We start from the raw sequence: 144,179 nt of genomic DNA, 5'->3' as shown, positions 1-144,179 counted from the left end.
TCAATAGTCAAGACAAGCGCTGTTCAAGTCATTGCTTCTCAAAGTGTGAATTTCACTTCCACAAATTTCCTTCTAGGTGCTCTATTAGTTACCACAGTTCAGGGATATCATGTGGTATTTGTTCCTTTGGGTCAAGTCCCCTTCTCATTGTCTGATATGAGACAGCCTAAGGAAAAATTAGGCTCCTTTTCAGAAAGCCCATCTAAATACAAAATGGAGTTCCTTTGCCTCACCCAAGCTTACTTTTAACCTGATGAAATGTCTATTCTACCTGACCTCCAGGCTCCCTGCTGATGAAAATGAGCGCACCTGGTGCTTAGCCTGGACTCATGCAGATTACCTGCATGAACAAGACCCCTCATGATATCAGGTGGCAGACACCACTCTCCCGGGCACACAGCCAAACTGGATATAGCAGCCTTGGGATTCTCATTCTCAGAGACTTCATCATGTTAATCTGTCTCCTGGAAGGTGTGCACAAGAATGCTCATACCTGTGTCAACTATGACAGTAAAATTTCTCAAGGCCTTGATGAAAACTGGCCCTCTTTTTATTTCACTTTACTAAGGCAGTATAAAACTTTAAAAATACAGATGTAACTACCCTGACTGGGTCTCTGTATCTTCAAGTCCAGTTCATTAGCCAATCTGTACCTGATACCAGATTCATTTTGACAGTTTCAAGTAAGGGGCAAACATGGTATAATCCTAGAGGTCTATAACATCACAAAACCAGGTCCCTCCCCAGTTATTATTCAGTTCAATGCTTGTAAGGCTGCAAACAAAGGACAAATACAATGCAGGGGAATAGGCTGGGAATGGCCTTATACCCAGAAATACAAACACATGCTTTCCAAGAAGGCAATCTATCCAAGGATAGACAGAAATGGGGCTGCCCAACCCAAAACGCTCACCCTCCTCCCCAGTACTATTACCCTTCATGGATATGCATGGATGACACTTACCCTCTAATGTTCCTGTAGGCTGAGGTCAGGATTTAAAACTAAAAACAGTGGTCCCTGCTTCATCTCCTCGCAGCCCTGGGGAACACAACTCAGTAAGGAACACCATTACCAGTCCCAAAGATCTTAAGTGGGTTAGAGGACAGAGGGCCAGTATTTATATCGATGTCAAAAGATCGTGGGGTCTAATTCACATAATAAAAATAAAAATCCTTGTAGAAAAACCACAACCCCTGCAGGCAAGTCAGGACTCTGCCCAAATTCAATCCCTGGCCAAAGAGGATAAGCCCAAGCAAACTTCATCATTCTTTAACCCCCAACTCCCTGCTGTACAACTAGCAAGTCATACCCACACCATCCTCCAATCCTCGGGATATTCCTTGGGCCAGGATTGCCAGCTCTGCCTGCCAATTGGAGAATGGGGCATTTCTGCACTGCTCCACATTGCCACACCACTTAACATGGTACAGACACTGATTCTGAACCCTGTAACTATACTGCATTCCATGATATACAGCCCACCACCTGTATCACCTTCAACACTCCCTAAGCAGCCTTACCCTGGGACTGTAATAACACCATCACTACCAACCAAACCTTAAAAGCCATAAAAGCTTCCCCCAGCACCCGTTTCATGTGCCACAATAGTTTTCTAAAAACCATCACCTCTGCCCATCCTCCCTGTGCCCGGTAATAGTCATCCCCAATTTTTATCTATACCCAGGAAACAGCATCTATGGTGTTTAATTACCAAAAGTTCTCACAGGAATGAGTGACTGCTATATACCAAGCCATCCCACAGGAACATCACAAGACTGCTCTTCTTCTCAGTCTATCTGGATATACAGCCTTGTATCAGCAAGAAGTAGCCAATAGGATTCCAGCACCCATCTCTCTATCAGTCCTTAGAGTCAGAATGCTGGACCTTGAGCAACATCATGGGCAGAAGTGATGCTATTTTACAGCCACACCACTATCTCAAGAGTTCAGCCATTAGCCCTAATCCTCCAGAGGTTTGAAAAAGCCAGGGCAAAAAATCTCAGTTCTGCCTAATCCCTGTCTACCCTGAACTGAAAGTAGCCCAGGCTAGGTAAGCCCCTAGTCTCTACCAGAACGTGCTCCTGACCCTTGCTAGTAGAGGGCTCTTTTCTGGTATGTCTCTGAATAAACCGGCTCTAGCTACTGAGTTCATAGTTTGCAGTCTGTCTTCCCTTGTCTTGTGCATATAGTCTGAAACCAACCATCAGGGAAATGAGCAAACTAGAAAACACCAGCATTCAATCGGCAGTCACTAGAAACCATTAGATGGATTCCATGGCACAGGAACATTCCATGTGTTTAGTTTCTCATTCATCCACTGATCCATTCCCCACACACCTGCAACAGCCACAGATGCAAGCCAAGAACCAGAAACTTACCCAAGCTCTCCCTGACAGGTGGTAGTAACCCACGCATTTGAGCCTTACCCCGTCAGGATCTGTATTAGCAAGATGACAGGCAGGAAACCCAGGCACTCTGATACTCTGAAGTTCCAACTATGAAAACACAATGCTCACACCCCCACTTTTATCTCAAATAAAAGAACACTCACCTGGACTGATAGCAAAATGTCCTGCCAACATCACCTCAGCTAGCAAATGTTTGGGCCAAGACTTCAACTCAGATGGTACTGAAACCACAAGTTGTAACCAGGAATCTATAGGAGGAGTACCCCCTCTTTTTGCACAGGCCTTGGAGAAGCTAATAACTAATTCATGCTTACCAGATGAAAAAGAGAAAGATGTCTACTGCTAGCAACCCAAAATTTGGGGATTCTCCACCAAGTCCACCATGATCTCAGCCATAAGACCAAACTGGCCACCCATAGAAACAAAAGCTTGCATAGGCTGGGCCCTGTTGGCAACCAGTTCTCTGCCTTTCATGAGCTATTCAACCACAGCCCTGACACCAGAGGAAAAATATGCTTCCCACTCCCCCTCTTCCCATGGCTTATAAAAGGAAAGTGAACCCCTAAAGTGAAAGTAGGGCAATGCCAGGGCTGAGAAAAGATCAGCAAGGGGGCTCTAAAGTCAAGTACACTTACTGTGGCACACTGTCCCCTAAACTGCTCCAGGCTACTTGGAAAAGGAACCAAGGATTCACTTTTTTTATTTAGGATACCAAACTGAGGAGGCCATCCCTTGGTAACATAATGGGGAGGTAGAGGGCTCGATCTAAGACGCTTGGGAAGAGGTAGCTACGGTTAAGACATGCATCCTTGAAGGGCAGCCAGGGCCTCAACCAAGCTCACTGTCAACGCCATGTCCTCCCTGGGCAGTCAGGAGCCACCAAGAGAATGAAATGGCCTGACTGCGGATCAGGGCAGTCAGCTCACCCTGTCAGTGCTCATCACTGACTTCACAGTCTCCCATGTCTACAGGGAAATACACTTCACCATGTCTCTTCAATCAGCCCCAGCACTCAATGTCAAGTCTACCATTGCTTTAAGAAAAACAAAGAGTCAACTGTAGTCCCCTCCCCCCATCCCTTCCCTCCCAGGGAGAAGCTCTGCAGCAGATGGGCCTCTGAGGGGCTAATTCAGCCCCTTCCCAAGCACAGCCAATTGCCCAGAAAGGAGGGGAGTGGAGGCCTTCCAACCCGGCCCCATCACCCCCGCTCTGCAGTGGAGGGAGCCAGACGCCCACCAGGTGCAGGCCTCTTTCTGCTCTCACCCAGAGTACCTCCATCCCCGGGCCTTGGTTTTCCCCTCTGTAAAATGGAAGTTCTGACGGAAACCACGCAATGGCCTCCTTTCCACTCTGAACGTCTAAGGCCATTTTGCTTGCAAGTCCCTGGCGTCTCCAGGAACAGCAGCTCTTCCCTTAAAAGAAAATGCCCACCCAATCCTGCCTGCTGCTGAGAGGCGCCAGAGCTTTTCTGGAATCCAGGCTGCCAGGCTGGAGCCCCAGCCCCACCCTTTCCCGGAAGTCATTCTTGACCCAGCCCCTCCTCAGCCAGCCAGCCTGGCATTTGTTCCTCCCTGCACACCTGGCCACAGAAGAGACAGCGCCTCGGGTCAGCACCTGAGAACCCCACCTTTCCCAGCCCACTGGGGTCCACACCTGCCCACAGAGACGAAGGCCCGGGATCCCTGGAGGGAAGGGGCAGCCTGCTGGGCCCCACCACAACTGTGCAGGAAGAGCCCAGCAGGTCGGCCAGAACTTACCAGTGGTCCAGGGGGGCAGCGCGGGCCGGGGATAGGTGCCAGGCGTGGACACTGCAGACTCAAAGGTGCTATGGCAGCTTCCGGGGTCTGGATGCCAGCAGAGGCTCGAGTGCCAGGGAACCACGCGCGCGCAACCCCGCACTCCCCGCGCACTTAACGGAAAGGTCCCGCGCCCAGCGCCCGCCACCAGCTTCCGACCGCGAGGGGGCGTCTGCTGCTGCCGCTCGCGCAGCCCGCTCGCCCCTGACCGTTAGGCGGACTCCGTTGGCAGCGGCGGCTTCCGGAGTCCAGAGCCCGCGGCCTCTGTCCCCCAAGCCGGTTGGGGCGCAAGGGCCCCCATCTACCGCGGTGCTGAAGGCGAAGCCATGCGAGCAGCAGCCGCGGGATTCGGCCCTGGAAGCCACTTAGATCATGAACGCCGGCCCACAACGTGGGCGCTGTGCGGGGAGGGGTGCGAGGAGTGCCACAGCTGGGGGCAGTGCATGTGGGCTGCAAATGCTGACTTTTCTGTTGGAAACTGAAAAGAATACTTAGGAGGAAAGCTCCGGAGACTGCCAAAGAAGCCTGAATGAGGAAAATGTTTCCAAAATGGCGTCTTCGGGGAGGAAAGGATGTCATCCGCCGTGCAGCCTCCTCTCTCCGTTTTCCCATCATTCCCCGCTGCTGTGGACCATTCTGGCCTCTGCGGGGCCGCTGGGAGGCCGCACATCCGGGTGTCCGCAGTCAGGGTCCACTGGCTTCAGGCGTTCCCACATAACCTAGTGACAAAGTAGACTGTGGGAGGGAGGAGTTCCCAAAAGAAACTGCCTCCATCGTCTGCCTGGGCTTCTGTTGCAGGGGGAAGGGCATGGCCAAGGGCAGCCACAGACGGGGGGACCCCTCCTGCTTCCACCCGGGCCACATCTTCATACTTCCTCAGTTCAGAAAATGGTGGCCGTCTCCTCTCCTGGCGGAGAACTGGATAGCATTATGAGGAAAGCCTAGCTCAGGTCAGCAAGATCAGACTCAAACGGGCTCTTGCTGCTGCTTGGGTGGTGGTTTATGGCGGCCCAGCCACTCTGAGTTCAGTGTAACAAATTCAGCTCCCCGGGTACATCTGGAAAACAACCTCTAGGCGGTTTACATTTCCTGCCCCTGGTCCAATTCTCCCCTCCCCACTTCCCCCAAATCATACACATTTGGCTACAAGATGCCCCCTGAGACATTTCACTCCTATCTGCAGGGGTAAGGCAGGAAGTCATGCTGCTGTAACTACTTCTTGTTAATCCTGGACATGGCCCAGTTTGGTGGAGTGAGACTCTCCTACTCAACACCAACAAAGGACTTGAGACACCGGGTGTAGCCCCCGGAGGCTGTGGGCAGCAGGGCAGGCGTTTAGAGGCATCCTTACCTGACATTCAATGTGGGGCCCTTTAGAGCAGCAGTTTGAGGTCTGACACCGGCTCTCCAAGGAGCCATGCAGGGGTTCAGGAGAGACAAGGAACTTTTCTGCTCTCAGGTGTGGTGACTACAAGGAGTCCCATGTGGTAGTTTAAGAGAACAATCAGTGTTTAACAGGGCCAGGTGTGGTCCTGCCCAAATGGGGTTAAACTGCTCCTGAAGAGAGCTCAGTTTACGATCAAGGGGGTGGGCTTCCTACCTGTGTAGGTGGCAGCAGGTCTGATGTGCACATCAGATGAGAGCAGCCACTACCTGCCCTCATTGTGTTTTCTTCTTCTCATTTTCCACCTTTGGCAGGTCAAGGGGCCAGCCCAATTGGGAAAGAGCCTTCCGTAGATAATTCAAATGGGCTGTATCCTAATTCCATTTTGTGGCTGCTGTAACACAGGTTAAGGCACTTGGTAAAGACCTTTAAGCAGTTTTCATGAATTTCCTAGCAAAGATAAACTGAATTTATATTTAGGGCCTGATTGGATGGTTTCCAGACTGGGGTCTCCAGGTAGCAAGTCATATGAACCTTACACCTAAAACCTGAGGGACTCCAGCCATCTTTGAAACCAAAAACTACCCATTACCACTTTGTTCTATTATTTCCCTCTACAGACTTTTAAAAACATTGTTTATTTATTTGAAAGAGACAGCACAAATCTGCTGATTCACTCCAAAATGCCCACTACTGGGGTTGGGCACTCAATTGAGGTCTGACACATGGGTGGCAGGGACCCAAATAGTTGAGCCATCATGTGCTGCCACATGAAGCTAGAATCAAAGTAGATATAGGACGGAATCTAAGCACCACCATGTAGGATGTGTGTATCCCCCACAGTGTCAGAGCTCCTGCTTCAAATCCCACCATTAGAAGTCTTTTAATGACTTAGACATCCACTGCTACTCCATCCTGAGTTAAAGATGCAGAAGCATCTGATTTCGTTACCAGTCTCTTCCCAAGGGTGGGATGGGAATCTTAGGGAATCAGTGAGTCAGAACCTTAAAACCAGGTCACAGGGCAAAGGTTACCCGTTGCTGTGTCTCCTGTCACTGAAACTCCTTTAATAGCTCATTTTGTGACTCCAGTGTCCATCTTCTATGTCTCCAGCTTGTCCTCTTCCTTTAGGATAGCCAGGGGCTCCACAGGGGATTTGGATTTTATCCAGAGGAGCCATCTGCAGAGCCAGTAACCCATCAGTCTTCTTCTGTTGAGGGAAGCTGAGCCCTTCCCATCTGGGGACACCTTGGCCACTCATCACCAATGTCCTTCCTGCTTGCTGTAGGCACATGGGTGAGGCTCTAACTTAGCAGCTAACATATGGATGGGTGCTTTGTGGTTTCAGGGTCACCCACCTGTGTCAGTGTCCCTCATCCTCTTGGGTTCCCTGGAATAGAAGTGGAGAGCAATGAGTAAGCCAGCACCCTTCCTCCACATCTTTGTGTTCTCATGCTGATGTTCTACATGTTATGGCTCACAAAACACAGAAGGCAATGTCACCAGTAAAGAGGACTTATAGTGTTTAGATTGTCTGGACACTCTGAGATAGGAAGCAGCTGTTAGAACCCCCTAACTTTCCTGGGCATCAGGGTCTCATGTACCCTCTTAGCCTCTTTGGGATGTAGAGGCCACTGTAGAGTCATGGGAATCAGGTGGGGGTGGTATAAGTCCAGACTTCAGCTTGGAAAAGACATTTTTCCCCCATGGGCAGCTGCACAAAACTGGTGAAACATGAAAACCTCTTGGGACTGGGGGAGCAAGAAAAATAAAATCCCAGACTGACATCAAGTGGTGGGAGGGTGAACCCAACTTCAGAGTCATCCACTGTGAACCATGACATTCCCTCTCAATTTCTACCTATAGAAGGTAGAGGTCTCTAACCCCAAATAAAGTGGCCCCATGCTGTGAAGCAGGGAAGGTCAGACCCAGCAACGCAGAGACTAGGCTCAGGGGTTCTCAGACCTCTCGCTTTTCACTCTTCTGTCTCCCAGAGGAAAACTGACACTAGCATTCTGGTGTCCTGGGAAAGGCTGTCCTTTACTCCTCCATAATTCTGCCCTGGCACTGAATTTCTGGTCCTGGTGATCATGTTTAGGGCACTTATCAGAGCTGCCCAAATGACTCAGCCCTGATTCCAGTGAGATGCTGGACAAACAGGAGTGCAGGTGACCGTGTACCTCTCAGCTCTCTGCATCAGCAGCTCAGCATGGCCAGGTCCCAAGCCACACCTGACTGGCATAGGGTGGAGTAAGTGTTCCCAAGAGTAAATGGTCCTGGATGACCTGCTGCCACCATTGCTAAGATCTTGGTGATGGGTATGTTGACCCAGGATGCAGCATGTGTTATCCACAAGCTGCCTGGAACTCTTCAATCTGACACTACCTATATCGTACTCCCAGTTCCCAGAAACCCCAACCCTAGGCTAGGAACCATCCCACATAGGTCACCACTGTCATTGCTGGAGTGTTGGCTATAGCTCAGCCTCTAGCAGAAGGAGCATAAAGAAAAGCATTGCAAACTTGTGAGTAAAAGAGAAAAAAAAATCGCTTCCCTGGGGTCTGCATTATGGCACAGCAGGTTAAGCTATCACCTGCAACTCTGGCATCCCATATCTGAGTATAGGTTTGAGCCCTGGTTGTCCTACTTCCAACCCAGCTCTCTGCTCATACAACTGGGAAAGCAGTAGAAAACAGCCCCCATGTGTGGGTCTCTGCTATCCATGTGGGAGATCCAGATGGAGTTGTGCCTGATGACAGCCTTTTGGGGGGTGAACCAACAGATGTAACACAACTCTTTGTGTCTCTCCTTCTCTGTCTTTCACTCTGTCTTTCAAATAAGGAAAAGAAAGGAAAACCATGGCCACGAGAAGCAGATTTCCAGTTCTGTTACAGCCAGACGTATGGCTAAGATGTGGCAGGAGAGGCCAGGGAAGCCCCTCTTTTCCCTAGAACTCTATGCATGTCCCATTCCTTGCCCAGCCCTCCTTGGGATCTCCCACATCTGAGGGTGTGTGTGCATCAGAACAGGTGATGCCAGGTCTAGGGGTCCCTTGGCACTACAGAACTGATGGCATCCCTTGCAAGCAAATGCTAGAATGATCCCCAGAGACAAGAGAGACTGAGAATGTCCAGTGTAGGGTTAAACTTTTTCAAGGATGAGGAAGCAGGTCTGAGCCCAGCCACTGCACTGGCTGCCCCCAGACCCGCACTGTGGCAGGTGTTGTCTGTGTTGGTGCAACTGTGGACAGTGGGCACATGGCATAGGAGTAAAAGTTGAACAGGCAGTGCCCACTGGGAATTTGTGTAAGGAGGGGCTCAGCTTAGGAGGCATAGGAAGTGACATCACTATGTTGGTGATGACCTGGAGAATTGGGTGTCCAAGCAACCAGCCCCTAATTTCCAGAGTTGAGAGTGAGCCAACTGACTTGGACAGACACTTGTAGGAAGATGTTCCTATGCTGTATCCCATGATGCTGAAGCCCAGGACCCAAGAAAGCCCACTGTGAGCACCTTGCCCAGTATGGGGGCACAGGGCCAGCATTCACCACTTGCACACCTGGTACTTTCACCAGAAAAAGGCCAGGGTGAGTCTGGCAACAGGGCACATCTCTGCAGGCCTGGACACCACTGGAACCCCACACTGGGAGTCCATAGCCCCCTGGGTGCAGGGGGGCAGAAGGATTACTTTACCCTGGTAGTGGGAGGCTGGGGTTCAGAGGCAGGTGGAGCCTGAGGCCCAGAGTTGGGTGGATGTGGAGGAATCCCAGGGACTGCCTCTTTCCTGCCATTCCCTACTCTTGTCTCCTAGGCCCAGGACAGGTCAGCCCTGCGCCTGGCTTAGTACAGTGGGCTGGGGATCAGCAGTAGCCTTGACATGCACCAGCTGCCTACCACAGATGACCCATGTATGGTGGAGCAGTGGACAAATATGTCCACAGCTCAGAAGCCCCAATCACAGGGGGTGCTCAGTCCCTCAGTGCTGGTAACATCCCAGGTGGAGTTCAGAAGGTCGGGAGATGCCCATTTCCAGTGGGGACAATGGGGACAGTGGGGCCACACAGTTCCGCCTGTGCCAGACATGAAACAATGTCAGGGCCAGGAGTGGCCCCTGACCCTCACAGCTGTGGAGGAGAGAAGCCCCCTGCTGGAACAGTGCTGGCCCTCCAAGGATGAGAGCTGGCATACGGATGCACAGGGGACATCCGTGTCCCCAGGTGCCGAGCAGGGCCCAGTGATGACCCTGACAGAAGAGTCTCTGGGGATGGTGTACCTGGAGCCATGGGTGTGTGGGGCAGTTGAGCCAGAAGCCACATGTGTCCCCAGCTACAACCAAGGAAGCTGTAGGGGCACCAGATGCAACACTGGTCCCAGCCTCAGCCCCAGCTCCTGAAGTCCCTTCTGCTTCAGCCCCAGTGCCACACCTGTCCTTCCCTGCCCCCGTGATCCTTTATTTCTCTTTATTCATCCCCATTTTGTTCCTTTTCTCCACCTTATTTTCCCTCTACTTCAATAACATTTAATTTCTTACCCAGTGTGAAATGTACAATTTGCACCATGCAAACTCCCCAGGCTGTGCCCTCCCCTCCCAACTCTGAATGCAGAATGGCCCCAATGCCAAGGACCTGGATCCTCTGGAAAGGACAATGGTACCTCTCCAGGGGCAGAGCCAGGCTTGCCCAATGGGACAAAGAAGACCAAAGCTAGGAAGGCCAAGGAAAGCAATGAACAGGGGGACACTGTCATGTCTGGGACAGTGCCTCCTCATGTCTGGGACTTGAGCTCTGAGTCACATAGAACTGACCCGCAGTGGGTGTTCTCACTGCAGCCTCTCACTGTGAAGTGGGATGGCAGCCCTGCACACAGGTATCATCGGGACAGGGAATGTGATGCTCTGCACCTCCCTGCATACACTGGGAGCTGCCAGCTTCCAGGATGAGGGGTGCACAGGGAGTTGAGGGCACAGCCTCGGGTCCACAGGCCATACACACAGAAGCCATCACAGTGTCTGTCCCTGTGCTTAACAATGGGTCACTAGCAGAAGAAGCAGAGCAGGGATTTGCTCACTGTACAGGTGACAGAGGTGGCCTTGTTCAGGACTCCATGTGACCCAGACTGCCTGGTGTGCAGGTGAGATGGGTTGGTCATGGCTGGGAAGATGGAGACACAGAGGATGTCCCCAAGGACAGTGACTGTTCTTTCCCTAAGCTCCTGTGATTTCCGGGCCTTACCAAGGTGCATTGGGCACCATGTCTCAGCCATGAGGAAGCATTGCTTCACTCCACCCACCGCTCATTTGTAGATGAGGAGCTCCTGAGAGAGAAGCCCTGCCTAGATCACTGCTGTGGTGATCCCAGAGGAGGACTCCCCTCCCCAGTGTGAGCCTGGACTGTGGGGCCCCCTGTGGTCAAACAAGAGGGCAGCACAGCAGACCAGGAGGGAGTGCAAAGGGTATGAGTTTCTCCAAGAGATTATAGCCACAGGGATTTTCTTAAAGGGTTTCTCAGCTGATCTACCAGGGCTGAGGGTTGGGCTGTGGAGGAGGAAGCTAGGACACTGGAATGTTGACCTGTGTGTGTTCCTGGGAATGGCCTGGATCTCAGACCCAGTGACAGCACTGTCCCCATGACTGTCCCTCTGGAAAATGTCCCAGATCACCTCCTGCCTGTGCACCATGCGCACCTGTCAGCCTGGAGCCCAGCTCAGGCCAACTGGAGGGAGAGGGTGGCAGTGGGTTCACCTGACCTACAGAGTCCCAGGCAGCTCAGTTTGGCTGCCTTGGCTTGGAGGTCCCCAGAGACCTGTGCTCCCCAGCACTAGGAGGGCACAGAGTGGTGGGGACATCACTCAGGACAACCAATGTCCCCATCACAAGGTCATGAGCCCATGGTCATGTCTAGTTCCAGGTCCTGGGGTCTAATGGTTGGAGACCAACCCCAGGAAGCTGAGCTGAGTGTTATCTCACCATGACTAGTGGTGCAGCCTGATTCCCTGATGAACTGTAGGGTTCAAGAGAGGCAGGCTGCCCCAGCACAGGGGACAGAGGGGGCAGGGGCTGGAGAGGTGCGAGCTCTGGGTTGTTGTGTGGAGATGTGAGTATGAACAGCTAAGGGGGCTGAGCCCCTGCAGGCCTCTGTCCTCACATGGGTCTCTCACTGTGTGCCGACCACTGTGTGCATGAGGTCCCCACTGCACTGATTAGGCCACTAAGGCTAGAGACCTTGCTCTCTGTAGTCTATGCAGCAACAGATCCAGGTTTAAGACAAAAAGCTGTCAGAAACCCTGGGACTCCCTTGATAATGAGGCTTCACCCAGATGCCTTGGGAGAGGCTTCTGTGGCCTGCAGTTCCTGGGACATGGGCTGTTCCCATACCGAGAGAGCTGAGGGCCAGTACAGGATGGACACACAGCCTGAGATGGAGGTGCCTCTAACTCCTGACTTCTCTGAAGGCTGCAGGTAAGGGAGGGTGCAGCCCCTGAATGATGCTAGGACCCCGAGTCTATGGAGCCCTCAGAGGGGCCTTGAGTTCAGGGTGCAGAGTCAGAGAGACAGGCACTGTCATGGCCACTCTTTCGAGTTGCTGACCCCAGACAAGACTCTGAGCCTCAGTTTCCCCATCAGAGAATTGGGAGACAGCCAGGCCTTCCTGTTAAGATATGGATAGCACTGCCTAAGAAGAGATGTGGGAATCAGGCCCTGTAACCTTTGCCCATGAACAGCCACGTGGAAGCAGATTGGAGGCCCTCAGGGGCCCAGTCAGGGAAGGCCTTCCCTAGGGGGTCCCCTCCTTTTGCTGACCCAGAAACGTTCTGCATGTTTGGAGGGGAAGTGGAGTAGGTACAATGTGACATACCCTCCCTGCCAAATAGAAGGGGCTTAATGTGGGATAGACTGGGGGTGCACTCTGTGCTGGGAGCCCTGTGACCCCACCCAGGACTGCTTCTCTTGCTTTCATTCTTCTCTCATTCATTCACTTATCTTTGAGCAAACATTCACTATCCCTCTGTGTGCCCATGGCTGTGGCTTCTTCTCCTGGTGTGACCTGCCATGATCCCTGTCCATGTGGCATCTATGTTCACTCTCTGATTTATGGGTGGGTCCTGAACTCAGCGGGGCTGATGGGATTCAGGAACCATTCACTGTATTAAAGGAGAGACTCAAGGATCAAGAAAGTAAAAAGGCCAACCTGTCACGTCAACATAAAGAATGATATTAGAAGTTATGGAATGTGATGGGGCAAGCATTGTGGCATAGCAGGTAAAGCTGCCACCTACAAAGGCAGCATCCCATATGGGCACCAGTTCATATCTTGGCTGCTCCAATTCTGATCCAGCTTCCTGCTGATGACCTTGGTAAAGCAGCAACGGATGACCCAAGTTTTTGGGCCCCTGCATCCATGAGGGAGACCCCAAGGATGCTCCTGGCTCCTGGCTTTTTCCTGGCACAGCCCTGGCCATTTTGGCCATCCAGGGATTGGATTGGCAGATGAAGCATCTTTCTCTCCCTCCCCCCCATAACTCTTTCAAATAAATAAATCTTTGAAAAATAAAATAAAATTTATAAGTATCATAATTATGCATCCTATTTTCAAAGGCTTGAGGAAAGAGAAATGTGTAAGAGGGCAGAGCAATTATGATATTTAATGAATTTAGGAAAGGAGTTTATGAGCTTTTTGTGAGTTGTAACATTTTCAAAATTAATAATTAAAGAAATAACAGCAAAATAAGTCCTGTAACAGCAACTGATTTAAAATGTGGATAAAAGCAAAATGATTAATAAATCATATTTTATGTAAACTTGGCTTCAAAGAGAACTGATACTAGTAAAAATTATTCAACAAAAGAACAACAGATTTTAAATTTTGAATAATTAAGTAGAACCTAAAATATCTGTGAGGCCTCTCATGTTGCCATGATTTCAGTTAAAACATTGTGCCATCAGCCATTCATGAAAACTTCTCATCAAAACAGGAGGCTCTGAACATGAACCTGGTAGTTTGATCAAAATGGCTGAAAAAGTACTATAACATGGCTGATGCTATTGTTGAAAGACCCGTGATTTGTGGGGCATTGGAACTGCTGGCAGAAGTGGTTCTTGCTCTACAATGAGAGAGCAATCAACTGGGGAGCCGGGAAGACCTGAAGAAAAAGCCAGTCTCCTAAACTTTCACAGCCTCTCCCAGACAGAGGCAGTCAGCACAGCCAGCCCCTGTTTGTGAAGCCTTTTCCTTTAATCTCACAAAGGAGCAGTCATTCCAGTGTTTCAGAGACAGAGACATTGACTTTGTGGCTCCTGGAGGTTAAGGAACATCTTCCAAACTAGCAAAATCAACCCAGACTCCATCCTGATCTCTTTCAGCTGAACCTGCTTTAAAATAGAAAGTGGTGTTAGACATCCCAACAGAAAAAGATCTCAGAGATACAAAAAGGTATTATTTCAGGCTCTGCATTCTGTGATGCTAGTGATCACGTGGCTGTGAACATGTTAACTTCCAATTGCCACAGAAGTAGAGAAACCAAGATTGTGTTTGTGTTCTTTCAAGTAATTGCTGGTAAAAAAAAATTCATAGTTCAAGTAATTAATCATTGTTGATCATTGTTCTAAAATGACAAACACAGAACAGGCACACTCCGGCTGTTCAGTAAGTCACTAGATAATTTGATAACTGATGAAAAAAACTGCACAATTATGATGAGTCTGTATGAATTTCACAATGGTGTTCTTATAACTTAATAGAAAAGCAGCAAGAAATCTTCCATTCTGGATCATAATGTGGCATCTGCTTGCACTTAGGAATGCCCCTCAGGGGAGGGCGCTGTGCTGGAGCCAGTTCAGTCGCAACTTGGGACACTCACATCCCATTTCAGAGGGCCTGTTTGAATCCTGGCTCTTTCACTTCCCAGCTGGCACCATTCTAATGCACTGGGAAGCAACAGGTGAGAACTCAAGTACCTGAGCCCCTGCCACCCAGGTAGGAGACCCAATTGGAGTTCCTGGCTCCTGGCTTTAGCCCATTGCAGGAATTTGGGGAGTGAGTCAATGGATGAAAGATCCCCTACACGTGTATGTGTGAGTGGTGTATCTGTATGTGTGTGTGTTTTTCACTCTGCCTTCGAAATAAATCTTAAAAACAAGAGCAATTGTTAGGTTGCCATATAGAACAAAGGCCTGATTTAACATCCATATTTGCTTCTTTGCGTTATTCCTATAGGTTACAAAAGCATGGAAAACCATGGGTCTACTTTGTGAAGTCAAAATACAAAAGAATCACATCAATTTCCATGCCTGAACTGAGATTCCTCTCTTATTACTATATGAGTGTGTGTGTGTGTGTGTGTTTGTGTTTTACCCACTACACAGGGAGAGGTCAGTGGAGTGGGAAGTTGAGTGATGGGGGTGTCGTGAGAAAGGGAGCTGTCCACTTCACAAGGGTGGTTGGGGAGAGCAGGTGGACTGCCCTCTAGGGAAGGTATGGGGACAGTTGCAGTGTTGGAATGTACATGTGGTTCTGCAGTCAGCCAAGGGGATGCAAGATCTAAAGGAAACCTTAAAGTCACAGTTGCCCTCCTCCTCACAATCTGTACCTCTCAAGGAGGGTTAGGACTTCAGGCACTTGAAAAGGAGCACCTGACATTTCCAAGGTCAAGGGTAAGACTGTAATGGATCTGAATCAGTTTCATGACTGCCAAGCGCAGAATGCATTCCAGCCACAGAAACCTAGGTAGCTCTCAAAGCTCTTAAAATTTGGGGGTGGGATGGGGTGGGGTGGGCTGGGGTGAGAGAGACCTGCATTTCCCAGGTTTCCATGGGCACTTTTGAAACATCTCTCGGAGCTGAACAGCTTTTCCCAAAGGGTTCATTTAGCAGTGCTCATGCAGGTGGACAAGCGTGCTTCCAGCTGGCCTTGATTTATTGTTTTGCCAGAGCTGCCCTCCAGGTGGGACAGGGACAGCGTCCTGCCACCTGGGTCAGCTCAAGGTCATCCCTCCTGCAATGACACCATTTATAAATCCTTCATGATTAACTGGCATCTAGCTTCAGCACATCACACATTAATCCTTGGCCTTTCTGCTTGGTTAGAAAAAAAAATTGTATTTCTAGGTTTATTTGGATAGTTTTCCACAGGCAATTTCAGCAGAATGAGGGTAGTGAACAGCCTATCTCATGCAACCATGCAGTGATGGCAAAGAGCCCAGTGGGGACAGCTTCCTTATACTGTACTAAAAGCAAAATAATCTCATCATTGATTCTGTTAATTAATGTTGTGAATACAAGCAATTCAGAGGACCCTCTGGGATCTGCTTTTTTCCTGTGTAAAACCCCTAATTCAGTCTCACTGGAGAACCAATAGTGTTTATGAAGATTTTTGACTTGTTCAACATAACATCTTAGATGCTGGCAGATTATTAAAAAATCAGTCAACATTTTGTTCATGTGTTTCTTATAGAGCCCATTTCCAAAATTTCTGAATGCGTTCTACTGTTTTTCTTTAAATACATAAAAAACATGCATGAAATGTAGTCACAGTTTGGGAGTTCCTTGGAAGAAACACCCTCTAGGCTGAAAAGAACCCCCCTTTTTTCCCTATCAATAATCACACTAGCATGGGTAACATAAGCCTTCAGTATTCAGCCTCATTCTCCTTAGCTGGTGCTAAAAAATCTGGACAGTTTATATAAAAGTAGATTTTGCTCTGTGGATAATCATGTGAGGTTTATTACATTATATATCTCATCTTGGATTTCTCAGGGTGTCCATCAGCACAATGTCACAAAATAATAATACAATCCAATAAGTGGTTAAGTCACTTTCTCTCTGGTTGAGTACCTACAGATGTTAGCTGATTTGATTTAATTACAATTAATTTCAAGCTATGCATGCTGAATATGCTTATTCCTTTAGCTGCCAAAAACCGTAGCAAATTGTCAGAAAATTTAAATTACCTGATATTTTTTACTAAAACTGAAGTGAAACCAATGGGGAGAAAACATCAGTCATTTATAGTGAAACTCCAACAGAGAAATTCAGACTGCATAATAATTAAATTTGATATTGGACAGCATTTTTAAATTCATTATTTGAGAAACCAGGTCTTTAGGGATAATAACTGAAACAAGTCATTTAAAACTGTCTCCACTTCTGAAGTTCAAGTACCATACATTGTTTGTGATTTTCAGCAAAGACCTGTGATGAGAAGACATCACCCTGGATAGGTGAAGATGTATGCCAAGGCCAGGCAGGGTAGGTGTGCTGAGCCAGGGATGACAGATCCAGCTGTAGAGGGGTAGCTGTAGGGTGGCTGTGCTGCCAACAGCTATTTAAACTGTCTGTCCTGTTCTGCTTTCTGCTCGAGTTGTTTACCCTCTTGTCCATAGATTCTGTCCACCTAGAGATCCATTCAGTAGATGAACTTCTGCTTCAGTTAGCCATGGTTTGGCTTTACTGGCAAGCAGAAATCCTAAAACTACAAAACACAATCAAGGAAGAGGAGCTGCAGCAAAGAAGGGAACGTGAAAGTTTTGATTTGTTCAGGTGCCAGAGATGGAGAAGAAATAAGTAAGAACCCCACTAATTTTTCTAGCTGAGAAATTGGTAACTTTTCATAGGTAGTTGTGAAACAAATGACTAAACACTGGCTTTTATACTGCAAGGTGCTAAAGCTGGCATACAAAGGGAACTCAGAAAAATTTATGACTATTCCATTGTACAAAAAAGGAAGAAGAAAGAAAGAAAGAAAGGAAGGAAGAAAGAAAGAAAGGAAAGAAAGAAGGAAAAATAAATAAATCTGGGCAGGTGGTAGATCACTTGAAAATTGGAAGTTTAAGGATGACTCAGCCATTGGAACCACCACCACCCAGAATTCCTCTTATCTGAACTAGTACATTTTCTTGATTTGTTGGTTGAACCTGTCAGTTACTTTCTATCAAATCTATCTTACAGGTTTACCAAGGAACTTGGGTCCTCGTCTGCTCAAGGAGAAGGAGGATCTGTATGTGTCCCGGTGCCTAAAAGTAGACAAAAAGGGAGCCTCACCGATTCCCTATGGGCGGGTGAGTTATTTTAGGGGCCAGGCATTCCGATGCTGGGTTGCCCAGGCACGAGTCTCACACTCACTTCCTTAGATCCACTCAGGGACACCCACCTCCTGGGCCCTCGGCCACTTGTTTTTGCCGTTTCCATGGCACAAGCCCACGGTGCCCCACCTCTTCTCTCCTCCCCAGCGTCTCCACTGCTGTGAGGGCATGAGAAGATGTGGACTCTTAATAACCCTGGGAATATGGAATTATTATCCTGTGAAGTTATCCCCCTGCTGGGTAAATCTTTGACCAGTAGGAAACGGGGGATGCCAGATAAATTCTTCTCTTTGCTGTCCCAGAAAAACTTTCTGGAAATTCTGTTCACATGACCTCTCCAAAAATAGTCTTATGAGACAGTTGCCTGGAAAGCTAATGGTAGCCAACTCTATAGAGCTTGTACTTGTCCTGGTTCCTTCTCAGTTTCATTCCTATTTCCTTACTTCCACTTCCCTGAGACTGCACTCCCTAAGAATGGATTTGAACAGAAGATTTTATTGCCTCTGTTTGCTGCAGAAGCTGCTGTGATATAACCCTGACATTTAAAATATATCACTGGTTTCCAATCATCTTCTTACATTTCACTCTTAGCCCACATCTTTCCTCTAAATTTAAAATGTTCTAGTATTTTCAAGTTGTATCTGACAGCTTTACGTGTAAAGCTTACATATATTAAATAATTTAGGGACAGTCTAGGAAGCGAAGTAGTATTTTTCTGGATCCAGACCCAAAAAGAGGTCATTTTATTTCCTACCATTCTCTAGTCTTGATGGATTTTTTTCCCATTGCTGGGCTGTGACATACCCCTTGGTAACATAAAGCTTTGTGTGTGTTCCCAATTTGTATTTTATTTTATTAAAGGCAGAGAGAAAGAAAGCAATTTCCCATCCAGTAGTTCATTCCCCAAATGCCCTGGGTCAGGCAGAAACTCAGCCATTTGGGGAGTGAACCAGCAGGTGGAAGACACCTCCCATCTCTACCTCTGTCTGTAACTCTGTCTTTCAAATAAATAAAAATAAATCTTTTAAAATACAGAATTTATTCATGATATAAAAGAGTTGTCTATATTTGAAACTTTTGTTAACTTTTCTATTATTATTGCTTATTCAAAAGATGAAGTGGCAACTATGATTGGTTTATAGCAACATAGGTTTACACTAGGTTTAAAAATGGAGCACCAAATGTTTTAGAAATTCATATTATTCCTGACAATTAATTGCTTAGAATTATAGTGACAGACTCAATAAGCAGCAGATGTTCTTGTTTTTATTTATAAAATTAAGAGTAATCCCATTATTGGCAGACTATTTTATAAACTGCTCAATAAAAGGAAAAAGACTTTGTTTATCTTATCCTGTGAAAGGGTATAAGTTGACTCTCAAGGAAATAAGTTGAAATTACTGATTTTTTTATTTTAATATTTGAGGCTGTTGTTGAACACTACTATTGATTTTTCAATTCTATCATTGAAATTTTTACTTAATATTTGAGGCTTTGGAACACTACTATTGATTTTTTTTATTTTAAAAAATTGAAAACCAAGCAATAAAATTAAAATATTATGGAGTCATATGAACTCCTTTCAAATATATTTAACAGGTTAAATAAATCCTTTGACTGGAAGAAATGAGTTTATTGATATAAAATAAGTCTTAATGAGAGTTAATAGAATGTTTTACATGATTTTAAAGTAATCTTGCCTACAGGATTTTCAGATTTTTCATTTTTGCACTAATTATATAATGATTAACTTCAGCTATTGATCTGAAAATACACACTCTCAGCTTTACACTGTTATAAAGGTTTGATGATGACATTTGGAGATATATAAAATCTTTACAATATCATTTCCCATAATTTAATCTTTTTTTTTTAAAAATGACATGCTAGCCAGCATTTTCATGAAGAGTTAAGCTGAAAAATGACTTTGAGAGTCAAACATAAATTAATCCTTGAAACTATAAAAAGCTTGTATCCATTAAGCCTTTTATATTTATTTCTTTAGAAAGAATATAAATTATTTATAGCTGTTCCTATTACATATTTGGTTTAAAAGTTTTTACTGGAAAAGTGAAGTTGCTGCAAAATATCAAAGCAATTGCATAAGAACAGAAGAAGTGGGAGACTCCTTCAAGATCTACATCGAATATTTTTATAATATTTATATACTTGAAAGGAAGAGAGATAGAGAAAGGGGAAGAGAGGGAGAGAGAGGGAGAGAGGCATTAAAATATAAACCTGATTGCTACTGTGAACAGTTTAAAAGCAAATTTTTCTGAAAATCAGTAATAAAAACTTGTGCTAACAGATGCAAAGGTGAATTTACTATAGTTTCAAAATATGTGTCTCTTCTCTCTTGAATATGTGTTGGTGTACTATATTCCATGAGAAATAGAGCCTAGAACTGACTTATTTTGAAATGCAACTGTTGGGGCTGGCACTGTGGCTTAGCAGGTAATGTCGCCACCTGCAGTGCCAGCATCCCATGTGAGCTCTGGTTTAAGTCCTGGCTGCTCCACTTCTGATCCAGCTCTCTGCTGTGACCTAGGAAAGCAGTACAAATGGCCGAAGTCCTTGGACCCCTGCACCCATATGGGAGACCTGGAAGAAGCTCCTGGAAACTGGCTTTGGATTGACACAGCTCTGGCCATTGCAGCCAACTGAGTAGTGAACCAGTGGATAGAACCCCCCCCCCCCCGCCTCTCCTTCTCTGTATAACTCTGACTTTCAAATAAATAAATAAATAAATCTTAAAAAAAAGAAATGTAATTGTGAAAACTAACTAAAATTGAATGTTGATACAACAGTAATAAGGTGCCTACTTGGGTAGTGTGAACTCCCCTGCCTGGAGCCTCAATTATATAAAGCTGGGAAGGAAGGAAGACAGGAATTTGACATCATTTCTGTAACTACCTCGTGCTTGTTGGAATTTGGAAAAAAAGTCAATAGCATATATAATTTACTTACTACATGTCAGATCTAAAATTTGTTTTTTTGTGCAGTTTAAATTTACTCTTGTAATAAATTTAACTCAAATTATCCCCACTTTGCCAATGAGGAAATCAAAACAAGAAGACAGCCCTAAGTGTGGGCAAAATAGAAAGTTCTAGGACCTTTACTTTGAAATAAAGATGCACTAACTTATGTCACATGCCTATAAGAACAGACACTGCTTCCTATTGATGAAAACCTCAGTCATTACTTGCACATACAATTAAAGTGTTTGCATATAAAAATATCCCCACTAAAATACAGTTTACTAATGCAGGGAAATATTTCAACCCAAATTTTGTGAAATAAACAAAGGCAATCAATATCAGGCTGCAATATTGTGTTGTCAGTCATTTAGGAAAATTGAGTAGTTGTGTCCTTTACAAATAAAATATTTAAGGGCCAGTGTTGTGGCACAGTTAATTAAACTGCTGCCTGCAATGCCAGCATCTCATATAGGTGCTGTTTTGAGTCCTGGCTGCTCCATTTCCCATCCAGATCCCTACTAATGCACCTGCGAAAACAAAGGAAGATGGCCCAAATCCTTGGGCCCCTGCACCCATATTAGAGACCTGGATTGAGTTCCATGCTCTTGGTTTTAGTCTGTCCCAGCTCTGGCTGTGGTGGCCTTTGGGGAATGAACCAGTGGTTGGAAGATCTGTTGATCTCTTTCTCTCTATGTATAACTCTGCCTTTAAAATGAATAAATATTATTTTAAAGTAAAATATTTAAATTAGACATATGCTTAATACTATTTTTGCCACTTTAGAAATGAAGCAATGAAATGTGACTATAGCATTAAGAAATTAGTCATTAAACAATGGAAAATTCAGTATGTCTGCCTTTTTCCCAAATTCACAGCTTAATTCTGTATTTAATACTCAGAAGATTCTGTAAAATCTTGACAGTTTATTTAATTGTTCTAATGAATGTGTTTCAACAACCCAATATTGTGATTTTCCTGTTGCTTTAGTAATATTGCTAAATTTTATATTCTGTACCAGTACTGTCCTATGAATTACGTTAGAATATTTCTCATGATAGTCCATAATGTTAGCACCTAAATGACATTTAACACTATTTTAGCATGGAGTAACATCTTGTAAGTCACATATTAATCAAATGTACAAGCTAAAGAAGATATGCCTATGTATTCACACTTACACAGTTATTACTTTTTAAGTATATACATATAGAAACAGTAATTTTCTTTAATTTCCTCTGTTATAATGTATGGCATAGGAGCAGAAAAAAGCACTGAGATTTTCCACTTCTTCATGACTGTTGAGTCTTCTGCTTATTTTTTTCTGGCTGCTGTTCTTGAATTCTCGAACTTATCTATGATAACTTGACAAGTGCTTCAGATATTTTAAGAAAATGTGGAAATATTAAAGTACCTTGTGCTATAACATACATGACATTTAATTTACTGGCCCACATTAGCTGTTATTGCTTTAGTGTGGTGGTATTGATGCCTTGAAACAGTGCTTCCTCAGTCTAGACTCTGGAGTCAGTGAAACCTTGACAGGTCCCTAACCACAAGACTCTGGAAAATGAGGATAATAATGGTGCTTACTTTATGGTTGAGCTTTAGGGAGATAAACATGTACTGTGTTCCACCCCTAACACTTAACAGCCCTCAATGAAGATTTGCCCTAAATAACTGGCTAATATGCAACCTAAGTGGAAAATCTATAGGCACTTTAACATGCTTTCTGATAATGAGTTCCTGTATGTAGTTTTCTTTCTTTCTTTCTTTCTTTCTTTCTTTCTTTCTTTCTTTCTTTCTTTCTTTCTTTCTTTCGGACAGGCAGAGTTAGACAGTGAGAGAGAGAGAGAGAGGAGAGAGAGAGAGAAAGGTCTTCCTTCCATTGGTTCACCCCCCAAAATGGCCGCCATGGCTGGAACTACAGCGATCTGAAGCCAGGAACCAGGTGCCTCATCCTGTTCTCCCATGTGGGTGCAGGGGCCCAAGCACTCGGGCCATCCTCCACTGCCTTCCTGGGCCATAGCAGAGAGCTGGACTGGAAGAGGTGCAACTGGAAGTAGAACCGGTGCCCATATGGGATGCTGGCGCTGCAGGCAGAGGATTAACCAAGTGAGACACAGCACCAGCCCCTGTAGTTATATTTCTGATATAAAAATACCTATCATTAGTATAGTGAGATACACATATATATATGTATATGAGAAGCTCTTTCAAAAGAATACAATATGATAAAACATTTAAATAAGTTTCAGATCATTTGAATATTCATGAAATATACATGGCTAGTTAAGTTTTAAATAACATTTACCTATGGATGGTGGATTACTTTATGGCCATTATGATATATGCAATTTTGAAAAGGAAACTGATTTTGTGATAGGTTTGACTTATATATTGTTTACTGCCATACTTAATGTATTTCATATAAACATTTGCAGATGGGTTATACAATGTTCTGTTTCTGACAAAATATAATTTGTATATCTATATGATTATGTTTAATATTTGAATTTACATATAAACATAATAGTGAATTACAAAAATATGCATCCTAATGAATTGCTTTGAAGGGAAGATTCATGTCACCATACATCTGCTCAAAAGCTCTAGCCAGAAAGGACGTTCCTTACAGTGTCCCTTTGTAAGCACAGTTCCCCTCCTCACATCTTACCCAAACAAAGGGAAAAAATAGCATACTTTTCATAGAAGTCACTTCTCTGTTTTACCATCGTTACAATCTGGAAATGCATCCCTGGAGGTTGCTCATGTGTCAGCTTTCAAAATTTGCTTTTTATGTAAATATTTAACTGGAAAATATGAAGATGAAATTTGGCATAATTCATATTCCCCAGAGAATGTCTACATATGATTCAATCTTTGCCTGAAAATATGTGCTTGCTGAGATACCTGCAAACCAGGATGGTGCACAGTGGTTGAGCACACAGGCTCTGAGTCAGAAGACTTGGGCTCAAATGCTGATTCTTCCTCAGTCACCTTGAGAAATTCATTTAACTTTCTCTGTACCTAAAGTCCGCCCCTGGACAGTGAGGCAATAACAGTGTTAGTTCATAGGGTGGTTAGGGAAATTAACTTGATTTTGTAAAGTGTTGTGTTTCTTCAATAAATATTTCAGGAGCCTGACTACGTTGTGTGAAGTAAGTCTAGGTTCAGTCAGTAAAACCATACATTTCTAGTGTCTTATATATTTCTTTCACTAAAATCACTAGAAGTAAATAGTTTTAGAGCAAAATATTTTAAAGAAAGGATATTTTCAAATCTTTAAGGAAGCTAAAGCTGTAGTATTCCTATTGAACAATTAACAATAATACTTGTAGCCTCTCTTCTGCCACAAAGGATTTGTATCATTGTTGGCTTTTCAATGTGCTATACAAATCTGGGCCATTATTCTGACCTGTTTTTTTTTTTTTCTGAACACAGCTGGGAACTCAACAGAGGAGGAGTTTGAAAAAGTGGGTGCTCTCCTGGCTCCAGAAATCTGTATCCTATTCAGCATGAGATTCTGAAAGCCTGAATGCTTTATCATATTTTATTCTGAACAGACAGAAGTTCTCAATTTTGAGCAAAATGATATTTAAGAAGTTGTGTCTAAATAATATTATCAGCATTTTGTTATTTCCAGTTATTAGCAATAGACAAGAATGAGAGAGATGCCAAGCCTGGTGTGTCAGTTTGCTGGCGCTTCCTTGGCTGGTAAACGGCCATCTTCTCCCCATGTCTTTCTATGTGTGTCCTAATCTTCTTTTCTGATGAGGTCAACAATTGTATTAGGGCCCACCATAATAAGCTCCTTTTAGCTTTTTTAAATTTTTTAAAAGATTTTTTAAAGACTTTATTTATTTGAGAGGTAGAATTACAGACAGTGAGAGGGAGAGAAAGACAGAGAAAAGTCTTCCATTGGCTAGTTAACTCCCCAAATGACCAGAATGGCTGGGGCTGGGCTGATCTGAAGCCAGGATCCAGGAACTTCCTCTGCGTCCCCCACATGAGTGCAGGGGCCAAAGGCCTTAGGCCATTTTCTACTGCTTTCCCAGGCCATAGCAGAGAGCTGAATCAGAAGTGGAGCAGCCAGGACTAGAACCAGCACCCATATTGGATGCCAGCACCACATGTGGAGGATTAATCCACTGTGCCACAGAGCTTGCCCCAAGATTTCTTTATTTGAGAAGTAAAGCTACAAAGAGTGAGAGAGAGACAAAGCAAAGCTTCTTTACTTAGTGAAATACCCTGTCTCTGAATATAGTCACATTCACAGGTACTTGGGGTTCAGACTTGAGCAATATGTGTAAGGGGAAACAATTCAGGTACTAACACCTTTGTATCAGGATCAGCTTTCTGATTCTTTGTTTTCAAATATTATTTATTTGAAAGGCAGAGTTATAGAAAGGACACACACACACACACACACACAGAGAGAGAGAGAGAGAGAGAGATCTGGCCACTGGCTCACTCCCCCAAATGGCTGCAATAGCCAGGACTTAGGAAAGGCCAAAGCCAGTAGCCTGAAACTCCATCTTAACCTCTCACATGGGTTCAGGAACTCAAGGATTTGGACCATTTTTTGCTTGTTTCCCAAGCACATTAGCAGCCAACTGGATGAGAAATGGAGTATCCAGGATTCACACCAGCACCCATATGGAATGCCAGCATTACATGCAGCAGTTTAACCCACTGTACTACAACACTGACTCATCTGATTCTGTTTGCCAATAAGAATAAGACATTCCAGGGCTGGCGCTGTGGCATAGAAAGTTAAGCCTACACCTGCAATGCCAAGATCCCATATGGTCAGCGGTTCAAGTCCCAGCTGCTCCACTTCCAAACCATCTCCTTGCTAATGTGCCTGTAGATGTGTGGTAGATGGTTCATGTCCTTTGACTTTTACACCTATATGGGAGACCCAAATAAAGCTCCTGTCCCCTGGCTTCTGGCTTTAGCCTGGTCTCAGCCTCTACTATTGTGGCTGAGGAGTGAGCTAGTAGATGAAAGATTCTCTCTCTCTCTCTCTTTCTTTCTCTGCCTTTCAAATAAATAAATCTTTATAAAATAAGAAATTCTAGTAAGACTTGTCTGATCTGTGCAAGTTTTCTTCAAAATGAAGTTAACTGTGATAGATCCTGATCTAGGGAAAAAGTCATATAAATATATATGTATAAATATAAAAACACCTAAGAAATTAACATTTATAAACTTGCTTATTAAAGATATCAGTTCTTTGAGGAGTGAGAATTCCTTTGTGAAAGTAAGTTTAGCTTATTCCTTAAACCCTTGAATATAACCCTTTAAAAATTTCAAAAAATAGTGAAAAACCATATTGTCTTCAGTGATTAGCCCCAATCCTTATTTCTTCTATTTTAAAATTTTACTTTGTATTCAAGAGAAGCATTGTGTCATTGTACCTGTGATGATGAAATGTTCATTATTTAATCTTAATAAGGGAGACACTGGCTCATTGATGAGGAGCTTTTAAAATGTACCAGAGTGGTGAAAGATCTGTTATTTGTAGTTGCAATTTTAACCTTAATCTAAATCTATTTTATGACTTTATAACTATATCTGCATATATCAACATGTGCATGTGCATGTGCCTGCACGCATTTCCATTGGGCTATAAAATGTAATTAAATATTCTCCATATCTTATATTTTCTGGATATCCAGTCTGTGTGGATATGTGAGTTCTTGATTAAAAAAAGGCTTAATTCTTGGTTGATTGTTGCTTATTTCTGAAAGTTATTTATGAATTTTTGCCTCAAATTCTATTTGGTTTGTTATTTATAATTCATTTTCCTTAAATATAATATTTTGATGCATAGCTATAAGTATAAATATATATTTTATAATATTTTTCTGTCTTCAGGGTTTCTGTTTGTTTTGATTTAAATTGACTTTCTGAAATGGCATTTACTGGATTTTCAAAAATTAAATTTGAAAGCCTCCATCTTAAAAATTATACTGGGGCAGGGGCGGCGCCATGGCTCACTTGGTTAATCCTCTGCCTGCGCTGCCATTATCCCATATGGGTGCCAGGTTCTAGTCCCAGTTCCTCCTCTTCCAGTCCAGGTCTCCGCTGTGGCCTGGGAAGGCAGTGGAGGATGGCCCAAGTGCCTGGGCCCCTGCAGCCCCATGGGAGACTAGGAAGAAGCACCTGGCTCCTGGCTTTGGATCGTCATAGCTCTGTACGTAGTGGCCATTTGGGGAGTAAACCAATGGAAGGAAGACCTTTCTCTCTCTCTCTCTCTCTCTCTCTCTCTCTCTCTCTCTAACTCTACCTGTCAAATAATAAATAAATAAATAATGATACTGGGATGTAAAGCCATTGCCTGCAATGCCAGCATCCCATATGGGTACTGGTTTGTATCCTGGCTATTCCACTTCTTTTTTTTTTTTTTAAGATTTATTATTTATTCGAAAGTCAGAGTTACACACAGAGAGAGAGAGAGACAGAGAGAGAGAGAGGGAGGGAGGTTTTCCATCTGATGGTTCACTCCCCAGATGGCTGCAACAGCCAGAGCTATGCCGATCTGAAGCCAGGAGCCAGGAACTTCTTCCCGGTCTCCCAAATGGGCGCAGGGGCCCAAGGATTTGGGCCATCTTCTACTGCTTTCCCGGGCCATAGCAGAGAGCTGGATAGGAAGTGGAGCAGCCAGCACTCAAACCGGTGCCCATATGGGATGCCAGCACTTCAGGCCAGGGCATTAACCCATTGCATCACAGTGCTGGCCCCCTGGCTGTTCCACTACTGATCCAGCTCCTTGCTGCTGGCCTGGGAAAGCAGAAGATGATGGTCCAAGTAGTTGGGTCACTGATATTAATGTGGGAGACCTAGAGGAGGCCGCTGGCTTCAACTTGGCCCATCAATGACTGTTATAGTCATCTGGAGAGTGAACCAGCAGATAGAAGATTTTCTCTCTCTCTCTCTCCCACTCTCTCTCTCTTTGACTTTCCAAAGTTAAATAAATTAATCTTTTTTAAAAAATGAGACTGTTCCCTGGTTCAAGTATTCTTTCACTATAAACTAGCAAGCCAGCTGCATATGAATATATGTAAATATAGCTGGAATATAGTTGTCTCAGTATCATTTTGTTAACCTCCTGCAGATAATGAAAGTCAATTTAGTGAGAAGAAGCATTGTCTTAACTGATTTAGCTGACTATAAAGCCAAGTTATTTCTCTCTTTAGTCTGGTCCAATTCATGAGTATCTACTTAGTAACATATACTTTTTGATGTAATATAGCCTCACTTGTGTGAAAACATTACTTTTCTTTTTCCTAGTATCATATACTGAAATTTTAAGGAAGGCTCTCAGGCAAATTATAATACGAAAGATAATATAAATCTCTCCTGGTTATAACATTATGTAGTGGAGACTATCTTTAGTTTAAATGTTGCAGTCAGAGTGAATCCAAAGTAGTAGGCATTCGGTGGCAACCTGATAAAGGATTGAAATTCAGCCACTTAACATGGGATGGCAAAACTTCCATCCTTTTAGAATCATTGACTGGGCCTGAAAATAACATGGACATGGGCAGATACATAGAAGGGAAGCATATATATTTTATTTTACATTGAAATCCCCATAAGGCAATGAAAACCCAAATGCTTATATAATGTACTAGGTTGAACAAAGTAAGTGGGCTTTCTGGAAAGTAACTATAATATATCTGGAGGCTAATGACAAGAAGAGTTATTTTAACAAGGTCTGTTGTAGAGGTACTTCTCAGCCTTGACTTCCAGTGTCTGTTGTAAAGAATGCTTCCTTTCTTCCTGTACAGGTAAAAAAGAGGAGGTGGAACATTCCTTCAGTAACTGGTGTTTTTCGAGTGAGAGGCAATGTAGGTTTGTGTGAGTGCAGGACATAAGGCCATTGCAATATATGTGATTAAAATTGTGTATCATTTTAGGTTTTTTGCATTAAGCATATATTAATAGCTGTTATAAATAAGAGCGAGTGTAGAGGAAGTGATAAAGGGGGGCTAAAGTGAAGGGGAGAATATGACTGGAGCATGAGTATATGAGCCAGGTGTTAAATGTACAGGAATTCAAAGAGATTTCAGATTTTAGAGGGTAGAGTAGGAATAGGTACGTAGTCCTAAAACATCTATACTGGCCTCTTACCCACAAGGCAACCACAGGTATTTTCATGTCCCCTGACTTGAGAGGATAAAGCAGAAGCCCCAGCCAGGTGAAGGGTTTCCAGTGTCCCCTGGGCTCCTCTTGGCTGAATTTTTTCTTCATAGCTGGAATCACATGTTTCCTGAATATCAGAGAGAGGCTGAATGAGAGCTGCTACTTCTACAGGTCAACCACAGCTTGAACTCTGAGCCTCCCAAGGATCACTGTTCTCCAGACTGTAAAACCTTGCTAGCCACCTTCATCTCAGGCCAGTGGGCGTTTGTGGCTATGAGCAAACAAACACACAAGGAAGAAAGATTTACTGATTGTTGTTAGAAGCACTCAACCATTCTCGAGATTTAGAGAACTCAGGACAATTTCAGGACTCCATTCTACCTGTGACTTTTGGAGTATGAAAGATGAACCCTTCAATTGTCAACTCACTAAAAAAGGTACACTTTGATTTACTGTAGTATGCACCTGGCTTTGCAAAATCTTGCAGTTTTGTCTGTTTACTTCCTTTCAGTTAGTCACTTAGAACAAAACACTTGGTGCTGTAACAATAATATGTGAGAACTGTTCAGGTTTTAAAAAGGATTCCAGTGTCCTCCAGGGAGCAACTCATTAAAAGTAGCCAGCAATGATCCAAGGCTGCAATGTAGCCTCTATGTCCCCTCTTACAGTTACACTTGGCATCTTTGAGGAAATGGCCTTTACTCTGGGATCCTAGCATAGATAATGAAAAAATTTCCCAGGGGGAATTGAAAATGGATTACACTCATTGGGTGCCTTAGGATGGTTGCAATTCCAGGTGTTTCACATGCATATATGCCTCTGAAGGAAAGGCTTTACCATACTGACTGGGAAGCCAGGGAAGCAATTTGGATGGAGTTTCATGCTACTGATCCCGACTTTGTTCAGAACCCTGTCTCCCAAGAACTATGGGATACTGGCATCACGGCTCACTTGGCTAATCCTCTGCCTGCAGCGCCAGCACCCCAGGTTCTAGACCCGGTTGGAGCACCAGATTCTGCCCTGGTTGCTCCTCTTCCAGTCCAGCTCTCTGCTGTGGCCCAGAAGTGCAGTGGAGGATGGCCCAAGTGCTTGGACCCCACACCCGCATGGGAGACCAGGAGGAAGCAGCCAGCTCCTGGCTTCAGATTAGCGCAGTGCGCCAGCCGTAGCAGCCATTTTGGGGGGTGAACCAATGGAAAAGAAAGACTTTTCTCTCTGTCTCTCTCTCTGTCTAACTCTGCCTATCAAAAATAAAAAGAACTATGGGATGCTTTCCCACCTATGGGCCCTCATTTCTACAGTCCAACTCTCAGTAGTTTCCACTCTGAGTAAGTTCTCTGAACTGCAGTGTGGGGATGGCATGTTAGTGTGCTCACTGGGTAGTCTATATGAGGGAATTTTGCTCACCTGTATGATGGAGGCTTCCTTCTTCCTGGGGAGACTACTGGATGCCATCCAAGAGTGTTCTCTGATCCTGTTGATCATTGTGGTGGCAGGTGTATAACAAGTTGGAACTCTGGATGCTTAGCGAATATGAGTCTGCCTCAGTAGAGTGCTGCCACTTCACTTCTCCTTTTCATGGCCTGGAAATGGTCTGTTTATCTGAGGATTTCTTTGTGTCAAGATACTTGTTCTTATTGCATCCAGTTGTGGTGTTCCTGGTGGTATTCTTTCTCGTTGCATTTTCTCCTCCATGTCTTTTGCTGTGTGGCCAGGCAAAGGCAAGATGAAAAAAAACTAACAGCTAAAGACTTCCTTGAATCCATGCTGCATATGTTTTTGAAGGTCTCCCAGGCTAGAGGAGATTCAGCAGCATCCTGTGCACTTAAAGCCTTTTTCTTGGGTCACTGGCCACTCAGGCACACTTGCTCTACAGCTGGTGGCTCTGCTGGGTTGGCAACCTGCTGCTCCTGTTCTTGGCCCTCCATGTCCACCCTGAACTCACTCTCAGTAGTTCCCATGTGGACCCATAAGCGAAGTGGACTTCTGTAGGGATCTTTCCAGGAAATCTATTTTCTACTATTTTTCATCCTGGGAGGTACCAATCCTTCCTGTGGATTCCATATGATAGTTGCCTTTCTTTTTCTTTGTAGGCGCATGTAGCAAAATGTCATGGCCCTTTCCTTTCTTCTGTGAACTCTGAGTGTACAGGGCTCATTAGCTAAATGGAAATGAAAATACAGAGATAGATGGGGAGGGAGTCTACTGTTGCTCCAAATCCTGGAGCAGAGGCATCTCAGAAGAGCAAGTGCAGGGTGTGTCTTGTGGGAATTGATGGATGTCTAGGAATGAAATTTTCAAACATAACAACACTTGGATAGGTGTGTGTGTGTGTGTGTGTGTAAGAAACCTGTTGTATTTAACATTACCGTAAGAATATTGCTGCATGTGGGACATGTAGGATAGAAGTACCAATATATGTGATTTCTCAGAATTCTCTATGTGGCAGGTGTCATTTGATGTATATTTAATATCTTCTCTGGGAATAATGTGTGGGGTGAGTCTGGTGGAGATGGATTACTGTGCTGTACATTTTGTAAGTATTGACAAAAGGGAATGATGGTGTGTGTGTGTGTGTGTGTTGTGACAATACATGTGAGCAAGTACAGGAGATTCATAATCTTTGTTAGGCCATGAGGCAGTAGACATAGAGTGTTAAGGAAGTTCACATCAACTCTCAGAACATGCACCTCTTTCAAAGGCTAAAGGCAATGAGGATGAGCTGACACATGGGAAGCAAGGCTGTGAAAGTGAATTCTCTTCTCAATATAAGAGTTTTCTGGGAGTTAAGACAGGTTATCTGTGTGAGAGAGTGTGAAATATTCATGGAATTTACTTAGGAAAGTGTGGATTTAAAGGACTTGGAGGAATAAGGGTGTGAGGATGCACCTGCCTAATGTTACTAGAGGATGGGAATGAGTGAACAGTGAAGGAGATGTGTTTGAGAAGATGAGTTAGAGGAAGGAGAAATGGGGTCACCCTTGGCGTGAATGGGTGTCCCATGTGAGTGTGTGCTCAAGGCCTTACTCAGTTTCCCCAGAGTTTACATGTGATGACTATGTTAAGGGGCTGTGTTCTGTTCTTAGGAGCACATTCCTTATGTGTCTCTCCCTAAAATCCTCATCCTATTCCCTATACTCTGAAGCACGTTCTTGTTTTTGAGGAGAAAGTGAAGAAAATTGAGCTGGACAGCTGAGCTGCACTTACTTTCCAAGTTCATTTCCTTTGTATCTGCCTCACCATCTGCATCGACAAGAATATGTTGGATTATGAGTTTGTCTAAAGAAGATTGGAGTTAGCAAACTCAAAAGGCTTCCATAGCCTTGGCAACTCATGACAAAAGCCTAGGGTGATTACTGATGCCATAAACAAGAGTGTCAATAGTTAAGTCAACAAGAGGAGTCACTGTGCACTTACTCCCCATGTAGGATCTCTGTCCTTAATGTGTTGTACCATGTGAATTAATGCTATGACTAGTACTCAAACAGTACTTTACACTCTGTGTTTCTGTGTGGGTGCAAACTGTTGAAATCTTTACTTAATATATACTGAATTGATCTTCTGTATATAAAGATAATTGAAACGGAAGATTGATGTGAATGGAATGGGAGAGGGAGCGGGAGATGGGAGGGTTGCAGGTGGGAGGGAAGTTATGGAGCCACTATAATCCAAAAGCTGTACTTTTGAAATTTATATTTATTAAATAAAAGTTAAAAAAAAGAATATGTTGGATTAGAGAAAAGAAGGAGACACATCTGAGATGGGGGAATTCTCTCCTGCTGCCTAACCATTGGCTGGGACCACCACACATGACTCAGAAACATCCTCTTAAGATTTGCATAATTCTGTGGAATAAAAGGACAAAATTAATAATATTGGGATATGGCATCCTCTATTTTTTGTGTCCATTCAAGGAGAGCATGCTGAGTGGACATTTTGTGCCAGGCAGTCTGATCACTTACAGGCCTCGCTCTTCCTGGAGTTAAGGTGATTTCAACATTCAGTGAATGTTGATTGCCCACAATATCCCAGACACTCATGCACAGTGCTGTCTACAGCTTGGCCAAAGTTCCAAAATATTAGTATTTAATAACTTTCAGTTTTCCTAACTGTTGATATCAGGTGGATAGCATTATATATTGTCTTTATAGATCAGCATGCAGTATTTGTGTTTTGAAACTGTGTTGTCACATAGAATGCAATCAATATAAGACAATCTAGGCTGGTGCCTCAGCTCAACAGGCTAATCCTCCACCTGTGGCTCAGGCACAACTGGTTCTAGTCCTGGTCGGGGCGCCAGATTCTGTCCCGGTCGCTCCTCTTCCTGTCCAGCTCTCTGCTGTGGCCCGGGAGTGCAGTGGAGAATGGCCCAAGTCCTTGGGCCCTGCACCCGCATGGGAGACCAGGAAAAGCACCTGGCTGCTGGCTTCAGATCAGCGCAGTGCGCTGGCCACAGCGCCCCAACCACAGTGGCCATTGGAGGGTGAACCAACGGAAAAAAAGGAAGACCTTTCTCTCTGTCTCTCTCTCTCACTGTCCATTCTGCCTATATATAAAAAAAAAAGACAATCTAGTAATTGTTTATGTGATGCCTCTGTCATTGTGTTTAACTATTTTGTGGTGGTTGTGAAAGGCTAAGCAATGTTCCCCTACAAAGATTCTCATATCCTAATCCCTACAGCCTTGAATGTCACCTATTGTGGAAAGGGGGACTTTGCAGATGCTATTAAATCAAAGATATTGTGATAATGGATGATCCTACATAATATAGTTGTGTTTTAAATGTAGCCCCAAGACACCTATAAGAGGGAGGCAAGAAGGTCAAAGGCATAAGAGGTTTGATGATGGAAGCAAGAGGTTGGATTTAATACACAAAGGAGCTGTAACCAAGGGGTACAAAAGGCTGCAAGAGGCAAGGAACATTCTCCACTGCATTCTCCGGGAAAAATCAGCCTCACCAGTACCCTAACTTTTAGCCCCATGTGTTATTCTTTGAACTTCTGACACTCCCAGGACTGTAAGAGAAGAAATATATGTTGTTTTAGATTGCTAAATGTGTGGTAATCTGTAGAGCTGCTAATAATAAGTAAATCTATATAGATAATATATATTATATATAACAAGTATATATAATATATAATAAGATATATAAGTAAGTATATATAATATATAATATATATAATAAGTAAGCATATATAATACATGTAAGATATATAATAAATATATATGTAATAATAAGTAAATATATATAATATATTTAATAAGATATATATATATATATATACTTGAATTAGCTGTTTTTGTCTCATTAGTAGGCACTACTTAACTCATTCTCCTGAGTTCAGAGTTACTTGTTGAAGTCAACAGCATTACTCTACTTTGATTAATAGCAGCTTACAACACTTCAGCTTCCAGTCACTATCCGACATGTCATTTTCATCCAATACTTTAATTATACCTGTTTTAATCAGATCCATGTTAGTGATAACTCATTTTGGTATATAAATCAACAAAGCCCCTTATATTCAAACACATACTCATGTCTTAGCACAGCATTTGTTTCTGATCGTCATTTATTGGGTTGTTTAATTTTTCTGAACAGATAATTTCCCTTAGTCATTTTTACATGGTTTATTTGCTTTTCTTAAAATGTCATTATTCAACCCTTACGAGATTGCGCCCCTTCCTTGGCTTCAGCACATTTTTAAATCTTGTGGTCATCAGATTTTTATGGTTTCTGTTGAATAGTTTAGTGACAACAAATCTGCTCCCCCTTGCACAGCACTTGGCTATCCCCTCTCCCCCTTACCAGCTTTAATTTACTGGGCTAGGTAAAGTGGAGTGGCAGGTGTCATATTCCAGTTCCAATTTGTCACATGGCTCTTTGCCTTAGGGACCAAGATCTTTTTTTTTTCCTAGTTTGCAGCATATTCACACACAAAATTTACTTCCTTATCTTATATGAGTATCAGTACCATACAATACAAACAAATGTAGATAAATAGTTCTAAAATATACTAGGTTATTTTAGAGAAAGCAATAAACTGTAATTGTTAGCTTATCTTGAACTTTCAAATAAGAATTTTTACAATGACTCAAATTTTAGAATTTTTTGATAGAAACATTGGCTTACAGAGCCTTACAGACAGAAATGGGAAAACTCAAAAGTACATGTAGTTCTAGTCCAAGTAGGCATGAAAAATTTCAAAAATGTTATTTAGGTTCTTAGTAGAGTTTGTAACTTGTGAAATTATTCTTTTGAAAGCATACAGTTATAATTTTGTCCCCTTTCATAATCAGCCACTTAGAGAAAGTAAGTTATGTAAGTTGTCTGCCCTCCTTGTTGAAAGAAAAGTATTAAACAGGAGAGGTAGAGGGCAATATTCAACAATGGTCATATATTTATCTTTGTTTATCTATAGTTTCTTTTACAAACATTTGGAACCATAACAGATGGATATATTTATAAACTTAACTGTAATTTTCTCCAAGTTCTGAAATATATGTCTATGACCTCAAAATACTGCACATCCTCTTTTCAGGAAGAAATAGAACTTAAAGGACTGCTTCAGATACTTTTAAATAAATATAAATACTAAAACAAGGAACTAAACGAAAGACAAATTTTGAAAAAAAAATCAACCAAGTACACCTTTGATTCTGTTTTCTTGAAAAGCATGGAAGTACACAGCCAGCTTTGAATACACGGAAAGGATCATGCTTAAGTTGCAGGGGGCATGCTTTCTTTTTAGAGTTCAAAGGCAGGGAACCTGGTTTTCGTGGGGACTAACAGGTCAGCCAAGAAATATATTGTTCCAGCCATTCCTTCAAAGAGGGAGAAAGGAGTATCCGGTGTTCTGCATCCATGTTCTCCATAATCTAAGCACCATTCAGCAAATTTACAGGCCCTGTACAGACACTTCATGTCTTGTGTCAGGTTGTACAATGTCAGGAAGGCATAGGCATTCCCCGCAGCACCATGGCACAGCCCACATCCCTTCCTCAACAACCCGTACTGCCAGATCATATAAGCACACTAATAGGCATCACAGAGATACTGCTCCTCTTTGAATACCTCGTAGGCCTGGATGAGCATGTAGATTGCCCCAGGGGCACCATGGCACCAGTGGACAAGCAGATCTCGATTATCACCCACACATGGAGGGTAATTGCCAGAAGGAAATTTCAGCTGCCAGACATAGTCCACGCTGGGTTTGACCAAGTTATGCAACTTCCCTTGGCTCACTTGAAGGCTGGGCTGCATTAGGTAGTAATAAATTCCTGCCAGGCCATGAGCAGCACCCACATAATATTCCTGGTACCATTCATACATCAGTGGAGTCTTTGCTGTAAAGTTTCTCTTCCTAGCTAGGTTTTCTCCAGAGGTTAAAACTGTTTCACAAATCTGCTGAATATGGCTTCGAGGAATCTTCTCCTCTCCAAAGTTCTTCTTGACAAAAAGAAGAGCATAGATGTACCCCATTCGTCCATACAGCATTTCACTTGGAGTATGTGGAACAATCTTATTTAGGTGAATTAGCTGTGCGATGCAATCTTCTGCCTGCTTCTCATTGTTCATCTTGTGATACAGCACAGCAGCCACTGCCAATGGGCCTGCGTCCCCACAGAGAAAGGTGATGGAACGCTTGGACAAACAGTTCAGACTTTGCTTTACGTAGCCATGTGCCGTCTGCAGGTAGGCAGGGTCCCCGAAAACATCATACAGATCCCGAGGGTCTGCTGACTTTAGGCCTCTCTCCATCTGCTGAAGCAGCTCTCGAATCTTGTTGATCAAGCGTTGTGAGAACTCGGGCATCAGCCTCCCAGCAGAATCAAAGTAGCTCTTGGCCAGGGATTTGTTATAATTGGCATAAGGATTCGGGAAGGCCCTTTGAGCCATGAGGCCTCAAGCGAGCCAGGATGAGCGAAAGCTGTTTCGCACCCCACGTTCCCACGCTCGTGATTTAATGCAAGAGCGGCTCCTGCCACCTGACAACCTCCTCCAAGATCTTAATCTCCAAAGACTATCTAGACTGTGGATCATGTTGATTTGAGGTTGAGATTCCGAGAAAATGGAAGAAAGTTCATTGACAGTTGGTGTTTGATTCATTCATTTGTCCATCCAATAGATACTCTGAATACCATGAGTTCTGAGGACAGACATTATCAATGGGTTGGTAGTAAATGAAGTCAATCTTAACATGCATGTGCACAGAAGCATTGTTTTGTCATTGACTCATAGAGTTTGGATTAAAACTTATCCATTTGATTGGATTGTATGCCATGTACTAATGCTGTATTCCTTATGGTGTCTGTATTTATGGAGAAACAGAACTATCGACTCTCATTATATTGTCAACCTTGTTTTCTAAACGCTTCTTTTGGAACCTTGATACTATCACATTGCAATCCTTTGTTTCCTGGGTCCAATTCCATACATAGGAGAACCAATATCACCAAGGAATTTGTAGAGTTCCATATGCTGTTCCTCACTGCCACTCTTCTCCCTAGCCCTCCCCATCTTGTCCCCCACCCCAGTACAAATTTTGTTCAGAACAGTGGAGGTGGTGGAGGTGATGTCATGACAAAAATCACAGCTGGAGGAAGGGGAACTCTGCAAAGCAGGAAGCCCATGACTGAACTGAAGCCTCTTCTTTGTTGTTTTTTATTAGGGTTAATAATGATGTAGTCATTGAGTTGAGTCTGGGAATCATGGATATCAATGTACTTGAAATTGTTGTACCTTGTAAAAGAAAATGAGTTACAGGAGGTAACTGGAGAAATAAGAGAGGAATCTCCTAAAATTTGTTTAGGAAAAATATTATTAGGAAAATGAGTAATGAGGGGTTGGTAGCATGTTCTTGAGTTATGTTTGTGTTATTTGTGTGTGTGTGTGAGTGTGTGAGAGAGAGAGAGAGATTTTGAACAGGTATCTTTATGTACTGTGTCTAAAGTACATCTCTTTTTTTAAAAAAAGATTAATCTATTTTATTTGAAAGTCAGGGGTACAGAGAGAGTGAGAGACAAGAGAGAGATCCTCCCTTCATTGGTGCACTCCCCAAATGTCCGCAACAGCAAGAACTGGGCTGGTCTGAAGCCAGGAACTTCCCCTAGGTCTCTCAAGTGGGTGCAGGGATCAGCACCCGGGCCACCCTCCACTGCCTTCCTTGGCACACCAGCAGGAAGTTGAATCAGAAATGGAGCAGCTGGGATTCAAACTGGTGCCTACATGGGATTCTAGCATTGCAGGAGGTGGCTTCACTCACCATGTCACAACGCTTGCCACTAAAGTCCATGGCACCACTACCATGGGCCTGTTTTAAGCACTTAGTGCTTTTATAGCTTCTTGACCATGTACCATCCTGTCTTCTGGCTCACACAGAGATACTGCCCCTGTGTGTCTCTGATGATACTATGATCCCTATACCCTCATCCACTCTTTTCTTCAGCAGAGTCCAGTTGTCCACTGATATATTTGGGCTTTCTTCAGTTTTTTGGTATTTTTCCATTATAGTTCCTTGTTTCACTGCTACTCACAGCACTGCTATAGTTTGAATATCATTTTATTTTCTTCTCCTTTAAAAGAAAAAAAGTACTATTAGAAAACTTGTAAAAGCACCATTTTCTTCTCCAATACTTTCATCAAGAAAACAAATAAAATAAATCACTTCATTTTTAACAAAAATTTGTGCATACCAAGCAATTAGTGTGTCTGTGACTCAGTAACCCAATAGCACAGGCCCTAAATTTCACAGATAATCACTCAGGTAGTCTGCACTTTTCCTTTGTACTCAGTTTCCCAGATCCTCAGGAAGGCCCATGGACATACTCACAACTCTACCTCTTTCCCCCTTCCTTCACTTAAGTCTCTCTATCCCTTTCATTTTCTCTTTTCCTCTTCTCTAAAACTGGAACTCCTCCCTTCCTCCTTTTAGGAAAGCAATTCCTGATTACCCTATTCCCAGAGAATATTCTAAGACATAATGCTTGACATTTTTGCAGCCTGGGGAGAATATATGCTTTCTTGAGGTTTTGTCTTTGTTTTCCAATTCATGGTTCAACCTTTGCAGAGTTGTTCAAATCTGGCACCTTTCTCCCTCCAATTCTTCAGAGAATTAGTCAAGCATGCTAAAGAATGAAATTTGAACATTCAAGAACAAATTTCATGAGAGGGTCTCTCTACCTAATCAGTGCCCTGCCTAATGCTCAGTACAGCATCAAGACTATTATGTTATAAATCATCAGTAAGGCTCCAGCAGCATTCTATGATCTATTGATGACATCACTACATTCCATGGGCTCAGTAAATAGTTGCAGGATTGCAGGATTGCAGGATTGCCACAGCCAATTACCTAGGGTAATTTATTTCATCCAATGGAAACTGTAGCATGCACTTTATTTTAAAATTTTATTTGCATTTGATACTAGAATTAGAAGATAGATGATGTGGAATAAACAAAAGAATGCATTGTATGCATCTTGAAATACTGTATTACAAAAGTTCCCCAATGATGAGGATTTGCAAGATGATTAGGTTTATAGCCATGGTTGTCTCATAGAAAATGACAAATGTTAGTAGTACTATTTAACTTATGTACATACATAAGTACAATGTTTGAAGAGATAAACAGGTTTACCCTGATTGAATGTATGCACTTGATTCAATTTATAATGTATATTGAAACATCAGTCACTTAGTGTGCATAAATACGTAAAATTTTATCTCAATTTTTTTTTATTTTTATTACTCTAAAGAGAACAGATTTCAAGTAGTTCATAGATTCAGCTCTAAGAATATACTGATACTTCTCTCAATTCCTTCTCATTTCCTTTTTCCTTTTTTAATTATTGCAATAACATTTTTAATTTACTTTTTACAGGCTTACTTCTCTACTAAATAAAGAGTTCATCATGTAAAAAGTAGAAAGACCACTATTCAGTGGGAATACAGACAAGGGCTTTAAACAATAATTAAATGCCAAGATGTCAATTTCATACATATAAAGTTTTTGTCTTTACTCTATATATTAACAGCCACAAATCAGAGAAAATATATGATACCTGCCTTTTTGCATCTGGATTATTGCACTAGGCACAATTGTCTCCAGTCGCATCCATTTCATTTCAAAGACTGAGTAGTATTCCATCATGAATATGTACCACATTTATTTTTAAAAAATCTTATTTATTCAAGACATAGAGTTGCAGACAGAGAGGAAGGTCTTCCATCTGCTGGTTCATTCCCCAAATGACCTCAATGCTTGGACCTGAATCAATTAAAAGCCAGGATCCAGGAAACCTGTTGAAGTGAAATGGACACTATGAGAAACAGTGACTTGATCAGCTCTTGTCCTGACTGTTGATGTACAATGTAATACTTTATCCCTTTTAGTATTTTTTTTGTCCTAGTACTATTGGTTGAACTCTGTAATTAACACACAATTATTCTTAGGTGTTTAAATTTTAACTGAAAAGTGATCCATGTTAAATATAAGAGTGAGAATAAGAGAGGGAGGAGATGTACAATTGGAACATGCTCAATTGGACTTACCCCAAATGGTGGAGTTAGAAAACGTGCCAGGGGATTCCAATACAATCCCATCAAGGTGACATGTACCAAGGCCATCTCACTAGTCCAAGTGATCAATTTCAGTTCACAGTTGATCACACTGATAGGTCTAAGAGTCAAAGGGATCACACAAACAAGACTAGTATCTGCAAATACTAACTGATAGAATAAAAAAGGGAGAGAAGTATCCAACATGGGAAGTGGGATACACAGCAGACTCGTATAATGGCAGATGTCCTAATCAGTACTCTGGCCTCAGAATCAGCCCTTAAGGCATTCGGATATGGCTGAAGAGCCCATGAGAGTATTTTAAGCATGGAAAGCCAAGACACTCTTGATATTTATCTTTTATCAGATGCATAGATAGCAAATATTTCCTCCCATTCTGTTGATTGCCTCTTCACTTTGTTCAGTGTTTCCTGTTGCACAGAAGCTTCTTAGCTTTATGTAATCCCATTTGTCTCTTTTTTTTTTTATTAAACTTTTATTTAATGAATATAAATTTCCAAAGTATAGCTTATGGGTTACAATGGCTTCCCCCCTCGCATAACTTCCCTCCCGCCCGCAACCCTCCCCTTTCATGCAAGATTATGAAGACGAAGACATAGAGGAACTGCAAGAAGCAGATTTCAAAAAATTGATAAGAACATTAAGAAGTTCTCAAAAACAAATTCTTGAACTACAGAAATCCTTAATGGACAAGATAGAAAATCTCTCCCGTGAAAATGAAACATTAAGGAGGAATCAAAATGAAATGAAAAAACTAATGGAACAGGAATTCTCGATAGTGCCATTTGTCTCTTTTTGCTGTTTCACCTTTGCTTCTAGGATCTTATTGATGAAGTCTTTGCATGGCTTAACTTGCTACACCACAACATCAACTCCTCCTCCTTATCTTTTCTTATGAAATTTCTTGGTACTTATGAATTTTCATGAAAAAATTTCTGCATAAGAACTTTGCTTGGGGAGTAATATCATGTAAAACATGTGTGATTTGATCTCCATTTATTGGAAAGACAAGTTTCTATAAAAGAACCCTGTGGAAGCTTCCTTACTCACATGCCAGTATTTATGTAGTGGCAGCAGGAAACAGAGATGAATATCTTACAGACTTTGTTCTACTACTCTTGATGAATGTAATGAGAAGTTTATTTTCATACTTAACTGTATGGGTAATGCCATGTCTGTTTACAAACTCTTACAATATAAATTACACCCAAATGTGAATATATATTCAAAATCTAATATTCTAATTTGTTATATTATAAATATCTGTTGTATACAATTTTGTCACACAAAATAATAAGAGGTATAAATTTCCTAATTTCAGGGCATACATTCTTCATAGTGATGCCATCTCTGCACAATATTATATTTTTATTTTTGATAACGTGAAAGGAGACTGCATAGCATTTAAAGTGAAATTCTGTGTGACCCTTTCAGGTCAATGTCCATCAACTGACTTTTAGACCAAGAAGCCTCTGTAGATAGGCTTTAATGAAGGAGAAAATTATTACAGACCAGATGCAAATTTTAGCTTGCTTTAGAGAAACTTGATAATAAATAGGAATGGGATGAATGTTTAACACCAAATATCTGCATACAAGCCACATCAGGCAGAAAAGGCAGACTAGCACATCCTCTGCCAATGAAGAGGCAGAGTGCAGGACAACAAGAGGATTTGGTTAAGTGGTAGCCATACATTTCTCACACTCTGTCCTCTCACTCAATCATTACAATTTAGATAATTCAATGTCATTTTGAAATTCAAAGAGAAGTAGGCCACATAATCCCACTCATGATCAGAATTGATAAAGATAATAGGAAATAAAACAAATTTGCCATATAAAAAGTAAACTATTAATGTAAATACCAGCAATGAACAGTTGGAATTTGAAATAAAAATACAATGAAACAGAAAGATGAAGTTGAAGGAAGGAGGAATGGGAGAGACAAAAAGGAGAGAGAGTAGGAGAAGGAGGTAGAGAGAAGGACTGAAGTATAAATCCAGCAACATATATACACATGAGTGGAGAAAACTACCAAAAATATCAAAAGAAATAAAACCAAAGTCAATGAACAAGTATACCTTCTTAATGATGGAAAAGCACAAAATTACTAAGATACTAAATCCTCCCAGCTGGACCAATAGATTCAGTACAATCCCAGTAAAAATAAAACTTAGGATGCTATTCTGCAGACATTGAGAAACAATTTTCCAAACTTGAGAAATTTATACAATCCTGAATAAGATCAAACTTGAGAAATATACAGTTCCTGACTTCCTGTTTTTTTTATAAACCTACAATAATCAAGAGACCATGATGTTCAACAAAGTATAGATGTGTAGATAATTGTAATGGCACCAAGAAACTCAAGTAAACACTTTTTAATAAGTAAAATTAATTTTAGTTTCATAAATAAAAAGATAACTCATTATATAAATAACACCTCTAGCAGAAGTAATATGTTAGCTGTCACTGCTTGGTACCAAATGCAGTTAACACAAATAGCTACATCACTCCATAATTTTCACACAACTCTACATTTGATAATTTCCCTAAATTTCCAAAATCCAGGTCAGAAAGCATTAAATATGATGGGTTGGGGTATTTTTGTCACAGAGTATTACCTTTGCTGAGCCAACAGAATGTTTAATTACTGATTTAAAGTAATACCAGTATTTACTGAGTTCTACAGAAACACTGGGCATTACATGTTTCTATTTCGTGAATGGTAATAGAATACACAAAAATGTCAATGTGAAAATTTAGTAACTAGGTTAATAGGCTCTATTACTTAAGACAAACAAGTCTTACAGATAGAGAAAAAAGAGCTGTGCAGTACTGCATAGGATTATGTCAGTAAATGGCTTACAGCAAAGTCGATGATGGACTTTGTAATGAGGATCACACAAAATATGGGGAAGTTTAATAAATTATTTTTCCATAGACAACAAAATAAAACCAAATGCCTGTTTGTTATTACTCCAATTATTCTGAAAACTGCAGTTTCAGATATTAAATATCATACTGTAAGCAGAAATTTTCAATTCTGTATATTAAAAAAAACAAAACATCACACTGATTCTGTGTAGCATTTCCTAAGGAGTGTCTCTAAGCAGTGTAAACTACAATACAGGATTAAAGTAATCACTCATCTGATCACAATATTGAATTGGGCATATGCTACTCATTCTTTATAATGAAATGTGTATTACTACATTAGCCCTTTGTGCAGATTTTATTCATTCCTCACAGGGCTGTTCTGTGGAATTAATGGCTTATTTGTGTAACTGCTCAGCACAGTGCCTGGCAAACAACAAGTTCTCAATACACACTACTATTATTTCTGTTAAGTGGACCGATCTGTCCATTACAATAGGTAAATTGGCTAACATGCCAGGAGAATAATCAAAAGATAAATTTACAGTTGTGTGACTTTCGTTACAGTATTATGCCTCCACTAGTTCCCAAGTCTGTGCACATACTAACCTATCTGTTCCCAAGATTATGATCTATTATTCAAGTTATACTGTATTTAAGTTGTTCTCCAAGTTTTTGCTATGGCCTTTGGCCTAAAGCAATAAAATCCTGACAGGACATATGTATTAGAAAACCATAAAAAACGATGTACACTGAATCAGGCAACAAAGGTGTTTTACTGTAACTCCTTTACCACAGAAGTAAAGAGTTACCAGTATAATTCATAACAACCTACCTCACAGAATTAAAGTTTCTTCTTTACATCATCTTTACATCATGCAAAATTGTACTTCAAAAAACATTTTCTGTTCATACTGTCTTCTCTTCCATAAGAAATATTAGCAGCTGTTAACAAAGTTCTTTCTCTAAGTAAAAAACACATTAGAAAAGGTACTTGTAAAAATTAATTTAGGGTTATTGAAAGAGAATGAAACACAGGGCTACAATAATAGAGATACATTCTTAAGAGACTCAACATACCTATAAACACTGATTTTCAAGGAAGTGACTGATTCTAATCTATTTAAGGGATTTGGTATGAAAGTATTCTGATCTTTAAGTCACTGTTTTTCTACCAAAAAAGATAAATGACTCAGATCACACCGGGTCTGTATTAAAACTAATACAATAGTGAGGGAGAAAAAAAATCCTGTCTTTGTTAAAAACTAATTCCTGTCATTTTTCATAAGGAGGAACATAAACTTTTTTTTGTGAAAATATACCTGAATGTGAAAGCTACGTGATTTATGCCTGTAATATATTAATCTGAAATTATTATTTATTTATTTATTTATTTATTGACAGGCAGAGTTAGACAGTGAGAGAGAGACAGAGAGAAAGGTCTTCCTTTTGCCGTTGGTTCATCCCCCAAGTGGCCGCTACGGCCAGCATGCTGCAGGCGGCGCATTGTGCCGATCCGAAGCCAGGAGCCAGGTGCTTCCTCCTGGTCTCCCATGCGGGTGCAGGGTCCAAGCACCTGGGCCATCCTCCACTGCAGTCCCAGGCCATAGCAGAGAACTGGACTGCAGGAGGAGCAAAGGGGACAGAATCTGACGCCCCAACCGGGACTAGAACCCGGGGTGCTGGCGCTGCAGGCAGAGGATTAGCCTAGTGAGCCAAGGTGCCGGCCTTTTTTAAAATTTTATTTATTTATTTATTTATTTATTTGACAGGCACAGTTAGACAGTGAGAGAGACAGAGAGAAAGATCTAATCTGAAATTATTATTATCCGGAGTCAAAAAAAGATCTAACCCCCAAATACACCTTTTAGAGGCACAATAAAATCTTTCAAGCATTGTCCTGATTAAAAAGGAGTTTGGAAACAAAGCATGGAGGCATCTCCACTGTATTCAAAACCAAGAACAAATAAACTGGAGGCAGGTTCCCTCTGAATGTAGTATTCTAAAGTTTCAGAGAAATCATTTTAAGAAAAATTAATATCTTATCCACTAGCAGTAAATTTTAAGTGCACATCTTATTCCAGGAGTATGTTAGGATAGGTGGCAACCAGTGTCTTTTTGAGGTTTGATATCTTGTTCTTTCACAGGTTTCACATCTTCTTCTAGTTTGGGTTTGGCACTGTCATCCTTGGGTCTCTTGGAGAGATCAAAGGCAGCCAATGTTTCTGGTGTCCACTGAGTACTTACAGGAGGAAATTCAAAAAGTACAGGCTCTACAAGACCATAATTTGCTTTGAGTTCCAGTTGTGGGGCTTTGGCTGGAATTTTCTCCATTTAGCAGAGTATGCAGGCTCCAAACTGGATAAAGTATGATCAGCTTGATAGAAATTGGCTGTTTCATATGCCAATGCAGCAATTAGTCCAGGTGCATGTTTTAGTTTGATTGCTCGAGCAATTGTTCCTTCTTGAGCTTCAGCCTGACACTGGATAACATAAGCGGCTTTGAGCCGAGCCTCCAAATCCCTTCCCTTTTCTGCAGGTTTGAGAAGTTTTGGGATGTGATTTTCCTTCAAATGTTTAAAAATCCCAGCCACAATTTTTTAAGCTTTGATAGACATCTTTTGCTTCATCCTCTGTTATGTTTTCTTTCCCAGCCAGTCTTACAGCATAACGTAAAGCTACATTAAATCCCATGGAGATTAATTCCAAAACAGCACTGGGAACCTGTCCTTGTATCAGTCCACTTGAAATTTTGAATATATTGTAACTTGCTTTCTTGAGTAGACTCACCCAATGAATTTATGAAACCTTGTAAAAGTGAAAAATACAAATCTGCGTTCTTCATCATTTCTAGATTACAGCTCAAATCAGTGAACAGTTCAAGGAATCTTGCCCTGGATGCTGTCACGTCATTGCAAATTTTTGAAGCAGGAAGGCCAGTGATTACACGATAATAGTTAAAAGAAACAGGAGCTCTGGCTTTTAACGGGTTTCTATGAAACAAATGTGTCATTTTCTCCAGATAGCTTCCAAGAATAGCTCCAGGGCTCTCCAGGTCCACTTCCTGTTTACCAGTCTCTTCCTCCTCAGCCCATCCCATACAAGAGGCGGGGCAGCTACATATGCATAGGCCACCCCCACCTCCCCCCCTTTGCGAATAGGCATTTCTGTGGAAAGCCGATACTATCAACCCGGGACAGGTGGACCAATGAGGGCACCACTCTGGAGCGGGAGCGGAGCGGGAGCTGCCGCACTCAGGACGCTCGGCCCATCAACCCCTCCTAACTTCTTCCAAGTCTTCCCTCATGGGTTGCAAGCCATAGCTCGCAGAAGAAGGGCATAGTAGGCCATGTGGCCGGAGCCGAGGCAGGACTCCGCCAAAGCGATGGCTGCCCACGGTGGAAATGGGGCGGCCTCAAGTAAACACACTTAACTGGTTTTGTGAAAGGAACATAGATATTCTATGAACAATATATAATTTTTCCAACAAATGTTGGTACACATGGATGACCATGTAGGAAAAAAAAAAAAAGAATAAAGCCACATGCCCTATACCTAACACACAAACCTAAAGCTAATAACTCAAATAGCAAATAGAGTTCTATCTGACATGAAAATGCAAACTGATAAGAGAATTAAGCAAGATGACTGTGTATAAGAGAAATATATATAACCAAGTGGATTACCTATGTATCAGCAAGAAGCAAATAGGAAAAAATTTTATAAGACAGAAAACAGACTAGGAAATGAATGTAAGAAGAAATGATTAAACTATGTAATGTCTTCAGATATTTTCTAAATAAATACTAAAATGTCAAGTGACCCAAACAGAAGAATAAGTGAAGAATGTAAAGAAAAGTACCAGAACCCAGTAAACATTTGTTAAATTGTTACTTATGTAAAGAATCTTATTGAAAGTTTGAGATCACAGGCTCCTAGCAAGGACAAGGGAGGGAAAGAGGGAGGTAACCCAGGAGGTGAAACGCTTCAGGAAGGCAACAGTATCCCATGCTTTCAGGGGGGTCAAGCCCCAACAAGATGTATCCATCTTGCCCCTCCCCCAACCTGCACAACCCCCAGTGACTACCCGCATGGTATGATTGATTCTTTTTTTTAATTTATTTTTAAAGATTTATTTATTTATTTGAAAGGAAGAGTTACAGAGAGGCAGAGGTAGAGAGAGAGGCCTTCCATCCACTGGTTCACTCCCCAAATGGCTCCAGTGGTCGAAGCCGAGCCAATCCAAAGCCAGGAGCCTTTTCCAGGTCTCTCACATGGGTGCAGGGGCCCAAGCACTTGGGCCACCTTCTACGACTTTCCCAGGCCACGGCAGAGAACTGGATCAGAAATGAAGCAGCCGGGAATTGAACCTGTGCCCATATGGGATGCCAGCTCCGCAGGCAGCAGCTTTACCTGCTACACCACAGCACCTCACAAGTTCATTCTAAACAGAAACTGTCCATCACTTTTGAAGATGGAAAACCAATGCCACTTGCCATCAGTAGAAGGGAACAAGAAGATAGATTGGACAGAACAGATCAAGGTCACTAAGTTCCAGCCAGACAGTGTCACCTCCCAGAGTTCGTGAGCCCCAGGTCACCAACTCCATGTTGAAAAGAGGAGCAATGGAGGGGTGTTGTGGTGCAGCAGGTTAAGCACTGCTGGCATCAGATATCAGCACTGGCTCAAGTCTCAGCCACTCTGTGCTTGCCATCCAGCCAATGAGCCTGCCAATTCCCTGCTAATGAGCCTGGGAAGGCGGGACAAGATAGTTCCAGCTACTTGTGCCCATGCCAATGAAGTAACACCTTGGCAGTAGGGACTCCATTTTGGAGAACCTGATACTCCATTCTGGGAAGATACCCCCTCCTACCGTGAGCTTTGGTCTGAAACTATGATCTAAAACAGTTGGACAATAACGGTCTACTACATCACACTTGGCAGAGCATAGAAACCCCCTAGCATGATCGATCACCTTGGAAGTGGATAGGCTGCACCTGAGTTAAGGATAAAAATGTAATTTATCTATGTCCTACATATGATTAAAACCAATACCTGGATTACTGTCAAGATTATAATTGAAATTGTTAAGATTGTAGCTGGTATTGTCAAGATTATAATTAATACTAGTGTCACATAGGTTTTAGGTCAGCTTGACCCCAGTAATCATGTATTCCCCCCCGATCCTAGCAACCATGTATTCCACTCCCGATTTTGTGGTTTTTGCCTTTATAAACCCTGTTACTTTGGGCTTCAGGGTAAAGAGTGCTTTAAAGAAGGAGCCTACTCTCCACCACTGGCAATAAAGGACCATCAAATTTTATCAATATGTGGTGCTCCTTTGTTTACACTTGCTCAGGTACAACACCGTCCACATGGGAGACCTGGGTGGCATCTGTGGCTCCTGTCTTTGGCCTGGCCCTGTCTTTGGCCTGGCACAGCCCTGGCCTGACCATCTGTGGAGTAACCAGTGGTGGAAGATATCTCTCTCATTCACTCTCTCTTCCCTCCTCCTTGTCACTTTAGCTTTTGCATAAACAGACAGACAAACAAATCTTAAGAAACAAGAAGAGAAGCCAGGTTGCGGTGACACTGGAAGATCCGAATAGACAGTTCTGGGTCCCCAGCTTGGGAACAGCTGTGGAGGAACTGCACAATTCCAGGCAGCTCTGGGACTACTCCACCTGATTAAGGCAGTCACCACAGCCCCCAGCTGGCTCACGCCGCTGTGAGATGGAGCCTCCAGTCTTTCCACTGTCTTCAGAGAGACAGGTGAGAAGATCCCCACTTCTTTCATGCTGACTTTCCATAGTTCTTGCCGCATCTCCCGGAGGTATTTTGCTATTCAGGTATTTCCTGGAGAGCATTTTCAATATGGGTCTTTGTGCATGCCACCTCCTGAGGCTTTATTTGCCCAAGAATAATTTTATTATGACCTCATGTTTGAATGGCAATTTGGCTGACTTTAAAATTCTGGGTTAAAAGAGTTCTTTTAGTTCTTAACAGTGTTTCTTCGTTCACTTCCTTTATCAAGTATTGTCAATGCAGGTGCAACGTCAGCCTGACTCTCATTCCTGCACAAGTGTTCTGTTGCTTCTCTGTTCTCTTCCTGTTTGTCGTCTGTAGATTTGATTTCACAGTGATTTCTGTGTGTGGATTCTCCTTCTTTCTGCTCTCTGAGGTCCTTCGATCTGCACTCATTCACTTCTCTTTAATTTTGACACATTTAACCTGCATTATTTATTAAGTTATTTCTTCATCTCTATTTTTATTTGTCTTTCCTTTTTTAAAAAAAATATTTACTTATTTGAAAGAGTGACAGAGAGAGAGAGAGAGAGAGAGAGAGAGAGAATTTTCCATCCCCTGGTTCATGATCCATATGCTCACAACACTTGAGGCTGGGCCAGGCAAAAGCCAGGAGCTAGAAACTCTACCTGGGTCTCCCACATAGCCAGGAAGCCAAGCACTTGGGCCATCACCTGCTGCTCTCAGGCACATTAATGGGAGGCCGAATTGGAAGCAGAGGTGGGACCCAACACAGGCACTCTGACACAGGGTCTGGGCATCCCCAGACACTGTGCCACAACATCCAGCCCATGTCTCCCCTTTTAGGAGTCCATGTCTACTTCCCATCTATCTTGGTTTTTCAGTTTTTAAAGGATTTATTTATTTATTTATTTGAAAGTCAGAGTTACACAGAGAGAGAAGTAGAGGCAGAGAGAGAGAGAGAGAGAGAGAGAGAGAGAGAGAGAGAGAGGTCTTTAATCCACCATTCCACTCAATTGGCCACAATGGCCAGAGCTATGCCAAGCCGAAGCCAGGAGCCAGGAGCTTCCTCCAGGTCTCCCATGTGGGTGCAGAGGCTGAAGGACTTGAATTATCTTCCACTGCTTTCCCAGGTTAGCATAGAGCTGGATCAGAAATAGAGCAACTGGGACTCGAACTGGCACCCATATGGGACGCTGGCACTGCAGGCAGTGGCTTTACCTGCTACGCCGCAATACTGGCCCTGTTTTTCTATTTGCTATCTCTTCATCGTTCCTGGCTGCTTTCAGGGATAATTAATCTGGTCTACCTACTCAGTAGTTGATTTTTCAGTGGAATCCATCCTGATGTTCATGCCATCTATTGTAGTTTTTATTCTAAGCACTGTATTTTTCATAGTTAATTTTTTTAACATTTATTTATCTATTTGAAAGGTAGAGTTACAGAGAGGCAGAGGCAGAGAGATCTTCCATCCACTGGTTCACACCCTAGTTGGCCACAATGGCTGGAGCTGAGCCCATCCAAAGCCAGGAGCTTCATCTGGGTCTTCCACATGGGGGCTGGGGCCCAAGCACTTGGGCCATCTTCTACTGCTTTCCCAGACCATAGCAGAGAGCTGGATTGGAAATGGAGCATCTGGGACTCAAACTGGCACCCATATGGGATGCTGGCACTGCAGGTGGTGGCTTTACCTGCTACACCACAGCACCAGCCCCATAGTTAATGTTTTGACTTCTCTTTCCTCTTCTTCATTTTAGCAGTTTTCAGTGAGAGCTATGCATAAGATTCCTGCACCTTCTCAAATCTTTTCTCATTATATTTACCCCTTTCCCTTCCTGCTTCGTGAGATTTGGCTTTACATTCAAGGGTCTATTTTCTTTGTCCAGCATTAGCCTGCTGATACTCTAGGGAGGTGAGTGTCCCCACAGGCAGATGTGCTGTTAGCCTTCTCCCACTGCTGCCCTCTATGTAGATGGTGTAGATGGCAATGTCCCCTCTCCTGGTCTCACCCAGCCCTGACTGCTGTCCCCTGTAAACCCAGACCATTTTGCCAGTTTGCTGGCCTTTATAACATCCCAAGCTTCAACATCCTTTCAGAGGGGTGTGCATGGAATGTAGTATTTTTGCCTCAGCTGTTTGGGAAGAGGAGAAGACATAATCTTCCTGCGAATATGGGAAGGTGCATTGAAATGCCTCTTACAGTTCTTGCTCTGATTGGAAGTGGGTTAAGCCACCACCTGCAAGACCGGCACCTACACTGCAGCCTTCGTTCATTTCCTAGCTGCTCCACCTCTGATCTAGCCCCCTGATAATGCACCTGGGATGGCAGCAGATAGCCCAAGTACTTTGGTCCCTAACATCCAGGTGGGGGATCAGGATGCCCCAGCTATTGTGGCCATTTGGGGAGTGAACCAGTGAATGGAAGACCTTTCTCTCATTTGTAACTGGCTTTCAAATATGTAAACAAATACATTTAGTGACAAAGGGATTGAACTTCATTTTGGCTGCTGCTGCTTCAGAGATGGTTGAGAAAGGTAAGCGCCTATGACTCCTGGCTCTTGTGTCATTTCACGAATTTCTTCTCTCTTTCTCTCTCTGGATTTATTTATTTATTTGAAAGGTAGAGTTACAGAGAGGCAGAGCCAGAGAGAGAGAGAGAGAGAGAGAGACAGAGGGACAGAGAGAGAGGTCTTCCACTTGCTGATTCACTCCCCCAGTAGCCACAACGGCAGGAGCTGGGTTGATCCATAGCCAGAAGCCAGGAGCTTTCTCCAGGTCTCCCACACTTGTGCAGGGCCCAAGGACTTGGACCATCTTCTATTGCTTTCTCAGGCCATAGCAGAGAGCTGGATCAGAAGTAGAGCAGTCAGGTCTCCAACTGGCGCCCAAATGGGATGCTGGCACTGCAGGCAGCGGCTTTACCCTCTACACCCCCAGCTTTCTTCTCTTACCACCTAAGAATGACTGCTGTGCTTTCCTTTAAACTCTGGGCCCCTCGCTCCATCATCCTGCCTCTTCTGGCATATGGGACTTGACCTGCTTTGTCTCTTTTGTAGCAGCTCTACTCAGGAGTTTACAATTATTTTGGTAGGTGAGTCCAAATTTCCCTGGAGATACCAGCTCTCTGTCTGGGGCAAAGGGAAAGCATAAGAAAAAAAAAAAAAAAGATGAACCCCCGGACTGATTGTGGACACCCTCTTCTGGTGGGCTTCCTGCCAGGTATGATGTCAGCCTTTACCTCTCTGACCCTAGAGGAAAGGAGGCTTGGCAGGAGGCAGGGTCTCTTGTGAGAGTCCATGTGGGGGGGGGGGGAGGGGCATTGACAGAGAAGTACATGCCCAAGCCTTGCCTGTTTCCATCCATCATTACCCCAGCCGGCTTTGAGCTGTCCTCCACTGCCCCTAGACAGCAGCTGCCAACTTCACCAAACAGTTAGGGGGTGGTTCTCAAGATGGGGAGGAGCAGAGGCCCCAGCAGGCAAGCTTCCCTCCATGCAGGACAGCAGGGGTCAGAGCCACTGCACACTAAGGGCTTGCGTGTTCCAAGGTGCTGTGCTGGATGGTGGGGAGAGCGAGGAAACGGGGCACAGCCCTTGCCTTCCTGGAGCTGACACAGGGCACAGCCCTTGCCCTCACAGAGCTAATACTGGGACAGCCCTCATGGAGCTGACCGATGGGGAGCCAGCAGACTCCGATCCCAGTCCTGGTGCTGCCACCTGGGCGACTCAGTCTTCCTAAGCCTCAGTTTCTTCATCTGCAAAATGGAGATGACAATGATAATGGCACCTAACCATGGGCTCGTGAAGCCTGCAGGAGACAATACTGCTGAGTGGTTAGCCCAAGGCTCGGCACCCTGAAAGCTCTCAGGAATCTTCATTAATATCTTGGCTGGTGAGAGTGTTAGCAGGGTTAGCTGGGAAGCTGGAGTCACTTCCCCTTTCATCCTCTGGGCAAGCCAGTTTTCCTAAGGCTCATGGCTTTCCAAGAAAGAAGATTGAGTGATCTTGGCTCTAAGAGAAGCTTTGGACAAAAAGAGCAGCACAGGGGGTGGGCATTTGATGAAATGGCAGAGACACCTCTAGGGCCACTTGCACTCCGTCCCATAGTGCCTGGGTATGAGTCCCCACTCTGCTTCCAATCCCAGCTTCCTGCTGCTGCATGCCCTGGGAGGCAGCAGGTGATGGCTCAGGTACATCGGTCCCTGCCACCCACATGGGAGACCCAGATGGAGTTCCAGACTCCTGGCTTTGGTCTAGCCCAGCCCTGAATGTTGCTAGTTAGCATTTGGGGAGTGAGCTAGCAGTTGGGAGATCTGTCTCTGTCTCTCTCCTTTTAATAATAATAATAATAATAATAATAATAATAATACAAAGCACCAAGGTGAGAAAAACAGGGGAAACAGTCCAAGTCCTATTTTCCAGAAAACAATGAATCCCACTAAACCTGCTTTAGAGGTCAGATATCATGTCCCTTTCCCATAGTTCTTTGTGTGTCCATCCACCCTTACTTCCTGAAGGTGGGTATGGTATGGTGAGGCTTTCAGAGCTCCCACAGTGATGGGCCTGGCACCTGAGCCCTGCCTCCTATTAGCTCCAGGACCAAGGTCTCCATCAGGCTCAGTGGCACTGTGCCCAGAGCCTAAGTATTTCCATGGGCCCACAAAATCATTCTCATTTCTGTCAAAATCCAAAGGAGGGATTGGTGCTGTGGCGTAGCAGGTAAAGCTGCTGCCTGCAGTGCCCGAATCCCATACAGGCACATCCCATATGAGCTGCTCTACCTCTGATCCAGCTCCTCACAATAGACTAGGAAAGCAGTGGAAGATAGCTCACACCCTTGGGCCCCTGCACCTGTATGGGAGACCAGGAGGAAAGCTCCTGGCTTTGGAATGGCACAGCTCTGGCCATTGTGGCCATCTGGGGATTGAACCAGCAGGTGGGAGACCCCCCCCCCCCTCTCTCCCCTTTAGTAACTCTGCCTTTCAAACAAACAAATGAATCTTTTAAAAAAAATCCAAAGGAAGGGGGAGTTTTAGGTTAAAGAAAAAATTTTTGAGATTTATTTTATTTTATTTGAAAGGCAGAATGACAGAGAGAGAAGGAAGGAGGGAGGGAGGGAGGGAGGGAAAGAGAGAGAGAGAGAGAGAGAGAGAGAGAGAGAGAGAGAGAGAGAGAGAGATCCTCCACCAGCTGGTTCACTCCCCAAATGACCGCAACAGCTGTGGCTGGGCCAAGTGGAAGCCAGGAGCCAGAAACTCCATCCAGGTCTCTCCCATGTGGGTGGCAGACCTGGGTGGCAGGGGCCTAAGTACTTGGTCCATCCTCTGCTGCTCTCCCAGGCACATTAGCAGGGAGCAGGATTGGAAGCAGAGCAGGGACTTAACCCTCTGCATCGCAGCCCCGACCTTGAAGAAAATGCTTTAATATACCAGTATAGTTATAAGTGCAATGATTAATAGTCTAGAGGAAGGTTCCTAGGAACCGCTGTGGCCCAGGGAGGTCAGAGTGCATCCCTGCTCCATGTGCCTTCCAGCAGATGGCTCCACCTCTTGGCAAGCTGGGGAAGAGCAACTCCCCAAGCAGGGCTGTGGGCACTCGAGGGTACTAGGCACTGCAGTCTTCAGCCCTGGCTGGGCGTACAGAAAGCTCCCTGCAATCACAGTTGCCCAGTGGGTTCTCTCTGTGAACTGCAGGCTACAAGCTTAGGGAATTCCAGGAGGACTGTGGGCCTGGGTGGAAGTGGCCACACAATTTCTTCTCTCTTTGCAGCAGGCAGAAGAGATGTCTCCAGGTAGAAGCTGCCCAGCTGCCTGTGCTGGGGGTGCCAGGTAGCACTAGGCAGGTACCAAAAAGAGATCTTGCTGAATTCCCAGTGCAGACCCCAGGCAGGTGCTCGCAAGAACAGAGGAAGTGGACCCAATGACTGACTGAATGAGTGATTCATGAATTCTGGGAGGAATTTAAAAATCCTTGAGGCCAGGGCAGGCGTTCGGCACAGAGGTAAGGTCATGATCGCCTGGGATGCTCACAGCCCACATCAAAGTGCCTGGTTCGAGTCCCAGCTCCTCCACTTCCAACCCACCTCCCTGCTTATGCACACCTTTGGAGGCGGCAAATGATGGCTCAAGTACTTGGGTGTCTGTCACCTACATGGGAGACCCAGATGGAGTTGCTGGCTCCCAGCTTCTGCCTGGCCCAGCCCTGTTGTGGGCATTTGGGGAGTGAGCCAGATGGAAGATCTCTCTCTTTCTCTCTGGGTGTCTCTGGTTCTTTCTTTCTCTTTCAAATAAAATGAAAGGAGAAAAAAACAAAAACAAACAAACAAAAAACCTTGAGGCTGTTTGCCTCTAGGTTGGCCTAGCAGCCTCCAGACACAAGTTTCTTCAAAGGCAAAACAAAAGCTTATTAAGGGCGGCGCCGTGGCTCAATAGGCTAATCCTCTGCCTGAGGTGCCGGCACCCCGGGTTCTAGTCCCGGTCGGGGCACCAGATTCTGTCCTGGTTGCCCCTCTTCCAGGCCAGCTCTCTGCTGTGGCCGTGGAGTGCAGTGGAGGATGGCCCAAGTCCTTGGGCCCTGCACCCGCATGGGAGACCAGGAGAAGCACCTGGCTCCTGGCTTCGGATGAGTGCAGTGCGCAGGCCGCAGTCTGCCGGCTGCAGCGGCCATTGGAGGGTGAACCAACAGCAAAAAAGGAAGACCTTTCTCTCTGTCTCTCTCTCTCTCTCTCTCTCTCTCTCTCTCTCACTGTCCACTCTGCCTGTCAAAAAACAAAATAACAACAAAAAAGCTTATTAAGTGACCTCGTGGATACTGTCACCCCTGCTTAATACAGAGGGAAGCTGAGGCTGGGACGGAATGCAGTTTGAAAAGGATGCCAGGCTCGGGGCAGAGGATAGCCTCAGTCCCTCTCTGTCCCCCTCCTCCAGGTGAGCCCTGGAGCAGGGTCTCCAGGGATCCTGGGGAACTTGGATTCCCTGCTCCAGCAGCCCAGATGTGCCCTCGCCCCAGGCAGGAGGCCCCTCCCAGCAGGCCGGACAACAGGGCTCTCAGAGCCTAGCACATCCTCTCCTTCCTGGAGCCAAATGCAGCTTCAAACCACAAGAGAAGCCCCTGCCCCTCTGCCCCACTCAGGCCCCCGCCCCACCCTCGCTGCCTTCAGTGCCAGCCCAGCTCAGGGCCTCTGGGCAGGCGGCTTCCTGGCCTGCCCTAAGCTGGGCTCTGTCCCCTTCATTGCTGCCCCCAAGGATCTGTCCTGATCAGGACCTTATCCCAGGGCAAACACCCAGGGCTTCCTCGCACCAGATTCCCAAGGTGAAGACTGGGGTCCTGGGGATGTGATGCCAGCGCGCGCATCAGGAGGCCGCTGGGTGGAGATGGGGACCAGCCTGGGAAGTGCACACAGGGCTTGGCCGCGGTCCAGGAGCACCAGGGCTGCCACTGCTTCCTGGAGGCTCCAAAGGCCCCCAAGGGGCAGCACAGAGCGAGCTCGCTGCACTCCACAGCAGCAGTTCAGCCCAGTTACAGAGGCTCCTATTTAGAGTATTTTTCTTTGACATCAGTCATAGATCTTTAGAAAATAGTAATGATTAAGTGGTGTATCGGGTGGGGCCACCACCTGCAACACTGGTATCCCATGTGGGCAACAGGTTCGGATCTGGCTACTCCACTTCCGACTGGGAAAATAGTGGAAGATGGCCCAAGTGCTTAGGCCCTTGAACCCATGTAGGAGACCTGGAGGAAGTGCCTGGCTTCGGATATGCCCCGCTCCAGCCCTTGCAGCCATTTGAGGAGTGAACCAGAGGATGGAAGACCTTTCTCTCTCTCTGCCTCTCTGTAACTTTGCCTTTCAAATAAATAAATAAATAAATAAATAAATAAATAAATATATTTTTTAAAAATAAAGTGTGATCTGGGATCTTTATTTTCATCAAACATGAAATTTAAAAATAATTAAAAGAGTTTATTGGAAAACGTACAATCCACTTTACATTTCTTCTTTTTTAACCTTCCAACCCCTTCTGCCTGAAGATCAGAAAATGAAGGGAAGTGCTTCTGCATCTGCAGTTCCAGAGAATTTCAGACTCCCCTCTGCGACCTCATGTCTGGAGCAATGAGAGGGGGTTAGCGTGGATGTGGCTGTTTTACCCTGGAGCACCAGGTCTGCCCCTGAGGTGTATATCCCTACTAGCAGGTCCTTGTATGAGAAGATATTGGTGGTAGAGGCAGACAGGGCAGAGATACCAAATGAAAGCAAGGGGACACATTCCTGGGTTGGAGGCAGGTGGGAGCTGGACAAAGCAAACAAACAAAAATCCAAAAATCTCATGGTCAGTTTTGGGAGTTGTGGCGCAGTGGGTTAAGCTGCTGCTTAGGATGCCAGCATCCCATAGGAGCACCAGTTCAAGTCCTGGATATCTGCTTCCTATCCAGCTTCCTGCTAATGCACCTGGGAAAGCAGCAGGTAATGGCTGAAGGACTTGGGTCCCTTCCACTTACAGGGAGACCCAGATGGAGTTCCTGGCTCCTGGCTTTGGTCTGGCCTAGTCCCAGCTTTTGAAGGCATTTGGGGGGTGAACAAGCAGATGGAAGATTCTCTCTCCTGTGCTCTCTCTCTCTGTGTCTTTTCCTCTCTCTCTTTCTCTGTCTCTCCCCCTCTCTCTGTCACTTTGCCTTTCAAATTAGTAAGTAAATCTTAAGAAAAACAAAAGCCAAGAACCCAGTCCTCACCCTGAGCACCCACCATGCACCAGCTGCAGCACTAGGTGAGGATATAGTGAGCAGAGGCACGGGTTCGCAGTGACACACAGACGTCAAAAACTATCAAGAGCAGTTACGGAAAGTGTTACGAGAACTTATAACCTGGCTCTTTTCTGGGCACAGCACCGCTGTCTCCTGCTGATGGCTGCCCCTGAATGTCCCACTTTTGCTTCAGACCTGTGCTTCTCATGCATTCCTGGTCAAACTGAGGGATGGAGACTCAACAGGGGCCCCACCTGGGATTCCAGCAGAGGAAAGCCCCCTAGCTTTGCTTGGAGCTCCTCCCGGCCTGGGGCAGAAGTGGTCATAGTTCATGTCCAGCAACTGGCCAAGGGGACTGATGGGAAACCATGACAGCGGTCCCCAGAGACATCCACCACTTCCTGGAGCCCCGCTCAGCATGCTCCCATCTTAACCCCCACCAGGAGCTGACTCCCCACCAGCCAGGCGCCCCTCAGGACCAAGGATGCAATGGTGGACCAAACAGATCTGGTCCCTGCCCCAGGGAGCCATGGCCCAGCAGAAATTCATAGCTGGTATTGCTGATAGTGTGCTCTGTACAAAGCCTGGACTAAGCACTTCATGTGGGTTATCTGTCTTAGTCAGTGAAGTGTGTCATTAAAGAACACATCAGACTGGACCATGGAGAGAAGGGCCTTGCGCAACCCTGTTAGGTGGCCCCGGCTGTGGGGCGAGCCAAGGATCTCACAGCTCAGCTCCTAACCCAGCCATGCTCAAACCTCATCTCCTCCATGGAGCCCTCTGGAATCCACCCCCCCCCCAGACTCCAAGGACTCCTTGGTCCCTTCACTCAGCCCTGGAGGCTGGCACATCTGCCCCATCCTCCCACAAGGGTACCCAAGAAGCTGAGGTCTCCCAACCTATCCTCTGGAGCTGCACCCCACATGCCTGCTGCATCTGAACCTGGGCTCCTTGCCGGGTTTTCATCTCATCCAATGGCAGAGCTTCCAAGGGGCTTCTGCCTAGGCCCGACCCATCAAAATGCCCATTTCACAGACAGGGTCCAACTTCCTTCTACCTGCCCAGGTCAGCTGCCCTTTCTTCCTGGGAGTCTCAGCCTCTCCTCCAGAGGCGGGGACGGGGATGGCACCAGGGATCAACCTGCTGCACATGGAAACAGCACTCCCAAAATGCAGACTGCTCCAGTGGCCCTTCTCACCATAGGGTGGAGCTTAGTTGGTGTTCTGGGCCCCTTGAAACACCCATAGCCTCTACCTGCGATGCCCAAAACCCCCTAGAGATCAGTCTCAACCCCACCCCGACCACCGACCAACAGAGATGGGAACAAGACTGAGCTCCCCTTGCCCAGTGTGGACAGCAGGTGGACAGGGAGCCGCTGGCCTGAGCTTCCCGCAGAGCTGGGCAGCCAGGCACCTCCAACCTGCTCCAGCAACCCCGCTGGGCACCTGGCTACACTCCTGGAGCCTGGTTGTTGCTGATACAGATGCCACAAGGCTGGACGCAGAGGATGGGAATCCCCAGTTGAGTCTGATTGACTGCATCTTCTCTGACCTCCTCTGTGCTCCAGCTGCAAACTCTCCATTCAGGCATGCCACACTACACTGCAGAAACACGTGGGGTCTTCTTTGTGCCACCATACTTGGCTTTCTAACTCTTCTCACTGTGAGAGGACCCACACAACCTCCTGTTTGCTACTTTCTGAACTTTCTTTGCCCAGAGCTCCCAGGAGTAAGCCCAGACTCTTTGGAACCTGGAAAATGGTGAGTGGGTGGGACCATTTCCCTCTGCTCCACAGGATGTGAGCTGGACTGGCAACAGGGACCCTCAGTTTCCTATCCAATCCTGATGACAGGGGATAAATAGGGAGGCAGCTAGTCTCATCTGAATGAGCTGGAAGCCCTCCAATAGCCCAAATTTAATTATGTCTTCTGGGGCTGGTGCTGTGGTGCAATGGGTTAACGCCCTGGCCTGAAGTGCTGGCACCCCATAGGGGCACCGTTTCTAGTCCTGGCTACTCTACTTCTGATCCAGCTCCCTGCTATGGCCTGGGAAAGCAGTAGAAGATGGCCCAAGTCCTTGGGCCCCTGCTCCCACGTGGGAGACCCAGAAGAAGCTCCTGGCTCCTGGCCAGGATTGGCCCAGCTCTGGCTATTGTGGCCATCTGGGGAGTGAGCCAGTAGATGGAAGACCTCTCTCTCGGTTTCTACCTCTCTCTGTAACTCTGTCTTTCAAATAAATGAAAATAAATCTTTAAAAGAATTATATCTTCCTACTTGTCAATCAAAACAGCCTCTTTCACAAATGTAGTTGTTTCATCAGAGACTTGTGGAGAGGACACCATGAAAATATGGGTATTAAACTCCACATTGAACTTGTGGAAATACCATAAAGTTCCCAGGTAGCTTCACTTCTGTAGGCATACCAACCATATCCTTCATAAAAGAGACTGACAACTGCGAGGGGGCTCGCTCTCACTTATCCTTCCCCTCATTCTCCCCTCCCTACCTCTCTCCCTTTTCCATGGACCATGACTAGAGGTGCAGCACAGGTGTCCCTCTCTCCTCTCCCCCACCTCTCCTTTCAGAAAATCCTCTGGCCCACTGTTCACTCATGACAGGTATTTCTCCATGTGGGACACTCCATGCTCACACATATGTGTCCATTTTTTCACCTTTTGAATAGATTTTGCTATCTGTTTGCATACCTTATATGTGTCAGCACTTAGAATGCTTTTGTATAAAAGAATGGAGTAAAAATTAACAGATCCAAGTCCACTTGACTACCACATAGGAGCCACTCTAGCCCTGCCTGCTCAAAGATGCTTTTTAAATGTGTTAATTTGGATCCCTTATGAAATTCACACATATAATGACCTTCACATTTATCCTCTTCATGGCTGGTTGCAGGATCTTTATGTATACAGGAGAAGCTTTGTCCAAGGAATAGCTAACAATAAATATGGCCTTTCATAGCTGATTCCACATAGACAGGAGGCATCTGTCCCTTGGTCACTCTGGGAAGGTTCAGTTTGTCTTCTGGGAGTTCCTGCTTGTGGGTAATGCACTTCCCATCATTATCATACATTTGGGAAAGGAAAGCAGAATTGTCTTTCTGCGCTTCTGAAATAAGCACCACAAGAGGGCTGACTCATCTTCTAGTGCCTTCTGGGTAAACCCTAAGGAAAATGAAGTCACAGCCCATTGACACCTTGGCAGGCAAGGGCCACACGTTGTTGGGAACTGATGGGTTCAACTCCAGGTTCACATATGACTGCAGGTCTGTTTGTGCTGAGTCTCAGTTTCCTTATAAACAAATGGGTGACCATTAAACACTTCCCTTCACATTGGCAGTGAAGACATGGCCTAATATTTATACAAATTGCCTGACACATAGCAGGTACTCTAAAGATGACAGCAACTGTTATAATAGGTCAGGGTGCTTGTTGTGCAATGTGACATCCTTAAGCATCACAAAAATCTCAACTTGGGAAAAACGTGAGGATTAGATCATCCCCAGACCTAACCCTAAGAAGCAACATTGCTCTTCTTTCCTCTTTTCTCCATTTTTCTTTTGTGTAACTCAGTGCTGTTGGCCTGTATTGAGAAAAAAGTAGAACAGAATTCATGTTCCCAGTTCTATTTTCAAAACTTCAAATTAACAACACAAGCAGCAGCTTTGCTTTGTAGATGATCCCTTCAAGTTTGCTCTAACAGTGATTTCTGCTATGGCATTTATAGCATGGGTTTGACCTTGCAAACAGCAATTTAGGACCTAGCTCCTGGAGAAAGAGGGCCCATTCATTCTTTTACTGTTTTTCCAACAGAGGCTGCAGTCCTCTGGGGATAGCAGGGCTTTCCATTTGATGTTGAAAATGTGGAAGGGGCCAGTCCCGTGGCTTAACAGGCTAATCCTCCGCCTTGCGGCGCTGGCACCCCGGGTTCTAGTCCCGCTTGGGGCACCGGATTCTATCCCAGTTGCCCCTCTTCCAGGCCAGCTCTCTGCTATGGCCCAGGAAGGCAGTGGAGGATGGCCCAAGTCCTTGGGCCCTGCACCTGCATGGGAGACCAGGAGAAGCACCTGGCTCCTGGCTTCGGATCAGCGAGATGTGCCGGCCACAGCTGCCATTGGAGGGTGAACCAACGGCAAAAAGGAAGACCTTTCTCTCTGTCTCTCTCTCTTACTATCCACTCTGCCCGTTGAAAAGAAAAGAAAAGAAAAGAAAAGGAAAGAAAAGGAAAGAAAAGGAAAGAAAAGGAAAGAAAAGGAAAGAAAAGAAAATGTGGAAGGGTGGCTTATGGCCTTGCTTTTAGGACCTTGGTTGTTGAGCAGCATGAATCCTCTGGATAGGGCTCTCTGTCCTGCCATGAATGGTCCCCTCTCCTTCTTCCCACTCTGCGGTACAACAGGATAAGGCTTGTGTAGTGTGGTATTGCTTTTGCTCAAAAAGCTACCTTTTGAAATATATAACTTGGGGGTGGGCAATGTGACCCTGGCCTGAAGCCTGAAGCACCTGCACCCCATATGGGTGCTGGTTCAAGTCCCAGCTGCTCCACATCCAATACAGCTCTCTGCTATGGCTTGGGAAAGCAGTAGAAGATGGCCCAAGTCCTTGGGCCCCTGCATCCATGTGGGAGACTCAGAAGAAGCTCCTGGCTCCTGGCTTCAGATTGGTGCAGCTCCGGCCATTGTGGGCCATCTGGGGAGTGAACCAGTAGATGGAAGACCTCTCTACCTGTCTCTACCTCTCTTTGTAACTCTGTCTTTCAAATAAATTAAAAAAATAAATCTTAAAAAATATATAACTTGGTAAATTTAGAATATTTGGTCTTGGTGACTCAATGCACCACACAGCTTTATCTTTTTAGTGCAATGTGTTTTGAAAACAGGATGTCAGGGTACAGGAAGAAGTTAATATGTTTCCTCTCTTGACTCCATTCCCCAGAGGCAGCATCTGATCCCCAGTGTTCTCAATGGCACCCTTTGTTAGCCAAGTCTGGGAGAAGTTTTATTTGTCACCAAGGTACTCAGATCTGTAGTCATATTATCAATTTATGTGTGTGAGTGTGCACACACATTCACACACCCACCCACAGTGATTTGAGCCACCTCTGCAGTTTTCCATGGCAAGGCCCACAGGAGAAGAACACAGGCTGTAACATACCAGGAGCCAGCTGGCACCAGGAGAGGCAGAACTAATCGCAGAGTGTAGGGAGGAGCAAAGGAAACCAAAGCTGCTTTGTTCCCTGGCCTGCCTTGTGTAGGCCTAACTGTGCCCCCAGACTAACTGCTGTGTTGCATGTCCCCCAGAATTCAAGCCCAGGTGTGACTTTCTACATGTTGAATGTGGTCCAGCTTATTTTTTAAAAAAATGATTTATTTGAAGGCAGAGTGAATGAGGAGGGAAAGAGATGGATATTTTCTATCCACTGGTTCACTCCCCAGATGACAAGTACAGCTGAGTCTTGCACAAACCTAAGTTCTGAACCAGGGACTTCATCCAGGTATCCCACCTGAAATGCAGAGCCCCATGTACTTGGGCCATCTTCTGATGCTCTCCTGGGTGCATTAGCAAGAAGCTAGATGAGAAGCAGAGAAGCTGAAACTCGAACCTGTGCTCTGATATGGGGTGCCAGTATCACAAGCCTCATCTTAACTCACTGTGCCACAGTGCTGGAGGACAGACACCACTGGTGGATCTCCAGGAGAGTTCAGATTGTCCTAGGAGTCTATTTCCTGGTGACTATCTGGCTGTGGTGATCAGGGTCAGAGTCCTGCTCAGGTGCCAGATGCCCTTGGGTCCAGAAGGGCCAGGCACCACTGATCCTTTCTCTGGGATCATCCTAGAGTAATGTCTCACTTACGTGCATACAGATCATGCACCCAGAGCAGAGTTGAGTTGGCTACGCAGGTGCACAGTGGGGAGCTCCTTTTCCTGGGTACTGTTGGGCAAGAACAGATGGTCCTCTTACTAGGTGCTTCTAGACACTCTTCAAGCTTGGCACTTGGCATGGGCAACCATCTGTAGTGCCTGAAACTCTGTGTCCTCCACTGTAGACTGGCCTAGAGCAACTAGACAGTGCCTAGGTTCTAGTTTGCGTTCTGTGCACTCTAGCCAGAGCCCCTGGTGCTGGTGCCAAGCATATGGCAGAGATGCCCTCCTTCTGGGCAAGGTGCTCTGAGCCCCGCACCTCACAGGCCCCGGCACACCCTCGCGCTCACAGCACCACTGCAGTGACAGAAAATAGCTTGCAGGGGTGGGACTTTGCTGACATTTTCAGTTTTGCACAGGGGTTCTATCCTTTGTCTTTGCAGGAAAGTGCCCCAGATGGTTCCAGGTGACACTGGGTTCAGCAGCTGGAGGAACCTGCAGTCTGGGGGGGGTGGTTAGTAGGGCCACTGAAAAGAGTTTTATTGGTTTCTACATATTTGTGCCCGATTCTCCTTGAGCACCCTTAAATGTAGTTGTCCAGAGAAATCATTAACAAAACAGCATCAGCTTTAATATTTGAAGTATTCCTAATAAGATATGTCAGCCCGGTAAATCTATAGATCTTGGCACCACCATCCTTTCTGGTCTAGGGAATTTGACCCTCCCCTAACAGGAGCCCCTAGTCTGCCTTCTATTCCTGGCCTTGATTTCAGGAGAAAACTATTTTTGGAGCTGTAGGTAGACAAGTGGGGAAGGTGCTCAGGGGTACTGTGAGTCCATGCCCAGTGATTGACAATGCAGAATTCTCCATCTGAAGCAATTACAGTCCCACAGGTGTGTGTGAAGCTGTCCTGGGCACCACATGTGCTCTCTGGATGTCTGGCTAAAGCAGAGAACAGAGTTTCTGTTTGCAGATTACTCCTGTGCAAGAATTTCCCGGGTTTCCCTAAATTTTTTGTTGTAGGTCATTAAATATTTAATTGAAAGACAAAGGAGAGATTGAGGCATTTTTTCAGGCTGCACTTTAATAATCAATTATAAAGTGATTGAAATTCAATCTGAAACAGCAAAAGGAAAAAGTTATCTTTACCTTTAATAACTTAAAAGCATTCTTTTTGGTTTTTGTCCAGTCATTTTCAGTAAGTTCACACTGCTGAGTAAGTTAGCACATCCTTACTACCGTACAGATACACCACAGAAACAGCCTGACTTTTTAAGGTTGATCAGGATGTATGCTTGATATTAAATATGCATGAGTGTACAAATGTATTTATAAACTTATTCAACATATTCAGAGGTGTTTCTTTATATATTCAGCAAAATATAAAATTACTATCTATTTACATCATACTCTAGTCAAAACTGAATTAACAGGAGTCAATGTTGTGGCATAACTGATTAATCCACTGCCTGTAGCACCATTATCCTATTTGGGTGCAGGTTCAAGTTCCCAGCTGCTCCACTTTCAATCCAGGGCTCTGCTAATGGCCTGAGAAAACAGCAGAGGATGGTCCAAGAGCTTAGGCTCCTGCTCCCATGAGGGAGACCAGATAAATTTCCGGCTACTAGATTCGGCCTGGCCCAACCTTGGCCATTGTGGCCATTTGCAGAATGAACCATCAGATGGAAGTTTCTCTCTCTCCCTCATTCTCTTACTCTAACAAACAAATAAAATGAATATTTGTTAAAAAGATTTAACAAGAGACCGGCACTGTGGCATAGTGAGCTAAGCCTCCTCCTGCAGTGCTGGCATCCCATATGGGCATAGGTTCAAGTCCCGGTTGCTCCTCTTCTGATCCAGCTCTCTGCTATGGGCTGGAAAAGCAGCACAAGATATCCCAAGTGCTTGGGCCCCTGCACCCATGTGGGAAACCAGGAAGAATCTCCAGGGTCCTGGCTTCGGATGGCCATTGTGGTTCATTCCATTCAGGGAGTGAACCAGCAGATGGAAGACCTTCCCCTCTGTCTCTTCATCTCTCTATCTGTAACTCTACCTCTAAAATATATAAACAAAATCTTAAAAAAAGATTTAACAAGAATTAATAAGCCTTTTATTATTTAGGTGAAATATCTAGACATCTCAATAATCACCCCACATATACTTTTTTATGTAGATGAGTTAGTAATAATAAGATGTTTGCTATGCTCCAAACATTTGAAACATATGAAATCATTTAGGCCTTTGATAACCATGCAGGGTTCTTAGTCTTGCGTATGCCCAGGGCTTGGGGTCCAGGTCAAACAGATTCAGATTCCAACAGGTCAGAGAATAACCCAGAGCCATTTGTGGGTTTATATCTCTTTTATTCACAGTGGCAGTGAGAAATACACAAGGAACAGCCACTTATCCCTGGACAGTGGTGGGGCCACAGGAGATATCCACTTTTGTGTCCATGGCAGCAGTACGACACACACACACACACACACAGCCACAGCTACTTCCACCAATAGCTGCATACATGTCCACACACATGCACAAGCAACTGCATCTAGCCATGTCCCTTAGTTGCTTATATGGGTTTATAGACAAAAGTGTCCCAGAGCCAAATCATTACATAACAGACTTATGGGCAGCTTGCCAAGTGGGAAGACCTGTCAATTACCAAGACATCAGTTACTATAGAGACATAAAGATGAGATCACAGAGATAAGGGGTCATGTGCAAAAGGCATAAAAAGTTGATAGCTTCACTTTCCCAAATTCATCTCAACATCTTGTTATCTCTATTTTATAGATCAACTAAAGTAGAGAATTTGAGTCAATTGCCCAGGATTTGGCTCCAGAAACTGAACTGTTAACCACCAAACCATGCTGCATGTACGTGTTCCATAGGTAGAGTGACCATGAACTGTATGGGTCTTGTCCACTGGATACTATTAATAATCAGCATGCTGAGTAGACCATCCATGTACCAGATCATGTGGTCACTGTATCTCTAGTGACTTAGGAACATGAACACTGGAGTCACACGTAAAGCTTGGCTGTGTCACAGCGTGAGCTTGGGCTAGTCACTTAACTTCTCTGTTCCCCAGTGGTCTGAACTGTAAAATGGGAGCATCAATGGTAGTACCTACCACAGAGAAACATTTTGAGGATTAAGAGGAAAGTGGTGTGAATACATAATAAATGTTCAAAATGTTATTGTTTTAGAAATGCAAAATCACAGACACCTTTCCACAGCAATGAACATGAATCAAGCCAACCATTTAGTCTAGTATTATTATTTTAAAATTCCACCAGTGATGGAATTTATGCTGATTCTAATTTTCTAGTATTATTCTCTTTTTAACTTAACACACAGTCTTGGAGAGCTTTCATACAACAACATACAGATCTGCCTCTTTCTTTCTAAAGGTTCACAAAATTTCATACAAGATTAACCATTCACATTGAAAAAAGATTAGCTAGTTCACAGTTTTTCAATCCCAATCATTCATTCAACAACCACTTTTTGAGCATTTGTTATGTTCCAGGCAGTGATCTAGCTACTGATCAAACAGGAGTGAGGGACAAAATTCCCACTGGTCTGGAGCTTTTACCTCATTGGGAGAACTGCACTGCAGGGAACAGGTTGTCCACACACTTTTGTGTATTTACAGAGTGCAGCTGTAAAATAAATTTCTAGTGATGGAGCTGCTGGATCAAAAGTAGAATTCTGCATATTTTAAATTTAGGTACTTCCAAAATTACTCCAGAATCACTGCAATTTTACTATTGGAGGGCATGTTTTCCCATAATCCTTCATTGCTGAATATTTTCAGCTCTTTCAATTGTGAGAAAAATGGCATTTGATTGCTTTCTGTTTATCACTGAGTCTAAGCTCCCTGTAAATGTTTATTGCCCACTTACAGTTTTTTTCTGTGGTTTTCTCATTCATGTCCTGAATCATTTCCATTGATATGTTTATTTGTTTTTATGGGAGTTTGTCACATAGTTTACATAATATTCATTTGCACGCGCGCACACACACACACGCATACACACACATATTCTATATCCATGCCCCTGAACACTTGACTCTTGAGCAGGCTTTACTGGCAACACCCTGGATTTGATCATTGCCTTGAGGCTTTTTCTTATATGTCTCCACCAACAGCTTCCTCTGTGTCCCTGAACTAACAGAAGATCTTTGAGATCTTCCTTCTTCAGCCTGCCAACCACTTCTATGTAAAGAACACAATGGAGTAGTCAAGATCTCTAGAGAAATTATAATATAACATATTGGAATATAGTGTAATTTAATATATAGTATAATATAGGTAAGGGCAAAAAAATTTTAGGAGTTGGCTTATGCTAAGGTGGAGACTGGCAATCTGAAAATCTGCGGGGTGGGCCAACAGCTAACAGACTCAGGGAAGAACCGATATTGCAGCTTGAGTCAGAAAGCTGTTGCTGGCAGAATTCTCCTTTTCTCCTGAGACATCAGTCTCTGTTTTTTAAAGCTTTCAAATGATTAGATGAGGCCCACTCATGTTATAGGGGGTAGCATATTATACTAGGTCTATTGATTTAAATGTTCATCTTACCTGAAAACACCTTTAAAGTAACAAACAAATAAGCTTGATCAGATATGTGGGTAGTGTAATTAATCCCCATATATGTGTTTTAGGTTTCTGTCACACTGTACCTTAGTCCTAGGTATTATTTTCTGATTTGTTTTTTCTATTGCTGCATAGCAAAATACCACCTTAATTATTGTCTCAAATCACTAAATCTTACTTGTTGTGCGTGATCCCATGGTGTGCTGCGATCAGGTGGATGGCCTGCATCGTGTGATGTCATCTGCTGCTGTAGTCATCTGGGGCATCCACTTGGCTGGAACACCCCAGATGTTTCACTTAATGTGACTGGCACCTGGCCTCAGCTGAGGCCCTCTATGTAGTCACAGGACCTCGTCCCTTCCATGTGGCCTCCCCACATGATATCTCCCTGGGCAGCTGGATTTCTTCAGGGCTCCTGGACTTTCAGAAGCGGGGCTACGCAGGCACTATTACTGATTTAGACTGGAATTACTTCACTTCCACGTATTCTATTGGCTCCAGCAGGCCAGCCAGATTAGAGAGCAATAGGGACAGACTCTACTCCTTGACCCTTGGTGGAGGCAGTGGCACACATTTCATAAACAGCTCAGCCCTTCACAGATAGTTATATGAGCTTTATTTTAATTTCCTTCTGCTCATTTTTGTTGTTCTGTTACATTTGTTGCTCCATTTTATTACCTTTAATAGCTAGATTTTAAAATGATGGAAATTAATTCAGAGATACTGGAATAAAATCACATTCAGTCTAGGGGTTTTTGTTTAGTGATGTATTTTAAGGAACTAGAATATTGCCCAAACTATAATTAGCAGTAAATATTTAGTTCAGTTACATGTTATATAAGCCAGTATATTATAAATGATTCCAACAAAGCTATAATAAATATGTCTCTTCAGTGATTTTTTTCAATACCAATACTCCCATATCCATTGATTTCTATTTTGGGAATTTCAATTGTTCATGTTTCTTTTAGGTCATTTTTTCTCTTATAATTTTATAGGATATAGAACTGTATTTTCCTCACCTGTTCCTAATCCTTTTCCTTACCCTCACAAAATTTTCTTTCTGCTAGTCTTTTGTGGGGGTGGGTATGTATTTTCTTTTGTTAACAAGTGGGGCCTTTTTTCTTTTTAGATGTTCTTATTTGAAAGAGCAGAGGGACCAGTGCAATGGCTCACTCGGTTAATCCTCCACCTGCAACACCGGTATCCCATATGGGTGCCGAGTTCTAGTCCTGGTTGCTCCTCTTCCAGTCCAGCTCTCTGCTGTGGCCTGGGAAGGCAGTGGAGGATGGCGAGGTGCTTGGGCCCCTGCACCCACCTGGGAGACCAGGAAGAAGCATCTGGCTCCTGGCTTCACATCGGCGCAGCACTGGCCATAGCGGCCATTTGGGAAGTGAACCAATGGAAGGAAGACCTTTCTCTCTGTCTCTCTCACTGTCTATAACTCTACCTATCAAATGAAAAAAAAAAAAGTAAGAGCCAGAGAGAGAGAGAGAGAGAGAGAGACTCTTCCTTCTGCTGATTCACCCCCCCCCCCCAAATGGCTGCACTGACCATATTGAAGCCAGGAGTCTGAAATTCTGTCTAGGTCTCCCAAATGTGAGGCATTTGGGCCATTCTCTGATGCTCCCCCAGGTACATTAGCAGCTGGGTCAGAGGTAGCAGCTCAACCCACTGCATCACAATGCCGGCCCCCAAAGTGGACCCTTCTTGAGTTTCAATAGAAGCATTAAAAGCACAATTCCCTTGAATCAATCTGCTCTGGCTGTCCTCCCTGCAAGGCCACACACAGGAGCTACCTTCTGACCAAGATGGTCCTGGACACATGAGATCTGAGACACATGACCAAGGCTCCATCACACTGAAGGCCCCAAGTCCCTGATACCCAAGGAGACCTGGATGGAGCTTCTGACTCCTGACTTCAGTCTGGCGCAGTCTGGCCATCGTGGCCTTTTGTGGAGTGAACTACTGAACGGAATATCACTTTCTCTTCCTCCCCCCCCCCCCGCCCTGTGTGTGTGTGTGTGTGTGTGGTTTCTTCCTCTGTCTCTGTAATTCTGCCTTTTGAATAAATAAATAAAACTTCTAAAAAGAAGTAGCATTTGAGGTGTGGAGCACTCGCGGAGGGTGCGCGGGGCCACACCGCGGAAGACAAAGGAGCGGGGGGGGGCGCCGCCGCCACTGCCACCGCAGGGACCATCAGCACCACCCCCCAGGCCATCGGGGCCTCGCCGCCGCCACCGTGGCCGCCAACGGCAAGGCCTATGTGGCGCAGATCCAGTTCGGCCTCATCAACTGCGGCAATGAGTACCTGACGGCCGAGGCTTTCGGGTTCAAGGTGAACGCGTCAGCCAGCAGCCTGAAGAAGCAGATCTGGACGCTGGAGCTGCCGCCCGACGAGGCATTTGTGTGCCTGCGCAGCCACCTGGGCAGCTACCTGGCGGCCGACAAGGACGGCAACATGAGGTGCGAGCGCGAGGCACCTGGCGCCGACTGCTGTTTCCTCATCGTGGCGCAGGACGACTGCCGCTGGTCGCTGCAGTCCGAGGAGCACCGACGACCACCTGTCGTGCTTCGCGCAGAACGTGTCGCCCGCCGAGAAGTGGAGTGCGCACATCGCCGTGCACACGCAGGTCGACATCTACAGCTTGACCCGCCAGCACTATGCGCACCTGTGCCTGCGGCCGGCCAACGAGATCGCCTTGGACCGCGACATGCCCTGGGGCATAGACTCGCTCATCATGCTCGCCTTCCAGGACCAGTGCTACAGCGTGCAGACGGCCGAACACTGCTTCCTGTGCCACGATGGCGGCCTGATGGCCTGCCCCGAGCCCGCCACCAGCTACATGCTGGAGTTCCACTCCGGCAGGGTGGCCTTCCGCTACTGCGAGGGCCACTACCTGGCGCCCTCGGGGCCCAGGGGCACACTCAAGGCAGGCAAGGCCACCAAGGTGGGAAAGGACGAGCTCTTCGCGCTGGAGCAGAACTGCACGCAGGGGTGCTGCAGGCGGCCGAAAGGAAGTGTCCATACACCAGGGTCTGGTATGGGTATGGACCTGTAGGCCAATCAGGACGAAGAGACGGACCAGGAGACCTTCCAGCTGGAGATCGACAGGGACACCAAAAAGTGCGCCTTGCGCACCCACACGGGCAAGTATTGGACGCTGACGGCATGCAGTCCACCGTGTCCACCAAGAATGCCAGTTGCTCCTTTTTCTTTCTTTCTTTTTTCTTTTCTTTTTCTTTTTTTTTTTTTTTTTTTTTGACAGGTAGAGTTATAGACAGTGAAAGAGAGAGACAAAGAGAAAGGTCTTCCTTCCGTTGGTTCACTCCCCAAATGGCTGCTGCGGCTGGCGCTGAGCCTATCCAAAGCCAGGAGCCAGGTGCTTCTTCCTGGTCTCCCATGTGGGTGCAGGAGCCCAAGCACTTGGGCCATCCTCCATTGCCCTCCTGGGCCACAGCAGAGAGCTGGAGTGGAAGGGGAGCAGCCGGGACTAGAACCCAGCACCTATATGGGATGCCAGCATGGCAGGCGGAGGATTAACCAAGTGAGCCATGGTGTCGCCCCTCCCCCCCCCCTTTTTTTTTACCAGCTGCTACTTTGACATCAAATGGCAGGACCTCCGCATCACACAAGTTCGTGCCGGCCAAGAAGAAAGGGCAGCTGGCCGCCTAGATGGAGACAGCAGGAGACCCGGAGCTGTTCCTTATGAAGCTGATCAACCGGCTCATCATCGTGTTCCGGGGCGAGCACAGCTTCAGCGGCTGCGGCAAGGTCACAGGCACCCTGGACACCAACTGCTCCAACTACAGCGTCTTCCAGCTCGAGTTCAGCGACAATGTCTACAACATCAGACTCCATGTGCAAGTACTGAACGGTGGGCAGCGACTCGTCGGTGACCAGCAGCAGCGACGCTCCCGTGGATTTCTTCTTCGAGTTCTGTGACTACAACAAGGTGGCCATCAAGGTGGGTGGCCGCTACCTGAAGGGGGACCACGCCGGCGTCCTGAAGGTCTGCGCTGACTCCATGGACCCCGCCTCACTTTGGGAGTACTAGGGCCCCGCCACCACCACGCCCCGCCAAGCCCCTTCTCCAGGTTGAGGAGCCCCTTGCCTTTCGAACTGGAACCCCCAGAGAAAACGGTGCCCCCTCCTCACATTGCCCGCTGTGGACCCCGCCCCGTGATCCCCCAGCCCCATGGTTGGCAGCCATGCCCTGTTCTTGGAAGGGTCTCCGGTCCTGAGCCCCCTTCTCTGCCGCGGGCGAGGCTGGCACCTCTTTCATCTGACCTCAGCCTCTGAGCCTTATTTCCGCGGAGGTGGCCTGGGAAAAGAAGCGGAAAACAGATGGTGGTCTCCGTCCACCCAGGTGCTCCCTCTGCCCCACCCCCGCCCGGGCCGAATGGCAGGAGCCGCAGCCCTTGAGGGCAGGGCGAGGCTTGTTTCCGCCTTCCTCCCGGTGCAGAGGCTCAGCCTGACTCCCGTGGGTGCAGGGGATGGCGTGGGGTCCTCCTGCTTCTGGCTCTCTCCTTTCACCCTGGCTTGACTGGAAGCAGAAATGACCAAATCAGTAATTTTTTTTTCTTTTTAACGCTGTGTGATTGTTGGAGGCACTCTAGGCAAAGCAAGGTGTAGTAGTGAGTGGTCAGTGATGGGTCCCAGGCAGCTGCCTCTGCCTCCACGCTGTTCCCTTTGTCTCCCTCCCTCCCAGCCCCAGACCTGCTGAGATCAGTGCTCCGAGTCTGACTGGACCCCGGAGGTCTCCTGGGTGGAGTGAAGCCAGGGGCTACCTCAACTGGGAGTCCTGGGCCCAGGTGCAGGGATCCCAGGCTCCCAGCTCCCTCCCCACCCCCTACATCTCACTCCAAATGCCCATGAAAGTTAGCATCAAACTGGAGAGAGCAAAATAAAACACCGCAGAGTCTGCAAAAAAAAAAAAAAAGTAGCATTTGAGATCTTAATTTTAAGGCAGAATTTCATCAAAGGGGTGCACTGAAGAATGTGTGTGATCCTGTTGAGAGAAGCCAGGGAGACAGATAAGATGTTCCTTTAAGGGAAGATCAGTTAACTGAAAAGCAGTCTTGTTGCTAGTTGTGTAAGTCTACTTGGCAGAATCAGAGCTTCAAAAAGTAATCTAAGTCAATAACAGTAGCCAAATAAGCCCAGCTCATCACGTTTTGAAACATTTTTTGAAGTGTAAGTTTTTAAATTTTGAGATAGAGTTTTCACAGTCTCCTGGCTTCAGTCTGACTCAGCCCTGGCATCACAACCATCCGAGGAGGAGTGAAGATTTCTCTTTCAATATGAAAATATGTATTTTTCATATCAATGATTTATTCATTAATTAGAGTATGGGGAAGATGATAAATTCACCTCAAAGAACATTTTGAAGCATTGAATATTTTTAAGTATTTAAAAGAAGAATATTAGATTCTTAGGTAAGACATAACACCTGTTATTTTACAGGCAATAAAAGGCCATAATCTTTGGAGCTATCTTTGCTTTTAGACAAAAATTATTTGCATCTCTAACAGTCAAGATCTACAAGTTACCATCTAACAATTCATCTTTAAGCTATTAATAAATAACAAAGCTGTATATATTCTATAAAGTAATTCAACAATTCATGGGTAAACTTACCAAACAATACCTGCCTTAGTTGATTTTCTGTTGCTATAATGAAATACCTGATGTTAGATAATATATATTTAGTTCACAGTTTAGGAGACCCTAGTGTATGGCACCAGCATTGTTGAGGGTCTTCCGGGTAACCACAAAGAAATCCGTGTGTCCCCTTTTGAACATAGTTGCCCTGTAGTTCTTTTTATCTGTGGTTTCAGTCACCTGCAGTCAGTTTTAGTCCTAAAATATTAAATGGAAAATTACAGAAAGAAATAATTCCTAAGTTTTAAATAACTTCTATTACAGTATATTGTTATAATTGTTCTATTATTTAGTTATTAATTTCATACTGTGTCTATTTTTTTCTTTTTTAAATTTAAGTTATACAAATTTCATGTATTTCATATATACAGCTTTAGGAACAAAGGGGGGCTTCCCCTCCCTCCTGCCCACATTCCAACACTACTCCCCCTTCTCAGACTCCCATTCTTTTTTTTGTTTGTTTGTTTAACAGATAGAGTTAGATAATGAGAGAGAGAGGCACACACACACACACAGAGAAAGATCTTCCTTCCCTTGGTTCACACCCTAAATGGCCGCCACAGCCAGAACTACGCCAATCGGAAGCCAGGAGCCAGGTGCTTTTTCTTGGTCTCCCATGCGGGTGCAGGGGCCCAAACACTTGGGCCATCCTCCAGTGCCCTCCCAGGCCACAGCAGAGAGCTGGAGTGGAAGACGAGCAAGCAGAACTAGAACCCAGCACCCATATGGGATGCTGGTGCTGCAGGCGGAGGATTAACCAAGTGAGCCATGGCACTGGCCCCTCAGATTCCCATTCTTAATTTTTCCAATAATCTATTATCAGTTTACTTAGTGATCTTATAGTTAGCCCTACTTTAAGTACAAGAGTTCAGCAAATAGTATGAAGAGAAAAAAAAACAAAATAAAACAAAACTAACAAAAGATTGTTCTTCAATGGAAGAGACAAGGGCTATGAACAGTCATCCATTCTCCAAATGACTATTTTGCTTGAATATGTTACATTTCATGTATTCTATTAGTTGCACAGGATCAAGGAAAACCTATTTGTCTTCTTGGGACTGGCTTATCTCACTAAGTATAATGGTTTCCAGTTGTGACCCTCTTGTTGCAAAAGACAGGATTTCACTTTTTTACAGTTGAGTAGAACTCCATAGTGTATATATAGCATAATTTCTTTATCCAGTCACTGGTTGGTGGGCATCTGGGTTGATTTTATTAGCTACTGTAAATTGTGCTGCACGGGGGTACAGATATCTCATGTACTGATTTATTTTGGTTTGGGTAAATTCCTAGGAGTGGGATGGCAGGATCATATGGTACATCTATATTCAGGTTTCTACAATATCTCCATACTGTCTTCCACAGTGGTTGCACCAGTTTACATTCCCACAAGCAATGGATCAGAGTACCCTTTTTCCCACATCCTCACTAGCATTTGTTGTTTGTTGATTTCAGTATGCTAGGCATGCTAACTGGAGTGATGTGGAACCTTGTGGTTTTGATTTGCATTTCCATGATGGCTGCAGAACCTGAGAATTTTCAAAAGTGTCTGTGGCCATTTGAATTTCTTCTCTTGAAAAATACCTGTTTAAGTCATTTACCCATGTCTTAACTGGATTGTTTGTTTTATTGCTGAATTTCTTGAGCTCTTTATACATTCTGGATGTTAACCCTTTATCAGTTGTGCAGTTTGCAAATATTTTCTCCCATTCTGTTGGTTGCTGCTTCTTTTTGCTGAATGTTTCTTTTGCAGTACAGAAGCATCTCAGCTTGATGTAAGCCCATTTGTCCATTTTGGTTTTGATTGCCTGTGCTTCTTTCCAAGGAGTCTTTGCCTATGCCAATGTCTTGTAGAGTTTTCCCCATGTTCTCAAATACTTTGATGGTATCGAGTCATAGTTTTAGATCCTTGATCCATTTTGATGGGATTTTTGTGCAGGGTGTAAGGTAAGGGTCTCATTTCATACTTCTGCATGTGGAGATCCAATTTTTCCAGCACCATTTGTTAAAGCTACTGTCTCTGCTCCACAGATTGATTTTAGCTCCTTTATCAAATATAAGTTGGCTGTAGTTGCATGGATTGATTTCTGGAGTTTATATTCTCTTACATTGGTCTATAAATCTGTTTTTGTGCCAGTACCAGGCTGATTTGATTATAACTGCCCTGTAGTATGTCTTGAAACCTTGTATTGTGATGCCTCCAGCTTCATTTTTGTTGTATAAGACTGCTTTAGCTATTTTGGGTCTCTTGTGTTTCCAATGAATTTCAGCATAGTTTTCTCTAGACCTGTGAAGAATATTGTTGGTTATTTTGATTGGGATTACATGGAATCTGTAAATCACCTTTGTTAGTATTGACATTTTGATGATGTTGATTCTTGCAATCCAGGAACATGGGAAAAAATTGCCATTTTTAAATGTCTTCTTCATTTCTTTCTTTAGTGTTTTGTAATTTTCATCATAGAGATTTTGACATCCTTGGCTAAATTTATTCCAAGGAATTTGATTTTTTTTTGTAGCTATTGTGAATGGTACTGATCTTACAAGTTCTTTCTAAGCCATGGCATTGTCTGTGTATACAAAGGCTATTATTTGGGGTAGGCACTATGGCGTAGCCGGTAAAGCCACTACCTGTAGTGCCAGTATCCCATGTGGGTGCTGGTTCAAGTTCAGGTTGCTCTACTTCCTATCCAACTCTCTGCTATCACCTGGGAAAGCAGTAGAAGATGGCCCAAGCCCTTGGGCCCCTGCACTCCCATGGGAGACCTGGAAGAAGCTTATGGGTCCTTGCTTCAGATCAGTGCAGCTTCGTCGATTATGGCCAATTGGGGAGTGAACTAGTGGATGGAAGACCTCTCTCTCTCTCTCTGCTTCTCCCCTCTCTGTGTAACTCTGACTTTCAAGTAAAATAAATAAATCTTTAAAAATAAAAAAAACAAAGGCTATTGATTTTTCTGTGTTGATTTTTATATCCTGCCACTTTACCAAACTCATTTTTGAGTTTCAATAGTCTCTCAATGGAGTTTTGGGTTTTGGATCTCCTATATATAGGATCATGTCATCTGCAAATAAGGATAGTCTGAGCTCCTCTTTTTAATTTTTACCCCTTTGATTTCTTTTTCTTGCCTAGACTATATCAAATAGCAATGGTGAGAACGAGCATCCTTGTTTGGATCCAGATCTTAGGCTGCTGTCAGCTTTTCTCCATTCAACAGGATGCTTGCAATGGGTTTCTCATATATTGCCTTGTTTGTGTTGAGGAATGTTCCTTCTACACTCATTTTCCTTAAGGTTTTCATCATGACGGGATGTTACATTTTATCAAATGCTTTCTCTGCATCTATTGAGATAATCATGATTTTTGTTCTTCAGTTTGTTAATGTGCAAATGTTGAAGCATCCCTGCATGCCATGGATAAATTCCACTTGGTCAAAATGGGTGATCATTCTGATGTCTTATTGGGTTCTTTTAGCTAATATTTTGTTGAGGATTTTTGCGTCTATGTTCATCAGGGATATTGGTTTATAGTTCTCATTCTCTGTTTTATCTTTTTCAGATTTAGAAATTAAAGTGATAAAGGTTTTGTAGAAGGAGTTTTGGTAATATTCCCTCCTTTTCAACTGTTTTGAATAGCTTGACAAGAATGGGAATTTGTTCTTTAAATGTCTGGTAGAATACAGGAGAGAAGTCCTCCAGTTCTAGAATTTTCTTTGTTGGAAAGATCTTTATTACTAATACAATCTCTGTCTAGGTTATTGGTCTGTTTAGGTTTTCTATAGCTTCATTGTATCTGTCTAGTAATTTATCCATTTTTTCTAGGTTTCCTAGTTTTTTGGCATACAGCTCTTTGTTATAATTTCTGATGATTCTTTTGATCTCTGTGGTATCTGTTGTTACATTTCCTTTATCATCTCTGATTTTATTGGTTTGGTTCTTTGCCTTATTTTTTTGGCTAGATGTGCCTATGGTGTAACAGTTTTGTTTATTTTTTCAAAAAACACCTTTTCATTTTACTGATTTTTGGATTGTTTTTTGGTCTCAACTTTGTTTATTTCTTCTCTAATTTTAATTATTTCCTTCTTCCAACTAGTTTTGGGTTTGGTTTGTTGTAGATCTTCTAGGTCCTTGAGATGCATTGATGTATCTGATACCTTTCCAGTTTCTTCATATAGGCACCGATTGCTATGAACTTCCTTCTTAATATGGCTTTTGCTGTATCCCAGAAGTTTTTTAATGTTATATTGTCATTGCCATTTGTTTCCAGGAATCATTTTGATTTCCCTTTCAATTTCTTTTAAGACCTACTGTTCATTGAGGATTGTGTTGTTCAGTGTTCATGTTTTTTTTCCATATTTTATAGATTTTGATATGATAGATTGCATCTTCATTAGTTTCCAGAAATTTTTTGATGTCTCTTTTGAAATCAAAATGACCCACTATTCATTCAGGAGCATAGTATTCAGTCTCCAGGTGTTTATGTATGTCCTAGAGATTCTTGAATTGTTGATTTCTAGTTTTATTCCATTGTGGTCTGAGAAGATGCATGGAATAATTTCAATTTTTTTTAATTCACTGAGACTTGCTTTGTGACCTAGCATATGGTCCTTTCTAGAGAATATTCCATGCACTGCCACTGTAGGAGGAAAAGTTCTGTAGATATCCTTTAGGTCCATTTGTTCTATAGTGTTGATTAACTCTGTTGTTCCCTTGCTGATTTTCTGTCTGGTTGATTTGTCCATTGCTGAAAGTGGAGTATTGAAGTCCCCCATTACTACAGTATTGTAGTCTATGTCTCATTCTAGCTCTATTAACATTTCTACATAGCTAGTTACCTTGTAATTGGGTGTCTATACATTTATTCTGCTCATATCTTCCTGTTGGATTGATTCCTTAATCATTACATATTGCCATCTTCATCTCTTTTAACAGCTGTTATGTTAAAGTCTATTTTGTCTGATATAGGATGGCAACACCAGCTCTCTTTTGGTTTCTATTAGCACGGGCTGTATTTTCCATCCGTTCACTTTCACTCTGTGTGTATTTTCATTGGTGAGATGTGTTTCTTATATGCAGCACATAAATGGGTCTTAGTTTTTAATCCATTCAGCCAGTCTGGATCTTTGAACCAGAGAACTGAGGCCATTTATATTCAAGGTGACTATTGATAAGTAATGACTTAGCCCTGCCATTTTCCCATAAATACTCCTATTGCTTGTTTTGACTTTCTTTCATATTTCTACTGGTGGTTTTTCTGCCTTCTCATTCTTTCATAATGATGACTACCTTTATGTGTTTCTGTGTGTAGCACCTCCTTAAGCATCTTCTGTAGGGTTGGATGAGTGTCTATAAATTCTTTCAATTTCTGTTTGCTATGGAAGGTCTTTACTTCACCTTCATTCATAAATGCAAGCTTTGTGGGGTATGGTATGTTGGGTTGACAGTTTTCTTTATTCTAAGATTTGGACTATATCTTGCCATTCCTTTGTAGCCTATAGAGTTTCTGATGAGAAGTAATCTGTGAGTTTTATTGGCAATCCTCTGAAGGTAATCTGGCATATCTTTTGTGCATATTTTAGAATCTTTTCTTTATGTTTTACTTTGGAAAGTTTGACTACAGTGGGTCATGGTGAGGATCTTTTCTGGTTATGTCTGTTTGGAGTTCTATGTGCTTCCTCTATTTGAACATCCCTTTCTTCCTTCACATTGGGGAAGTTTTCTGTAATGATTTCACTAAATAGGCTTTCTATTCCATTCTCTCTTTCCACTCATTCAGGAACTCCTAAGACCTGTATGTTGGGTCATTTGATAGTATATCATAGATCTCCAATACTGTTTTTAAGTTGTCTATTTTCTTCTTGTGTATGTGTGTGTTTGTGTGTGTGACTGTAAGATTTCCAAAGATTTGTCTTCTAGTTTGGATATTCTTTCTTCTGCCTCATCAAGTCTGCTGATAAGACTTTCCACTGTAGTTTTCATTTGATCCATTGGATTGAAATTTCTAAAATTTCATTTTGATTTCTCTTTATCTTCTCAATTTCCTTGGAAAATTTTCATTCTTGTCCTGTATGATTTTCTTTAGTTCATGGATTTGCTTTTAATTTTTTTGAGTAGTCCTATAATTAATTTTCTAAATTCCATTTCTGGCATTTCCTTGATCTCTTCATCTTTGCAAATTATAATATTTAAATATTGTTGTGCTCCTCTGGGAAGGTCATGATGACTCCCTTAATCTTGTTTCTTGAATTTCAGCTCTTACATTTTGGTATTTGTGGAATTGATTTTTAATTTTTTCTCCTGTTGGTTTTTATCTTCGGGGCTATGCTGTGGCTTCATAGAATGTCTGACCTTTCAGTGAATACCAGGAGGCCTGTGATGAGTGTAGCCAGAGGGCTCTGGATAATGCTCCATGGTAGGGTGAGTTTCCAGGGTAACACCCAAGTTGGGTGTGGTAGAACTCCAAACCCAGCTATACCCTACAAGTTTTCATGTAACATTTGAGGCCCTAAGGTCTCAGCACACAGGGCTGCCACAGACACTGAGACCAGAGGGCACTGAAGGTGAAACCACCTTCCAGCTGAGCTCTGAGGCAATGGGGGCTTGTGGGTCATTCCCTCTGCTCATAACTCTGGATCACATGCATACACTAGTCACTGGCCTAATGGCTGCCCACCACTGCTGCCAGCACTGCATTCAGGTGTCCCACCTCAATGAGCTGTTGTGTGCATGCCTGCAGGCTTTCGTGGTTATATTACTGTTTCAAACTGGTGCCTGCCCTCTCTCAGCTAGATCGTGGGCTTTGTTTAGGAGAGATAACTCTGAATCGATGGGCCCCCCACCCCACTTCCACTAGGACCACAGGTGATTGCCAGCACCCACCAGCTTCCCAGGCCCCAGTCCGGACCCATGCCACACTCTATCCAACTCTATCCCCACAGATTGTTGCAGTCTGACCTTCCTCACACACACCCCCCACCTCAAAAATGCTGCTGGCACTGGCTCTCTAAGTTCTCTGGATGTGCATTAGCACTCACCATGCAAGTTCAAGCCATTTCCTCTCCTCTCGTGGGGCTTCGTGGATGGCTTTTTCTCCACTTCTTCTCCAAGCATGTACCTCCTATACTATTCTCTGTGCTGATTCTTCCTAGCCCTGCAAAAAATGCTGCTCCCTAATCCACCATTTTTCAAAAATATTTTCAATCCATGGTTGGTTGAATTCATGAATCTTGAGAGCCTATTGCACTTATTAAGCCCCTGTAGTGGCCCACAAGTAATTCTGGATCCTGAAGACATTACAGTGAAAAAATGACTAAATTATTGGTAATATGGAACTTAATCTCTTACTGAGGGAATAAACATTGAACAAAACAAGAAATAAGAAGGTAAATGGTGGGAAATGCCTAAAATAGTGCTGTAGGGTGTTTAAAGTTTTGATTGTAAAATGAGAAAGAATTCAATGGAAAATGATCATTTTAGCCAAGACCCAAAGAAGGAGGGAGATCAGAAAATAGAATTATGTGGGAAGACATTATACATAAAAAAGCAGCATGTGTGAAGCCCTTGGAAACGTGCTAATAAGGCTGGCAGAAATTTTCTATTATGAAAATTTTCAAACATATTTTCTATAGTAAAACTAAAGACTATCATTGACCTATTACCCAACTTGAACAGTTATCAACATTCCGCTCTTATTTTACCTGTCTCCTTACTTTTTCCTACTTCACAGCAATTCATTTTTCTGTAAATTCTTCAATTTGATTCTAAATTTAAAAAACATTAAAACATATATATATATATATAATATCTTACATTACAAAATTAAGAGTAGTACTTTAATACCATTCAATTCAATTCTGTTCAATTTTCCATGACTGTCTTAAAAGTATACTTTCATAACTGGTTTGTTTAAATAAGATTTACATGCTTCATAGACATTTCATGGACATTTGCATTTCACATCAACATTTATTTTAACTTTTCTTTAATTTACAACTGTTTTCTCTCACCCACTTAAAAATGCTTATTAATTTTTTGAACAGACTGGGCAGTTAATATCGCAACTTTCCACATTCTGGATGTTTTTTAACATATTCTTCTATTCACTTTTTATCTGTCCACTGAGAGTAAGAAAAGAGTCAGAAAAAATGTGAGGGTAGAGAAGGAATACTTCATAGAGGGAGTTATGTCATTTCTTCAGCATCCCATCATGAAGCCCCTAGTATCATATTGTCCAATATTTACAGACATTTACATGGTTGGGCATTATCCTCCTGATCTAAGCATTATAAAGTTTTATAATACCTTTTTATCTAATTAGTTTAGAAACACTTAGTGAATATTGCCAAGATTATTTCAACTAGAATTACCAAATGGATATTTTCTGATAGTAATATTCCTTCTGCAATTATTTACTCCAATTCTTTAGTCTTTCTCTCATTAGCTGCATTGAGCACTTACAGTAGGACAAGAACAGAAGTTTGGAAGCCATTTAGAGGCCATTTGTAGTCTTTCAAATGAGATGATTATGGCTTGGATAGTGATGAATGATGGAGAAAAGTAGATGGACTCAATGTATTTTAAAACTAGATCCCAGGTAAATTGTGATGGGTTTGTATTTGGGATGCTAAATAAATAAGGAATCCAAGAATTTTGAGCAAGGCAACTAGAAAATTGGCTATTTCAAAAAGAACAAACAATTTGGCAAAGGAATTGGTAGTTCAGTTTTGTGATGTCCATTACTTTCTGAGTGGAGTTGTTGAGTAGGAAATTGGTTCTTAGGAATCTGAGGGGTTGTGGAGAGACATCTGGGCTGGACACATGAATTTGGAAGCCAATAGTGTATAGATATTCGAGGGAGATTTGAGAATGTAATCATCCCATTCAAGAGACTGGCTAAGTATAATGGACACTGGAAAAGAACTAATCAGGTGTTGATTTTGACCAGATCAGTTTTGAAGGAGTGATGGTGATGAGAGCCTGTCTAGAACAGATTCAAGAAAAAAATGGAGAGAGGATAAAAGACTTACATACAGACAAGTCATCCAAGAGATTTTTCTGAGAAGAATAGAAATGAGAGGCCAGCGCTGTAGGGTAGTGGGCAAAGCCGCCACCTGTAGTACTGGCATTCCTTATGGGCACTAGTTTGAGTCCTGGATACTCCACTTCTGATCCAGCTCTCTGCTACGGCCTGAGAAAGCAGTGAAAGATGGCCCAAGTCCTTGGGCTCCTGTGCCCATGTGGGAGTCCTGGATGAAGCTCCTGGCTCCTGGCTTTTGATTAGCCCAGCTCTGGCTGTTGCAGCTATTTGGGGAGTGAACTAGCAGATGGAAGATATCTCTCTCTCTCTCTCTCTTTCTCTCTCTCTGCCTACGCAACTCTTTCAAATAAAATAAACAAATCTTTAAAAAAAAAAGAATAGAAATGGAAGAGCTGCTGGATGGATGAGGGGCTCAAGATGGAAGAAATAGGCTTATTTGAAAGGTAGCTTCTTAAAATGAGTTGAGAAAGTATCAATGTGAGGAATACTTACAGATTTAAAATTTCCTATAATCTTTTTTCAATTGCTTGTAAACCTGAGTCCTGCTCTGTTTCCCTGCAGGGAGGCACCCTGCTGGCCTCTGTGGTGAGGAACTTCAGCTGGGTCAGGTCAATAAGGGGGCTGGCCCTTGGCTAGCAAGTCTGTGGTTATTTCTGAGAGTGGGAAAAGGGAGTGACAAGAGAACAAAATTGAATAGCTCTCTGGAACATTCCTCCTGCACACACGCATGTAGACCCCAGCCTCTGGATAACATCCCATCTCCTTTAGTCATCTGCAGGGCCCTCACTTCCTGGAGCATGGTAGAGTTTTATGTTTCTGGAACGATCTGTGCTTATACTTTAAAAGACCCTTGAGGACATCAGGTTGTCAACTCTCAGGAAGTGTAGAGACAGAATGTTAGGCAAAGCCAAAAACTATGATATGCTGGTTTGTGACATGTTGGCCAGTGACATGCTGATCTAGGTGTGCTGGCCTGTGGTGTGCAGGCTTGTGATGTGCTGGCTTGTGGCGTGCTGGCCTGTGGTGTGATGGCCTGTGGTGTGCTGGCCTGTGGTGTGTTGGCATGTGATGTACTGGTCTGTTACATGTTGGTCCATGGTGTATTGACCTGTGATGTGCTGGCCTGTGGTACAATAGCCTGTTGAATGGCTAGCCAGTGCCTGGATAGGCTCTGTCTGCCTTGCAGAACTCTGTGGGCCTATGGCTGCTGGGCAACAAGAGGTTTCACATTGAGTCCTTTGTATCTCCTGAGACTAGGGCTCCAGTGTCCCTGCAACAGTCCTCTTGGCCACCCTGCATGGACACTGGTTTGTGTCCTCACTGCTATAACAAAACTGGCTTGTGTGTTGAGGGCATTCTGCATGGTTCCATTTGCCTGTGTGACCATGTTGCGTTCCATGCTTTAGGCAGGCTCATGACTCTGTGCATCTGCAAAGATACTGATAAATTAGACCCTCTCCAGCAGGGACCCTGCCCTGAACACTGGGCCTCAAGGTCCAAGGGACTCATTCTTCTTGGGTATAATTCAAGACTCACGTCCTTTGGGTCAAACCATGAGTTTCCTACAGTTCTGTCCTCAGCCTCTCAGTCCTTAGAGGGGTGCCTGGGTGATAGAGTCCTGGCACCCTCCTTCCCAGTACCACCAGTCTCAAATGAGTTGAAACTGCTGCTCTCTCCTGACTCTGGCTTTGACTGGAGGTCTTAGCCACTTGTCAGCTGCAAGTGTCCTGCACCAGCCAGGCCCACATAATTTGTCTAAGCTCAACATCCACTGAGAGGATCATCCTTTCCACTGGAGTGGATGAAATACTTTTTTGTGGGACTTGGGGGTGACCAGACCCTATAAATGATAACTCCACATCCTGAGTTGCAAGCTCTGTTCCCACCACCAGCCAAGATCCCGCTCTTAGCCCTTTCCAATCACAGACAGGATCAGGACCCCAGCTCTAGCTCAGTGGACATCACTTGCTCACATTTCCAGAGTCATGCAAGAGGCAGGTTTCCTCTGCAGTGAGTGTTTTCTTCCAAGATCCTGGCTCTGGCCAGGTGCCCAGAGCAGGTGCCAGATGTGGCAGGTGTGAGTGATCAGAGTACAGAGAAGGACGACCCTGCAGCTGAACAGTGGGCATGGGACCCAAAGCAGAGTGGGCAGCCAGTTTTGGGATGGCCCAGAGTTGTCATGGCAGTGCTTTGCAGAGACCAGAGCCAACTCCTAGAGTACTGCTCAGGTTGGGAAATGTCCCAGAATTCAGTGTTAGCTTAGAACAAAGCCCCCAGATCAGAAGACTGAGAAATGTATGAGGCCAAGAGGGAGTGTCTGACCATAAGACATGCTGCCTGATCATGAGCGTCTGACCATGAAAGAGAGTGTATGATCCTGACATGAGATCCTGACATGGCTATGAGACAGGTTTTATGATGATTAAAGAGGGTTTCTGTTCACAAGAGTCTGCCTGACCATTAGAGAGGGGTGTCTGAACTTGAGAAGGAAGTCTAAATATGAAACAGTTTGTCTGACCATGATAAAGAGTGTGTGACCATGACAGGGGTTGTTTAAACTTGAAAGAGCACAGCTGACAGTAAGAAGGGTAGTATGATGCTGAGAATGGGTGCTCATCAGGGTGGATGCCTGACTGTGAAATGGAGTATTTGACAATGAGAGGGTGTCTGAATGTGGCAAAGTGTGTCTGACCTAGGGAAGAAGTGTCAAACATTGTCAGAGGGTATCTGACCATGAGACATGATGCCTGACCATCAGAGGGGCGTATGATCATCAGATAGAGTGTCCGACGTGAGAGAGGGTGTCTTACCATGAGAGAGGGCATGTGGCCATGAGAGGATCTGTCTGTGAGAGGAGGTGTCTGACTGACAGGTTGTCTGACCATGAGAGGGTATCTGATTCTCAACAAGGTTCTCTGACAATGAGAGGGATTGTTGAATATCAGAAGGGATGTGTGACCCTGAGAGTGTGTGTCTGACTGTGAGAGGGGTGTCTGCCATGAGAGAGGGTGCCTGACTCTGAGAGGGGGTAGCTGACTATAATAGAGGGTGTCTGACCATGACATGGGAGGTTTGACTATAAGAGAGGGTACATGACCTTGAGATGGGGTGTCTTATTGTGACAGATTATCTAACCATGAGAGGGGATGTTTGACCCCAGGAGAGGATTTCTAACCCCTTACAGGGTGTTAGACTATGAAATAAGAGAGCCAATGGCTGCTGAGGAGTGAGTTTGGCATAGGTGTGCATGAAGATGAAGTGGGGTGTTTGTATGGGTGAGGATGGTTTGTTTATGGTGTGGATGGGGTGGGTGAGGACAGTGTAGGTGTGGTGAGGATAGTATGGATGTAGATGAGGGTGATGTGAGCATGGTGAGGATGATGTGGGTGTGGTGAGGATGGTGTGGGTGTGGTGAGGGTGGTGTGGGTGTGGTGAGGATGGTGTAGGGTGTGGTGAGGATAGTAGGGCTGTGGGTGAGGATGGTGTGGGTGTGGTGAGGATGGTAGGTGTGTGGGTGAGGATAGTGTGTATGTGGTGAGGATGGTGTGTGTATAGGTAAAGGTGATATTGGTGTGGGTGAAGGTGGTGTGAATGTGGTGAAGATATTGTAGATGTGGTGACAATGGAAGGGGTATGGGTGAGCATGGTGTGAGTGTAGTGGGGATGTTGTGGGTGTGAGTGTGGGTGAGGATGGTGTTGAGTCTGGTGAGGATGGTAGGGGTGTAGGTGAGGATTGTGTGGGTGTAGTGAGGATGGTGTAGATGTGGATTATGTGGTTTGGGTGTGGGTGAGATGTGGGGTGTGTGGTTTTTAGGTGCTGTCTCTGAGTGACACCTGGAGAGTAGCATCCACTCTCAGAAGCCTGCATGGTGTCTCATGGTTGCTCTCACTACTGCACACAGCTGTGAATGTCCAAGAATCCCACAGGACCAAAGCCAAGCTATTGCAAGAAAGCCCTGGACAATTTCTCCTGCTCTCTGCCTCTGCTCCCACCTTCCTTTTTCATCTTCCAGCCCACAAGGACTCTTGTCTGCACTGCCTCATCATCTACTTCTGAGGCCCACACATTTCCCATTTTGCTTCTCCAGCTCTCCATGGCAAGACCACTTTTGCATGGAAGAGCACAGTCTCAGGTCTCGGGACAATGACCTTGACCCTTTGGTGGCCCTTCAACTATCTCCCTCAGCCAGGTCCACTTCTTCCACACAGAGGTACCAGCTTGATCCTGGCCCCTTGGCTGCTTCCTGTGCACCGGGAGCACCTGTGCTTGATGGAGGGCAGAGAGGTGAGGACATCAAGGCCCACCCTACCTTAAGGGCAGCAGGAAAGGCAGCCCCAGGAGTCTCCCAGGGGTGGGTTTGGGTCTCAGGGAGGGCTTGCTCCAAGAACCCACATCTTTCACTCTCTGCCAGCTGTGGCCCTGGCTCAAACTGGCTGGTCCCCCGGAGGTCCACATGGTCTCCTTGGGCTCTCTGGAACTGTGCATTTCCCAGGCTATGCTCATCCTGCTCCCTGTGGTGGACCCTAGACCTGTAACACAGGGAAGACCACCAGCTGCCACACAAGCCATTTGTTGCCTGGGCTTCTGGATCTCCTGGCTGTCACGAATCCCCTCACAGGACTCGCCTGTCTCACCCTTGCCCGCTGTGCTCCCTCAATAGTCAATCTACAGGCCCTCTCCTAGGCTAGGACACTGAGCTCCCCATGCTCACTGCCCAGCCCTCCTCTTCACTGCTATCCATGCCAAGGTCAAGGAAGATGGGGAGATAGTCACAGCAGCAGCCTTGAGGCCCAGGGTAAGTGTTTTCCTGTTTCCCTGGATCCACAGGCAGCAGGAGCCTGTGGCACTTGAGTCCTCAGGGAGTCCTCAGGGAGTGCTCTGGATGGATCCTGGGCCTAGGCTACATCAGGTGGCTGCTCCTGGCTTTGCTCCCTTGTCAGTAGCATTGGGACATGGCTTTAGTTAGAGTCTGCACAGTGGAGAGGCCCCTGTACAAAGCTGCAGGTTACCGATTGTTCTCAGGAGGGAGGCCCTGTCTCGATCAGAGGAAGGTGGTTTTGTCCCTGGTTGCATGTCCCTGCCTTGCCTCTTCTCTGCAGGAGGAACTTGCTCCTGTCATAGCTTAGAGAGGAAACCATGGCTAAGTGCTCACACAAAATCTGACCTGGAGGAGAGGCTGCTAACTTGGAGAGCAGAGCAGAGGTCGCTCTGGGTGTGGAGAAAGGGTCAGCCAGCTCAGACCCAGCACATCAACAGTGGCACACGAGGCTCAGTATGTGGTAAAACCAGGGCAGACTTAGCACTTCAAGTGTGGAACCCAAGAGGCATCCAGCCCAGACCCAGAAGTTCATGGCTGGAGCAGGATTCATTTACATATTGATTAATTTATGTATATATCTAATTATTTGAAATGCAGGATGACAACAGGGAGAGAAAAAGACCTTGCATCTATGGATCACTCCCCAAATGCCCACAACTGCTGGTACTAGATGAGGCTGAAGCCAGGATCCCAACCGCCATGCAGGTCTTGCATGTGGGAGGCAGGGCCCAAGGACTGGAGCTATGTGCTGCTTACCAGGAAGCTAGATTTGAGCAGAGTCTCCAACATGGGTCATGAGTGCTGCAAGCAGTTGCTCACCTGCTGCAACACAATGCCTGCTCACTCCTCATGTGTGCCTTTGAAACCTCTCCTTGCCTCAGCCTCCTTGGGTGGGCATGCACATTCTGATTTCAGGGCCCTGCTGATCCCAAATGAACATCATCATTCTCTGACCAGTCTCTAGGATTATTGTTGGCTTGCATTTTTTTGTTGTTGTTGTTGTTTAAAGATTTATTTATTTGTTTGAAATCAAAGTTACAGAGAGGAAAGGCAGAGAGAGAGAGGTCTTCCAATTGCTGGTTCACTCCTCAAATGGCTGCAATGGCCGGAGCTGGCACGATCCAAAGCCAAGAGTCAGGAGCTTCTTCTGGGTCTCCCAAGGGGACCCAGGGGCCCAAGAACTTGGGCCATCTTCTACTGCTTTCCCAGGCCATAGTAGAGAGCTGAGTTGGAAGTGGAGAAGCTTGAACTTGAACACCCTTATGGGACTTTAGAAGGGAGGCCCTGTCGTGATCAGAGGAAGCACTGTAGGCAGCTGCTTTACCAGCCGTGCCGCAGCATTGGCCCCCTTGTTTGTATTGTTGATGACCTCCACACAGGGCACTGAAACAGCTCTCATTCTTTCCATTTGGGGCCATTATTGTGCTTTGTTTTCCATATGATTTTGAGAATGTGTTCAGAGAACATCCTCTTTGGTTTGGTTTACATGAACTTTTAGGTTAATTGTAAAAGGACCCTACACCTTCACAAGATGACACTTTCTCACCAAAGAATATGATAGCAGGGGCAGTCATATGTATGCAGGTTTTCTTCCTGACTTGGACATGCTCTCTGGACCACTTTCTAAGTGATGATGCACAGTTCCTGTGCTCAGCCTGTGTGCGGCTCTGGGGAGAACCCCTTGTGCCTCCTCTGCTTCCGCTCCAGGGCACCCTGCAAGGCAATGGTGTCCCCTTCCTGGCCCCTTCCTGGTGATTCCAGGTACTGGATCTGGAGCTGATCTCTGCTCACCTCATGTCCTGTAAGCCAGTGTGGGCAGAGGCCTGTCCACCTCAGCACTGCTCGGCCTAAGCCTTGAACGGCCCAGACCACTTTGATGTCTGGAGTCCGGTGTTCCTGTGATTGGGTTTCTCTGTAACTCCCAGGGCTATGAATGAAATTGTTTCATACAAGTAATGTAAGAACAGCTGCCACCATGAAAACACAGTCCTCTAGAAACTCTCCCTCTTCCCACCTGCTGGCCATGTAGGTACAGTTGTGCTGCGTAACCAGCCCCACCCTGGGGCCCTGGGACTCTCCCCTAGACCCAGCCTTCTGATCATCCACAGACAGTCCTGGAAAGCTGGAGAGGACCACACAGAAAGGTCTCACCACTAGTCTCCTAGCAGCACTGCTCCTGAGCACATCCCTCTCTTTGGCCAGGGCTGGACACCAACAAGCTCTTCCCACTTTGCTTATGTTGTGGGTGATGATGTCTCAGGCCAGTTCCAAGCCTGCTACAGTCAAAACTCACAATTCAGGCTTAGAGAGAAATGCTGAGAAGTAAATGGCCATAGTAAAGCAGAAGAAAATTCTCAATCAATAAGCTCCCATCTTAAAAAAATTAAGGAAAGGACAAATCAAGCAGTGCACTCAGTAGAAAGGAATCAGGAAACTTCATAGCAGAGACCAGTGAGACATCACACAGAAAAAGGAACAAAGAGCCCATGAAGTCAAAGCTGAATTCTTGAGAAAATCAGTAAAAATTACTAAGCTTTATCCATACTGACCAGAAAAAAAGAGAGGAGAAAGCATGAAGGACCAGTACTGGGAATCTGAGTGGTGACATCAATACAGTTTCTACAGAAATGGAAAGACTAATATGGGCATAGTGTGATCAAGATTTATACCATAAATTTCATGAGCTAAGTAAAATAAAGACATTGGAAAACAGCCAGAAAACTGAAGTTTTAGTTTAAACAGAGAAAATTTTAGACTCACTATTTCACTGGTAAAATATGCCAGACACTGAAAGGACAAAGAATGCCAATTTTACACAAGTCATTTCAGAAAATGGAGAGTTCTGTTCAGTCTATGAGGTCAGCACCACAATGATTCCAAAACCAGGCAAAGATATGACAAGGAAAACAGCCCTACAGATGGATATACCTTGTGTGGATAGATTTGGGACAAATATGCACAATGTAAAAAAAAAAATATATAAAAACAGCAACACATGCTGACCAGTAATGCAAATTTGGTTATCAATTCATTATGTTAACAAACTGAAACTGAAAATCTTTGAAATCATTATAGATGCAGAGAAAGCTTTTGGAAAATTCTATTATCCATTTCCACTGGAAAAATAACTCTCTGATACTTAGAGACAGAAGCAAACTTTCTATGTTATCTTAAATAGTTTCATTTTTTAAAAAAATTATATTACAATTTTTCTTGCTAGTAAATTATATTCTTAAAAAGAAGACTATTTTTTAGAGTAGCTTTAGGTTCATGGCAAAGTTTACAAGTGGAGTCCAGGGGTTTCCCAACACCCTACCACTGTGCATGACACCCCTCCCACTAGAGTGACACATTTGTTATAATTAGTATTTGCAGATAGATTTTCAATCAAATAGTTTTTCCCACTTAATTATTGGTTTTCATAGCTTTTTTGGGGGAGAGGGTCAGAAATCTTTCCTTTAAACATGACTATGTTATTCTTGAGAGAATTTCAGTCTTTATTTCCAAACTTGGCCTTTGATTCTTGAATCACTGGGCAGCCTACTGTGAGCCACAGAGAAAGTTTACAATACACCAAAGTTAATGTGGTGATAGTTGTAATATTTTACACACATTTTTCAGATACAGGAAGCTTTTTTTACAAATTTATTTTTCTCAGCAGAGTAAGATTCTGTGTTTTCTTAAATACTGATAAATTAGGAAACTGAATATTGTGATGAGCTCAGTGCACAAATTGAGCTCCATCCAAAGTGCAGTCCCTGTCAAAATCACAGAACATATGTGTGTTTTCTGTCTTTTCTTTGTAGCTGTGGTTTTTCATTGTTAAGATTCATTCTATTTATTTGAAAGAGAGTTATAGAGATAAGTATGTCCAGAGAGAGAGAGGTCTTCCATTCCACTGGTTCGCTCCCCAAATGACCACAACATCCAGAGCTGAGTTGATCCAAAGCCAGGAACTAGGAACTTCTTCCGGGTCTCCCACATGCTTCTGCTTTCATAGGCCATAGCAAAGAGTTGGATTGGAAGTGGAGCAGCTGGGACTTGAACTGGTGCCCATATGGGATGCCAGTGCTGTAGACTTAGGCTTTAATCCACTGTGCCACAGCACAAGCCCCTGTAGCTGTGGTATACAACCAGACACCAAATGTCTCTGAGAGCAAAGTTGGCTGATCATACTTGAAGAAACAATTTCTGGGAACATTGTGGGTTGAAATGTTAAAAACTGGAAAAATAGGGCGTTACAAGAAAAATTTAATTTCCATGTATAGATAAGGATTAAAAAGCACAACTGGACCTGAAAATATAACATAATATAACATAACTTATAAACATAACAGAAAAATTTGGCCTACTGGGTTTTAAAATATAAAACTTCTGCTCACCAAAGTAACATCATTGTGCAAGTATATCTCAAGGAAAGAATGGGAGAAAGCATTCAATACATATTTCTAGCCCAGAAGACTCCGACAGGCCTACCTGATTGGCTGCAGGAACTGTTTTCTGATCTGGAAGTTCCACTCCCAGGAGGGTCAAGCCACCAGTGCCCATGAGACATTGGCTTCTGTATGCCACACAATCAAATGTATTCAGTTACAAATTCACAGGCAACAAATGCTTAATACTCTGTGGCTATCCTCATGGGTGTGTGCTGTTTTTCATTATTTTAATCTGCAGTTCTCTTTTTACAGGATTTCACACTGGCCTTCTCTGGAAATGTGCCTTTCATCTGTTTATCCAGTTTTTTCACTGACTGTTTATTTGTGTAGAGTTGACTTTAAAGAGTCTTAGTCAACTTTGGGCACAAGTTCTTCATCAGACACATCTTGACTTCTCTTTGTATTTCCACAGTAGTGTTATTCACACATCAGAGGCTTATAATTCTAAGAGCTATACTTTTCCTATTTTTCCCTTATGAAGGATGTGTTGGGGTTGTATCTAAGTCCTTAAGGGAAATGAAAAGGTAGCTAGATTTTTTCCATGACATCCTCAAGAAATTGTGTTGATGTGTGGTGAGCATGTAGGTCTGTGACCTATTTTGAGTGGCATTTTGTGAGTTTTTGTTGGTTCTTCTGGGTGTATGTGTTTGCAATTGTTTTAATAGCCTCTGGTGAAGACTCTTTTTATTCTACTAAATTGGCCGTGTTTTCTTTTGAAAGATCTGTTGATCTGTGTTCATTAATCCCAAGAATGGAACTAGAAATGGAAGTTCTAGATTACACTGCAATTCTTTTGGCTCTTGGAGGGACAACCAAGTGCCATTCCACCACAGTTGGGCCATCTTACAACCCAGTCACACTGAATAAGGCTCCAGTTCATCCACCTGCTCACCATCACTTGATTACTTATGTTTTTTTATCAGTCAATCTAATGGCTAGGCAATGTGCTCCCACTCTGATTCTCATTTTACTTCTCTGATGCTGAGTGTTGCACATGAGAGACTTCAACAACAGACTGTTGGGTGTGATGAGGCTCAGAGAACTTGGAGTGACACAGGATGTCTGGAACAGAGATGGGGAAGGGCTTTGTCGGTGAGGAGGATCAGAGGGCTTGGGGCCACACAGAACAACAGCAGCACAGACGAGGAGAGGGTCCTGTTTGTTCTCATGTTTTCCATGCTGCACATGCACACCAAGGCATCTGTGCAAACCCTGTATACTTGTGTGTCATGCAGTTTGTATAAAGCATACATGTGCTGATTCACTTATTTCTTCTTTGATATGCAGAGTGGCACACATACCTTTTCATTACTAGAAAAGACGGAATTCTCTGAACCGATGTGTAAGCAACACAATAAACACATAGGACAGGGATGGTTGAGGAACATTCTGCTGAGAATCCCCTTGAGTCTCCCAAGAAAGGGTGATTCTGAGCCTCAGCAACCACCCTCCCAGCAGTTGTGTAGTAGGAGCACCAGAAAGGCCTTAGGGGCAGGGCAACCTGGAGTGCATATCTGAAAAAATCATGTGAGGACAAAGGTCAGAGCTGGGCTGCAATGTTGGAGCCCAGATGTAGGCAATGTGCATATGACAGGCCACTCAAATTTCCAGACTACCAAGAGAAACAGGTCAAGCCATCATCATCGATGGCAATGCAGGACACTGTACACAGCTGTCCTTCATTAATTATAATTCCAAAATGTGAAATGAATATGATAAAAACATAAACTGTCAGATCCAATCTCTTTGAAACATTAGCTCTTAGCAATTGTGATCATTAGGTGCTGACAATTCAGCTGCATCAGGCTGTGGGTTCTGTGCCCTGGAGAACAGGATCTGAGTTGTCTGTCTCCAGCTTTGCCTGTGCCTTATCCCCAACATGCTCCAAGGTATTTGGCAGATCTTAGTGAATGCTTCTTCATGAAGAGGGAACAGGGCCTCTCAGGGGTCATAGGTGACCCATTCATAGGAACTGCAGAGGCAGAAGAGTCTCCGCTCCATTTCTACAACAGCCTGCATTATAGAAAGTTCCAGAGGGAGATGCTCAAAAAAGAGCAATTTATCTATCAAGGGATAAAACTACATTTTGGCCAGCACCGTGGCTCAATAGGCTAATCCTCTGCCCGCAGCACCAGCACACTGGGTTCTAGTACTGGTCGGGGCACCGGATTCTGTCCCAGTTGCTCCTCTTCCTGTCCAGCTCTCTGCTATGGCCCGGGAGTGCAGTGGAGGATGGCCCAAGTCCTTGGGCCCTGCACCCGCATGGGAGACCAGGGGAAGTACCTGGCTCCTGGCTTCGGATCAGCGCTATGTGCCGGCCGCAGCTGCCACTGGAGAGTGAACCAACGGAAAAGGAAGACCTTTCTCTCTGTCTCTCTCTCTCTCTCACTGTCCACTCTGCCTGTCAAAACAAACAAACAAACAAACAAAAAACACTACATTTTTAGGATGAAACAAATCTCTCTCCGGTGACCACATGCTTGTCCTGGAGTGGGCCTTGGCTTAGTGAGTCCTGGGTTCCCCCTTGTGGTCCTGGGCACCCCTGGTCAATTTCCTGCAAGTTTTGGGTTGAGGAAGTGAGTAGTATGGCACAGAGATCAAGATGCTGCTTGGGACACCTGTGTCCTGGTTCAAGTCTTGGCCTCTCTGAATCTGATACTACCTCTTACTTATGTGCACCTTGGGAGGCACCAGGTGATGACTCGAACACTTGGATCCCCTTGCCAGTATGGGAAACCTGGGTTGATTTTCAGGATCCTGTCTTCTGCTTGGCTTAATCTTGGCTGTTGTGGGCATGTGGAGAGGGAAGCATAGATGTAAAATCCCTCTCTCTCTCTTTCCCATCTCTTTCAAATAAAATGAAAATAAGTAAAATATTAAAATCATTCCATGTAAATTCTTATTATAAATGTACAAATGTTTATACTCACTTGTTTTCCATAACTTCCTACTGTCATGTTCACCGTGAATAGCATACCCTTGGATTGGTAGTGTGAGATTCTTTTAAAGAAGATTTATTTATTTATTTGAAAGTCAGAGTTACAGAGAGAAGGAGAGGCAGAGAGAGAGAGAGAGAGAGAGAGAGAGGTCTTTCATCTGCTTGTTCACCCCCCAATTGGCTGCAATGGCCAGAGCTGCGCCAATCTGAAGCCAGCAGCCAGGAGCTTCTTCAGGATCTCCCACAAGGATGCAGGAGCCCAAGGATTTGGGCCATCTTCTCCTGCTTTCCTAGGCTATATCAGAGAGCTTGATAGGAAGTGGAACAGCCAGGACTCGAACCAGTGCCCATTTTGGATGCTGGCACTGCAGGCGACAGCTTTAGCCACTATGCCACAGCTCCGACCCCAGGTATTGTGAGATTTTTTAAAAGATTCACTTTGTTTATTTGAAAAGCAGAGTTACACACACACACACACATCAGCGGAGGGGAGGCCTTTCATCTGCTGACTGATTTCCAAAATGGCCAAAGCAGCTAGGACTTGGCAAGGCAGGAACTAGAAGCCAGGAGCCAGAAGCCAGGAGCCAAGAGTTTCTCATCAAGGCACTCTCAGGTGATATTGAGATGGAGACTCTCATATTCAAAGAAAAGAACTTTGCCAATTTCAAAGAGGCAGAAATTTCACTGAAGCAAGATCAGCTTAAGCATAATTTTCACAGATGGGAACTTATAAAATAAAATAAAAAGAAAAAGATTTCACTAGTTTGCTTCTGTTATACTCTGCTATAAAATCCTTGATAGCAGATGGGTTTCATAAGGCATTTTTCATGGGCACACCCTGGTCTATGTGGCCAAGCCCATGGAATATCAGTATCCCTTGTCCTACTGATCATCATCTTGATAATCAACTTGAGAGTAAAGAGTATCATTTTGCCTTCATGGAATGGAGACAATGGGTGAGAAAAGCCACGGAGTGAGAAGGAAGGGGCTCTTGGACAGTCCTGGAGCAGACCCTTCTTGCTGTAGTGACTCAGTTTTAGGGTGTGGGTCATCTTTCTGGAGCCTCAAAGACACATCTTCCAACAACCCAGACACCATCCCCCGTGGCTCACAGGCAGGGGTGCTGTAGGGAACACAGTTTTTGCCAAAGCACTCTCAGTGCAGACACATCCTCCTGCATACAGGCTGTGGCCGCAGGCACTGTAAGAAGAAAATAAATGGCCTATGAACAAGAGCATTGAGACCTTGTGGGAACGTTGCACATGGACATGCAGCTGTTTTTCCAGACATGCTTATCTAATATGTCTTGATAAAAATCTTTCAAATAAATTTTAGAGTTATATGAGCACACACATGCTCTATACAAATGGCTGATGTAATCCTGGTGAATAAAGAAACACTCAGGGATTGTCCGGTGACTACTGGGGTTTAGACCATGTGGAAAACAAATTCTATTTTCACAATGAAGAAGGGAAAATGGAGATGCAGGCAAAAAGCCTACAGAGAATGTACAAGGATTGCCACAGGGAAAAGTGCAATTGGATCAGTCCTGCATCACAATTGCACAGTTGTGGAGGAGGAAGAGAGAAAAGCTTTGAAGCACTTTAGATTCAATAGGTCACTGGTACTGCCCACTCGTGCTGACTTCTAAGTTGAATCTTAAGAACTGTCCTAATCATGGAATTCCACCAAAGCTCTTTCCTGACTCTGGAAAACACTCACCATGTGCTGGGTAACCTCCGTGTAGTTATTCATTCCTTACTACACAGCAGTACGTTCATGTGCAATGTCTCCCTTCACATGCAAACCTCTCCGCTTGGTGGCAGGGACAGAATCATCAATCTACAATTGTCTCCAATTTCCTAACAGCAGTTTGCACTGTACCTGCCCAGGAGTCTAACTGCCCAGTGTGTCCTGCACACCCCCTGGTGAAGATGTGTGCCCTGCATGGAGGTTTGCGTTGGGGCTCACACACAGACCCTTGGTTGTTTCTCCAACCAAGAATACATGGCCATGTCCTCGGCTGTCAGATGGTCCATTTACAGAGACTGAATGTTCAGGACACCATCTCTCTTTGCCCCCTCATGAAGTCTGCATAGCATATGCTGCCATCACTACCATTAATGTACGAGACCCACAGCAGCCCCTTCCCTGGAACCTGGCAGACCCAGCTCATCTAGTACCTACTGAGGTGAATCTAGAAGCTGCATAGGAGAGTCTCAGGGACGCCTTGACCAAGCTTTCCCTGGACTCCTCCAGCTGCACCTCACACTGGACATCTGCAAACAGAGGTGCTGATCAGGAAAGCATCACTCACACTCACTGTTTCTCTCTGTCACCTCTTCCCTCATTCTATAAAATACATTGTGGCACAGAGGCAAGGAGAACCCAGCTCAGCCCAGTCTCCAGGGTGTTCAGTGGGATCACTGATTTGGACACCTGAGAGTCCCGGGGCTGAGGCTCCTGTGCCAGAGCTGCAGGTTGAGGGCAGGGCTGATTTTCATCAGCAGAGGGAGGGCCCTATTTACATGCCCTGTTCCTGTATAGCAAGCCATGGGGTCAGAGGCCTTAAGAGCACAGTGCCCAGAGCAGGTATGAATATCTGGGGAGCTTGCAAGCAAAGGTAATGTGTTGGGAAGTACAATATGTTGTGTGATTGTTTACCAATAAGCATTTGGGAAACATTTTTTGTTCTTTAAGGGTCATTGTGCTAAGTGAAGTAACACCGAGAAAGATGAATGCCATTTTTTTCTCATATATGGAACTTAATGTAGATGGAGGGCATAAGAAATATGTGGATGTGTTTTAGCTGCTATACACACAGTTGTAAATATTGTCTTCACTGAATCAAACCATCTGCATGACAATGTGTCCTTTTTTTCCTTTCTGACCATTGTCATGAATCTCACTAGGTGAGAGGATGTGTATGTATATAATACCTACCCAGGAAGTGAAATGGCTAAATGTTAAAAATTATTGAATCTAAAAATATAAATAATCATATTTTTGAAGGGCATAGTACATAGACAATGAGAGAGAAGGAGGAAGAACTTCCAGCCACTGATTTGCTCTTCAGATAACCTCAATAACTAGAACAGGGCCAAGTCATGGCCAGCAGCCCAGAACTCCCCTCAGGTTATTCACACGGGTGCTATGGGTCCATGCACTTGGGCCAGCATCCACTGCCTTTCCTACTACATAAGGAGGAAACAGGATTTGCCTTTCCTACTACATAAGGAGGAAACAGGATTTGTAGTGGAGGAACGAGAGGTCTTCCATCTGCTCGTTCATTCCCCAATTGGCTGCAATGGCTGGAACTGCACCAATCTGAAGCTAGGAGCCAGGAGCTTCTTCTGGATCCCCCAAGAGGGTTCAGGGGCCCAAGAACTTGGGCCATCTTCCACTTTTTTCCCAGGCCATAGTTGAGAGCTGTATGGAAGTGAAGCAGCCAGGACTTGAACTGGTGCCCAAATGGGATGCCAGAACTGTAGGCAGTGGCTTTACCCACTAAACCACAGTGTCAGTCCCTAATAAAGTTAATTTATTGTGGTTTGAGTACTTAAATGAACTCTGCCTCTCTAACTATATTTGGTACCCCCTTTACCAAGAGAGACAAAAGAAAGAAATGGTATCCAAAAACAGGAAGGAGAAAGTCAGATTTTCACTGTTTGCACATGGCATGACTTTATGTATAGCAAACCATGTAGACTCCATGCAAAAACATTTGTAACTGACATACACATTCCATAACCACACAGCATACAAATCAACAAGAAAACTCAGTAGCATGTTTATCCACTGATAGTAAGCTCAGAGAAAAATTAAAAAATTGATCGCATTGTCAATAACCTGAAAACCATAAAATTCCGTCAAGTAAATTTAATTAAGATAGTAAGTTATGTCTACATGATAATTATAAAAGTTATGAAAGAATTGAAGATGACATCCAAATTGGAAAGAAATTAATATTCTTTGATTTAAAGAATTAATGTTGTTAAAATATCCACTGCCATGGATTTGCAATTTCATGCAAAAATACTAAGAGCCTAGACCCAAGTGTTGAGAGAACTAAAAAAAAAAACTGTATTGCAAGAAAATAAACTAATTGAATATAGTTAAAAATGAGGTGCAGTGAGGCAACATTGTGACATATTGGGTTAGAACACCCCCTGCAGTTCTGGCATCCCCTATGAATGATTTGAATCCTGGCTGCCCCTCTTCTGTTGCAACTGGGAAGAGAGCAGATGGCCCAATTACCTGGACCCTTACATACATGTGGAAGATCTGTATGAAGTTCCTGGCTCCTGGCTGCATTATGTCCCATCCCTGGTGAATATGGCCACATAGGAAGTGAACCACCAGTTAGAGGATCTCTCTGTCTCTGCCCCCCATATATATCTTTATTTATTTGAAAAGCAGAATTATAGAGATATTGGATATTAGCCAATCAGACAGGGGTAAGGAGATATGTCATTGTGGTTATGATCTGCATTTCTCGGATGGCTAGTGATGTTGAACATCTTATTTTGTGTGGAATATTTTATTTTGAATATTTCAGTAAATTTACTCTGTTACTTTCTGGGTTTTGTACCCTTTGGAGGAATTCATGTAATTGGATATATGCTTTTATTATTATTATTATTATTGTTATTATTTCATGACTTACACATGTCATTATTTGGATTCCTTATTTTGTTTATATTTTTGGTGTCATGCCGGGTCCCTTATTCTTTTGGCTATGTGTGGTTACATTCATCAATTCCTGCTTTTTGAATTTACATATTTATTTTTCTTTCATCAACAACATCACATTTGGCATAGTATACCTTAATATAGAAAAAAGCAGCCACATCTAACATTTTATTCTCAAAATAGGCAGAGAACACATCCACTTCTTTTTTTTTTTTTCTTATACCTGCAGCTTCCCCTGAATAAGATGTTCCAACATAGCCAACAATTCTAATCCCAAGACTCTGTCCATCTTTCTTAACAAGTTCAACATTGTATGTTTCAAAAGGAGAATTGTCAGAACCAGGGCTTGTGTTGGCTACAGCAGGCAGAGCAACAGGTAAGGCTGTAGGGGCAGGAGGGGTAACTGAAACTTCACCAACTGGGTCTCTTGCCACAAGCATCCTGACTGAATTCCCACAGTTTCTTAGCACTACACATCCACTTCTGATATGTGTATTTGGCAAATGTAAAATTTAAACCTTTTTTAAAACAAAAGGAATTTGTGGGTATTAGAAATGAGTTCACCTCAGGTTTTCATTTTTAAAAAATCAGATTGCTAGAGAAACTCTTCATTGGCTGGTTTTGGTTGGTACAAACTGGAAAAGACCAATTCTGTTGCTGCTAACTGAGTTTCCCATACCAGGCCGCATTTTTAGTCTTATTTTTTTCATATTTGATAGCAGCTTTTTTTTTATTAGTTACAAAACCTAAGCCCATATACAAAATTAGGAACACATTTAGATGCCTCTTTTGAAAGAACATTTTAGTTTTTTTTAAGTGAGTTTAAAAAAATAAAAACAATGCAATTTTTTAAACAGTGTTTTGAAAACTTAAAAGTGCAGCAATATACTTAGTTGCCTTTAATTAGGAAATGTGCAATTCCAACTCAAAACTGGTAAGGTCACAACAAATTGAATCAAGCAAATGCATACTCCTGGCTGCACTACTTGATGCTAATGCTAATAAATGTTAGTTTGCACTTAAAACACAAAAGAATAGGAATTGTCACATTAGAGGCCCAATTTTAATCTCAATGTGTGCAAAATTTAAAAGGTAACTGTCAGTTAAGTATGGAGAATCCAGAGGAAACTAAACTAGAAGGGGTACAATTCACAATATCAAGAAGATTTGGACTTTAAGGGTTTCACCGAAGTTTGTGACCTTAATTTCTGTTGACTTTGTTATTCCTACTTTTAAGGAACACCACACAGCTTCAAAAATTTAGAGGAGCGTGTCTGAACAGGATGCAGTTACCATATGAAGCTTTAACTCAAAATTTGGATAAAGAAAAAAAAGCACAATGAACTTCAACTTTATGTGCACAAGAGTTGAAAAATCTGAGCCACCTTAAAGAGAAATTGATTCTAAAATTTATGATACCTATAAATAGTCAGAGGCTAAACCATTATATTAAAACAGATTCTCTAGCAAGTAAAAACTTGCAGTTTAAACATACACTTCTATCGAATTTAGATACAAGACAAAACTCACTCTTTAAAGTGGCTCCACCTTGGCAGATACATATATTTGTAGTGAATGCACACCTGCTATGTGTTGTTTATCAGTGAAAACACCCCAGCTGATTCACAAAGCTCTGATGGCATCTGTCTCATCTTCATCACAGTAAATACATCCCACATGGGATAACTGAATTAGGTTAGTTTTTTTTATCCTTTCACATCAAGGCATTGGGAAATTATACTCAGTAAACAAGAGCAACAAAACCATTTCTGTGACAGCACAAATTACTTAGTTAAAAATTTTCAAATCTATAATCTTTCATTAATAACTGGGTCAGACCAGTTACCAAAAGCAATGACTTTAGACAGTAATACCAGATTTTTGCAGAATTACTTAAAGTTCTCTGCAAATCAGGCTTGTGTTAAAGAACTGTAGATTATTCCTCTACTTAGATCCCCATCTGAAATTTTTAATATGTGTAGATGCTTTTACAGAAGGATCAAATACTCAAAGAATGAAGTTTGAGGACGTTTCTAAATAGTTACTGGTTCGTTGCCAATCACATTATCAAAAGCACTGGTTACTAAGTAAAAAAAATATATATTTTAAGACTAAATTATAGTAAACATGAAAGTTCCACAGTTTAAACTCAATATAAATCAACCATACCCAATTATGAAATTAAAACAAAAAATATTAACTCCTGAAAGCTGAAAGCAAGTCTTGTTAAGCATCATCAATGGGTATTTTAGAACTTTGCAGTTTTGTTTTCTGTTTTCTATTTTCCTTTACAGTCAGGGACTCTTGCTTTCAACTTAAACAGAAGTTCAAGTCCATAACAGGTTGCAGCTCAGGTAAAATACCATGCACAGCATTTGATTACTTCAAAACGGCAGGAACACACAGGCTGAAGTGAATGGTCAAGTAGAGTTTGCTGTTCTCAAAAATTAGGTATAATGGCAAAAGCATTATCATCCATAACTAAAGTTCTTCCTCCAACCCTGGCTTCTGAGGCAGATAATAAAGACATCAATTACTTTTGGATGCAGTACAGTTTTTTAAAACTTGTCTGCTGTTTAATCAATAACCAAGTTTCTTGATTTTGAGTTACTTTTTTTGCATCAGCTCCACCAATGAAAACCATTTTTCTTGTACTTTAAAATCTATTCTTCCATATAAAGAATATGCAAATATGTTTGTGGAGGACAATTATGGAGGCTCAGAACATACTGCACCTCTTTAGCCTTCCAACGTGTATTACGCATCATACCAAAGTGTCTTGATCGACAACGCACCATTTTCAAAATATTCCACAGCTATGGAATATTCTAAACCGGAGACTGCAGTTGTCAGTATGTGGCACCAGAGAATAAAGAAAAATAGGGCAGTTGAAATTGTTAAGGAAAAATCTAAAACAGTTTAGGAAATCATGCATATGCATTTACAGTCCATGTGAGAGTGACTTTTGGCAACTGCAAAGTGACTGAGACATGGCTTGCTTTAGAAGCATCAAAATGAAGAGGCATGTGGTGTTTTTGGAGCCGTTTGCTGCTGTTGTTCTTACCGTTTGTTAGCCATCTGGTGGTGCTTCGTATTGGATGCGGGAAAGATGCTACACTCAAACAAACTTAAAAATTAAATTCTTTTGTTTGAAGGATGGCTGTTGGGTCAAAATTGTAAGTACCTCATTGTGTTGCTTCAGGAATGAGGCTAGGATCTTCATTGATATCATCACCAGAGAAATACTGATCTATGATTCCAAATGCTAATTTATAAATGTTTTCATTTTCATGTTGCTGCAAAACTTCAATTTTCTCCAAAGCTCCACATTCTTCTATTATTTCAGCTACTGTGCTTGCTTCATCACCAGTCATGATCAGGATGTTTTTGAGACCATCTAGAACCACCTGAACAACTTGAGAATCTTTTACTGACAGGAAATTACAGAAAGGTGGTATTACAGTCTGCTGTACAAGGTACTCAACTTGATATTTTCTGCCAGTTATTGTTAAGTTGCTGATTGCCCAAGCAGCTTCTTTTTGTGTTCCTAAGTCCCCCTTAGCGAGATGATGAGTAATCATAGGGATTAATCCAGCATCGATTACAGCTTGAACTTTTGGCTGGTTGTCTGCTGTTATGTTGGAAAGGAACCATACTGCTTCCTTATTTATTTTCTCTTTTGGGTGTGTTGAGAGATTTGGGACATGTGACAGAGCATCACAATTGAGAACAAACTGCCTCTGCTCATTGGTGCTGGTCACTATGTTGCCAACTGCTCTGAGTGCTGCCATTTGAACTTTCACTTCCTGGTGGCTCAGAAGGGACACAAGAAATGGCCAGAATCAGTAACCATCTGTATCTGTTCATTACCTCCATCTGTCAAGTATGACAGAGCCCAAACAGTGTCTACGAGAATATTTATGTCTGTATGGTATATGAGGACACATAAAGCTGGTAAAATCTCCTGAACTGTCTCCATAGGCGGTGGGGGATCCTTATTCCTGCAGAGACTGCCAATGACCCATGTGATGTTCCAAAGGAAGGTGATGGGAATGGAGGGATTGATGAAGGACAGAAGAGGTTTGACAACTCCCAGTGATATGACATAATCTCTACATTGAGGACCATCATCTATGATGTTTCCCAAAGCACACACTGCTTATTCACAAACATTTTGATGTGGTTAATGGAGACGTCTCAGGAAAAGAAGTACTGCGTTAGACTGCACAACAGCTTGAGTCTATGCAGAAGTTCCTGATGCTATATTAGTTAGTGCCCAAGTAGCTTCAAACTGTAATAATGGGTTATCATCCCCTTTTAGGTATTTGTCTAGAATTGGTAAAATCCCATATTTATTTATTTTTTAATTTTTGACAGGCAGAGTGGACAGTGAGAGAGAGAGACAGAGAGAAAGGTCTTCCTTTTTGCCGTTGGTTCACCCTCCAATGGCCGCTGCGGCTGGCGCACTGCACTGATCCGAAGGCAGGAGCCAGGTGCTTATCGTGGTCTCCCATGGGGTGCAGGACCAAGTACTTGGACCATCCTCCACTGCACTCCCTGGCCACAGCAGAGAGCTGGCCTGGAAGAGGGGCAACCGGGACAGAATCCGGTGCCCGGACTGGGACTAGAACCCGGTGTGCCGGCGCCGCTAGGCAGAGGATTAGCCTATTGAGCCGCGGTGCCGGCCCTAAAATCCCAGATTTTATTAGGTCATCAATTGGTGGGTTTCTATGACTGGATAATAGTTTTCTTGCTGCCTGGACAGCACTCAACTGGACCACTGGGTTATAACTTGTGGCATTCTGCAATATAGCTTCTAGTGTTATATTTTGTGCTCTAAAATCAGCATCAACATCTGAATCTTCTAAACTTTCTTCTTGGGGAACATTTCTCTTTTTCAATACGTGTTCACCTCTTTTGTTCTTCCGCAGATCAACTGTCACTTCATTTCTGTGTCCACATTGTTTCCACATCTCGGCCCTTCCTTGTTCTAGAAGCTCTCGGTGCAGTGGTTCTCTAAGCCGTGGCTCTCGGCCATGGCTGCATGGCTCCTGTGGCTGAGGCGGTGGTGGTGGTGTCCTCTGGGCACCGGAGGCGGAGGGCTGAGGGTGGGAGGGGAAGAGGAGGGGAGGGGGAGAAGCGAGCATGTTCCCTGAGGCTTCAGAGCGCGAGGTGGCAGCGGCGCCCGGGGAGGCGCGGGCCATCGGCCGGGCCAGGCTTTGGTCTTATTTTTTATTTTTATGTGGTACATTTTATTTTGGATATTTTTGTAAATTTACACTGTTACATTCTTGCCTTTAGCTCAGTGGAGAAATGATATAATGGCGCTGGTGGTCTTGTTTTATTATTTATTACTTCACAACTCCCACATTTCACCAGTTGGAATCCTCATTTTATTTATATTTTTGGCATCCCGCTGGTTCCCTTATTCTTTTGTCTCTGCATCATCCCTATCATGGATTTCCATTTTATAAATTTACATATTTATTTTTCTTTCACCACCAACAACACTTTTAACAAAGTATAACTTAATATAGAAAAAAGCACCCCACAGCTGAGATTTTATTCTCAAAAATGACAGAGAACACATCCACTTAGGGTATATGTATTTGAGAAAGGTAAATTTAAGCCTTTTGTACTACAGAAGGAATTCACAGTTATTGAAATTGATTTTGCCTCAGGTTTTCCATTTTAAAAAAATCAGGAACGCTAGAGGAACTGTTTATTGGCCAGTTTTGGCTGTTACAAATTGGGGAAAAAAAAAAAAAAACAGTTCTGTTGGTACTGAGTTTCCCATGGCAAGCCACATTTTATTTTTTATTTTCATGTGGTACACTTTATTTTGTATATTTTTATAAATTTATTGTGTTCCATTGTTGGCTTTGTGCCTGATGGAGGAATTCATGTAATTAGACATCTGTTTTTTTTTTAATATATTGTTATTTCACGTCTCCCTCATTACACCATTTGGTTTCCTCAATTTCTCTATACTTTTTGGCTGTCATCAGCTCCCTTGTTTTTTCACTATTCACCATTCCCTTCACATTGATTCCCGTTTTTTTATGTTTAGTTATTTATTTTTTCATTAACAACACATTTGAGATAGTATATGTTAATATCGAAAAAAAGCACCCTATATCAGAGATTTTATACTCAAAAAAGAGAACACTTCCACTTCTGATATATGTATTTGAGAAAGGTATAATTTTAACCTTTATTTGAACAGAATGAATTTAGAGTTATTGAAAATGGCTTTGCCTCACATTTTATTTTTTTAAAAAATCATGTATGTTACATGAAGTGTTTTGGCTGGTACAAACTGAAAAACTCCATTTCTTTTGCTACTAACTGAGTTTCCCATTCCTGGCCACATTTTTGTCTTCTTTCTTATTTCTCGTGATACATTTTATTTTGGATATTTTTACAAATTTACTATTTTGCATTCTTGGCTTTGTGCCCGATGGATGAATAAATGGAATTGGACATCAAGAATTATTATTATTATTATTATTTCGTGACTCCTGCATTATACTATTTGGATTCCTCTATTTCCTTATATTTTTGGTCTCATGTTGACTCCCTTATTATTTGTCTTTGTACCATTTCCTTCACTGATTTCCATTTTTTAAATTTACTTATTTTTTTCTTTCATCAACAAAACACATTTGCCATAGTATATTCTAACATAGAAAAAAGCACCTCACATCTTAAATTTTATACTCAAAAAAAGACAGTAAATTTCTGATCTATGTCCTTAGGAAAATCAACATTTAGGACTTTTTTTAGTGCAGAAGGAATTTGCATTTACTGAAAATGCATTTGCCTCAGGCTTTCGTTTTGAAAAAACAGGAACGCTGGAGGAATTGTTCCTTGGCCAATTTTGGCTTGTACAAACTAGAATAAAACAATGCTAACCAATTTTTCCATACCAGTCCACATTTTCAGCCTTATTTTTTGTTTTGTATGGTACATTTTGTTTTGGATATTTTTATAAATTTCCCCAGTTACATTCTTGGTTTTTTTCCTTGGTTGTAGGAATTCATGTAACTGGATATCCACTTTGTTTTTTCATTACTCCAGCATGTCACCATTTTAATTCCTCATTTTATTTATATTTTTTTGCTTCTGACCAGCCCCCTTATTTTTTTTTTTTTTGTCTGTGCACCAATCCCTTCGTGGATTCCCATTTTTTAACTTTACTTATTTATTTTTCTTTTATCAACAACAATGCATTTGGTATAGTATGATCTAATATAGAAAAAAAACCACTCCATATCTGATATTTTATTCTTAAAAAACACAGAGAACACCTACACTTCTGATATATGTATTTATGAAAAGTAAAATTTAAGCCTTTTTTAGTATATAAGGAATTCACAATTTTGAAAAAGGGTTTGTATCAGGCTTTGTTTTAAAAAACAGAAATGTTGGAGGAACTGTTCATTGTCTGGTTATGGGTGGTACAAACTGGAAAAGAAATTTTTTTGTTTTTTTGTTTTTTGTTATTCTTTATTTGTGTGGTGCATTTTATTTTGGGTATTTTTATGAATTTAGTTACATTCTTGGCTTGTGCCTGGTGGAGTAATTCATATAATTGGATATTTGTTTTTTTATTATTATTATTTCATGACTCCTGCATGTCACCATTCCTCATTTTATTATTATTTTGACTTCACACCATCTCTCTTATTCTTTCAGTTATGTGCCTTTCCCCTCATGGATTCCTGCTTTTTAAATTTATTTATTTTTCTTTCATCAGCAACAACACATTTGGCAAAGTATGCCTTAATATAGTAAAATCTGAGATTTCATTATCAAAAGAGACATAAACAACTACACTTCTGATGTACCTGAGGAAAGTAAAATTTAAGCCCCTTTTAGCATAGAAAGAATTTATAGTTACTAAAAATGGGTTTGTCTCAGGAATGCTAGAGTAACTGTTCATTGGGAGGTTTTGGCTGGTACAAACTGGAAAAAATCAGTTCTGTTACTACTAACCGAGTTTCCCATATCAGACCACATTTTCAGTCTTAGATTTATTTTGCGTGGTACATTTTATTTTGTATATTTTTATAAATTTGTTCTGTTACATTCTTGGCTTTGTGCTTGGTGCACGAATTCATGTAACTGGATATCTGATCTTTTTTTTTTTTTTTCATTATTCTAGAATGTCACCATCTGGATTCCTCATTCCTGAAGTTCAATGGCATCAACGCTGCTGTGATGGGATTCACCAACCATACTTCTGGCTATAGACATGTAAGTTCCACTATGTGAGCAGTCAGTTACTGCCACATATGCCATATGGTCAAGAAGAAACCTGATGTTGGCTGAATCCAAACCATGTAACAAATCCATTCCATGGCAGTATTCTGAGAAATCCCTTGCTCCACCATTATCTGCAATTCTCCTGTTGTGTGCTTCTAGCATATTCAGGACATACTCGTGATCTGATAACAAGATTAGAAACAGTCAGTAGATATGGAAATGTGTGGTCATATACTGAATGCAGGACTCACTGTATTCCTTGAATTTGGTTCAGGCTCAACCGGTGATATCTGCAGGATTAAAAGCAGGTTTGAAGCCTTGGAAGAACACAGCCTGTGAACCAATAAGATACAGGGTACCAGAATATTGTTCTGAACCAGCAATCACTACTGGATTGTAACTACTCAATGATTCGCCATGCCAAACAAAGTTGTTGTACATGAGGTAATTAAATGGAATGGAGTCCACTGTTTCAAATGAGCATGGTTACTGAACTCTTTCAGAGATGCACTGTCCTGTGGTTACACTCACCTCTTTGCATAATCTTTTTGGTAGGCTTCCCATGTAGGACAAAGAGGGACACTGAACATCCCATGGACTCACAACATAGCTACCTTGTTCTAATTGAAATGTGCAGTAAGTTCCTCAGAATCAGAGATGGCAAGGCAGCTGTAATGGGATTCAACTACCATACTTTTCTGTATGGGCAGCTACTCATTCCAATGGGAGCACTTCTTTATGGCCATATACATAGTGTGGTCACACCAAAATCTGTTTGCTGAATCCAAAGGGGGCAGTGATTCCACTGCTTCGGAGTACTCTGGGAAATGACTTGTTTCCCAGTTAACTTTGTTACTCCTATTGAGTCCTTCAAGGTAGGCAGCACAAGCATCCCAAGAAGAATGCTCAGGAAATGAAAGGCAGACCACATTCTTAATGTGAGACTCACTGTACTCCTTGAATGTGCTTGAACAACAATGTTGTTCTGACTAGAATAGGGTTCCCACCCCAAAATCAATACTTTTATGGAACTACTCAACAATTCAACATGGGAAACAAAATTCTTGACCATGAAGGAATTACCCAGAATGGCATTCATCACTCCAAAGGCACATAGTTACTACACTCCTTTAGGGATGCATTGCTTTGGGATAACGTTCAACTCCCTGCTTTAATGCTTCTATATTGCTTCTGTGTAGGACAAATTTGATTACTGGACTCCCTCAAACTCTCAATATAGAAAACCTGTTCTACTTGGGATATGGAACACATTCCCAAAGATCATAGCTGGCAAGGTGGCTGTAATGTGATCTGCTTACCATACTTTTCTCTACCGGTAACTATTGATTCTTATGTGAGCACTCCCTTAAGACCATATTCACTGTGTGGTCACACCAAAAACTGGTGTCTCTGAATGCAGGACTGGATTCCAGGAGCAGCGATGATCCTGGAGGAGAAGCCGGAAGGCCCTGGCACTGGTGAGGACATCGGCCAGCTGCAGGCGGCCAGCAGCAGCGGCCAGGGCTGTGAGCCCCCTGCGCAGACGCGGTGCAGCCGGCTGCAGAGCTGCAGGGCCGGATCCGGCAGCAGATCGAGAAGGAGCTGCAGGTGCGCGCGGGCACTGAGAACCTCTACCAAGCTACCAGCAACAGCCAGGTCAGGGAGATGGTGGCTCTGGAGCTCAGCCGCGTCAACTCCAACCTGCAGCTGCTGCAGGAGCTCCGCGGCCCTCACGAGGCCCAGCCCGCAGTGATGGCGTCACTGCCCCCATGATCCCCCTGGGCCTGAAGGAGACCAAGGAGCTGGACTGGGCTACGCCTCTGCAGGAGCTAATCTCTGTGCATTTTGGAGAGGACAGGGCTTCCTATGAGGCAGAGATCAGGAGGCCGGAGGGCCTGCGGCACCCCCAGCCGGGACGAGGCGGGCCTGGAGCTGTTCGCGGCCTACCACAACCAGCTCTGCTTCCTGGACGCCTGCTTCTCCATGCCTGTCCGGAGCCTGGGGCCGGTCTTCCACTGGTATGACGTGGTCACGGGGCTCCCGGCGCAGCAGCGGGCACTGGCCTTGGAGAAGGGCAGCATGCTGTTCAACCTGGGCGCCCTGCACTCGCAGATCGCCGCCTGGCAGGACCGCCGCTGCGCCGAGTGCGCCAGGCTGGCCGGCCGGGCCTTCCGGAGCGCGGCTGGCACCTTCTGCTTCCTGAGCGGGAACTTCTCGCAGGCGCCCAGCCCAAACTTTGAGCACGGCCTCCCTCTGCGCTCTGGAGCGGCTCATGGCAGCCCAGGCCCGGGAGTGCCCCTTCAAGGGCTTCTCGCTGCCCACTCCTGCAGCCCCCCATGACTGCCTGTCTCAGGAGGCCGCCCAGGTGGCGGCAGAATACAGGCCCGTGCAAGCAGCCATGGCCCAACCACCGATCCACAGCTGCATCCCCACCTCCTGGACTGCCAGTGCAGGTCCACCACGGGACAGCTCCAGTCCTGCGGGCCGGTGTTCCCCGCTGAGCCCGAGGAACGCTGGCGGCTGGCCAAGGCCCACCTGAAGGGCGCCATCCTGGGCCAGGAGGAGGCCCTGCGGCTGCTCGCGCTCTGCCAGGTGCTGAGGCAGGTGGACCTGCTGCAGGCGGCCGTGGCCCACGCCCGCTATTCGCAGCTCGACAGTGAGGACGACTTCTCTGAGGTGGCCAAGGCCCCCTACATCAGCCTAAGACCCAGAAGAAGCCAGAGGGCAGGACGCCCAGTCTGGCGGGAGGCAAGGGGACTGACCTCTTCCACCGGCTGGGACCCCTGTCCATATTCTCAGTTACGAACCGGTGGCGGCTGGTGGGGCCGGTGCACATAACCCACGAAGAGGACTGATTCGGCCTCACACTGTGGGGAGACTCGCCGGTGGTGCTCATCACAGCTGTGGTCCCTGGGGGCCGGGCTGTGGCGGCCGGCCTGAAGGAGGGCGACTACTTCCTGTCGGTGAATGGGCAGCCATGCCAGTGGTGGAAGCACACAGAGGTAGTGGCCCAGCTGAGGGCGGCGAGCGAGGCCATCCCCAGCCTACAGGTGGTGTCGCTGCTGCCCGGCCCCATGCTGCCTGCAGCGGGGGACTGGCGGCCAGCCCTGCCCCTGAGGAGCCAGCAGCAGCATGGTGGAGAGCCGGCCTCAGTGCCGTCCAGCCCCTGGCGCCTCCTCGGCTGGAGCCGCATGGCCAAGGTGGGTCTGAGGCCCTGCCCTGACCTGGGGCGGTTCCCGGCCCTGAGTGCCCGGGGCAGCTGTGACTGGCACTCCCTCCCCACGACCATCATTAAACACCACGGTGCACGTGGAAAAGTGGATACCAAAGTGGATACCAATTCCATTGCTTCATAGTACTCTGGGAAATCACTCGTTTCTCTGTTCCTTCATTAGTCCTATTCTAGCATACATAGTACATTCATGTACAAGTATCATGAAGGAAACCCTCAGAGGAATGGAAAGGCAGAGCCATGCGCTGATTGTTGGACTCACTGTATTTCTTGAATGTGCTTCCAGCACAAACGGTCTTCTCCCCACGATTCAGGAAAAGCACTTTTGCCGACTCAGAAGAACACTACTTCCAAGCAAAAAGGTGGTCTGGACTAGAAGAAGGTCCCCATCCTGAAAACAAACTTATGTAATTACTCAACAATTTGCCATAGGAAACAAATGTATAGATTGTGAAGTAACCTGAAAGGAGTGGGTTGCTCCAAAGGCACATGGTTGCTTCACTGTTTTGGGGATGTGCTGCATTAGGGCAACCCTCACCTCACTGCTTAAACATTCCTGTATTGTTTCCGTGTATGACAAATTTGAACACTGAACACCCCAAACTCACAATCTAGCTAACCTGTTCTTCTTGAGGTATGGAAGACATCCCCTTAGATCATAGGCAGCAACACGGCTGTAATGGGATTCACTGACCATATGTTTTTGGCTATGGATACATATGTACCACTATACCAGCACTAAATTACACATATTTGCTTTGAGGTCACACAGAATACTGGTGTCCACTGAATCCATATCCGGAGCCAATCCATTCCCTGACAATATTCTGGGAAACCACTGGTTTCACAATTTCCTTCATTGCTTGTGGTGTATGCGTCTAGCAAATTCAGTATGTTCCACATGCTGCTTTCACATGAGGAGCACTCAGAACTGGAAAAGTGCAGCCATGTTGTTAATTTAAGACTCACTGGAGGCCGGCGCCATGGCTTAACAGGCTAATCCTCCACCTTGCGGCGCCGACACACCGGGTTCTAGTCCCGGTCGGGGCGCCGGATTCTATCCCGGTTGCCCCTCTTCCAGGCCAGCTCTCTGCTGTGGCCAGGGAGTGCAGTGGAGGATGGCCCAAGTCCTTGGGCCCTGCACCCGCATGGGAGACCAGGAGAAGCACCTGGCTCCTGGCTTCGGATCAGCGCAGTGCGCCTGCCACAGCGGCCATTGGAGGGTGAACCAACGGCAAAAAGGATGACCTTTCTCTCTGTCTCTCTCTCTCACTATCCACTCTGCCTGTCAAAAAAAAAAAAAAAAAAAAGACTCACTGGATTCCTTGAATTTGCTTCTGGCACAACAGGCCTTCTCAGGATTCAGAAAAAGCAAGTTTGCAGACTTGGAAGATCATTAATTTAAAGCAAATGCACTCTGTGGACCAGAATAAGATACCAACCCAGCAATCAATACTAGATCCTAAATACTCAACAATTCACCTTGCAAAACAAAATTGTTGGGCATGAAGTAATAACCCAGAATGGAACTCACTGCTCCAAAAGCATATGGTTACTGTACTCTTTTGGATATGCACTGCTTTGGGGCAGCGCTCACTTCCCTGTGAAAATGTTTCTGTAGGCATCATGAGCAGGTCAAATATGAACACTGAACTTCCCCAGGATTCCCAATATAGCAAACCTGTTCTACTTGGGATAGGCAAACCCTCAGTTCATTAGCATCAACATGGATGTAAGGGAATCCACCAACCATATGTGTATCACATGAGGAGTAACCAGTGGAAATGGAAAGTTGTGCCGATGTTCTGAAGGCAGGACATAATGAATTCCTTTAATTTACTTCTGGCTGAAGAGTTAATGTCAATAGGATTAAGGGAAAACAGTTTTGCAGCCTTGGAAGAATACTGCTTCTGAACCAATAAGGTAGTTGGGACCAGAATATTGTTCTGACCCAGCATTACTACTGGATGGTAACTACTCAACTGTTTACCATGCCAAACAAAGTTGTTGAGCATGAAGTGGTTAACTGGAATGGAGTCTGCTGCTCAAAAGGAACATGGTTACTACACTCTTCTGGGGATGTGCTGCCTAGTATTAACACTCACCTGCCAGCATAAACATTTCTCATGTATGACAAATAGGAACACTGAACAATCCATGGACTATCAATGGATCCTCTTCTACTGGAATGCACAACAAGTCCCCAAGATATCATAGGCAGTAAGGTGGCTGTAATGGGTTTCACCTACCTTACTTTTCTCCAAGGACACTTATTGACTCCTATGTGAGCACTCATTATAACCATATATGCAGTGCAGTGACATCAAAATCTGAAATCAACTGAATCCAAAGTGGGTAGTAATTCCATTGCCTCAGAGAACTCTGGGAAATCACTTGTTTACCAGTTAACTTCATTATCCCTAGTGAGTTCAAGTTTGTCCATGTACAGGTATCATGAGGGGAACACTCAGGGGAAACAGGAAGCTGTGGCCAAGTTCTGAATGTAGACATCCAATTACATGAATTCCTTGTTAGAGCACTGAGCCAAGAAAGTAATAGACTAAAATTAATAAACTATCCAAAATGAAATTTACCACACAAAAATCAAAAGAAAAAAGAAAATATGTTCCTGTCTGGGCAACTCAGTAACAACAAAACAGGTTTTTTCCAGTTTGTACCACCCAAAACATCCAATGAAAAGTTGATCTAGCATTACTGATTTTTTTAATGAAGAACAGAGGCAAGCTGGTTTTCAATAAGGATGAATTCTTTCTATACTAAAAAAGGCTTAGATTTTACTGTTCCAAATAACATATATCAGAAGTATATGTATACTCTGTATCAGGGGAATAAAATCTCAGCTGTGGTTTTTTTTTTTTTTTTTTGGTATCTTAAGGTATATCAAATGTGTTGTTGTTGAAGAAATAAAAATACATAAATAAACTTAAGAAATGGCAATCCTTTAGGGGCATGGTACATAAACAAAAGGATAAGGGAGCTGAAGCAAAGCCAAAAATATAAAGAAAATGAGGAATCCAAATGGTAAAATGCAGGGGTCATGAAATTAAAAAAAAAAAAAAAAAGATATCCAATTACCTGAATTCCTTCTTTGGGCTCAAAGCTAAACAGGAACGGAATAAAATTAAAAGATACACAAATAAAATGTATCACACAAAAATTAAAATAAAAAAGATAGAAATTGTGGCCTGGTCAGTTAATAGCAACAGAACCTGTTGTTTCCAGATTGCACCAAACAATACCAGCCAATGAAATGTTGCTCTAGGATTCCTTACCTTGTTTAATACCAAAACCAGAAGCAAATCTATTTTCAATAATTTTGAATTAATTCTGTACTGGAAAAGGCTTAAATTTAACTTTTCACAAATACAAATATCAGAAGTATAGGTGGTCTTTGTATTTTTCTGAGAATAAAATCTCCGATGTGGAGTGTTTTTACTATTAAGCTATTAGATGTCAAATATGTTGTTGTTGATGAAAGAAAAATAAATAAATAAATTCAAAAAATGGGAATCCATGAGGGGAATGGTACACAATCAAAAGGGTAGGGGAGCCAGCATGAAACCAAAAATATAAAGAAAATGAGGAAACCAAATAGTGATATGCAAGAATCATGAAATAAAAAAAAAAAACCTGGTTATCCAATTACATGACTCCATCTATCAGGCTCAAACCCAAGAAAGTAACAGACTAGAATTAATAAATATCGAAAATAAAATGTATAACAACACACACACACACACACACAAGATAGAAAATGTGACCTGCTCTGGGAAACTCAATTAGGGACAACAAAACCATTATGTTCCAGTTTGTACCACCCCAAAGCGGCCGATAAAAGTTCCTAAGCATTCCTGATGTTTTTAAATGAAAACCATAGGCTGAGAGTATTTTAGGCATGGAAAGCCAAGACACTCTGGAAAAAAAAAAAAAAAAGAAGAAGAAGAAGAAGAAGACCTAAATGAAGGATCTCAGCGAGTGTGATCTCAGTGGAAAGAACGGGGCCATCAAGGTAGGAGGTACCTTTCTCTGAAGGGAGGAGAGAACTTCCACTTTGACTATGACCCTGTCGGAATAAGATCGAAGTCGGCGAACCCTAAAGGCTTCCATAGCCTCGGCAACTCATGACTAGAGCCTAGGGAGATTACTGACGCCATAAACAAGAGTGTTAAATTGTTAAATCAACATCAAGAGTCACTGTGTACTTACGTCCCATGTGGGATCTGTCCTTAATGGGTTGTCCAAGGTGAAGTAATGATATAGCTAGTACTGAAACAGTATTTTTACACTTTGTGGTTATGTGTGGGTACAAACTGATGAGATCTTTACTAATTATATACTGAATCGATCTTCTGTATATAAAGATATATATGTATATATATATATAGATAGATAGATAGATAATTGAAAATGAAAAAAAGAACCTTGGTGTTAAATTGGAAATTACATAGAAAATTAATCAATTTTTTAAAAAAATATCATGTAGGATCTCTGTCATTAATGTGCTGTACACTGTTATTTAATGCTATAACTAGTACTCCAACAGTATTTTTTCACTTTGTGTTGCTATGGGAGGGCAAACTGTTGAAATCCATATATATACTAAACTGATTTTCTGTATATAAAGAGAATTGAAAATGAATCTTGATGTGAATGGAAGGGGAGAGGTAGTGGGAAAGGGGAGGGTTGCGGGTGGGAGGGAAGCTATGGGGGGTGGGGGAGGCATTGTAATACATAAGCTGTACTTTGGAAATTTATATTCATTAAATAAAAAAAAAAACCATAGGCAAACCCATTTTCAGTATTGGTGAATTTCTTTTGTATAAAAAAATATTTAGGGGCCAGTGCTGTGGTGCAGTAGGTTAATCCTCCACTTGTGGCATTGGCATCCCATATGGGCCCCAGTTCTAGTACCAGCTGCACCTCTTCCCATCCAGCTCTCTGCTATGGCCTGTGAAAGCAGTGGAAGATGACCCAATCCCTTGGGCCCCTCACCCATGTGGGAGATCCGGTAGAAGCTACTGGATCCTGGCTTCGGATTGGCACAGCTCCAGCTGTTGCTGACATTTGTGGAGTGAACCAGCGGATGGAAGACCTTCTCTCTGTCTTTCCCTCTATCAGTAACTCTACCTCTCAAATAAATAAATAAATAAATCTTTAAAAAAATTTTAAATTTTACTTTTCTGAAATACATGTATCAGAAGTATAGGTGGGGGCTGGCATAGTGGGTAAAGCTGTTGCCTGAGTGCTAACATCCCATGTGGGTGCTGGTTTGAATCCTGGGTGCTCCTTCAGATCCAGCTCTATGCTGTGGTCTGGGAAAGCAGTAGAAGATGGCCTGAGTATTTGGGCCTTGTACCCACATTGGAGACCCAGAAGAAGCTCCTGGCTCCTGGCTTTGGATCAACCATTTTGGGAATGAACCAGCTGAGGAAAATCTCTCTCTTGCTCTCTGCCTTTGCTTATCTATAACTCTGCCTTTCAAATAAATAAATAAATAAATAAATATTTTTAAAAAAGTGCAAGAGTATCTGTGTTTTTAATAGAATCTGTCCTACTCTTCTGCACTTCTTATTTATTTATTTGTTTGTTTGTTTATTTATTTACCTTTGAAATATTTATTTTATCTACTTGATAGACAGTATTATATAGAGAGATAGAGCCAGAGAGAGAGAGGTCTTCCATTGGCTGGTTCATTCCCCAAATGACCACAACAGCCAGAGCTGAGCTGATCTGGAACCAGGAGCTAGGAGCTTCTTCCAGGTCTCCCACGTGCGTCCAGGGGCCCAAGGATTGGGCCATGTTCTACTGCTTTCCCAGGCCATAGCAGAGAGCTGGATCAGAAGTAGAGCAGCCAGGACTCAAACCAGTGCCCATATGAAATGCCAGCACTGCAGGTGGTGGCTTTAGCCCACTGTGCCACAGTGCTGGCCTCCTCTGTATTTTCCTGAGAACAAAATCTCATCAATAAGCTAAAAAAATGTGAATCCATGAAGGGAATGGCACTTAACAAAAAGGATAAGGGAGCCAGAGTGAAGCCAAAAATAAAAAGATCGGCGGGCGCCACAGTTCAATAGGCTAATCCTCCGCCAGCGGTGCTGGCACACCAGGTTCTAGTCCCAGTCGGGGCGCTGGATTCTGTCCTGGTTGCTCCTCTTCCAGTCCAGCTCTCTGCTGTGCCCCGGCAGTGCAGTGGAGGATGGCCCAAGTCCTTGGGCCCTGCACCCCATGGGAGACCAGGAGAAGCACCTGGCTCCTGGCTTTGGATCAGTGCGGTGCACTGGCCGCTGCACACCAGCCGCAGTGACCACTGGGGGGTGAACCAATGGAAAAGGAAGACCTTTTTCTCTGTCTCTCTCTCTCACTGTCCACTCTACCTGTCCACAAAAAATAAAAATAAAAATAAATATAATGAGGAATCCAAATGGTGACATAGGAATTCATGAAATTAAAAAAATAAAAAGACCAGATATCAAATTACATGAATTCCTTGATCAGGCATGAAGCCAAGAAAGTAACAGACTAAAATTAATAAAATATTCAAAAAAGATATGCAACATAAAAATACAAGAAAGAGAGAAAGAGAAAGGAAGGAAGGAAGGAAGGAAGGAAGAAAGGAAGGAAGGAAGGAAGGGAGGAAGGGAGGGAGAAATATAGATAGATATATGGCCTGTTCTGGGAAACTTGCTCTGGGATTCCTGAATTTTTTCATACAAAAACAATAGGCAAACAAATTTTCAATATCAATAAATTCCTTCTATACTAAAAAAAGCTTAAATTGTATCTTTCCCAAATACATATATCAGAAGTGTAGGTATTCTCTGTATATATCTGAGAATAAATCTCAGATGCAAGGTGTTTTTTTCTATCTTAAGCTATATGGAATCAATTGTATTGTTGTTAATGAAAGAAAAATAAATAAATAAATTTTTAAAAAATGGGAATCCATGAGGAGAATGGTGCAGAGGCAAAAGGATAAGGAAGCTGGCATAAAGTCAAAAATAAAAAATAAATGAAGAATCCAAATGGTGACATGTGGGAGTCGTGAAATTAAAATAAAAAATTGGATATTTAATTATATTAATTCCTTGATTGGGCTTGAAGACAAGAGAATAACAGACTAAAATTAATAAATAACCAAAATAAAATGTACCACAGGGGGGAAAAAAAAAGATGGAAAATGTGGCCTGGTCTGGGAAACTCAGTAGCAACATAACCAGCTGTTTTCAGGTTGTACCACCCAAGATGGCCAATGAAAAGTTGGTCTACCATTTCTGATTTCTTTTTTGTAAAAGATTTATTTATTTATTTGTAAGTCAGAGTCACACAGAGCGAGAACGAGAGGCAGAGAGACAGACAGAGAGAGAGAGAGACAGAGAGTTCTTCTATTCACTGGTTCACTCTCCAATTGGCTGCAACAGATGGAGCTGTGCCATTCCAAAGCCAGAAGCCAGGAGCTTCTTCCAGGTCTCCCATATGGGTGCAGGAGCCCAAGGATTTGGGCCATCTTCTACTGCTTTCCAGGCCATAGCAGAGAGCTGGATCAGAAGTGGAGCAACCAAGACTCCAAGCAGTGCCCATTTGGAATGCCGACAATACAAATAACAGCTTTACCTGTTACACAACTGTGCCCGCCTTTCCTGATTTCTTTAAAATGAAAACCAGAGGCAAGCACATTTTTAAGAATAGTAAATTCCTTTCATATTACAAATATCTTAAATTTTACTCTCCCAGTTACATATATCAGAAGGATAGGTGTTCTGTGTATTTTTATAAGAATAAAATCTCAGATAGGGTTTTTTTTTTTTTCTATCGTCAGTCATAAGAAGTAAAATGTGTTGTACTGGATGAAAAAAGCTTAAATAAATAAATTTTAAAAACAGTAATCCATGAGGGGAACCATGTATAACCCAAAGGAAAAGGGAAGTGGCATGAAACCAAAAATAAAAATATAGGGGCCGGCACTGTGGCATGAGGGCGCTGGTTTGAGTCCCGGCTACTCCACTTCTGATCCAGTTCTCTGCTATGGCCTGGGAAAGCAGTAGAAGACAATCCAAATCCTTGGGCCCCTGTACACATATGGGAGACCTGGAAGAAGCTCCTGGCTCCTGCCTTTGGTTCAGGGCAGCTCTGGTCGTTCTGGCCAAGTGGGGAGTGAATCAGTGGATGGAAGACTCTCTCTCTCTCTCTCTCTCTTTGCCCCTCCTTCTCTCTCTGTGTAACTCTGATTTTCAAATAAATAAATAAAAATATAAAGAGGAATCCAAATGACATGTGGGAGTCAGGAAATTAAAAAAAAAAAGACTGTATATTCAATTACATGGATTCTTCAATAAGGCATGAAGCCAAGAAAGTAATGGACTAAAATCAATAAAAATATCCAAAAGAAAATGTACAACACAATGATACAAAAAAAAAAGAAAAATAAAATAAAATAAATAAATGTGGCTTTGCCTGGGAAGCTCCATTAGCAGCAATTCTACTGGTTTTTTCCAGTTTGTATCAGCCAAAACCCACCAATGGAAAATTGCTCTCAGATTCATGATGTTTTTCAAGTCAATACCATAGGAAAATACATTTTCAATAATGCTGAATTCCTTCTGTACTAAAAATGGGTTAAATTTTACTTTTTTGCAATTCATATATCAGAAGTGTAGGTGCTGTCTATATTTTCCTGAGAACAAAATCTCAGATGTGGGGGCGGTGAAACATGTTGTTGTTGATGAAAGAAAAATAAATAAATAAATTTAAAAAATGGAATCCATGAGGAGAATGGCACATAACCAAAAGGATAGGAGAACTGTCGTGATGCCAAAAAATATAAAGAAATTGAAGAATGCAAATGGGGACATGCTGGAGTCATGAAATTAAAAATGAAAAAACTTGACAGACAATTACATGAATTTCTTGTTTATTCCCTAAGCCAAGAAAGTAGTGGACTACAATTAATAAAATATTCAAAATAAAATCTACCACAAAAAAATTTAAAAAGGAAAGAAATATCCCTGATCTGGGAAATTCAGTTAATAGCAATGGAACTGTTTAATTTTTTTCCAGTTTGTAACACCCAAAAGCAGCCAATGAAAAGTTGCTCTACCATTCCTGATATTCTTCAAATGAAAACCATAGGAAAATACATTTGCAATAACATTTAATTCCTTCTGTATTAAAAAAAGGTTTAAATTTTACTTTTCTGAAATACATATATCAGAAATAGAAGTGTTGTCAGTATTTTTCTGAGAATAAAATCTCATGACATGTGGGAGTCATGAAATTAAAAAAAAATGGATATCCAATTACTTGAACTACTCCATTGGGTGCAAAACCAAGAAAGTAACAGGGAAAAATTATAAAAATATTCAAAATAAGATGTACCACACAAAATATAAAAATATAGGAAAGAAAATGTGGCCTGCTCTGGGAAACTTGGTTGGTCACAACAAAGCTGGTTTTTTTCCAGTATGTACCAGTCAAAACCTTTGAATGAAAAGTTGCTCTAGCATTCCTGATTTTTAAAATGAAACCTGAGGCAAAACCTCAGTTTCTTTATATTTTTGTCTTCATGCTTGCTCCCTTTTGCTTTTGCCTATGTGCCATTTCCCTCATGCAGTCCCATTTTTTAAATGTGCTGATTCATTTTTCTTTCATCAAATGCAACACATTTGACATAGTATACATTAACATAGAAAAAAGCACCTTAATAATTAAAAAAACCACAGACCAATAACAAAGACAGAGATATTATCAGTAATAAAGACCCTCCAAACAACGAAAAGCCCAGGGCCAGATGTCTTCACTGCTGAACTCTACTAGGCATTTAAAAAGAAATAACTCCAATTCTTCTCAAGTTATTAAAATAATGTGAAAGGGAGGGAGTCCTCCCAAATTCTTTCTATGAAGCCAGCATCACCTTAATTCCTAAACCTGAAAAAGGTGCAACAGAGAAAGAGAATTACAGGCCAATTTTCCTTATGAACGTAGCTAAAAAATCCTCAGCAAAATTCTAGCCAATCGAATCCAGTAATACATCAAAAAGGTTATCCACCCAGACCAAGTGGGATTTATCCCTGGTATGCAGGGATGGTCCAATATTCTCAAACCAATAAGTGTAATGCATCATATTAACAAACTGCAGAATAAATATCAAATGATTATCTCAATAGATGCAGAGAAAACATTTGATAAAATACAACACCCTTTCATGATGGAAAGTCTAAGCAAATTAGGTATAGAAAGAACATTCCTCAACACAACCAAGGCAATTTATGAAAAACCCATGGGAAGCATCATATTGAATGGGGAAATGCTGTAAACATTCCCACTGAGATCCAGTACCAGACAAGGGTGCCCACTACACCCTTTGCTATTTGATACAGTCCTGGAAGTTTTAGTCAGAGCCATTAGGCAAGAAAAAGAAGCTAAAGGGATACAAATTGGGAAGGAGGATGTCAAACTATCTCTATTTGCAGATGACATGATTCTATAGGGGACCCAAAAGACTCCACTAAGAGGCTATTGGAACTCACAGAAGAGTTTGGTAAAGTAGCAGGATATAAAATCAATACACAAAAATCAACAACCTTTTTATACACAGACATTGCGAAGGCTGAGATTAAGCTTCTCAGATCAATCCCATTCATAATAGCTACAAAAAATTGAATACCTTGGAATAAATTTAACCTAGGAAGTGAAAGATCTCTATGATGAAAATTACAAAATATTAAAGAAATAGAAGACATGAAACAATGGTAATATCTTTCATGCTCAAGGACTGGAAGAATCAACCATCAAAAAGTTCATGCTTCCACAAGCAATTTACAGATATAATGCAATAACAATCAAAATACCATCAACAGTATTCGTAGATATAGAAAAATGATGCTGAATTCATATGGAGTCACAGAAAACCTCGAATAGCTAAAGAAATTTTATACAACAAAAGCAAAGTCAAAGGCGTCACAGTACCGGATTTCAAGACATACTACAGGGCAGTTATAATCAAAACAACCTAGTACTGGTACAAAAATAGATGGATAGACCAATGGAACAGAATAGAAATGCCAGAAATCAACCCAAACATGTATAACCAACTTATATTTGACCAAGGAGCTAAAACAATTCCCTGGAGCAAAGACAGTCTCTTCAACAAATGGTGCTGGGAAAACCGGATTTCCACATGCAGAAGTATGAAGCAAGATCCCTACCTAACACCTTACACAAAATCCACTCAACATGGATTAAAGACCTAAATCTATGAACCAACACCATCAAATTATTAGAGAACATTGGGAAAACCCTGAAAGACATTGGCACAAGCAAAGATTTCTTGGAAAAGACCCTAGAGGCACAGGCAGTCAAAGCCAAAATTAACAAACGTGATTGCATCAGATTGAGAATTTCTGTTCGGCAAAAGAAACACTTAGGAAAGTGAAGAGGCAACAGACAGAATGGGAGAAATTATTTGCAAACTATGCAACTGATAAAGGATTAATAACCAGAATCTACAAAGAGATCAAGAAATTCCACCACAACAAAACAAACAATCCAGTTAAGAGATGGGTAAAGGACTTAAACAGACATTTTTCAAAAGAAGAAATCCAAATGGCCAACAGAAATGTGAAAAAATGTTCAGGATCTCCCATCCAAGCACTAACCAGGCCCGACCCTGCTTAGCTTCCGAGATCAGACGAGATCGGGCACGTTCTGGGTGGTATGGCTGTAGACAGTCTAAATATGATCAGAGTCAGCAAACTTGGAAGGCTTCCATAGCCTTGGCAACTCATGACGAGAGCCTAGGGTGGTTACTGGCGCCATAAACTAGAGTGTCAATTTGTTGGGTCAACAACAGGAGTCACTGTGCACTTGCTCCTCATGTAGGATCTCTGTCCTTAATGTGCTATACATTGGGATTTAATGCTATAACTAATACTCAAACAGTATGTTTCACTTTGTGTTTCTATGTGGGTGCCAACTGTTGAAATCATTACTTAATATATACTAAATTGATCTTCTGTACATAAAGAGAAAAAAAAAATGTTCAGGATCACTAGCTGTCAGAGAAATGCAAATCATAACCACAATGAGGTTTAACCTCACCCTAGTTAGACTGGCTTTCATATAGAAATCAACAAACAACAAATGCTGGTAGGGTTTGTGGAAAAAGGTACTCTAATCCACTGTTTGTGGGAATGCAAACTGATAAAGCCACTATGGAAGATAGTATGTAGATACCTCAGAAATCTGAACATAGACCTACCATATGATCCAGCCATCCCACTCATTGGAATTCACCCAAGGGAAATGAAATCAGTAAATAAGAGTTATCTGCACCCCCATATTTATTGCAGCTCTATTCACAATAGCTAAGACATAAAATCAACAAAATGACCATAAACTGAAGACTGGTTAAAGAAATTATGGGATATGTACTCTATGGAATACTACATAGCAGTAAAAAATGAAATGTGGTCATTTACAATCTGGAAAACATCATACTTAGTGAAATAAGACAGTCTCAAAGGGACAAATACCATATGTTCTCCCTGACCTATGATAACTAAGAAAATACCTAAAAGGCAATCTGTGGAAGTGAAATTGACAATTCGAGAAGCAATGACTTGAACAGCCCTTGTCTTGACTGTTGAGGAAAAGGTTTTTTTTATACTATCTGCTGAACCCTTTAATTAACATAGAGTTAAACATGTGTATAAAGTCAACTGAAGATAGGTCTCAGTAAAAATAAGAGTGGGAATAAGAGAGGGAGGAGGAAGAGTTGTTGGGAGTATGAGCAGGAGGGTAGGTATGGTGGGAAGAATCACCATGTTCCTAAAGTTGTAATTATGAAGTGTATTAAGTTTGTAACAGTAAAGCTGTATAGTTCTGCATACATTTCTATGGACTTACTTCTAAGGGTACAGTTTAAAAACTTCTCATGAGGCCGGCACCACGACTCACTAGGCTAATCCTTCTCCCTGCGGCACCAGCACCCCGGGTTCTAGTCCTGGTTGGGGTGCCAGTTCTGTCCCGGTTGCTCCTATTCCAGTCCAGGTCTCTACTGTGGCCCGGGGAAGGCAGTGGAGGATGGCCCAAGTGCTTGGGCCCTGCCCCCGCATGGGAGACCATGAGGAAGCACCTGGCTCCTGGCTTTGGATTGGCGCAGCACACCGGCCATAGCGGCCACTTTCTGTCTCTCTCTCTCTTTCTCTCTCTCTCTCACTGTCTAACTCTGCCTGTAAAAAACAAACAAACAAACAAACAAACAAAAAAACTTCTCATGGGACCCCAAGTCCCCTTAAGCTAGGTGGCAAAAATGCCATCTTAAGTATTAAAGTGATCAATGAATAGGATTAAGGGTCTGGTAATAATAATAGAATTAAAAAGGAGTGAATGCTCCAACCACAGATTCATAGACTAACAATCGCTTTAAATAATACTCCAAACTCAGAATTAGCCCTTAAGGCATTCTGGTCTTGCTGAAAAGCCCACAAAAGCATTTTAGAGATGGAAAGCCAAGACACTGAGACAAAACATGTCCTTCATGAAGGATCTTGGTAGGTGAGACCCCAGTAGAAAGAAGTGATCATCAAACAAGGAAGTAGTTTTCTCTGAAGGGAGGAGAGAATTTCCACTTTGCTTAAGGCCTTGTCTAAATACTGACGGAGTTTGTGGATTCCAAAGGCCTCCATAGCCTAGGCAGCTCATGTCAAGAGCCTTGGATGATAACTGACATCACACATAAATTAACAAGAGTCACTGTGCACTAACTCCCCATGCAGGACCTCTGTCCTCAAAGAGTTGTATTATAATCTAAGTGTCCCCAAAAGAACACTTTGGGTGCTTCATTAAAATTAATTTTTCTAAAAAAAAAAAAGGAAAATTAACTTCAAGATGCAATGACTTTGATCGGCCCTTTTCTCAACTGTTGAGGAACAATTTTTTGTTTGTTTTGTTTTGTTTTGTTTTGTTTTTGGAGCTCTTGTTTTTTCAACCCTGCAAATTGTTGAACTCTTTGTATAGAGTTGGTCTTCTGTGTATAAAGTTAATTGAAAACAGATCTTTGTGGAGAATGGGACTTGGAATGGGAGAGGGAGAAGGAAGAGTGGTTGGAGAGTAGGTGGCAGGGTGGGTATGATGGGAAGAATCACTATATTCCTAAAGTTGTACTTATGACATGCATGAAGTCTGTATTCCTTAAATAAAAGTTTTCTTTGGGGGGAAAATAAGTAATAAAAACAATACACAGAACACCTACACTTGTGATATATGTATTTTGGAAAAGTAAAATTTAAGCCTGTTTTAGTACAGAAGGAATTCACAGTTCTTGGAAATGTTTTTGCAACAGGTTTCCATTTTTAAAAACCCAGGAATACTACCGCAACTTATTATTGGTCAGTTTTGGCTGCTACAAACTGGAAAAAAAACAGTTCTGTTACTACTAACTGAATTTCACACACCAGGTTACATTTCTTCCTATATTTTTATTTTTGTGAGGTATATTTTATTTTGGATATTTTTAAAATATTATCCTGTTCCTTTCATGGCATTATACTCAGTGAAGGAATTAATATAATTGGGTAGTCATACTTTTTTTTAATTTTATGACTCCTTCATGACACCATTTGGATTAATCATTTTCTTTCTGTTTTTGGCTTCTCATTGGCTCCCTTATTCTTTTGGCTATATGCCACATCCCTCATGGATTCCTGTTTTTTAATTTGACTTATTTATTTTTCTTTTATCAAAAGCAACACATTTGGCATAGTATACATTAATATAGAAAAAAGCACCCTGCGGCTGAGATTTATTCTCAAAAAGACAGAGAAAACCTACACTTACATATATTTCAGACAAGCGAAATATGAGCCTTTTTAGAACAGTAGGAATTCATGATTTTGTAAAAAGGTTTGCCTAAGGCTTTCATTTAAACAAAACAGCAATGCTAGAGGAACTGTTCATTGGCCTGTTTTGGCTGGTACAAACTGGAAAAAACAGTTCTGCTGCTACTAACAGAGTTTCCCATACCATATCACATTTTCTGTCTAATTTTTTTGGTATGGTACCTTTTATTTTGAATATTCTAATAAATTTACTGTTATATTCTTGGCTTTGTGCCTAATGAAAAAAATCATGTAATTTGATATCTGGTTTTTGTTTGTTTGTTTGTTTTGGGGGGGCTATTATTTTGTGACTTCTGCATGTCACCATTTGGATTCCTCATTTTCTTTATATTTTGGGTTTCACAGCAGCTCCATTATTCTTTTGGCTATGTGCCATTTCCCTTATCAATTCCCGTTTTTAAATTTACTTATTTATTTTTCTTTCAACAATACCAACACAATTGGCAAAATACACCTTAATATAGAAAAAAACACCCCACATTTGAGATTTATTCTCTAAAAATTTGAGTAGTCCTACATTTCTGATATTTGTATTTGAGAAAAGTAAAATTTAAGCCTTTTTTAATGCAGAAAAATTTTATGGTTATTGAAAATAGGTTTGCCTCTTGTTTTCATTTTAAAAAAATTAGCAATGATAGAGGAATGTTCATTGGAGGTTCTGGCTGGTACAAATTGGAAAAAGATAGTCTGTTGCCACTCACTTAGATTCCCATATGAGGCCACATTTTCTCTTATTTTTTCTTTATGTGGTACATTTTATTCTGGATATTTTATAATTTTACCCTGTTACATCTTTGGCTTTGTGCCCAATGAAGGAATTCATGTAATTGAATATCTGGTCTCCTTTTTTATTACTTCATGACTGCCCCATATCACCATTTGGATTCCTCATTTCCTTTACATTTTTGGCTTCATGCCACCTCCCTTATTTTTTTAGCTATCCCCCTTTCTCCTCATCAATTCCTCTTTTTAAACTTACTTATTAATTTTCTTTTATCAAAAATTACATGTTTGGTATAGTATACCTTAATATAGAAAAAAACACCCCACATCTGAGATTTATTCTCAAAGAAGACAGAGAATACCTACACTTATGATATATGTAATTGGGAAAAGTAAAATTAAAGCCTTTTTATAGTACATAAGGAATTAACAGCTGTTGAAATTGGGTTAGCCTCAGTTTTCATTTTAAAAAAATCAAAAACTGTTCATGGCCGGTTTTGGCTGATACAAACTGGAAAAGTTTTGCTGCTACTAACAAAATTTACCACACCAGGCCACATTTTATTTCTTTTTTTATCTTGTGCTGTACATTATATTTTGGATATTTTTAATAAATTTACCTAGTTATAGTCATGGCTTTGTGCCTGATGGAGCAATTCATGTAATTGGATATCCCGTCTTTTTTTTTTTTTTTTATTTCATGACTCCCTCATATCACTATTTGGATTCCTCATTATATATATATATATATATATATATATATATATATATGGCTTCAATCCAGTTCCCTTATTCTTTTGGCTATGTGCCAATCCCCTCATAGAGTCCCATTTTAAAAATTTACTTATTTATTTTTCTTTATCATCAACAACACATCTAGTAGAGCCTAGGTTAATATAGTAAAAAGCTCCTCAAATCTGAGATTTATTTTAAAAAATGAGTACTCCTACTCCTACACTTATGATACATGTATTTGATAAAGTAAAATTTAAGACTTTTTTAGTATGGAAGGAATTCACGGTTTTTGAAAATGTATTTGCATCTGGTTTTCATTTTCCAGGAATGCTAGAGGAACTGTTCATTGACTGGTTCTGGCTGGAAAAACTGGTTCTGTTTGTACTAATTTTCCATTGTAGGCCACATTTTCTCTTGTTTTTCATTTTATGTGGTACATTTTATTTTAGATATTTTAATTAATTCACCATGTTAAATTCTTGGATTTGTGTCCAGAAGAGGAATTCATGTAGTTGGATATTTGGTCCTTTTTTTTTTTTTTTTTCAAATTAGGTCATGACTATTGCATGTCACCTTTTGTATTCCTCAGTTTCTTTATATTTCTGGCTTCACTCTGGCTCACTTATTCTTTTGGCAGAGTGTTGTTCCCTTCGAAGTCCCATTTTATAAATTTTCTTATTTATTTTTCTTTCATCAACAACAACACATTTAGCATGGTATACCTTAATAAACAAAAAACACCCCACATATGATATTTTATTCTCAAAAAAACCAGTACTGATTTTTCTTTATCAACAACAACACATCTAGTAGAGCATAGGTTAATATAGTAAAAAGCTCCTCACATCTGAGATTTATTTTCAAAAAAGAGTACTCGTACGCCTACACTTTCCAGTACATGTATTAGGGAAAATACAATTTAAGCCTTTTTTAGTACAGAAAATGTTCATGGTTATTGAGATGGATTTACCTCAAGTTTTCATTTTAATAAATTCAGGAACTGTTCACTGGCCAGATTTGCAAGGTACAAACTAGAAAAACAATTCTGTTGCTGCTAACAGAGTTTACCACATCAGGCCACATTTTTATTTTATTGTTTTTTTTTTTTATTTTTGTGCAGTACATTTTATTTTGAATATTTTTGTAAATTTACCCAGTTATATTCATGGCTCTGAGTCCTGTGGAGGAATTCATGTAATTGGATATCCAGTCTTTTTTAAATTTATTATTTCATGACTTCCTCGTATCCTCATTTGGATTCCTCATTTTCTATATTTTTTGCTTTAATCCAGTCCCCTTATTTTTTTGGATATGCACTGTTCCCTTCATGGATTACAATTTTTTAACTTTACTTATTTATTTTTCTTTCATCAACAACAACACATTAGACAGAGCATACATTCATGTGGAGAAATGCAGCACACATCTTTATTCTCAATAAAGATAGAGAATACCCTACCCTTCTGATATATGTATTTTGGAAAAGTAAAATTTAAGCCTTTTTTTAGTACAGAGTGAATTCACAGTTATTGAAAATGAGTTTAATGAGTTTACCTCAGGTTTTCATTTTTAAAAATATCAGGAATGCTAGAAGACTTGTTCATTTTTCAGTTTTGGCTGGTACAAACTGAAAAAAAAAAAAAAACAAAAACACTACTTCTGTTGCTACTAACCAAGTTTTCCATAGCAGGCCACATTTTCTGTCTTATTTTTATTTTGTGTGGTACTTTTTGTTTTATTTTTTTGACAGAGTTACAGAGAAAGGTAGACAGAGAGAGAGAAGTTTTCCATCTGCTGGTTCATCCCTAATTGGCTGCAACGGCCAGAGCTGTGCCAATCCAAAGCCAGGTTCACTCCCCCAAATGGCTACAACATCCAGGATTGGACCATGCTGAACCTGGGAGCCAGAAATTCCTCATTGGTGTACAAAGCCAAGAAAGTAACAGGGTAGATCAATGAAAATGTCCAAAATAAAAATTACCACACAAGGTGCCGGTGCTGTGGTGCCAGCGGGTTAAAGCCCTGGCCTGAAGCGCCGGCATCCCATATGGGTGCCGGTTGGAGTCCCAGCTGCTCCACTTCGGATCCAGCTCTATGGCTCCTGGCTTTGGATCAGAGCAGCTCCGGCTACTGTGGTCTTTTGGGGAGTGAACCAGAGGATGGAAGACCTCTCTCTCTGTCTCTCAAATGAATAAATGGATCTAAAAAAACAAAACAAAACAAAACAAAACAACACACAACAACTCTGCATCTCTTTCCAACGCCCCACCTGGTGCAGGGCCCAAGTCCTCTCTTCTGTGACATACAGCACAGGTCAGCCAGATTATCCCCTGGGGCCTCCTGAGCAGGTATGGAGACAGGTGATATGCCAAATGCGTTTGTTACAGGTTGCCTTAATACGGAGCCTCTTTAAAAAATAACTATATCATTCTGCAGCTTCTGTGGTGCATAGCCTGGTGGGGAGGTTCTGGCTCGGGGCGTCCGGCGAGGTTCAGCCAAGATGTCAGCTAGGGCTGATGGGTCGGCACCCAAGGCAGCTTGCTCTTGCACTGGCTCACTCCTGTGCAGCCGCTGCTGTGACAGAGCCCCCCAAGATTGGTCAGCTGATAAAGGACAGGGGTTTGTTCGGCTCATGGCGCTAGATGCTGGGGAGGCCAAGAGAGCGGCACTGGGCAAGGGCCTCCTTGTTGCCACCTTGCAGGGCCCAGGCATGGCATGGTCTGGTGGGACAGAGCCGGGGGCCAACACGGAACTTTCTTCTGTTTGTACAAGGACACTGAGGCCATCTTGAGCAACCTGCTCCCAGAACCTCATCCACCCCTGCTCACCTCCCAAAGGCCCCTACCTGCAGACACCATTAGCACAGGGATTTGGGGATTAGGGTTCTAATACGTGAACCCGGGGGTGGGGGTGGGGCAGCCAGCAAACAGGTGCAGGCTACGCGCAGAAGCCGCCGCGGGTCCCCCCAAAATGGCGGCCGTGAGCGGAGGTCTCGAGTCCCCCCAACATGGTGGCTGCTTTCCAGGAGCAGTTGACCCAGGGCGTTAGGCAGAAGCCAGGGTGCCTTCTGTGACCTAGTCCTAAAGTCGCACTGTCATACCTTTGATGTCCTGCTGGCCGCACAGGCCAGCTGTGCTCAGCGGGGGAGGGGACACCAGCAGGATGTGGGTGCCAGAAAGTGAGAGTTGTTGCTGGCAGACACGGAAGATCTCCCCCAAACTCCCTCTGAACAGGGAGGCAGTGCTTGCAAGGGCATTGTGTGAAGCTGCAGCAAGAACTGGACCTGTGTTGCATGGAAGTTTTCTGCCTGAAAGGCACAGCTGCAGGTTCTGTCTTGCAGGCTTTGACATATCCACTGGCAATGGCCATTTAAAATGATGGGAGAGACAAACCTGGGAAAGCAGTAGAAGATGGCCCAAGTGCTTGGGCCCCTGCACCCATGTGGGAGACCAGGAATAAGCTCCTGGCTCTGGCTTCAGCCTGGCTCATTCCTGGGCTGTTGTGGCCATTTGGGGAGTGAACCAGCAAATGGAAGATTCTCTCTCTCTCTCCCTCTCCCTCCTTCTCCCTCTCTAACTCTACCTTTCAAATAAGTAAATAAATCTTTTTTTTAAATAAAAATAAAAGCAAGCAGGAGTCGCTATATTTAGACAAAGCAGATTTTAGAACAAAAGCTGTTAAAAGATCTAAGGTCACTATATAAGGATTAGGGGATCAATTCGACAACAAGATGTTCACCTAACACCAGAGCACCCAGGTTTTTTTTTTTTTTTTTTGACAGGTAGAGTTATAGACAGTGAGAGAGAGACAAAGAGAAAAGTCTTCCTTCCGCTGGTTCACTCCCCTAATGGCCACTACAGCCGGTGCTGTGCTGATCTGAAGCTAGGAGTGGGGTGCTTCCTCCTGGTCTCCCCTGTGGATGCAGGGACCCAAGCACTTGGCCCATCCTCCACTGCCCTCCTGGGCCACAGCAGAGCTGGACTGGAAGAGGAGCAACTGAGACTAGTACCCGGCACCTCAACAGGGACTAGAACCCAGGGTGCCCGCACCACAGGCAGAGGATTAGCCAAGTGAGCCACGGTGCCAACCCAGAGCACCCAGTTTTATAAAACGAAGTTAATATATGTAAAGGGAGTCACAGACTCCATATAATAACATTGGGGGCTACACCCCACTTTCATCAATAAAGGGATCAACCAGATAGAAACATCAGCAGGAAACAGCAGAGTTTGTCTACACTGTAGACCAAATGGACCCAATAGACAGCTACAGAGCATTATGCCCCTAGCTGCAGAATCCACATTCTTCCCATGAAGCACGGAACATTCTTAAGGACAGCCCAGGTACCAGGCCATAAAACAAATGTCAACAGATTAAAACACTGAAACCCTATCATGTGTCTTTTCCGACCATGATGGGATACAGCTGGACATGAACCACCAAAGAAATCCTGAAATTATGCAGATCCAGGAAAACTGAACAACCTGCTCCTGAATGGACAATGGGTCACTGAAGAAATCAGAAGGAAATTAAGAAAATTCCTTGAAACTAACGGAAATGGAGACACACAGCACATTACAAATTAGGGGTTGCAGCAAAATCAGTATTAAGAAGAAAGTTTGTAGCAAAAATGTCTCTCAAATAAATGGAAAGATACCAGATAAATAAATCACCAAATAATACATCTCAAGAGGCAAAACAAAACAAAACAAAAACAACCTCAAACAAGCAAACCTCAAATTATTAGAAGGGAATAAATAATACAAATTAGAGAAGAAATAAACAAAATAGAAATTTATGAAACGATGCAAAATATTAATAAAATGAAAGGTTGGGGCAGGCACTGTGGTGCAGCAGGTTAAAACCCTGGCCTGAAGCGGTATCCCATATGGGCACCAGTTCTAATCCCAGCTGCTCCTCTTCCGATCCAGCTCTCTGCTGTGGCCTGGAAGAACATTAGAAGATGGTCCAAATGCTTGGGCCCCTGCACCTGTGTGGGAGACCCAGAAGAATCTCCTGGCTCCTGGCTTCAGATCGTTGCAGCTCTGGCTGTTGCAGCCATCTGGAGAGTGAACCAGCAGATGGAAGACCTCTCTCTCTATCTCTATCTCTCTCTGTAACTCTTTCAAATAAATAAAAATAAATCTTTAAAAAATAAAATGAAGGGTTGATTTTTAAAAAGATAAATAAGATTGATAAAACATTAGCCAAACTAACCAAGAAATAAAGAGAGAAAACTCAAATCAATGAAAGGGAACTGAAAAGGGAGCTATTACAAATGATACTGCAGAAATGCAAAGAATCATTAGCAACCATTATGGAAAACCATTTACCCACAAATTGGAATTCTTAAAAGAAATGGATACCTTCTGGAAACATAACTTACTAAAATTGAATCATGAAGAAATGGAAAACTCAGATAGACCAATACCAAGGATGAGACTTGATAAGTAATGAAGACTCTCCCAACAAAGAGAGCCCAGGACAGATGGGTTCACTGTGAATTTCACCAGATTTAACGAAGAACTAGCTCTAATTTTTCCTAAACTATCCCAAACAACTGAAAGACAGGGAACCCTTTCCAACTCATTCTAGGAGGCCTGCATCACCTTAATTCCAAAACAGAAAAGGATAAAACAAACAAACAAACAAAAATAAAACTATAGACCCATATCCCTGATGAACATAGATGCAAAATCCTGAACAAAATCTAGCATATCAAATCCAACGGCACAACAAAAATATCATTTACCCTAACCAAATGAGATTTGTCCCAGGGATGCAGGAGTGGTTCAATGTCTGCAAATCATAAAAGTGATGCATCACATCAATAGAATGAATGATAAAATCACATGATTATCTCAATAGATGCAAAAAAAAGCATTTGATAAAATGCAACATCCTTTCATGATAAAAACCTTACGCAAGTTAGGTATAGAAGGATCATACCTTGGTACAGTAAAGACTATGTCAACATCATATAGAATGGGGAAAGCTGGAAGCATTTCACTAAGATCTGGAACCAGACAAGGATATTCATTTTCACCATTCTTACTCAATATAGTTTCAGAGGTCTTAGCCAGAGCCATAAGGCAAGAGAAAGAAGGAAAAGCAACACAAATCAGAAAGGAGGAAGTCAAATTTTCCCTGTCTGCAGGTGACATGATTCTTCTATACACCAGGGAAACAAAAGACTCCACCAAGAGTCGATTAGAACTGATAAGAGAATTCAGCAAAGGTGCAGGATACAAAATCAACAACACAAAAATCAAAAGCATTCTTATACACCAACAATGGTCCTACTGAGAAAGAACTTTTAGGATCAATCCCATTAGCAATAGCTACAAACAATTAGTTATGTTGGGATAAATGTATTGAAGAATATGAAAGAGCTCTATAATAAAAACTACAAAATGCTAGAACATAGTAGATGACAACACACTCAAAAATGGAAAGACCTCCCAGGTTCATGGATCAGAAGAATTAATATTATCAAAATGTCCATACTACCCAAAGCAATGTACGGGTTATACAATCTCCATTAGAATACCAATGACACCTTTCACAGAATTAGAAAAACCAATCCTGAAATTCATATGGAAACACAAAAGACCCCAAAGAACCAAAGCAATCTTGAACAATAAAACAAAGCTGGAGGTATCACAACGCCAAAGTTCAAGACATTCTGTAGAGAACTTATAACCAGACAGCATGGTGCTGGCATAAAAGCAGACAGGTAGACGAAGGGGCAGAATATAGAAACCCCAGAAATAAATGCAAGCATCTACAATGAACTTACCTTTGATAGATACGCTGGAAACACATTCCATGGAGAAAGGATGGCCTCTTTGATAAATGATGTTGGGAAAATTGGGTTTGCACCATGGAAGTTTGAAACAAGACCCCTACCTTATGCCCTACACAATCAACTCACAATGGACAAGGATCTAATTGTAGGACCTGAGATCGTGAAATTATTAGAAGAAAGCATAGAGGAAACACTCAAAGACATTAGCATAGACAATGACTTGAGATAAGACCCCAAAACACAGACAGTAAAAGTGAAAATAGACAAGTGGGTTAACATCAAACTCAGAGGCTGCTCCCTAGTGAAGAAACAACTGGCATAGTAGACAGACAACTGACAGAAATGGAGAAGGTCTTGGAAAACTATGCATCTGAGAAAGAATTAATAGTCAAAATATATGAGGAGCTCAAGAAATCTAACAACAACAAAAACAAGCAACCAGGTTAAAAAATAGGCTAAGTACCTGAGTAGTCACTTTTCAAAAGAAGAACTACAGATGGCCAACAACTACAGGAGAGAATTGCATATCAACACTGGCTATCAGGGAAATGCAAATGAAAACCACAGGGTGGTCTCATCTCACTCCAGTCAAATGGCTGTTACCCAAAAGTAAAAAAAAAAAAAAAAAAAAAAAAAAAAAAAAAAAAAAAAAAAAAAAAAAAACAAATGCTGGTGAGGACATGAAGAGAAGGGAACCCTAATGCACCGTTGGCGAGAATGCAAATTAATCATCATGGAAGAAAGAATGGAGACTCCCCAGAAAACTAAAAATAGAACCATATGATCCAGCCAGCCCATGTCTGGAAATATACCCAAAGGCAATGAAGCCAGCATGTGACAGAGACACCAATGCTCCTGTGTCTATAGAAGCTCCACACACGACAGCAAAGCTGTCCATCAACTGATGACTGGATAAGGAAAATGCAGTGTGTGTTCACGGTGAAATATTACTCAACCATGAAAACAACGAAATCCTGACATTTGCAACAATTCCACATGAAGTAAGTTGGACACAGAAAGGTTAATATCCCATTTTCTCTCTTGTGTGGAAGCTTAAATATATTACACATTATAAATTTTACATTACATATGATCTAGAATATGGATATTCTAAGAATGTGTAGTTGCCATATTGTTTGGTATATATTTATAAATGTTGCTTTCACCGGTTCACTGAGTTACACCCCTTGCCTAATAATTCCCCTTCTTTGCTCACTTTGCATGTTATGTGATTTTACTATACCTACTCCTAATTTCAAGAAAAATATATCTAGGATATATCTAGCATGGGCATACAATGTGCACAAGCCAAAGTTGCTAAATCTCTGTGTGCTGACTGCACTCTTTATACTTGACTGAATTATTTGCAATACTTTACAATGAAAATGAAAAGGCCAAAAAAAAAATAAAAAAGAAAGAAAAAAGAAAGAAAAGAAAACGTGAACACCTGGTGTGGCCGGAGCCCTGTATCTGCCTGCCTGTCCCATCCAGCAGGGGCGCTGACAGCTGGGTGAGCTGTGCTGGGGACCCACCCTCCACTGTTTCCATTCTCAGTAGCAGAATGCACACGTGCTCAGCTGTCTGTGCCTCTGAACCCAGAGGACAGAGGGACACAGGGGGTTTGCAGCCTAATTAGGGCATGTTCAGCACACATGGTTACCTCTTCCCTTCTTTGTGAGTGCAGGCGCCAGGCGGGTCTGGTGCACAGCATCCACCATCCAAACTGCAGTGACTTTGGAAGCTTGTGTGATGGTGAGCCCCTCCCTGCACCACGTGCTCTGAATCTCAGAGCCTCTCCCTCCCTCTCTCCCTCTCCCTCTCTCCCTCTTACTCTCCCCCACCCCACCCCATTTTCATCCTTTCTTTCTGTCTTCCTCTTCTCCAGTCTCTCCTTCCGTCTCCCAGATATATTGAGCGTCATTTACATACAGTAAATTGCATTCCTTTGCCTGTCAGGAGCTGCGGCAAGCCTGCACAGCCGCGAACCCACCACTGGTGAACGCGGGTGCCCTCTGTACCCTGCAAGCGCGGGTGCTCCATGCCCGGAGCAGTGCCTGACCCAGCTTTTCTGCAGGGATTCTGTGGTGAAAAAGAGCTGGCTCATGCGCCCACCTGCTCCAGCAACCAAGGAGTGCCCCAAATCACCCCCCACAACTCCATATTAACTCCCTGAAGTCGGGTAGGGACACTGGTGATGCCCCTCTTGTCAGAGGTCTGTTTCTGCAGTTGGCCATGGCCCCAGCCTGACACATGGATCAGAACACACCCAGGCATGGCCCCTCTCTGCTGGGCATTCCCCTTTGTGCTCAGGTTGGGGGTCACCTGGGTGCTGGTGAGCCACACAGCCACTGGAAAGTAGGACCACAAGGAATGTCAGGTGACATACAGGGTCAGAAGGCTGCAGGTCCATCTAGTCACTGTCAGAGTCCAGCAAATCTTGTGCCCGGGTCTCCTGTTGGAGCTGACCCGGGAAGGGCAATCATGGGTCCTGACTCTGTCCAGGTGGGCCTGGGGCTCGAATTGTCCACAGCTGCCCCTCACTCAGGCCTCCCCTCCAGGCAGGCCTGCAGCCAGTGTGTCTCTGGGGTCTGCAGGCTGGAGGAGCAGGTGGACCGGGGCCCCGGGCGGTTCTTGAAACGATGCCGGGAGCTGGAGCCCAGAGATGCCATGACTCACTCTTATTTTTAGTTTTCTGTCACCAGAGATGCCCACTAATGCAGCCAGCTCAAATGTCTTGCTGTAAAAAGGAGGGTGGAGTCAGGGAGGGGGAATAGACAGAGAGAGACAGACAAGGAACAAATGGAAACAAAGAAGAAATGTAGCAAGACATTGCAAGCCTGGGAAGTGTGGAAGCCGCCTTCCGGACTGAGCTGAGTGTTCATACCTAGCATTCTCAGGTGCACAGATTGGGGTCGACCCTGGGACCCTGAGGAAGTTGGGAAGCGGTGGAGCGTGGCTTTTGAGCATTGGTCAGAGAGGACACTGCATCTCTGCTTGGTTTGCACTGAAGCCAACTCCCCCCGCACCGCACTACCCTGTGTCAAACGGACACACAAGCAGCCACGGGGGAGGGGTTCCATGTGGAGAAGAACTAGTGTCACCCAGCCCAGCCACGCATTGCTGATTTCATTGTTGCATGTGGTCTGTGGCACAAAACTAAAAGCTAATGAGCTGTGGCATGTGCGGGCTCCAGCCCCAGTCCAGCCCCTAGACGGCAGCAGGCTAGGGTGACCACTTACTGCAACCTCCTGAGAGGCTCCTGGCCAGAGCCAACCCGAGAATTCCCTCTCAAATGCCTGACCAGCAAAAACCCAGCAGATAATCAGTGTTTTTTTTTTTTTTTGTTTTTGTTTTGTTTTGTTTTTGTCTTGTCCCCTTAAGCCATCAATCCTGAGGGTTTTGTTATGGAGCAAAACATAACTAATGTAGACAATGACTTTATTTTCAAAATCCTGGATCACAAGGCAGCACCAAGCAGGGGCTGGGGCCCATCCTGCCCAGACCACAGTCCTGGAGGACAGGCAAAGAACAGGACCTGGGACTAGGCATGGGGGTGAGTACGTGCACACACAGGGCTGGCTCTGTCTTAATGTCCAATTTTGATGCTTTGTCCACCAAAGAATTTTTTCGTTGTTTTTTAAATATTGCATTAGATTTATCTTGGTTGCTAAGGTTTTTGGCAGTGTTTGGCCTGGTGATTAAAGATACCCAGGTCCCATATCTGGGTGCCTGGGTTTAATGCCCGCCTCTGGCTGCTGACTTCAGCTTCCTGCTAAGACAGACCCTGGGAGGTAGCAGTGCTGGCTCACGTCGTTGGGTTCCTGCCACCCATGTGGGAGACCTGGAGAAAGTTCAAGGCTCCCAGCTTCAGCCTGGCTGTTGTGGGCAAAGTGGGGAGTGAAGCAGCAGACAAGATCTCTCTCTCTCTCTCTCTCTCTCTCTCTCTCTCTCTCTCTCTCATGTCTCTGCCTTTCAGATTAATTCATTAACTGATGATTCATAAAAATCCTCTCACTGTGTGTTGATCTCTGCATTGCTGCCTTCCCTGGGGATGGGATCCTCGGTCTCCAGATAGCACAACCTGTCTGCCCACCCCAGGGCTCAGCTCTCAGCCATTTCCCCCAGGCACTTCACCTCTCTCTGTCCACATGCACCATCCTTGATACCAGCTGGGCATCCAGGCATGGGGGTGAGGCCTGGAAGGCTGAAGCTAGACTCCAGGGTAAGGCTGCTGAATGCAAGGCCAGCGGCTAACAGGGACAAGTGCAGGCCCACAGCCTTGGGAGCAGGGACAGAAAGGCCACTCCCAGGAGCTACTGCATGGCACCGATGCCCAAATACTGTTCTGCCCCCAATCTCCCTGAAAATGAGCCCAAAAGGCAGGTTCCTAGGCCCCAGCCCACCTGCAGGCCTGCGGTGGGGTTCAGGGGTCTTAATGATTAACAGTGGTTCAAGGGCCACACTTGGAAGAGAGGCAGTCTCTATGTGGGCCTTGGTTATCATGCCTGATGCTAAAGTAGCATTTGTGTAGTGAAGGGATGGATGGATGGATAAGCAGCCACCATTTGGCCTTGGCATTGTGTCAGGAGAGTCCCTCTCTGCCAACCATCCGCTTCCAAGTGCAGATTTGTGGCTGTGTACATTTGTAAGGCCCCCTCAGCCAAGGCTAGAACACCAGACACTGGCTTCCTCCCAATTGTGAAAGTTCCAAGTTCAAGACCTAGTCGTAGACAGTGCTGGCTTCCCCTGGGGCTCCTCCCCTTGGTACCTGGACACCTCAGTCATCTCTCTGTGTCCCAATCTCCTTTTCTTGCTTTTTATAAAGTGATCAAATGGCTTTCTTTGCTAAGAAGAAAGGGAGAGAGAGAGAGAGAGAGAGAGAGAGAGAGAGCACTTTCACCTGCTGGTTCACACCCTAAATGGCCGCAACAACCAGGGCTGGGCCAAGGCAAAGTCAGGAGCATGGAGCTCCATCCAGGTCTCCCACGTAGGTGCCAGGGGCCCCAGCATGTGGGCCATTCTCTGCTGCCTTCCCAGATGCGTTAGCAGGGAGCTCTATTGGAAGTGGAGCAGCTGGGACTTGAACTAGCACTCATTCGGGATGCCGGCGTCATGGGTGGGTGGGCTAACCCCTTGTACCACAATGCTGGTCCTCAATCTCTTTTTCTTATAAAGACACCAGCCTGGGGGGATTGAAGAAGCTCTTATCCCCACTACAGCCACATTCTGAGGCCCTAAGAATTAGGATTTCAGTGTGCGAGCATTACAGGGACAGAAGTCAAGCTGTAACCATCTGCACTCAGAAATGTGCAGAGTTGGGGGTGCCTATGTGTTGGAACGGCTGCAGTGGTCTCCAGGAATAACACGCTCATATGGCCAGCACGCTCTGCCAGCAGCCCACTGGTGAGTCTGTGGTGGCAGTTGGGTGGTGTGAGGAGGTGGCAGGTGGGGTGGTTCTTTGAGTCACCACTGGGAGAAGCCTGGCTCCAGTCCCTGCTGCTCTGTGCAGCTCCTCCTCCTCCCCACCAGCCCCTACCTCTGCATCTCTGCCATCAGGCTCTCTGCCATCAGGCTTGGGGAGGTTGAGTCACTCAGAAGGAACTTGAGAAAACAGCTCACTGAATAATCGTCACCAGCTGCTTCCCCAGTGAGACTCCTCGCTTGAGTTGTGATCAACACGGAGACTGGAAAGTCACTTTATTAAACCATAAATGTGCACTGCAAATAAGTAGATGAAATAAAACTTTAGTCATCACAGGCAAACAGAGAGGAAGCCAGGGGCACTGGGCTGACACAGGGGCTGGCCAGGCACAGACTTAGCCCTGGTTTGGGGTGGGAGCTGGGGCAACCACCTGGGGATCCAGGCCTCGGTCTCTGAACATTATTATCTCTTCTCTTCATTCTGATTTATTTATTTGAAAGGCAGTGTAACACACACACACACACACAGAGCATGATTCCATCTGCTGGTTCACTCCCCAGATGGCCACAATGGCCAGGGCTGGTCCAGGCCACTGAAGCCAGGAGCTAGAGCTTTTTCTGGGTCTCCCACGTGGGTCACTAGGGCCATCTTCTGCTGCTTCCCCAGGCCATCAACAGGGAGCTGATCTGAAGTGGAGCAGCCAGAAGTTGACCCAGTGCCCATGGGGGATACCTGTGTCACAAACAGCAGCTCAATCCACTGTACCACGACACTGCCCCCTGAAACTTTTCTAAGATGCATCACCGGGGCAGAGTGGGGGAAGGTGAATGTCAGAAAACCCTTGGTGGTCTTGGGAGCACCCTGCTCCAAGTCTATTAGAACAGGGGACACAGCTGGGGGCCTTCAAGACCCTCAGCCTCCTCTTCTCTGGCCACACCCAGGGCCTGAGTTTCCAGTCCAAAGGGGTAGGTGCTGTTTACCTGGCTGCACTCCTTCCAGGGAGGCTCCCAAGGACAGGAGACCCATCCTGCACATGGCAGGGGGAAACCCATACCTGCCCAGCTCGCATAGAACCCAGCAGGTTCTCCGTCTGCTGCCCACTTGTTGGAGGACATGAATGTACACCCAAGTCGATCAATCACAGAAACTAGTTTTGTTTTCCAGCCCCATGCCCTGGGCGGTGCCCACCCCTCCACCACTGCGTTCCATGTGCAGGCATGGCCCTGGGGACTGCACAGATGGAATCCCCAGCAAGGCCCTTCCTAGGGAGCGGCCATTCTCCCCACGGCCCAGTACTCACTGATCCAGGGGTTCCCCTGCAGAGGCCAAGTTCACAGAGTGGACCAGGGTGCAGGGGCTTTATGGGGCTCAGTGCCCTAGGGGAGCGCCTGCCGAGGAGGCTGCTGCAGGCAAGCTTGGCCTTGGCAGCTGTGGCGTCCACAGAGCCATGCTTCTGCTTCATGGAAAACAGTAAGGAGGAGGAGCTCTGTGCCCCCACTCAGAAGCCCAGTGAGCAAGGGAACAGGTACGAGGAGCTGAACTTGGAGGGATGATTATGTGTGTGCCAGCAGGTGAATGAAGGGGGTCATATAACTGAGAGGTGCGGCTATTACAACACTCCCTCCATTCCCGTGTACTGATCTTATGAGCCTGTAATTTAAAATGTTATTTATTTGAGAGGCAGTAGGGTGGTAACGTGTGTGTGTGGAGCTTCCAGCCACTAGTTCATTCCTCAAATGCCCACCATGGCCAGTGCTGAGTTGAGGCTGAAGCTGGGAGCCAAGAATGCAACCCAGGGCTCTCAGGTGGGTGACAGGCTCCCAGGAACTTGAGCCATCATCCACTGCCTCCTGGGGTCTGCATTAGTGGGAAGCTGGAGTCAGGAGTTGGAGCTGGGGATGGAACCCAGGCACTCTGATGTGGGTGGTGTATGTCGTAACCCCTGTCTTAGTTGCTGGGCTAAACACCTGTCTCATGAGTCCATATTTTTTTTATGCTTTTGTTAAAGATAAACAAGGAGAAATGGAAACAAACCCAAGGCAGAATTCTGTTTGAGCTAATTCTGTTTGAGTATTGAGGCATGGACTCAAAACTCATTGCAAGGAAAAGGACAGCTCCATCCATCTAATTAGGAGATGCAATTCTAAGAAAATTTTTATTTTTATGCTTAATAATTATTTACAAAATGTATAATGAATTGGATTTGATGAATCGGATACTCATAATTGTACTGGAAGCTCAGACCAGAAAAAAAAATTAACTCTGGAGATTGATGGCCACAGGTAATTGAAAAATTTTAACTTATATGCTTTTTGTTGAGAGAGTCATGACAGGGTGATTAATAAAATACCTCCAAGCATAAACCTGCATTGCAGTAGAAGACTGAATTGTGGAGGAAATGGAATGGAAATATGAATTCAAGGAGAGAAATGAAAATTACAAAATTCTCGATCCTGATGTCTAGCTCTTGTGTCTCTGGTTGTCATCGCTACTCACAAGGACCCCTCCTGAAGACCCCACCCCACCCCATTTTAGATTCTCTCTTCTCATGTCTGTGTGTCTTCTCAGGATGCCATCTCTCTTGGTGGCATTGTCTGCTCTACAAGCATGCTTTAAAAAGTCCACGGAAAAATGAAATTAAAAGATGAGTTTGGTTTGGTGCAAGGAATTCGGGGATGCACGCGTGCTTGGGGTCTTCAAAAGATCCATGGAAAATGCAGATCTTGAAAAAACGATGCATGGATTTCAAATGCTTTTGAGCCACCACAAGCTTAGTTTTTACCTATGTTTTTCATATCCCTCTGTTTTTCATAGGACCATTCCAAGAGAGCTTGCCTATTGTGTGCATTTCAAAGAGTGATCAGACGGTTTTCACTTTTTTTTTCATTTATTAAACTTTTATTTAATGAGTACAAATTTCCAAAGTACAGCTTATGGGTTACAATGGCTTCCCCCCTCCCATAACTTCCCTCCCACCTGCAACCCTCCCCTTTCCCGCTCCCTCTCCCTTCCATTCACATCAAGATTCATTTTCAATTCTCTTTAAATACAGAAGATCAGTTTAGTATATATTAGGTAAAGATTTCAACAGTTTGCTCCCATATAGCAACAAGACGGTTTCACTTTTAAGACACCAGCATTTATAATCGATCAGAAGTAGTGTGGTCTGCAGCCGGCGCCTCGGCTCACTAGGCTAATCCTTCGCCTGCAGCGCTGGCACTCCGGGTTCTAGCCCCAGTTGGGGTGCCAGATTCTGTCCCAGTTGCTCCTCTTCCAGTCCAGCTCTCTGCTGTGGCCTGAGAAGGCAGTGGAGGATGGCCCAGATCCTTGGGCCCTGCACCCTCATGGGAGACCAGGAGGAAGCACCTGGCTGTAGTGGCCACTTCGGGGGTGAACCAAAGGAAAAAGGAAGACCTTTCTCTCTTGTCTCTCTCTGTCTAACTCTGCCTGTCAAAAAAAAAAAAAAAAAAAAGGTAGTGTCATCTGCAACCACTTACACTTGGGGAAAATATCAACTGAAAATCCAAGAGAAGCAGGCATCCAGCCTGGCAGTGTGCACACTTGTGTCCCACACCGGGAGCCTGGCTCTGGCTCCCAACCCTAGTCTACCACCAGTGCAGATCCCCAGAGGCAGCAGTGGGGACTCATACGGCTGGGTTCCTGCCGCTTGCCTGGGAAACCTGAATTGTGTCCCTGGCTCCTGGCTCTGGCCCCTGCCCAGCCCCAGCATCTGAGGGAGTAATCCAATGGGTGGGAGTTCTCTCTGTCTCTTTGTCTCTATCTCTCTGCCTCTCAAATAAATAAGTAAATGAATAAATCAACATTTTGTTTGAAATGTTGAAAGGCAGAGCTACAGAAAGAGAGAGAGAGAGAGAGAGAGAGAGAGAGAGAGAGATTGATCTTCCATCCACTTGTGCATGTCCCAAATTGTTGCAATAGCCAGGGCCAAACTAGGCCGGAGCCAGGTGCCAAGAACTCCATCCAGGTCTACCTCATGGAGGGCACAGACCCAATGACTTGGGCCACCTCCTGCTGCTTTCCCAGGTACATTAGCAGGGAGCTGGATCAGGAGTGGAGCAGTCGGGACTTGACAAGTGCTCCCACATGGGATGCCAGCATCAAGAGCAGCAGCTTGACCTGCTGTGCCACAACACAAACCCTGATAGCCCCAGAGGATGTGGGGATTGTGAGAGTACAGAAGACAGAACGGGGGCCTGCTCAGGTATCTGATTCCAAATTCCCTGCACCCAGGAACCATGGGGCACAATCTCA

The 144,179-nt window shown here is 43.5% G+C and overlaps 1 protein-coding gene and 4 pseudogenes across 1 annotated transcript; 2 read left to right on the top strand and 3 right to left on the bottom strand.

Moving 5' to 3' along the window:
• Nucleotides 1-35,415: 35,415 nt before the first annotated feature.
• On the bottom strand, nucleotides 35,416-36,692 carry LOC133749577 (glutathione S-transferase LANCL1-like). The gene is given in 1 exon segment (XM_062178812.1): nucleotides 35,416-36,692. A coding segment is annotated over 1 exon segment (1,152 nt). The 3' UTR covers nucleotides 35,416-35,540.
• Nucleotides 36,693-45,519: 8,827 nt separating this feature from the next.
• Nucleotides 45,520-46,259, bottom strand: LOC133749333 (BRO1 domain-containing protein BROX-like; annotated as a pseudogene).
• A 372-nt stretch (nucleotides 46,260-46,631) lies between these two features.
• On the top strand, nucleotides 46,632-72,277 carry LOC133749332 (fascin-like; annotated as a pseudogene).
• Nucleotides 72,278-102,932: 30,655 nt separating this feature from the next.
• LOC133749595 (importin subunit alpha-4-like) lies at nucleotides 102,933-104,842 on the bottom strand (annotated as a pseudogene).
• Nucleotides 104,843-109,513: 4,671 nt separating this feature from the next.
• Nucleotides 109,514-111,428, top strand: LOC133749331 (rhophilin-1-like; annotated as a pseudogene).
• Nucleotides 111,429-144,179: the final 32,751 nt, after the last annotated feature.

Source organism: Lepus europaeus, chromosome 20 (genome assembly GCF_033115175.1).
Source record: "Lepus europaeus isolate LE1 chromosome 20, mLepTim1.pri, whole genome shotgun sequence".
In the NCBI taxonomy this organism is placed as follows: Eukaryota; Metazoa; Chordata; class Mammalia; order Lagomorpha; family Leporidae; genus Lepus; species Lepus europaeus.
The sequence above is the reverse complement of the archived record's forward strand: the minus strand, read 5'-3'. Positions and strand labels throughout refer to the sequence as shown.